Genomic DNA, 121,896 nt, shown 5'->3' on the forward strand with positions numbered 1-121,896 from the left:
CCACATACCCTAGAGAAAAATTTATTTTCCAGGCACTGACTAGCATCAACAGTTATATGATAGGCTTGTTCTCCCAGAGTCATCTAAGCTCTTAATAAATGAGCTTTCCTACATCTGTAGTGATGAATGAGTGAATTAGCAGTACCTCTGGAATTTTTACTCCCAGGATGACCTCATGAACCTTGCACAGAGCCCAGACAACACTGAGTAAAACAAAGAAAGATCTTCAGGGGTAGGCAGTGTACTTTGATTACACATTTGGGATGGGAGTCCTCAGCACTGACTTTCACTGTATGTTTTAATACCAAACAATAAGACACTCTGATGTTCTGAAATGTAAGCAGGCATAATTTTGTCTTGTTTCCTTAAAATGACTTTTGAAAGTCTACAAGTTTGGTTTGCATACTTCTTGCCAGTAATGGATGTTCTAAACCATCTCCCTAAAGACTATTTGAAATCCCTTTTAATCTACAGATTAACACCTAGTGGGAAATTACATTCTTTCCCCCAATAAAAGGGACAAGCAAGACAAAGATCAATATTATATGTGGCGGAATTTCTCAAAGAGCTAAGTTCAAAGTGAAGGCTGAAAACTTCAGGGAGAAAATATGCAAAGTATACAAGAAGAAAGCTGAAAGATTACAAAGAGAAAAAAAATGGATTAATAAAGTCTATGCCAGGGCAGGAAATCAACCTCGATATATTTTATTTAAGCCTCTTGGCTCCCTTGTTTGACTTGAATTTCAATGGCTTTGAACTCTTTGTCTTTACAGCTTCTAAAGCTGTTTCTTACAGAAGGAGGAAGTGGGGGTGAGAATGGGTTGGGATTGCAGGAGATTCATTAGTTATTTCAATTCCTAGCCTACTTGAAGTTTCTAGATTCTTGTCATGAATCTTTGCTGCACTTGGGAATGTACTGGGGAAGTTTATTAAAACTTGAGGCACCTCACCATCTTAGGTTCCTACTGAATTAGAAGCCTGGGTAGAGGTGTGAATGGGGGAGTGGGGGGAAAGCTTGGGTTTCCAAACAGATCACAGAAACTCTTAAGCTGGCTAGATGCCATAATTCCACGGTCTGCCACCTCAGCTAAAGCCCATGTTCTCACTTTGGTGTGAAAACTGAAGCAGAGGGGAAAGATGGAATTCACGCTGGAACTCTGAATTCTTATTGTGCACATGTAACATAGGATGTCACTGTTTCAACTATTCTTAGACTAAGGGGTCAGTGTCTTTAGGTGGGTCGTGCCACTGTGTCACCGTTCACCACCATCCATCTCCAGAACCGCTTGCCATCCCTACCGGACTCCATGTCTACTCAACCGTAGCTGCATATTCCCTCACATCTTCTGGAATCCACCATTCTACGTTCTGTCTCTATAAATGTGAATATTTTAAGTAAAAAATAGAAAAAAAATTCATGCACTATTCATTCTTTCATTTCAAGCTGACTCATTTAGTTTATCTTAAGGTCCATGCATGCTGTAATATCTGTCAGAATGTCCTTCTTTTTCAGATGGAGTAATATTCTGAGTGTACATGACCACATATGTCTATTTCATAACAGAAAGTCTGAAAGTATATCTGGGTTGATTTCCTGCCCTAGCATAGAGTTTTACTATTTTTCTATTTTTGTTTTTCAATTTTTTTCTCATACATTTTGCATATTTTCTGTAAATGTAAGTGAAACTGAATTTTTCCGTTTTAACTTTGAATTTGGCTGCTTAAGAAATACACACACAAACAACACACGCATATAAACACACACACACACACACACATACACGTACACACACACACAGGGGAAAAATACCATTTCCATATAAACATACCATATACAGTAATTTAGATGTACCCGCACTAAAAAGTGTTGGCTGTCTGCTCTTCCTCTCTAACTGGTGCCCTGTGTTTTATTGGACAGCCCTAACATCCACAGTCAGCAAACCACAAGTGAGAATATTCCTATTTAGAACTCTGAGTTGCAAGGGTTTTTGGCTTTGCACCATTCCTTGAAGATTAACTTGTAGCAGGCAAAGGACAGTAAAGCACCAAGCCCTATGGCTCAGGAACTTTGCCTGCTGCATCACACCCTCTCCTAAACCTGCAACCACCATTTCATCTTCTAGAGGCTGGGGCTCTGGAAGACCTCAAAGAGTTCCCAGCCTCATGTCAATGGACTTAAGCAGTGACTGGGCTGGTCAAAATGGAACTCTTTAAAGAGGAATATCTAAGAATTGCTGGGATATGGTCTTGGTTCACTTCTCTGTCTGTTCTGTCCTCTGGAACATTCTCTGGGGAGGGGGGAAGGAAGGGCAGAACTCTTCCTTATTTCATGTCTCACTATATCTACTGCCTAGGATAGAGTCGTCGCTAAAGCGCATGGGTAGTAACTTGCCAAATAGCAAAAAGACAAAGAAGTGACTAACTCTCCTCCCCTGCTTGAACCATTTTGAAGGGGTTCCTGATTTATCAGTTATGTTTGGATGAGCCAGGCAAAGAATCCCAAACTTCTGGTGAAATCTGAGTTTCACAGACTGCTCTCTCCAGTGTGTAAACAGAACTCTGTGTGTGCTCAAATGTTCAACACACAGGCTGCCTTCTCCCAACTTCTCTTTCCACCACTCTAGGAAGGCAAGTCCAGGGAGCTTATGAACCCTGCCAAATCCCCAGCTCCTAGAGCAGAGTCTGGCATACAGTGGCCTCTTGATTAATGAAGATGGGATTTCTCCTGGCAGATAAAGAAATGGAAATGGAGCCTTCCTCCCTCTTGGACCAACACCCCACTCCACTCATCAACATTTACACACAGTCATCTCCCTTAATCATCACCCATGTGACTTTAGGCAAATGGAAGACCATTATTTTCAGGGGAAAAATACAAGTTGAGAACCCAGTTACTAAAACCCAGTCAATAACACTTTGGGGTCTGGGTGATATTATGTATTAAGAGCAAAGCTTTCCAATTATCTCTTTGGAACAAAAGCTCAGTCCCCTTCAATCCTTCTACCCCACCTCACATAGGGCAAACTTTTACAACAATGGGCATCTATAGAGTATTGTGGGATTAGCTTCTGTCTCTGTTAAGATTTCCATTGCTGTAAAGAGACACCATGACCATGACAACTCTTATAAAGGGAAAACATTTCATTGGGGTGGCTTACATTTTCGGAGGTTTAGTCCATTATTATCATGGTACATCATGGCAGCATACAGGCAAACATGGTGTTGAAGAAGTAGTTGAGTGTCCTACAACTTGGCTTGCAGACAACACGAAGTAATCTAGACACTGGGCAGTGATTTGAGCATATATGAGACCTCAAAGCCTGCCTCCACAGTGACACACTTCCTCCAACGAGACCACACCTACTCCATCAAGGCCATACCTCCTAATAGTACCATTCTCTTTGGGAGTCATTTTCTTTCAAACTGCCACAGTTTCCTTCCTCCAGACTCTAGCTTACAACTTCCCTATGTACAGGGAACATAAATTCTTGCAGTCTGACAGAGGAGGACATCACTGCTTTGTCCTAAAATTAGGATAAAGGACTACTATCCTGCCTGTGGATGCTTTGTTTAGCCACCAGTCCTCTCACCTGGCATAGACTCTCCACTGACCTCTATGCAGCAAGTGTGCTCAGCTTATTGTCCTTTCTCCTGCTCCAAACAGTAGAACGTGATCTTCTTCTATATGCGTTTCCTGTACCTCACCATCAAGAGAATGCAATTCATCATAAAAATTCTTCTCTGAGCTACATTAAAATGCATAATCTTCCTCTTAATATAATTGACTTACTTTCTGAAACACTAACGTCTCTCTTAGAATGCATTTACCAGTCTCCATCTTCTTCCAGTCAAACTCACCCCTTCCCTGCTCTCTTCAGAAGCGTCTGAAGACACCCTCACTTTCCCATGAATCTCTGTCTAATCACTACATCTCTCCACTGCCTCAGAAAGAAAGATCAAAGAAAAGTCTCTGATACTCACAGGTGCTAGTGATTATGGCAAAGTCCTAGAACACACCGATAGCAGGGTCAGATTGCTGCAGCAAAGGAAAAGAGGCTATTCCTAAGACTAGACAAGATGGGTTCAGTCTAGGGTCTGTGTCTGTCTTGCTGAGCAAACTTGCACAGAGAAGCCCAAAGTCTCAGTACTTCGATGTACTCATGTGCAAATGAAGACAGCCATGCTATACTCATACAAGTTAGATGAGATGATGGAACTGAAATTATTCTTATTTTGCAAAAACTATACAAATGTATAGATTGCTGCTGTTCTTCAATCTGGACACTTGCACAATGAAATCATCATTCCATCTTCATCCAGAACTGCCAAGCAATTTTTGGTCTCTTTGGTTTGTAAGCTGTTGACGAGCACACTGGAAGACAGGTGTGGACAATGAGAAACAAAGACTTCAAAAGCGGTCCAACATCATCAACATGTCATGCTGCACAGCGTTATTTCAGGAAGATGACTTCCTTCCTGTCTATTCCCTCCAGCAATCTCCTTCAGGGTCCTGTATGACATGATCCCTAATTTGGCTGCTTGTATCAAAGATAACCATTGCTGCCATCTGTAATTATTGAAACCTGATGAAACTCTACCACCACATACTCTTCAAATGGGAGGGGCTTGAGGAATGGCTCAGCAGTTACGAGCATTTACTGTTCTTGCAGAGGAACTGGATTCTCTTCCCAAAACTCACATGGTGACTAACAGCTGTCTGTAACTCTAGTTCCAAAGGATCTAATGCCCTTTTTTGGACTCCTACAACACCAGGTATGTGTAGACAAATTTCTAAACAGTCTTATTAAGAAACACAGTCAAATACAGAGGTGCAAGCCATAGAGATCAAAGCAATAGCCACCAACTAACCTTAGCTTACCACCTCCCTGTAGCTTCCCAAGAGAGATTCTTTCTGTCTAACCTGCACCTTTATTGCCTTCCTGCTCTGCCTTCTCATTGGCTCTAAGCCCAACCACATCACTTCTTCGTCACTGCCTGTCTATACAGACCTCCAGGTCTCTAATGGTTGGTACTGGGATTAAAGGTGTGTGTCACCATGCTTGGCTGTGTCCTTAAACACACAGAGATTCTGCCTGCCATGTGATCGCATTAAGGGCATGTGCCACCACTACCTGACCTCTGTTTATGGCTCACTATGACCTCTGATCTCCAGCCAAACTTTATTTATTAACATACAAATAAAATATCACATTTCAGCACAAATAAAATATCACCACAGGTATGCATGTGGTGCTTATATATCCATTCAGCCAATGTTCATACACATCAAAAATAAATAAATCTTTGAAGTAAGAAAAAGAATAAAGCACATCAGGGCTAGGTAGATGGTTCAATGATAAAGCTCTGACTGTGAAAGAATGGGGACCTGAGTTCAGGCATCCTGACCCCATGGAAGAGCTGGGCATGGAAGAGTTCACCTAGAACTCCAGCATAGTGGGGAAGGAGTCACATAGATCCTCAGAGATCGCTAGCCAGTAAATCTAGCCAACCGTTCATCCCAGGTTCAATGAGATGGAGAGTGATAAAGGAGGACACCCAGTGTCAACCTCTGGACTCCACATACATCTTCAAACATGTCCTTGTACAGCCACACACACACACATTCACACACCCACACAGATGTATACATATAACACACGTGGAAGAATTAAACATGTTGCCAACAGATAAGATCACCAGGGAAACGCAGGGTTAGACTCCAGAAGGAAATCTTGCTGTCATGTTTCCCTTGATCCAGTTCACTCTGACACAGAGCAACACCAACTAAAACAATAATGAGTGTTTATTGACACAAGATAAGCATCTATAATCCAAATATACAAAAGACAAGAGGCCCAAAAGCTGGAAACCTCTTGCGATGGTCACGATGTTACAAGTGGAAAATTCCATACCTAACCTCATGTGATAGGCCACACTCTAATGAAAGTAGAAATGTGGACTAGGAGCTGGAGAGATGGCTCTGTGGGTAAGAGGGCTTGCTGTACAAGCATGAAACCTGAGTTTTATTCCCAGATACCTGTGTAAAAAGCCAAAAAGGGCCCTATGTATAATTTCAATCCTTATGCTATAAACTAGAGCAACTGGAGACAGCAGGATAGCTTGACCCTGCTGGCCAGCCAGTCTAGCCAAAATAGTGAGCTTCAGGTTCAGTAAGCAACCCTGTTTTGAGTAAATAAAATGGAGAATAATGGGACAGGACACATGACATCCTCTTCCTCAGGCCTCTGCATATAGGAGAGAGAGAGAGAGAGAGTATTATATAAAATTACTTTCAGGATATGTCTACATAAGGTAGATGACACATAATGAATTTGTGGATTTCATCCCAAGTTATCTTATTATAGACATGCAAATATTCTCAAATCCAAGACGCTTCTGGTATTAATCATTTCAGGACACTCTGTCTGCACTTCTTTTAACTGTTGTGTACTAGTCAGAGTTCTCCAGGGAAACAGAACCAAATAAACGGAGGGAGGTGAGGAGGAAGAGTCAATCAATAACTTAGTGTAAGAGACTAGCTCATATAATTTTGGGCAAACGAGTTCAAATTTTGTTTGTCAGGCCTGTGGGCTGGAAACTAGAGCAAAACATCTATAGTAATGCCTGAGACGAAATTCCTTCTTTACTGGGGAGATCTGTTTCTCCACTCAAGGCCTTCAACTAATGGAGTGGAAGCTGCTCACTGGTTTAGTCATTTCATAGAAATGTTGATTCTATCTATAACATACTTTTCCAGAATCTAGATCGGGGCTTAGTCAAACAAGTGGTACTATAGCCTAGACAGACAGATGTATAAAGACTACCTGTGTATCAAGTCTTCATAGACCTATCAATGTGGAAGTCAAGTCTCTTGCCCTGATGCACTAAAGTGCACTAAAGTCACTGCTTTCGCCATTCCTTCCCAATATGCTATGGAAAGACAACATCTTTTGTTAAAATAATAAAACTACACACAAAAAATTTCCTAGGAAAAAGGCCCTCAGGGCAAGTCTGGCTAAAGAGAATTCCCTGATTTCCTAAATGGAATATTATTGGTGGGGAAAAAAAAAAAGAACTTGATGTATTAATTGGCTTTCATCACAATAACAAAATATTTGAGATGACTAATTTATAAAATAAAATGTTTCTTTTGGCTCATGGCCTTGGAGGCTCCATTCCAGGATGCAATGGTTATATCCTTTTGGAACTGTGGCAAGATAGGACACCATGGGGAGAGGACTGCAAGGGCAGAATGGAACAACTCATCTTATGTCCCAGGAAGCAAGAGAGAAATAAGAAGGAAGAGATCAGGGGCCCACAGTTCCTGCTGAGGATATGCCTACAATTATCTAAATGAAAATAAGCTCAGGAGACAGGCACATTGGTAAGCTTGAAACACCTTCTTCTACAAGTCCTTCAAACAAGAACCCCACCCTGGTTTCATTCTTGTAAGACTCTGAGTATAGAATCCAGCAGTCTCCCAACCCATCCTGCCTCTGATTTTGACCTGCAGAGCTGTGAGCTCATGACTTGGACCCTTTCCACCCCCACACACATCCTAGATTCCACCTCTTGAAGGTTCCATCACTTCCCTGGATCCCCACCCTTGGACCAAGTCTTTAACACAGGGGCCTTAAATCACAGCAACTGATTTCCTTGCAGTGCACATGTTTGGTCTTACTGCAGAAAATGTAATCCCTTGGTCAGCATATATTGTCATTATTTGGGGTTTTGTTGGAAAAGAAAAGTCCCAGATTCCACCTACAACTGCTAAGTTGGAGTCATCCTAGAAGGAGCCTCCAATGCATTCATTTTCTAAATCTGTGGAACAAATTATCATAAACACACAAAGCAAACCAAGTCATGAGCTCACAGCTCTGCGGGTCAGAAATGGAAACAGGATGGGGTGGGAGACTGTTGCATTCTATACTCAGTCTAACAAGTATGAAACCAGGGTGAGGTTCCCATTTGAAGGCCTGGTAGAAGATGTTTCAAGCTCACCAATGTGGCTGTCTCCTGAGCTTCTTTTCATTGACACTGCTGAAACAAGATCTTTCTTCAGCAGTGGTAAGAAGGCTTGCTCTTTGCTCCCAGAGGCTGCCCACATTCCCTCTCAAGGTGCTGCCCTCATTCTCAAAATCACAATGCATATTTAGCAAACTGCTTTAAACCTTCATCTGCTCTCAGTCTCTGTTGCGTACTGCCAGAACCTGGAGGAAGTGCTCTGCTTTTAAGGACTTATGTGTTGAGATCAGACCATAGATCATTTACCCTCAGGAGTTGACTGTGTCGTACTGTAAGACACGTACTACCTTCATGGGCTCCTGTGATTAAGGGTGGACACATTAAGGGTTCCACAAAGTCATTGTATAAGATAATTTACTCATTGCTGTGACAAAATACATTAAAAAGGCAACTTAAGGAGGGAAGGATTTACTTAGGTTCATCTGTTGAGTGTGCTGTCCATCAAGTCAAGGAAGTAGAGGCAGCAGGACCTTGAGGTGGCTCATCACTTTGCATCTGTAGTCAGGAAGTACAGAGGGATGGATGCTGGCACCCAGCTAGCTTTCTCTTTTTATTCAGTCCAGGACTCTAGTCCATAGAATACTGTGGCCTACATTTAAGGTGAATCATGCTACCTTAAATACCCTAATCTAGAAAATCCCTCACAGATGTGCCCAAGGACTTGTTCCTGTAGTGATTCTAAATTCTATCAAGTCAACAATCAAAATTAACCATCACCATCAACTGTAAATCCTATGCACCATAACAATGGTTCCATAAAGCACATTTTACTGTGGGTTTTCACAAAAGCAGCTCTTGAAACATGTGACACAAGAAACCCTTCACATTCAGTTAATGTAGTTTATTTATATTGCACTTCTGTGTACCTTGTCCCATTAAATTCTCCAAATTGCTTAGTCGTGGTGGGGGATGCATTTATCTGAGCATAGAGAAGCTGGGGCTCAGAGAGTCTGTGCCCTACCCAAGAGGTTAGACAGAAAATACACAAGCACCCACAGGCATACACACACACACACACACACACACACACACACACACACACACACACACACACACACAATCTAGTTTTGAACCCAAACTTCTGGTTAAAAGCAAGCACACTTCCTCCCTCTCTTTCTGTCAAATGGCGTGTCTAAGTATTTCTGAGATACCAGTTTTGGTCAGTTATTAGAAAAGCAATTCTGTCACTAAGTTCATTTTTACTGAAGTGCAGGAGGCGAACAGAATGATTTATTAATTTGTTCAGTAATTATTCAAGGGGGCGCTTGCTGCTGCTGTGTGACAGGCTTGTTCTTTGGTGGCTGAGACCAGCGAAGCTGCTCTCTCTGCTAGAGTGGCATGTCAGCAGTCAGCAGTCAGCTGGCAGCGGCAGCTGAGCCCTGCAGGAACTGGCAGTACAGGGTGACTGTGACTGGTCTGCAGGTTTGGGAAATCTCTGCAGAGAGCTTTGTAATTTGCAGCGTAAATATGACCAGGTGGCATTTAAGTCACCTTTAGGGAGACAGTCTTAGATAAAGGTACTTTCCTCTGAAATGTCTCAGCCCCACCCTGGGAGCGATATGGACATTCTCAGTGGCAGGAAACACAGATGAAGCCACCACCTTCATAGGGAACATCAATCACACACTAGCCCGGAGCTTGGCTTTGGGAAGCCTCAGTTGGAGTAAGGTACCTGCTGGATGTTTCTGCTCAAGGGTGTTATTCTAGACACATCAAGAAGTTCTAAGGATGACCTCAGGAAAGGAGACACCAGATACCAGCAAACCATTGTGTAGAAACGATCTTAAATTCTCTCTCACAGCCCCAGGCTCTGCTGTCAGTCACTGAGCAAAACCTGGGAAAGCAGGTGGCCCCAGAGTGGGCCAAGAAGAGGTGGCCTGGAGGAACTCCATGCTGCCAACTTTCTGCAGTGTCCCACCTCATGCCTGGAGGCCATTTGGGTTTGGTAATGGTGTGACCCCATCCAAGCCACAGACTTAGACAGTGAGCCAGATCTGTGTCTCTGGTGAGCCACTTTCTCTCAGACATTTTAACAGTTCAAATGGAAAACTCTTGGGGACCCAGTTCTTGAAGCCTGGCAAGACAAATCATCAAGCTAAGCGATGCCACCTACATACTTTGTTTCATCTGGAAAGCTTTTCGAGTCTTTTTTTTTTTTAAGGAGTCTGAGCATCTGGCCACCAGATGCCAGTCTACACTCTCTGAATTACGTTGGCAGTTTAGCCTGGGGGTAATTTAATGACCAATCCTCACTGAGGTTGGTGTTCTGCAACTTCTAGACTGAACTTGGATTGTTATGCGGCATTTAAATCTAGGACAATGGAAGCCTTAAGGAAGAGGAGGTAAAGGTGAGCCCAGAAAACTGTCCTGGGAACAAAGTGATCACAGCCAACAAAACTCCTATAATTTTTCATTTAAAACACTGTTCCTAGAGTAAATAACTTGAAATAAGTATATAAAATAAGACCATCTTACAAGTAATAATTTAAAACAACTACCAAATTGCACTCCATTTCAAGACTTTTAACATTTATCAGAAACATATTTGTGTGCAATGAACTGAACTCATCCCAATTGACGTTTCAAACTCAATCAAGTCTTGATAGTTGCCAAAGATTGCAGCATCCACTGTTTTGAAGAGCACACGTAAGCTGGAGGAGAGAGTCCAAATTCTCAAAATAATTGCAGAAATTATTTTTGAGAACTTATTCATTCGAAATCAATTTTCTTTCACATGTAACAAAAAACAAACCCATCACATGTACAGTTCAGAGCTGTAACAACTGTCTACCATTGTAACCCTAACAACAATCAAGATATTAAATGTTCCAATGACTCCACACTTTCCCTGGAGGTTCCCAGCTTCCAGCTTCTCCCCTACCCCAAGTTCAGTCAACCCATTATGTCTGATCGATCAGTGTTTTCTTTCCTACAATTTCATGTCGTCGAGTCATTAGAGCAGTTCTCCTTTTTTATCTGACTTCTTAGTGCTTTCATTTATCTGGGAAACATATGGCAAATTATCTGATTTTTGTTCTGAATAGTATTAATTGTAGAGACTTGACACAATTTGTTTATTCATTCATTACTGAAAATCTGGGCTGTTGACAGTGTTCTAGCTGAATAGATATAATGTAGATAGATGTAATATAGTATGCTGTAGATGGATATATTTATTTCCAGATTTTTTTAATCATTAACTGGGCTGCTACTAATATCTTTAATTAGCTTCTTACAGATGTATTCTTTCAGTTGTTTGCAGTAATGTTATGGTTTGTTTATGAAGTACTACTTCCTACGAGGGCACTAATCCTGCATGAGGGCCTATCCTCACAGCCTCATCTAAACCTAATTATCTCACCAAGATTCTATCTCTAAGTTCTATCCCATTGAGAACTAAGGCTTCAACATCAGAGTTTGAGAGAAAATATAATCCAGTCCATATTAGCCTCATAATAGCAAATTGCATTATATTTTGCAAGTTAGTATATGAGTAAATATTCCTTTCTGGAGAAACATCAAGGTGTTACATAAAACTGTTTTAATCCCTTTTCGGGAGCAGCCACTGTTGAGCCAAGGAACTCTGAGAGACTCAGTCTCTTAAATTTCTACCACTTCCAAATGCCATCAGCCTGGGGCCAAAGAATCTTTTGCATAGACTCATAAAGGTCACACAATACCTGCCTATAGCTGTGTGTGGCATTTGTCATCTCCATTACCTCACAAAACCTTCCAGAAAGCTACATTTCTCTGCTGTGGGATGTTCGGTATGTTGAATTGTTGCTCTGATTGGTTAATAAATAAAACACTGATTGGCCAATAGCCAGGCAGGAAGTATAGGCAGGACAAGGAGAGAGGAGAATTCTGGGAAGTGGAAGGCTGAGTCAGAGAGATGCTGCCAGCCACCGCCATGACAAGCAACATGTAAAGATACCGGTAAGCTACAAGACATGTGGCAACTTATAGATTAATAGAAATGGGTTAATTTAAGACATAAGAACAGTTAGCAAGAAGCCTGCCATGGCCATATAGTTTGTAAGCAATATAAGTCTCTGTGTGTTTACTTGGTTGGGTCTGAGCGGCTGTGGGACTGGTGAGTGAGAGAGATTTGTACTGACTACGGGCCAGGCAGGAAAACTCTAGCTACATTTCTCATCAGTGTTTGAGGTTGAATTTATGTTGACAAGTCCCAAGAAAAGAAGTTACCCAAGAAGGCTTCACCACATTCATGCTACCATTATTGTAAGTTTGATGACATTCAAAATTATACACTACCATATACTCATGTTTTTGGACTGTTAGGTTTTTTTTCTCACAAATGCAGTCTAGTGTTTTGATTTGAAGAATCAAGCTTACACCACAAGATATGATGTAAACTTAAAGAGCCACTGTTATCAATGAAAATATATGATGTCAAGCTTTAGCTCCTTCTAAAACAAATTTGAACATTAATCCTCTCACAGGTTTATATAACCTTATGTCTTGGCCCTTCATGAACTAAAAGATTCACACTTCATAACCAGGAATAATTTTGTTCATGAAGGCAAAATAAAAGTTGAGCCAAAGATCCTGTCCATCCCCAAAACTAAATCCAAGAAAAAAATGTTTTCTTGACTGTCTTCCCATTTCCCCTTTCATTCTGGCAACAGGCTGCCGTCAGAACGCAATCATTTCATTTTCTCATCATCTATCTCTTCCCTTGTCAGTATTCATAACCCATTAGCATCCTGCCCCTAACATCATATCTGGTAGCCCTTAGCAATTGTTTGAAAATGTATGAAAACAGGCGCTTATACCTAAAATTTGTCTCCTAAATTTGGCCACATTTTTGCAGCATAACCTTCCAAACAGTCTCCTTGTCTTGGTACACATAATAAATAAACCCCAGATATTATGTGAGGCATCATGGATATCAGAAAGTTACAAGAAAGTTTAAAACATGATCCTAGTCCTTGAAAAACATATGCTTTAGGACAGAAAAAAGCACACAAGGAGAGCTATGACACAAAGCAGAAAGTGGTAAGTACCCTCTGAGTGAGATAAATGACCACAGCTTGAAAGAATTGAGTGTCCTTGTAAGCAATTGCTTATTCAGCCAAGAGAGCTATGCAAGCAAGAGTGAGTATCCAAGTATGAAATAAAGCTTTTATTAATATCTGAGATGGTGCCCGTTAATACCACCTTTGTGCTGGGAGTAGAGAAGCTCTGAAGATGGTGTAAGAGCACAAGACCTGTGCTTTGACTTAGAAGTAAGCATTGTCTGTCCCTGCTTCCCGTTTCAAACTGTGTAAAGACACCAAGCCTAGTTTCTTAATACATTAGGAACACCAAACACCTAAAACAGAATGAAAGATTGGTGGGGTCATCCTCTGGAAAGATGGCTTTCTTGTATCTATAAGAAAACAAAGTTAAAAGCCTACCTCACCTGGAATGAACGTGACAAGAGGACTGTCTCATCCCCCAAAAGATACACAGTTCCTTGGTGTAGCCAGAGAAAGAGTTCATCAGAGGGGCTATCAATCCCCCATTGTGATCCACTCACAATCCTTCTCTGATAGAGGACAACTGGGCAGGAGCAGAAGAATAATGCAAAAAGAAAATGGACTGAAAATGAGCTGTGAGAAAAGGGACAGAACTGCCCTCCCTTTTCTTTGAAAGTTTTTTCACTGTCTTTGCATTATGAAGAGCTTCTCGGGAGTGGAGCATGCATTCTGTCAAACAAGTGTTTGTTGAAAAACTCGGAGAGTTTTACCTATCAGTAGGTTGAACATATCCCTCCTGCAACTGTATCCTATGGTTTGAATGTGTCCCCCAAAGGACTGTGTGCTGGAAACTTGCTCCCAGTGTGAGAATGCTGTAGTGCTGGAACCTTGAAGAGATAGAGCCAGGTGGAAGAGAGCTCACTATCTAGCTGAGGATATCACCGTCTGGGGAGAGGTAGGTGGTTCCCATGAGAGCCCAGTTAAGTCTCATAAGAATGAGTAATTAGGAAGCAAGTAAGTCTATCCTGTGTAACTGATTCCACTTCCATTTGCCTGTCCACTTTCGATTCTCTGCCATGCTGTGGCAAGGAGAGGATACCAATATTGTGCTAAATGAGCCCCCTTGCCACCAGAATCACAAACCAGATGAACCAATTTATAAAGTACCCAAACTTATTCATTATGTTATAGCAACAAAAACCAGACTCATAGACCATGTCTTTGGTAGACTTTTTCACACTCACTCTGGGTATGAGACTGACTTGAATTAATCAGTCATCAGTAACTTACATAAGCAGTCTCAAAGAGACATCTGCTTATTTCTACTTTGAAGTCCTCTTAGACTTATATAATTGCCTGAGGGGATATGTAACTATCTGATGGAGGAGACAGAGGGGCAGAGCCAGTTACCACAACCAATGACACTGTAAATTCAGTACCAGCCAGAAAGCTACTGTGTATAAGTTGGCCTCAACAAAGAACTGCCCAAGCTGTGATGGATAAGATGAGCAAATAATCCATGGTCTATATTTTCAGTGACTAAGGTTTTGAAGAAGTTAATGTTGGAAATAGTTAATTGATGTACCCTCCTTGGAGATTTCCGTAGTTATTTTACCAAATGTCCCTTATCATAGAACATTTCAAGGTTTAGCTTCACAGATCATACCCCAAGGAAACACTAGGATAATAAAAATTATGATAATTCAACTCCCCCAAGTACTCTGGCTTTAGAGATACATCAAAGAAAAGATATTCAGGATCTGATTGTGGAGTATTTGAAAAAAGAAGAAATGAACCAACAGTGTGTATTTAAAATCCCAAGCACTTGGGAGGATTGTGCTGTTAATGACATATCAATACCACATCAATGCCCCTGTGGAGGAGTGGATTTAAGGGAAGATAGTTTAGCTTGAAATATTAAACCTGAGGATTGCACTATTTCCAGGAAGTGAGAGCCAATAGACACCAGAAAAGAACCATGCCACCCAGAGGGTGGGATGCTACTGTCCATTCTAAACAGTGAATAATTAACTAGGGAAAACGATTCTGGATAAGGATGCCTCAGAGTGATTAATCTGACCACATATTCTGAGGCCAGGGATGGGAGAGTGCCTTCTCAAGGCTGAGAGCAGAGTGAACTGTAACTCAAATGTTGATTCTTAGGTCACCTTACCATACTCCTCAAGAGACATTTAGCCATTAATTGGATATTTGCTCACTGGAGGGTAGCCAAGCAAACTGACAGCCTAAATGAATCATGTTTCTTGGAGAACAGATGCAAAAGCCAGACTCATTAGACTTGAGGAAAGAGGTAGTTGGTGGGAAGAGAAGGCTAAGAGTTACTTCAGTGTATTTGAAAGCTCTTCATATGTGAGAAAGAGGGCAGGCATATTTGATGCTGCTTGGAGAAATGTATTGATGCTTTGTGACATCGTGACTCCTTTCCCTGAGAAAAGTTAAATAGAAATAATGTGGACACTTGCCAAGACTGTGCTGATAACCATGAGTAGAGTGAAGGGATTAATTAGAATATCCTCAAGCTTTCTCCCCAAAATGTTGTCTTACAGCCTACAAAACAATTTTATCTATTCTTAGTCTATTGTTTTGACTCTACAATAAGCTGATCTGTTGTTACCCTTAGTCACCAGGACAGTGAATAGGTGCCTTCACATTAGTTCTCTCTAACAGTCAGGTTTCCATTACTGTAACAAAGTACTTGAGTTAATAAACTTACAAAAATAATAGGTTATTTTGTGTCACAGTTTGGGAAGTTTCCCTCCATGCCTGATTGGCACAATTTTGGGGAGGCCCTCAGCAAGATAGGAGGCACATGTGGTATAGCAGAACTCTTCACTTCATAGCTAAGAAGTGAAGTGAGAGAGGAAGGTCTAGATACCATAGTTTCCTTGGGCAGGGGAGGACCTGCCATCAAAACCCTAAAGTTCGCACAGGAGGCTAAACCCTGTAAAGATCCCACCATCACCCTATAGTACTATCTTGAGGATAAATGTAGCAAGTAAGTCTTTTGGGATCATTCCAGATTTAGACCACAGTACTCATCAAGATCAAAATCCACAAAGGGAGAGTGAGAGTCTGCAAACCCCAGAGATGACTGTGGCCCCTTCCGTGTCCCCAGTGCCCAAGAGCAGAGAGCATTATGTCAGCCTCTGTGTATAGCCCGACATGGAGGAGGGGTCACCCCTCCTGAGAGTCTACGCCTTGACCCTGGGACTGGTCTTTCTCCACCACCGTAAACGCAGATTGTGGTGTAGCTCATCTCCGATTTCCAAACTTAACATCGTCCCAAGGGAAGGTGGCACTTCCTGACAAGATCTGTACCTCCCCCCAGCCTCTTTCTTCATGTCATGTGTGATTGATAGAACTCAGCAGAAATTTATTAGGAAATCCAGGTGAAGCCACTGGGTTTCAAGCTATAACTTGAAACTTAGCTGGCTGCAGCACACAAGCTGAAAATAATCAAAGTTAGCCATAATAGCTCAAAGCTTAATACATGAAAAATGGCTCAACGTTATAATCACATTCAGAGAGGGGCAGGAACGCTTTCTAAGTTAAAAACAACCTGCTGTGTTTTAGAAAAGCTTTCAGAAGAAACCAGAACTTATGTCAAATACCTGCCCAGCAATCAGGCTCAGGGGATGGATGGCCTAGAAAGGTTCTCTTCACTTGCCCTGGAGAAAACTTTTCAGCAGCATGTAAGAGTTTAGACAGATTGGTCGAACCAGACACTCTAGCTGCAAATCCCTAGCTCTGTGACCATGAGCTAGTCACTTAACCTCTCTGTGCTTCAAGTTGTCCAACCATAGAAAGATTATATGCTGTGAATATCACTCTGTATAAATAAATTGCTGATTGGCCAGTAGCCAGGCAGGAAGTATAGGCGGGACAAACAGAGAAGAGAATTCTGGGAACAGGAAGGCTATGTCAGGAGACGCTGCCAGCTGCCGCCATGAGTACCAACATGTAAGATACTGGTAATCCACGAGTCATGTGGCAAGGTATAGATTTATAGAAATGGGTTAATTTAAGATGTAAGAACTAGATAGCTAGAAGCCTGAGCCATTAGGCCAAACAGTTTAAATAATATAAGAGTCTGTGTGTTTATTTTATAAGTGGGCTGTCGGACTGCCAGGGCTTGGGGGGACCCGGACAGAAAACTCCAGCTACAATTATATTAGTAGACTGTTGAGAGAATAAAATGGATTAATGAAATTAAAGATAGATAGATAGATAGGTGATAGACATAATAAATGAATAGATACAAATAAATAAACATAATAGATAAATTGATATATAATAGAGGATAGATTAGACAAGAGAAAACTTTTGGAAAAGATTCTTATTTATTATTATTATTATTATTATTATTATTATTATTATTATTATGTAGATTGTGGTTATGGCTTCATAGGTATACATCTTTCTCCAGCCTCATCAAGAGGTATATATTAAATATGTCTAGAATTCTGTCTGATAACTACATTTAGATCAAGGGCCTTACTTCCTGCATGTCAATTTCTCTCCACACATTTTGTTTGGTCCATGTTTTAATCTAGCAATCTAGACACTTAAATAGAAGTCTATAAACAAAATTGACAAATCCTTCCCCACCTCTTTCTATTTATGTCTCTGTCTTTGTGTGTGTGTCTCTGTCTTTCTCTCTCTCTCTCTCTCTCTCTCTCTCTCTCTCTCTCTCTCTCACACACACACACACACACACACACACACACACACACACACACACACACACCATACAAAAGGTACAGCAGCAAAAAGATAACCACTATTCTCATTCACAAAATTCTCATTCACAAAAGGGTGAGATCAGAGGCAGCAATTACTGGTCCCTAGTCTATCCAGGCAGCTAGTATGGGCCCTGCCCCTTCATGGGCCAAAGAGAGTCTTGGATTTGCCCACTGGGAAATTCTTATGTTCATTGCTCTCTGCTGCTATCATCACTTCCTCCTGATAGCCCCCCAGTTTCAGTTTTTTCCTTGGTCAGAGAGGTGAGTATTGGGGAGTGTGCCTTCACATAAGCCTGCATTTCTTTGCATCTTGCCAGTAAAAGAAATTGTTTTCATCCTTGAAAGACATTCTGAGTATAGACTTACAGAATTGCAAGCAATATAATTTGGTAACAGGCCCATCAAGATATTGATAGGCTCTTTCAAGCCATAAAATGGGGTCCCCTCATGCTATCCCCCTTTCCCCTTTCACTAGGGTTTAAAACTTGACCATTTCTTTTCTGGCATAGTCTCATTCTCAAAACACCTTGCCAACTGCAACCAACAGTGGCCGCCACATGATGTGTGTCTTTTCCCATCCCTTTCCTCTAGAGCTATAACATTACCTTTCAAGTTACTGTTGCTATCAAGATCACCAAAGGTTTTGCCACTCAGTCATGGATTGTTGCCTTTCTAGGCCCGCATCCAGCTCCTCACACTCACCTATTGCCATCTAATAACACTGGATTAAGAGTTTTGATAGAGCAGCATCCATGTCTATCACCAATTTTGGCATTGATCAGGATGGTCATGCTAGCTTCTGTGGTAAACATCATAAGAGGACTTACTAAATTCCTAACACATAGAAAGGCACCTGATTAATATCTATTAAATAAATGCTTTATGATATGCATATATACAAATACATTGTTTTTGAAACATTTGTATTTACACTTTCATAATTACACTTTTTAAAAATAAGGCCACACATTCAGGATTACAGGGAATGTGGCTCCAGCCTATGAGTTCAGTTCCCCACACTGTCCACCATGCCTGGAGACCATTCCTCAGCAGAAACCCAAGCAAAGGAGGACCATCATTCCTCTGCTTCTCCGCATAGAAAACTTAAAGCCTGTTTATTTCCTTGTAGGCTTAGGTCATTTCTGTTAGTACTTATTATTTATAGTATAAAATATTTTAAAAGCTACCTATTGTGTAATAGTTACTTGAATGAACTCTAAAATACAAGGGAGGGATTGATAGCCTTTGAAATAATGATGTTCTATGCCAGAACTTTTTTGAATAATTCTGTGCAGTGAACATATTTTGTGGAATGTGTCCATGCCGATGTTTCCAGTCGTTCTTCAATGGTTTATTTGTCTAACCGATGTTTTCTATTCATTGAGGGGATTTTATTGCAAGCTATTCATTGTTTGTCAAAGCCATACATTGGCCTATTTTGATTTCTACAGAAACGGTGACCTATTGACCGATTTGAAGGAGATTGTGCATGCAAATCAAAATTGACACAAACTGTTGATTGATAAAAACATAAGCATTACTCCATTCAGTACTTACTGAGCACAGGTTACTTAGCAGGCACTAAACAAGGTGTATTTTGATGTATATAATAAAATATTTTTAAATCAACATTTAAACAATGCTTTAAAAGTTAGCTATAATTTTAACTCACGTGTGTATGTGTGTTGACAGTGGGAAGAAATGGATAGTAAAATGTACAACACATTCACCAATTAAAATGCCAGAAGATTTATTCTGATTACAGGCTAAAATATTAGAAGATTTATTTAATTACACAGACATAATTTGCAAAGTACGTGTCCTTCCTAGATTTATGATACACATGTGGAATAATGCTTAAACAAGACCAGTGCAAATAACATCATTTTAAGTTTTTCCCTGTTTCAGGAAAACATTGGGTGCAACAGTTAAGGACAAGTCACAGAGAAACAATCCTGCTAAGAAAAGTGCTGTGTGGACACGATTCCACTGGTTTAGCCCCCTTTCCTAGGTTTGCTGCATAAACTTTCCAGAGTGCTTTCGTTGCTTCAGGGAAATGATGCCAGTCGGTATCTAGATATCACTTTAAAGGCTACAGCAATACGAAAAATCCACGTGGTACAAACAGCAATGGATGCAGAGGGATGGAAAAATCCTCCGGATACCTGAGACCCTCGCTTTGCATCTGCCTCCATCTGGGGTTTGCAGAAGAACCTTGCCCACTCCTCCTCATGACTAACGAGTGTATATAGTAAACTCTTTGAAATGTGAGTATTATGGGAAGGATCGCAGTTGCTTTAAATTATAGAAGTTGGCAAGTGCCTGGGAGAAGGAGTGGGAGGCTGTTTAAACTGAGAAAGACGGTTGCAGAACTTCATCCGACAGCATGAGCTCCGAGCTTCGCACACATCCTCTACTTTCCACCAACAGACTTCTCTGCATTGTTGTGGAGCAGCTTCAATAGTGAACACAGTTCTGCTCTGAATACTTTTTAATGGTTTCTAAATTCATGGGAGAACCAAAGCGAAGAAGTCTCATGTTTGGGGGAGAAGTCTGAACCCAGCAATGCCCAGGAAAGGTAAGCTATGGTTTTCCCTACAGTCTTTCTCTTTTCCTCTTCTGTTTAGACTTTATCAAAATACTTGCAGGAAGAACCACAGACAGCTACTTGTAAGGAGATGGGGGGACGTGTGGATAGAGTGTCAACAAATGATAAATCAGAGGATGGAAAGCCTCAGCAGCGGTATCTCTCCTACTTTCTATTCCGCTTGATGTGGTAAGCGTCTCTGTATGGAAATGCTGTTTCTCTTAGAAAAGGTGGGAGGGCTTCTCTGAAACCCCCGGATTTTCAGCATAGGCTGTCCAGTGGGCAGTGGGCTAATGTACAGTCAAGATCTCAGTATCTGTTTGTATGCAACTTCCCTCCCAGAGCTGAGCGTCTTAGAACTCAGAAAACCTTCTCATAGACTGTGGTAACATTCTAAAATGTCTCTCGGTCGTGGTTACTGTAATTGTTTTACGGAATACGTTTTCTACATTTAAGGATACCATTTGACTGTTTCTTGTAAGAAGCTGGGAATATATTACTAATATTAACTTTATCTCCCTAGAGGGGAAAAATAAACAAAAGAAAACAGTTGAACGTGACATGGCATTTTTAGCTTAAGTCAAAGTCGGCTGAGGGTGGTGTTATCTGCGCAGGGTGACTGACTTTTCAAGTGTGCCTTCCGATAGCTCTCAGGGGTTTTGTCTATGCATTGGTTTTCTGCGAAGCATCTTGGGGTGGAGGGTTGTGAACTTTCTGTGCATCTTTCTATTTCCTGGAGCAACACTCTGTTGTCAGTGAGTTCCTGTTTTTCAAGGCAGAATTCCAGGTGCAACCCCGCCCCCACTCCCCATGCCCCAGCTATTCACTGAGATCAGAAGATGGACCCTGCAGGCTAAAAGTTTCAGCAGAGCCCTGCGTTGATTGCTCCATGCGCACACATATGTATGCGCTCTCGGGTAGAGGTTAAAGAACTGTGGGTTTGAGTGAGCTTAGGTGGTTGGAATATGGAAGAAACCTCAGTCTGCAAGACCCACTGGTGTAGAAAGATTAGCAATCAAGGCAGTAAGGCCTGGGAGGGAACGGGAGCTATTACGGCAGTCACTGTCTCCGGCTAAGAAAGCCTCTACCTTCTTGTTGTTTTTTCCTCCTGTGTCAAAGTCTAGTTACATAATGAGGACTGCTCTGGCTTCCCTTGCCTTGAGGTCTTGTTGATTAAGGTCAGAGTAAAGGCATTGCTGTATAAAAGCAAGGAGGTGACTATTTGCTCCTGGCAAGGTGGTAAAGGAACACCGTTTGTTAGCTACCTCCCCTTACCCATAACTGCTAAATGGGGTAAGTAGCCCGTGTCTGTCAATCCATAGACTTCTCTATTCCTTATCTCTCTGCTTTCTTTCTCTCCCTCTACGCTACCCACACCAGCCTACAGACCATTACCAGGGAGCAGGAGGTCAGACAGGCAAACCTATCACCTCCGCCTCTTTCCCAGTCCTTCCGGCCCACCCCTGGACAGTAGAGGAAGCCCCCACCCTATCTGGAGGGGGTCTCCAGTACCCCACCCATGACCTCATCGCAGGCAGCTAGAGAGCTGGATGGCCAGCGCTTGTATGGCGCCTGAGTGGGCCCTGGGGATGGGTGCGGCCTAAAAATGCGCAGTATGGCATGACGTGGTTTCCCATCACGGGCTCCCACAGAGGCCCGCTGTGTCTCTGGAAGTCAAACTTGCCAGGCCCCACCCCAGAGCCCAAGAAGCACACATACACACACACACACACACACACACACACCACACTCTCCCCCCCCACCCCCCCACCCCCCCCTACCCCTGCCTCCTACCCCATGAAAATGAAAACAAAATCAGTTAGGGTTGCTAACAAAAATCCCCAAGCCAGCTGGCTCATCTGAGGCTCAGTCACATGGCTTTTGAGACATGGACAGTGCCTTGGAAGCAACCAGTCAGAGCAGTCTCCAAAGGGGTCCTGATGAGAGAGACCCAAGGTGACCTAACTATGTCCTTGTTAGAGGATCTAGGAGAGAGAAGCAGCCTCATCCAGGAATGGGGAGAGGAGAATGTTAACTACTGAACTGCCAGGAAGACAGCGGCTACCTGTCTGGCCTGCTTTTGTGTGAACCAGGCGTAGCCAAGAGTGTGGGCTATAGAATGGGTCTCAAGTCAGTAGTGTAGACGTGACAAGCCAGGCTTAGGAGTCAAAGGTCCAAGGGCTACAGAAGTAATTCCATCCTGGTCAGCAAGTCTTTCCGGAGGGCCCCACTGTGTGCCAGGCACTTTAGCAACTTAAAAAGCAATGGTAATGTTAGCAGCGGTGCAGACAACATAAGGACACAAAGAAATGCCTTGTACCACCGTCGGCTTCAGTCTGAGAGAGAGTCCTATGGAGTGGCCTTTGAACTAGACTTCGGAGGCTGAGCCCCTTACCACAAGAAAGCCAAAGGCAGAGGTATAAAGATCACCTCAGCTCTCCAACAGGGACAGATTTGGGTCGTGAATCTGTTTCCCAAAGCCAGTTCCAAGGCAAACTGGCTTCGTGGCTATAATACATAGTTCAACGTATTGCTTGGTCAAGCAGCTTTGGGAATGTGGAAAGCTATGCATCACAGTGAAGCGGGGCATTGGGTTCCAACTTTGTAGATGTCTGACATCAATCCCAGCCTTCACCCTGATGTGTGACCTTGGAGCCATTCAAATGTCAGGGTTTTCACTCCTTAGATGAGAAGAGCCAATATATCCATCTTCTGAGGGCATTCTGAGGATTGCCTTGGAGAGTCTGTGTGAGGGTCTATCTCAGAGCACCTGGCATGACAGCTTGATAATGTCAGCTCTCATCAGCAACTCAGGCTGGTTTTACTGCAGGACCTCTTCCCATTTTAGCTGGTTAACGTGTCTTCTGGCTCTCCGTGAGTGGGATCATTAGGACCTAATGTTTTCCAAAGTCATTAGACCGAGAAGCTTTTTTTTTTTCTTTTTTGGAAAAACAAATGAATGCATGTTGAAAAACCAGTGAGTTGAGAACAAGTGTCCTTAAGTTGCATGAGGTTTCCCAAGACTTAATAGAAATGTACCAATTCTCGCTGGCCACTTCACAAACTGCCCTCTCTGGAAGCCCAATGGAGATTCTCCTGTCCAAGAAAATGGAGTTATAGAATCCATTTTCAGCTTTTAGATGGAAAAGGGGCAGAAAACTAAAAAAATGTTGTCAGTGAATAAACACTGGAAAAGTTGGTTTCTACCTCCTGGCCGAGGACCCAATTGAGCAGTGTCCTGGCTAAGTCAGCAGAAACTGCTATCTCACTTCCAGGGACTTCTAAAGAGAGAAAATAAAATGTGTACTTCAGATCTGAAATGCAAAATTCAATAATTGTCTTATGGAATGTAAGAGAGACTCCAAGCAAGTGAAACTTGAAAAAAGAAGACCCCAATAATCAGAATAGCCAGCCACATTCCTTAAGGACTAGCATGCATAGAGCATTCTTCACAATATGGCTAGCCCATTCCTAACTTATCCCCACCCCCTCAGGTGGAAGCAGTTGACTCATTCCATGCATGAGAAAATTAAGCCAGAAGAACTAAGAAAACCCCCTAACCTTTCAGAGCCTAAGTGCTAAAGGGGAATCTCAAACTGAAGTACATCTGATGCCTTGGCCCTGGCAGGGCAAGATTCCTCAAATTAGATAACATGAAACATGATCCTTAAAGGTGAGGGAAGGGCTGGTGGGTGGGGCATTCCAGGCAGAGGGGGCGGGCCTAAGGGAGTACAGCGGAGAATTGGGGAGTTGCAGGAGGGCAGCCCTGACAGAAGGAAGTGCAGCCACAGAGAACAGAGCACCAAGGAAGATGAGACATTGGACTGGACCCCTCTCCCAAAGCCTTAAATGCAAGAACACAAGGTTTGGTGTCTTCCACGGAATAGCCATTAAATGTTTGTAAACAAGGAAGTAACATGATGAGAACAGAGAGAAAACCATGTTAGAAGGCTAGATGTGTCCAGGTGAGACATGAGGTGCTGAAGCTCTTGCAGAAGTTATGGGGAGAAGGGGTACACGGAGCCCAGTCTACACAGTCCAGACCATCACCCTGGTCTTTGAGACAGCAACCCTCAGCCTCACCAGATCCACTTTCCCATTCCGAGAGGGCCTCCTCAATTCCAGTACAATGGACCAGGGTAAACAGTGAGGAGTATGGGAGGGGCTGCCTGACCCAGGAGAGCCCTCCCAGTCCACACTCAGGAAGATAGCATTCTAAGCACTTTTATGGAAATCATTAACTGTTCCCTGCTCCGTCACTGGGTTCCAGACTTTTAGGCTCATATCAAGCAGGCACATTTCCAAAACAACCTTTGGATCTACAAAAGTTTTATGAGTTTACAGCTCAAGCAATTACATAATAATGGTATTGGCATGCAACGATGGGGGGGGGGTGTTTTAATATATCCCTTCCGGAGGAACTTAAGTCCCTCTTCCTGGCTGTCTGCCTTTTGCAAATACAAACTCCCCTGTGTCTGGGAACTCTGACCGCAACTCATACCACATTCTCAGAGTTTTTTGAATGGTATTACTCACAGGGGTGCTTTATGAGCCTCTGCAGCACCCCAGGTGATGGCATTCAGAGATCAGGAATTAATTCCCCTTGACTCCCCATTGCCTTACAAATGGAGCAGGCCTGGATCTTAATTTACAGCAGAGGTCTGCAAGAAATGTCACATTCCCCGTACTTTCTTTAATTCAGCCGAAATCCGATTCCAAGAATCTACACCAGCAGGGCTTGAGCTTTAGAAATTAATGGTGCTGCCAGCTCTACCATCTGCTTCACCAGGATCAGACACCCATCTCAGGAGAACCTGGTTCATACCGGTTACACCAGCTCTTATTGAGTGCATGACCCTTCAGTTTTTTGGATTACACTTCCAAACCCGGGCTATGTACTGGGGATCATGGAAAAGACGGCAGAGCCTACAATCTGAGCATTACTAGACAGTCCTGGCCTCTGAGATAAGACAAGCCGTGCTGGATAGACACATTGATTTTTCGTAGATTTGTCAACTCAAGTCTGCCAGGTCTGGGGAAATCTCTCATCAAAAGCCCTTCATTTTCCCCTCCCCCAAGTATACATTGAATCTGAAAACATCTCTTTTAAATGATTTTTGTGTTAACTTTTTATTTTGAGGTTGTATTTTAATTACATTTTTCCTTTTCCTTTCCTCCTTCCAAGCCCTCCCATCTGCTCCTCCTCACTCTACTTCAAATTCATGGCCTCTTTTTTCATTAACTGTTATTGCATGCATATGCATATTGGTATATACATATATATTCCTGAATACAATATAATGCTACTTGTATATACACTTTCAAGGCTGGCCATTTGATACTGAACAACTAATTGGTGTGCCCTTCCCTGGGGAGGACCACCTCTCCAGTTCCTAGCTTTACTCCATTGTCTGTAGTACTCTGTATGGGGTTGGGGCCTCATGGGCTTTTCCCTTTGTAGTTTGGATTGTCACTTGGTGTTGTCCTTGCAAAACTGGAACTCTCTAGAAAGAAAGGCAGAATTTTCTCTTTCCTTGAAACAAGGAAGCACGAGGGGTCTGCCAACACCCTTGAAACACCGAGGTGGAAATAGAGAACAGCACAGAAATGAACATTTCAGGAAGTGATTCTGTTCTGTTCCTGCTAAGTATTAAATAAGCACCCAGGACATGTGCTCCCCACTAGTTAATAAAACAAATTATGCAAAGTGGCAAGCTCCTGCCAAAGGAAGTATTTACTATGTTCCCCTTAATAGTGTCCTTCAGTTAAGTGCCCACTACATTGCCCACACTGTTCATGTACTGTGGCCACATCACCCTTGTTTTTAGGCAAGAGAAGGTGAGAAACTTGCCTAAGGACCTCTAGGTAGTTTGTGTGTGCACATGCTCATATGAGTGTGTGTGTATTTGCATGTACATGCATGCTCATGTGTGTATGCACAGGGGAGCAAGAGGACAACATGGATATTGTTCCTGAAGAGACATCCACCTTCTGTTTGTTTGTTTGTTTGGCCTAAGTAGACTAGACTGGCTTGCCACTAAGCCCCGATGATCCACCTTGGCCTCTTTAGCCTTGGGGTTACAGGAGCATGCCACCATGCTCACTCAGCACCATTTCTAGATTTTTAAACATGAGTGGATATTAGAAATTTGAACTGAAGTCCAAATTTGCATGGCAGGCACATTCCTAACTGAGCCATCTCTCCAGCCCATGGAGTAGGTATTTGCACTCATATTATGTCTGTCTCAAAAAATATCTACACATTTTCTACTCTGCCACACAGGATCCCAGAAGAAATTCCTTCTTTTTTGTTTAGCGATGAAGAACTCTGTTCTTGGCTAATCCTTCAGTAACTACCTCCAATTAAAATGAAATGGTTTCATTTTTGTTTATGTGTATAGATGTTTTGCCTGGATGTATGTCTGTGCACCAAGTGCATGCCTAGTGCCTCAGGAGCCAAAAGAGGGCGTTGGGTCCCCTGGTATTGGAGTTTCAAACAGATGTAAACTGCTATGTGGGTGCTAGGAACAGAACCCTGATAATCTGGAAGAACAGTCAGCATTGGTAACCACTGAGCCATCTCCCCAGTCCACAAATGCATTTTAATGGAGCTCTTCTGTCACTGTAGAGTTTATACTTTACATGGTAAGATGCACCCAAAATGGCTGATTACCTAGTCTCATACACCACCTGTGGTAGATAGATGATCCAATCCCATTGAAGAGAGGGCAACAAGGTAGAGGATGTTATCCAATGCAGAGTTAGTAAAGAGATCAAATTCCCATCCATTCTTCTGTCTTCTGCCTCTAACTCAGGAGAAGAAAAGTGACTCCCAACTAACGAACAACTAACTACAGAGCAGCATCAGACTGATGCAGTTTGGAGCCTCCACGTTCTCCCAATAATGCAAAGCCAGAGCTGATCCTGTCGCCCTGAAACACATTGCTACCAGATGGTCTCAGACAAAACTCAAGAGCAGTCATTAAAACACTATTTGCTTGCTAATGGCCAACATCCTCCAAACAGCTTACCCTCTTAAATTAGGACAGTTTTTTAGAATGTCGTGTATTTTTTCCTACATTAATTTATTTGTACAAGACTTTACGAGTAATTTCTATTTCATTCTACTCTGAACTCTAGTTTGACATTAACCTGGTTTGGCATTAACTTGTTTACCAAGGCATTGTATCAGCTTCCAGGATCACTGCTGTTTCTTTGTTCCCTCTATAATAAAGAGCATGTTTCTGGGTGTGGATTTGGGGAATGCTATGTTTTCAGTGTGTTCCCCAAAAGAAGATATTGAAAATGAAATCCCATACAACAATGTTGGGCGGCAGAGCTTAATGGGAGGAATAAGGTCATGGGAACTCCCTGTGTCGAGTGTATTGATGCCCTCTGCACAGAGCTTCCTTGTGGTGAGTTCCATTGTACATATGCGCTCATGCTCTGTTGCTTTCTCAAATGAGATAAAACAGCATTGAGGCTTTTAATAGATAAGGGCTCTTTGACCTGAGACTTCCCAGCCTCCAGAAGTTAAGGTTTGTTACTTGTAAACTGTCCAGTCTCTAGTATTCTATCATAGCAATACTGTAGCTGGAGTTTTCTCCAGTCCTGCCCGGGCCTACAGCTGCTCAGACCCAAATAAACAGAGGCTTATATTAATTAAAACCGTATAGCCTAATGGTTCAGGCTTCTTGCTAGCTAGATCTTACATCTTAAATTAACCCATTTTTATAAATCTACACCTTGCCACATAGCCTGTGACTTACCGGTATCTTTACATCTTGTTTCTCATAGCGGCAGCTGACAGCATCTCCCTGTTATGCCTTCACATCTTGCTTCCTCTGTGTCTGGCTGGAGACTCCTGATTCAACCTTCCTGTTCCCAGCATTTTCCTCTCTGCCTATCCCGCCTATACTATACTTCTTGCCTGGCTACTGGCCAATCAGCATTTTATTTATCAACCAATCAGAGCAACACATTCACAGCATGCAGAAAGACATCCCCAGCACAATACAAAGGTTATTGAAGTGGGAGCTTTGAGCATCTATCTCTTGAGTACTCTCCTTGTCACCTTTATGCCTTCCACTCTCCTCCATGAACCTACTCTTGTGAGCAGCCAGCCCTCAGTTCTTAAAGCAGTCCTTTACTAACTGAGGTCTGAAGAATCTGAGTCCATTTCCATTAACAAATTCTGTCAACCCATTCTATTATCTACCAAAGAGTTGCAATGTCATATGATCCCAATGTAATCTGGAGATATAATGTAAAACTCTTGTTTCTTGAAGAAATTTACATACTAGTGGTCCTGGAATACATAATGCCCCTTCAGTCAAGAGTGAATGCCATCCAAATGAACTTTTATACTCCATCCAAGATACAGACTTTACTTTCAGCTTTAATACCAGCAGGAACAAAAGGCTGATGCCTAGTAAAACCACCCCTTCCATGAAACACCACAGATGATTAGAAAGTTTTTCATTATTTCAGAATCTGGCCATTACTGAGGGCTTGTGATTGTCCTTATTCTTTCTTCTTACACAACAAGAGAAAGTTCTCTCTCCTCTGCCTGCCTTCCCCACCTCCCCAGGGTCTCTGTTTATTGAAAGAAAGTTTCCTAGTACTTTGTGGTTTACTAAGAATGTATGTGTGTTCTCCCTTGACAAAGAACCCAGGCCTGACTCCAGGGTCCAAATGACCTCCACATCCCCTGTCCTAGTTCCTACTTTTCCTGTTACTATGACACAAGTATCTGACAAATGTAACAAGGAAGGAGTTTAGTTTGTCTTACAGTTCAAGAGTACAGGCAGTCATGGCTGGGAAGTCAAGACAGCTAGATTTTGAAGCAGCAGCTCACGTTGCATCTGTAGTCGGGAAGGAGAGAGCCACAACTGTTTATGGCCAGCTAGTTTCCTCCCTTTTGTTCAGTCCAGGATCCAAGTCCAGAGAACGGGGCCCACTCTAAGGGTGTGTCTTCTAACCTCAAATATCCTAACCAAGATCATCCCTCACAGGTGTTTCTTCAGGCTTATCCCAAGGTGATTCCAGATCCTGTCGAACTGATACTCAGTATATACACCAAATCCTCCCTCTCTAAGTCCTGAAGCACAGAAGCTACCTGAAGGCTTACCCTGAAAAAATAAATAAAGAAAAATAAAAATCTTATCCCTGATCTTGAGCTAGCAAGAAAGCTCATGGCAGTCAATTCGTGGACATCATATGGAAAGTCAGATGTCTCTCAGAATGACTCTAACTACCACTTAGGTTATAGTCTGGTACCCACAGTCCAGGGAGCTATTAAGCTCTGTGACTCAAAGATCCTTCTTCTATTAATGCTAAATTTGCACCAATAAGCCCATCAGTAAAAAAAAGTCAGCCAAAACATTCTGTTTCTTAAAATGGTTCTAACAAAATTTGTTTACACCCGTATTAGAATTGGTTTTTCTTTTGTTAGTTAACTAAAATTTATCAAAAATTAAGAATCTGAACTTAATGATCTTTTTATACGCCAGTCTCAGCCCTGACTTTTCCCTCTTCTTTGATGGGTATGTAAGTCATTTGACCCGTCTGAGCCAATGTTCCTCCTTGAAAATGGGACCAATGTATACCTCTCCCCCACTCACTAGATGTATTGACTCACTAGGTAAGAAAAAGTGGGTAGACAGGAAGGCAAACCACATGGAGGAGCCTCATCCTTTAGGCAAGTTTGATAATTTCCCCTTGGCCACTTTGCTATGGTGGAGATCTCCTCTCTGGACAAATTAGCACCTAATTTAATGAATCCAAGAGGAATGTAAGCACACCAGGGACTCAGAGAAGAGACATGTGTGAGAGTGTAAACACGTCAAGGAAGATAACTGCAGCCAAGCCGAACATATTTCCATGATGCTGTGAGGACAAAATGACAAGCACATTCTAGGCCGGCTCGCCTTGGCTTGCTTTTATCATGTCATTCCTTTTTATCCACATTCTCTCTTTCTACATTTTCATTATAGATCAGCCCCATTCAGCAGTCATCCATGGCCTGAGAAGATTAAATAGAAAATTCCATAAATAAATAGCTCTTAAGTTTTAAATTATACAGCATTCCAAATAATATGTAAAACCTCCCAGCATCCTGCACTCTCTTTCCTGGAACATGGATTAGTCCTTTGTCCAGAGTATCCATTCTGAATATACTATCCATGGACTAGTCATTTAGTAGCCTTTCCAGTGATCAAACTGAATGTTCTGAATTCACAGTGTATTCCTTCAAGTAACCCTACTTAATACTAATCCCAATGTACAAACTTTTATTACAGGTTAATTGTTCTACATTGCTGGTTATTATTAATGCTGTTAACCTCTTACTGTACCTAATGTATAAAGTAAACATTATTAAAAAATGTGTATGTATAGTTTTAAAAACTCATAATATACAGAGGTCAGTGCTATGTGAGGACTAGGTTTTAGACTGTTAATCTCCATAAAGAATGAGGCATATGTGTGTCTGGTTTGGAATGATTTGTGCTTGCTATTTGCAAATACAATTCAATGCTCCTTCCCTGATGCTTCTGTCTATGAAAGAAAATATAACCATTTCTCAAAAATACAGTATCAATACGATACCAGCATATTTCTGGGCAATACACTGAGTCAGCAGCCACAGTCATATATCTACAGGAGTAACCAGGCACCACACACAAACGCATATGTCCTGGGAAGACTCCAGAGAGTGGGGACTACATGCTCTAGCTGAAGCAGGCAGGTCCCACATGCTCTGGGGATGATGTCCAGGGAAAATACGGCCTAACAGTGCCAGGTCTTCTGGTCTTTTATTTTTAATTTTTAAAGACTTATATATTTTGCATTTTCCCCTCCCTCCTCTCCTCTCATCCCCTCTGCCATCTCCCCTCTGCCCCCTCTTCAATCCACTCCTCCTCTGTTTCTGTTCAGAAAAGGAAAGGTCTCTCATGTGTGTCAAGAAAGCATGCCATATCAAGTTGCGGTAGGACTAAGCACCTCCCCTTGTGTTAAGGTTTAATAAAACCTTTATGTCCAGATTTCTTAAGACACACAGACAAACAAATACACACAAATGCACACACACACACACACACACACACACACACACACACACACACACACATGCTTGTGATGTGTTTGACCTACAGAAACAGCACTTATATGGTTCAACTGGCTATCATATAGAAAGATTTAAAAACTCAGTTTTCTTGTTATGTGAGAAATCCCAGGATTATTCGCCACTCAGCATCATGTCCCGATTTAGCATATAGACATATGCAGATGTTCCCGGCTGCAGCCTATGCTGCAGCATACACTCATCTGACAGGAAAGTGCCAGTAGTCTGCAAAACCCCCTTAATATTCCACAACACCATTATAAGGTTCACACTACACATCTGCCCCTGTGAGACCCAAAGCCTTACATCATCCGGAAGCAACAGCTACATAAATGAATATGTAATCTGCTGGCCGATGGAGCTGTGTCTTCACCTCTTTTGTCGTGAGACTCAACGGGATACGTGTGAAATATGTTACACTGCCTGTTCCCACAGAAGTAGACAGTGGAACAAACGACGACGATGATTCTGCCATCTACTCTTGGCAACTTTAGTCTCCATACCCCTTAGTTCCTCTGCAGCGACTCAGTCTCACCTTCATCTCCCTTTTCTAGTCCTTAACCAGGTCCTTGTCTCAGACAGCCGCTTCAGCCCTTGTTTTCTTTCTGCTCTCGTCTCTGAGCCAGGCCCTGTCTTTCATTCTCTGGTTTCCGTTTACCCCCCTGTCATCACACATTCTCATGTTCTTCCCAGTCCTTTCTTCCCAAGTCCAGGCCTTTTGATTTCCCTCAGGTACCTTCTCCAGGCACCCCCTGGAAGTCCAAAATATTCCTCTTCATTTTTATTTATGCTTTTATCTCCTGCAGTTTCCATGTCCCTAGATAACTGAGGTTCCTAGCACAGTACCCAGATTTTAGCAAAAATTCCAGAAATACCCATTGGTACTTTTGTATGTGATTTTAGACAATGGGGAAGAAATATGCAAAATAAACAATTGAAATGGGAACACAAAATCAGAGCCATGACAAGGAGAAGAAATAAAATATGTGAACCGAAAGGACCAATCTAGTTAGAATGATTGAGCGTGAAATTTCGCTTCCTGGCAGCCCAACCATGTATTCTCTGGTGCATGGGGGGTGAAGGGCCAAAGGAGAGGAAATGAATTCTCTTTTTGCCTTGACTCAGCCCTGCTTTTGGAACACATGTTATTCCCTATATCTCCATTTTGTTTTCAGCAATCCATTAATCTCTTGCTGGACATCCGGCTCGTCACTGTGATTTGAGTGAGCCTCACTCAAATCCTGTTTAGAAGGCTGTTCTCTATGGTAAATACAAGGCTTCTGATGAGGATGATTTATGTTGATGCTGTTGCTATGGTATTGGGAAAGAAGACCTGTAATTCTTCGTTAATCAGCTTCCCGGATGCAGGTTCCAGATGCAGGAGGGTGGCTTAAGGAGGAAAGAATCAGATGAAAGAAGAAGGGAAGGAAGGAAGGAAGGATGGTTCTTCTGAATTATTTTCCATTTTCTTCCAAAGCCACCCTATGCTTCCTCCTTCATTGTTTCTTACCCATCATTCTCCCTGAGACCCATTTCAGGTTACTATCTCAATCCAGTTGTACTGGCAAGCTTTACTGATGACTCGGTATTTAATCCAAAAAGCCATCAAGGTGAAGGCAGGCTCTGGAATTCAGCTCTTTCATTTTCTAGCTGGTATCATTGGTGAATTAATTTTTAATCTGCATCTCTTTGTAAAAAAATGAAGATGGGGGTGTACATTAGACTCACTAGATGGATGAGGCAAGTAGACATTGGGGTGACTAGCAACCCAGCCCCAGCTTGGTTTGAGCCACATGCACATTACTCTCCCAACAATGTCCTAGCCACCTGGAACTCCACCTGCTTTGAGCTACATTCCTCCCTTCTCCAAAGCAAGCTAGTCATGCCAACCCATAGCCCCCTAGCAAACAATTTAGTAAAACTCCTTTTGTGGCCAAAACACATCTTATAACTGAGGGTGGTGGGCCAATCCAGCCTAGACTAGTTTAGGAAAAACTCTTTATCTTCAAAATAAACATTTAGGGAGAAAAAAATACTATTTACCATCTTATGCCTATGCATAATCAGCATATGATTACATATGCATAATTACACAAGATTAAAATCAGATGCATCATTGGAAAAACATCTCCAATGGCTTATATAAACTAAACCTATCAATCAAAACGGAAATCACCCATACTCCTAGCAACTAACTCTTCCTCCTGGAACCACACACAGACACCTCTGGCAGCAATCAGAGGCTTCGAGTAAAGAGCTGAACTTGAGTTCTCTTGCTATTTGCCCTGTCTGTACTTTCGCCTCACTTCTGAATGAAACCCCTCAATACTCTGCTAATTAACTGTGTGTGCTTCTTTGATTCTTTAACAAGCTGCCAAGGATCTGCAAACCCTCAGTCCAGGGAGAGACCACTGGCAGCAGGGTTTTGGTGAAATAGAAAGGGGCTGTGTAAATAAATCATAGCTACTGTTAAAATCCTGTCTCCACCATTGGGAGTGGACTAGAGGATAAGCCCTTAGCAAGCTGGTGTTGACTGAATCATGGAGCATCATCAGGTTCTCTTCCCTTCCTTCCTTCTTCCTTCCCTTGGTTTCCTCTTCCTTCTTTCCTGTCCTTCTAATGGTCCTAGTGTGGACACACATTTAATGGGCATCTTAATTAAACGTAACATGTATAGACTTCACAACATCACTTCCAACTGTAAACCAACTTCATTACAAAATCATCACCCTTTTCTACCCAAGACAACATTCTGAGCAAGACTTGGGTGAGATCCTGGGGAAGGTTCTGAAAAGCCTGGCAGGCTTTTTGGAATCTAGGGCCTATGCTGAGACACTTTGCTCAGCCTTGGTGCAGGGAGGAGGGGACTGGACCTGCCTCAACTGAATCTACCAGGCTGGGCTGACTCCCCAGGGGAGACTTTGCCTTGGAGGAGGTGGGAATGGGGCGTGGATTGGGGAGAAAGGCTAAGGGGGTGGGAGGAGGGAGGACAGGGGAATCCGTGGCTGATATGTAAAATTAAATTAATTATAAAATAAAAATATTTTTAAAAACATAAATAAATAAAAAATTTTAAAAAAGAGAAAGTGTGTGACAATGCCTTATAACTAAAGGGTGTGGGCATTCCAGGCAGTTACAAACCTGGCTGTACCTTAACTATTAACAAGGGGGCCTCAAACACCCCTTAAGTGAGGGCTATACCCACAACCATCAGAACTCAGAGGGTGGAGCTGAGGCTTGTATAATTTTTTAGAGGTCCCTCCATGACTTTAAAGTGTAGTTATTGGGAAGAATCGCCATTTTACGGAAAGTGACAGCCAATGGTGTAGAAAGCTGCTGAGTTCCCAAGGCTGTGTGTCACTCCCTTGATTCATGGACACTGGTTACTCTTTAGCCCTTGCTGAACCCTTCCAGGAACTTTGAAGAAAGGGAGATCAGGCTGTGGAAGGCATGTGTGGCTACAAAATGTCCACAGCATATCCAGCCTAGTTCTTCAACAAACACGGTGGATGGGAGAGAAGGAGGCTTGAGAAATTAGCAAAAACAACAGAAGTTGGCTTTGGAATGGCACTGACTTTTAGAATATGCAAGACCTAAGCATATTTAAGCCAGCATAAATCAAACCAAATCACATTACATTTCCAAGTTAGTTTTTAAATAGTGAGAGTCTGTTTGCCTTCATCCACTAGATTTATCAGAGGATCTTGACCAAATGGGTCCCGACTTCACACCTCATCATATATTTCTTTTTAATTGCTATTTGAGAAACTGGTCAAGCATGCCACGTCATTACCTCTCTTTTATCCTCACAGACATTCCACAAAATGGCTACCCTCCATTTTACACATAAGGAAAATTTTTAAGATAAGTAAACAGGACTCACAGAGCACAAAAGTTTCCCTAAAGTCAGTAAGAAGCCAAACTAAGAGGCAAGCCTGGGTCACTATGACCCTCTAAAGCCTACTGTTTTTGACTCTGCTGTTCTGGACGTTAAAGCATGGCTTCAATTCCTGCAAAGCTGCGTGTTCTTTTCCTAATCTGCAAAAAGATGACAACTGTGCCCCAAAGGATATGGCACACACCAGAATCTCTGAATATGAGGAGAAATTATCACCAAGTCTGTAGCTATCTCTTCAGGTCCAAATCCTTTCTGAGACAAGTAGAAGGGTGTGGAGTCTTTGCTCTCATTGACACAGATGCCCAGGATGGTGGTAGAGGAGCAGCCAGAATAGGAATTGTCCATAACTGCCACTAATCAGGAAATGTTGCTCCCTCAGCTCTGGGCAGTCGGGGTTTGATAGGAATGATTGCGCCAAGCATCATTCATCTCCACCATCTGCTCATTCCTACTCCCTGAACAAGTAGTCCTTGCTGACTTCTGCCTGCCAAAGTGTCATGTGTGCCAGCCCATTTGGCCATCTCCTCTTGAGGAAAACCCAGTCTCCACGTCCTTTGTTGGCTCTGAAAACTGATTAGAGTCTGTTTGCAAGCCGCAGTCGTCTCCTAATGCCTCCAGGTGTCTGTGCTCCACAGGGCTTTGATTTCTGGTCTATTAACTTAGAAGAGGATTAAACCTAATAAAAATATAACATTAGCTCCAAATAGCTGCATAATGTGTGTCAGTGAGATGCTATCCTCTGGTCTGCAGAACGCCGACATTAGTCTGAGTTCTCCTTAGCAATGAGAGAAAAATGAACAAAATGCCACTTCCTCCCCATAAGAAAGGCTGATGCAATATTCCCTTGAAGGACTAAATGGCACTTTATATTGCCTTAATAATAATTAAAAAAAACTCTTTAATGCTACATCTAAGGGGGAAACTGGCTTGCAACTTCATCCCAGACAAATTTAGGTTCCTTGAGAATAAATCTTAATAAGACTATGACTTTGACTGTTCAAGAAAAAAAAAATGGCTAAAATGTCCAATAAAGCACAGATTAGCTAAGCATCTATTACTTTTTCATCTTTTTCAGCTCATCTTTCCTTTTGTTTTTCAAAAATTATTTTAGCAAGAATCTGAAAGAAGACATGTCATATGCCCATAAATACAATCATCTCAGATAGAACACATGTCTCAGACCAAAGTCTAAGGAATTTATGGCAATTGGGCCATGGCTGCTGTTCAGAATATCCACAGTTTATTACAAAGTTGTCAGGAGAGAGGTACTGGTTGAGTGTCCTGCCTGGAGAGGGTCCTCAGCTCTAACTGGGTGCTGGACTAGTATTATTCCCTAGAATTAGCCCCTCACAGTTGTTTGGTATTGCCCTTTTTCCTAAAAAGAAGCTGAGGGAGATGGAAACATTAGACAACAGGACCAATATAGGCTTGAGATTGGTGCCTAAGCTCGGACCTCTCTAGCTGTTCAAAATGTGTTTGAATCTATGAATGAACACATCCTGGAAGGCAACAGCAACCATGAAAGAAACTATGCAATGAATCTCCAAACCCTGACTCTGGAGGCAAATGTCTCCCATGATTACAAGGCTGTCATAAGACACAACACAGCATTCACAGCTGGGACAACAGGTTTCAATAGACTTGCCCACAGCTGGTTGTGAAGTAAGTTTTTGTGGAAGACTAATGTATGCAGTTAATCACCATCAAAACCCACTTTGCAACCAGGAAAAATGAGGCACAGTGGTCACAGGAGAAAAGGGTGGGCAGGGTTGTAAAAGAATGAGAAACCCCACGTAGATTGTCAGGAAGAGGAAAGGAGAGACTTGCCTGTGGTATCCTTTGTGAGGGCCAAGTAGCTCTGTTTAGTCAGAAAGGAATGTTCTGGAAGAAAAACAGTGAGATGAAAGAAGGAGATTAGAAAAGGATTTGAATTGTGACAGGATGGAAATGGAGGAGAAGTGAGTCTGACTTTCTTCTGAAAGGAATGGGAAGCCATCAAAGGCTTTGGTGTGAGGGAAAGACATGTGGGGAGCAGAGTTTGGGAAGATTAAGCCGTTACAGTGCGGAGGGGAGGGACTGCAGTCTGGGGCCAGATGGAGGCCTTCCCTCATCACCCCACAGCTCTCTGGAGGTCAGGGCTGTGGGAGGTTCTATGGGTCCTTTCAGCTCTGCTATTCTCTATCCTGGGTGCAGGAGAGTCCAAAGATGAGCCAGTGGCCACAGCTCGTCCTAATGTGCTCCATGCTGAAGGGTCTAAATGCCCATGGCCTTTGATGTGGAAATGTCATCAGTACATTGTGTAGTTCCAGGAACACGCAATACAAGAGGCCCCATGCAACCACATGTGGACCTCAGCAAGCAGAGAGATGGTGATGAGGGGAAAATCAGAGTGAAGGAAAAACAAGATCTTTTCTCCAACGCAAGAGGACATAAATTTAAATTATGGGTCCCAGTGCGGATACAATATGTGGAGCCTCACTTGAGTACTGCTGGTGCTTGCGGAACTATTTTCTACAGACGTTCTGCCTTACCCTTTGCCTACTCATGCACTCACATGAGGCCCCATTGGATTCAGGTTGCTATCACAGCAGTCTAGAGATTGGAGACATCCTAGTCAGGTCTGGGATTTGGAAGTGAAAGATTTTTTTTTTCATGCTGCTTAAAGGTTATAAAATTTCAAGAAGGCTATGTTAGGGAGCAAGAATTAAACCTGAGTTCACTCTTAGCCATGTGACCTTGAGCAAGTACGCTCATCTCTGAACAGTAATGGAGAGACAGAAGGGTCCAGTGACACTGGGGCTATGACAACATCTTACTCAAACCAAGGAGTTGAGCAGGGTCAGAACTCAATGTGGACAGAGCCAGTCAGGAAAAGCAAATGAATCTGGTGGGATTCCTGAGAAATCAGAGCTCAGTGACTACTTGCCTGACTCAGTAGCCTCATTCACAAAGGAGCCATATGGAATAATTCATAAACACCTAGACCAGTTGAGAGAGACCAGAAATCAAAGAAGAAAGATTTACTGGTGGCTTTTCAAACAAGGGGCCTCATGTTTTAATTTTGTACCAGGCCTATATTATATTGTTGGTCCTAGAAGCAAGATTGAGGAAGAAGGGATCTCTGATTATACAATGGGTAGAAATGAATAAAAATAGATTAATGTTACCAATATTTGAGTGGTGCATGATTCTACCTTACATAGACCTCTGTAGGACATTGTGAGGCACATGGTGTCCCAGCCCCTTCCTGGCTCCCAACTGAATAAGCCAATCTCAGATACCTCCAAGCAAGTGCTCTACCACAGTCCCATGCCCATAGTAAACCCACATACAGAGAAAACTAGGTTGTTAAAACAAATGTGAGTGTAAGAAACTGACTTGTGGAATTAAAAAATAAATTTCAGCATTGAAGGTAATTTATAAGTTGTCATTCAAACTTCTGAAAGCCCTAACAGGATAGCTGGCACCTCCTTGAGAAATCTTGGTGGCCATCATCACTCTTAGAGTCTGATTTCCAGGCCCAGGGATCCAGCTAGAGCAAGTTTCCATCCCTTCAAAAAAATGACTCTTTTCCCAGGAACATCCAGGCAAGCAGTGGTACCCACTCCCAGACTCTGAAGGCAAAGGAAGAGACAAGAATAGTCACCCTGCATAAAGCTGGGAGACCAGGTGACAGCCCTACCCCTGTCCAGGTAGGGGTAAATATAGGCTGGCAGTACATCCCCATCCCAATAGACCTAATGTCGTCTGCTCCAACAGCCCTAATGTCCCCAGCTTTGGCCTCATCTGTCAAAGGTCTGGCAGGACTAACAGTAATGGTCTGTCCTTGGAAAAGGCCCCCAGAGGTCTCCACTTGAACAATCTGAGTAAGTAGAGCTTTGAGGCTTCAGAAGATAATCAGGCATTGAGAGTTCCTTTCAAAGGGCAAAAGGAACCCGTCAGTCTTTCAAACTGTTAGCCAACAGGTGAATTTGCAATTGTAGAATCTGTGACTAATGAGGACTATTTACAGATCACATACACACTTGACACACTACCAAGTACAGTCAGTTCTAATGGCCCACTATAGTTCAGGATACAAAGTCCTCAGTAGCCTTGAACCAGAGCACTGAGCCACTGATGAACTACAGCTGCGGAGAAGTCAGCTCCTAAAAGCCTTCATCGAAGTTATAGTAATTGATCATTATAAAACCTCATCTTGGCCATGTTTATCTTTAGATTGTACTGTGAAATCATTAACATTGAACTTCTTGCCAAGAGCACTGTAGTTTGTGCATGAGCAAAGTTTATCTGATACACAATTTCCTCTGTAATACACAGCATTCTCTCAATTGGGAATACTGATAGCAAGCTATTGATTTCCATTTTTTTGTCATGACTTCATTTATTTTTATTTTATGTGTATGAGGGTCTGTCTGCATGTATGTCTGTGTACCATGTGCATACAGTGCCCTTGGAGGCCAGAAGAGGGTGTCAGATCCTGGGGATTGAAGTTAGAGACATTTGTCTATGTGAGTGCTGTCATGTGGGTGTTGGGAATTGAACTCAGGTCCTCTGGAAGACCAGCCAGTGATCTTAACCTCTTAGCAATCTCTCCTGCCCCCTCCATTTTAAATAGTAGGACTGTAAAGCGAAAGAAATGTAATAAACTTAACACTAAATTCACTGGGGAAAAAAAGAAGGATAGTCATTTACAACAGGAGGGCTGAGCACAGAAGGCCAAATGCTGTCCTCTTTACCCTCAGCCATGCACACTTGCAAATGAAATAACTAACAAAGCACTGTGAGCATCCGTGTGTAATTACAGATTTGTTAACCACGAGTGAATTCCTGGAAGTACCAGCATCTGTGAATGGCGAGGAGTGGTCGTCTAGGTAGTCATCCATATTAACCCCGCCCAGCAGGTCTGCCGTGAAGTCACAGCTAGGCTTCTCTCTGAGGCCTGCCGATATTAACTAGCCTACAGAGGACCATGTGTCAAAGGGAAACACAGCACTCACGCAAAGTTCTCTTTTGCTTTGAAAAGATGAAGATCTCAAATCTTCAAACCTTTCCAAGATACCATATAACCATTTACATATTTCAGCATTCAATTAAGAAAATATTTTTCCGATGAAGGCAGACTCTTTTTCTAACTGAATTTTAAATTTATTTTTAGCTTGCTTTTGTCTAGGTTCATTTTGTTTTGAGAACTTACTATGGAGCGGAGGATGACCTCCTGCTTCTACCTCCTTAGTGCTGGGATTTCAGGCATGTGCCTCCATACCCCGTTAATGTGCTCAGGATGGAACCAGGATTTCCTAATGCTGGATAAGCATACTACCACCAGAGCCACATCCCCAGCCCTGTCTTTTCTATTTTTAATTGATATATGATAATCTGATAATCGTACATACTTGGCCAGGGGAGAATGAGGAATGGTGGGTGGCAACTTGGAATTTCCAAATAGGTATACAGCACATATTGAGCATAGAGTCACTAGCAGATACACAACTTCAAACACTTACCTCTTTGTGTTGGAGACATTCAGAACTTTCTTATATAGTTTTTTGAAACACGATTGACTATTAGCTACAGTTACTCTACTGACCTATAGACTACTAGGATGCAATTCTCTAACTGAGTATGTTTTAACACTTAGCTAGTGCCCCCTAGTCTCTCTCTTCTCTACACTTGTCCGTTTCCATTAGGTGCCATTCTAACCTTTACTTCATGCGATCAGTGTTTTATCTTCTGCATGTGAGTAAGAACACGCTGCATTTTTCTTTCTGCTTCTGGCTTATTCCATTCAGCATATTGTCCCCCAGACCATGTAGATCAGACTCGGGAACCGCTGCAAATTGGTCTTAGTTCTGTGCTTTGGGATGACACAGAACACGGTAACCCTCCTTCCACACTGCAGCCTTTGAGACATTTGAAGACACTGCCCGCTCCCTCTTCCCACTTCCAGCATCCTACTCTGATTGTTCCTCACCAGCCTCTCCAATTTCAATATCTTGGGCACTTTCTTGGGGCATGTTCTAATCCGTCAAAATTCACAGCCATCACCTGCCCAGGTTCGAGAAAAACATTAGTAACATCAAACTTTGGACAAGGCAACTCATTCACAGAGCTTTTCTGGGGACAGATTTCTCAACATGTATGAGTCTATTTTTTTTTTAGATCATATCTTTCCAAGTCTCATAGTTATCCCAAAGGGAACTAATGAGATGATTCAGTGAGTAACGGCACCTGTTCCCAAGCCTGACTACGTGACTCACATGGGTAGAACTGACTCTCACAAGTTGTCTCCTGTTCTTCACAAACACACCATGGCATGTGTGCATGCATGCAAACACACACGTACATACACACACACATACACACACACATACACACACACATAGATAGGTAGATAGATAGATAGATAGATAGATAGATAGATGAATAGATAGATGGATACATAGATAAATGATTTAAAATATTCTGATGAAACAATCATATACATGCACCAAAAGTAATTTCACTACAAGAATGTTCACTATGGAGTTTTTATTGCTCCAACATGTGAATACAATTAAAACATCAAAACTTATAATGCTAAAAAAAAAACTGAGCCACATCTATACAGCCACAATACACTATGTAGCCATTAAAGATGATAATGTCAGAAAGCCTTTATTGAGCTGCATAGGTATCTGTAGAATCATAGAGAACTGTATAGAAGAATGAATACAACCTGATTACATTTTGATTAAAATAACCATCTATTCAAGATATATAGAGAAAAATATCCCCCAGAGGCTAACAGTAGCTCTCCGTATTTACTGCTTTTATCACTGTGACAAATACTTAAAAAAAGTAAAACATGTTCAAAGAGTAAAGATTCATTTTGGCTGGAGGTGTCAGAGGTCCCTTTCAGTCCATGGTAGACAGGCTCCATTGCTGTGCATAGATGCACACATGCCATGGTGTGCTTGTGAAAATCAGTAGACGACTTGTGAGAGTCACTTTTCTCCTTCTACCATGCGAGTCCTAAGGACTGGACTCAGGTAGTTGGGCTTGGGAGCAGGTGCCATTGCTCACTGATAAAGCAGAGCTGCGCAGTGACAGGGTGTGGCAGAGGAAAGGTGCTCAGAGCAGCCAGGAGATAGAGAGATAGGGAGGGGCTGGAGATATCTTTCAGGGGCCTGTCCCAGGGATCTACTTCCTCCAACTAGGCTCCATCTCCTTCTATTTGCCATCTGCCAAAGTAGCACCCCAGCTGGGTACCACACCTTCTATACATGAGCTGGTGGGAGACATTTCATACTCATACCATGCGTTCTCTGTAGTTTATTTGATCTAAAGTATTTATCTTTGTTTCTTGTTTCCTTCAATAGGAAACTTCATTTATAATAAGAAAAGGTTTCCCTTTTTTAGTTTCCTATTACTTTCAGAACAAGAACAGCACCCTGGTATGGGGCTTAGGACTTAGGGTGACTTCACCTTCTCCTTATATTAGCACTTTCATTTTGTCCCAACACATCACCATGAATCCCCAACTTCATACCACTGCTGTCTGTCTGACACCTTCTGATAATTTTCTCCTACAGAACAAAGTCAAGCCAGGCAGTGGTGGCGCACGCCTTTAATCCCAGCACTCAGCAGGCAGAGGCAGGTGGATCTCTGTGAGATCGAGGCCAGCCTGGTCTACAGAGTGAGTTCCAGGAGAGCCAGGGCTGTCTCAAACAATCAAAGGAAAAAAAAAGAAAGAAAGAAAGAAAGAAAGAAAGAAAGAAAGAAAGAAAGAAAGAAAAAGAAAGAAAGAAAGAAAGAAAGGTAAAGAAAAAGAACAAGGTCAAGACACTCACTTGGGGGAGATGGCCCTCTAAATAAAGCTTTTGTCACTGAAACATGAGAAACAGATTCTGCTCCCCAACACCCACATTTTAAAAATGCATAGGAATGGCAGCTACCTGTAATCTCAGTGGTCTTGAGGCAGAGAAGGGGGAGTCCATGACATGCTACCTAACTAGACCAGCCAACTTGATAATCTCCAGGTTCAATGAAAGACCCTGCCCCATCCAATGAAAACAGAGAACAATGAAGAAAGACACCCAACATCAGCCTCTTGCCTCTACATGAACTTCTATACCCACACACATGCAACGACACACGTGTTAACGTGTACACCACAAACACATGCAAACAAAAAAACAAGGTAGCTTGGAGAAACTGTTGTCAAGTACATGAATAGCAAGAAGGCAATACCAATGTAAGGTCGTGTGTCTGCTCTGAGGTTGTGTCTCCCCAGGATCAGGATTGTACAGTGGGACTTTTCTATCTTTGTGCTATAATCATAGCACAGGCAAATCACTTACATTGTCTACGACATTATCTAGGGAGAAATACTCTGAAATATAGTTTCTTTCACTGTCATGTCTACAAACAGTAAAAATGATTCCAGATATGTGCTCTTCCCCTTTCAGAGAATGACCTTGGCTACTCAGAGCCAGATATTAAAGTCCAGTTTGCAAACATATGCCCAGCATAGTCAAAATCACGAATATGGTCTACTGTGTTTCATTATAAGAATTTAATATTGAATTACAAAACCCAAATGGCATAAATAAATTCCAGATGTCTTCCCAAATCCCTAAATCTCACATTTGACTAGAAAGAGACATTGGTGTGTATGAATGGTTACATTTAGTTCCCCCCAAAGCCCAGAAGATCCTCAGCAGTTCTTCAGCCTTCTCCCAAGCAAATACGTGAACTCTTGAGCTCTCATGATTCACAGCCCAGCTGTCTGACATGAGCTCTGCATATTTATCTCCCCTCCAGGGACAATAGCATCACAGTAAAGTACAGGGAATGGGAGCCAGGCTGCCTGAGTTCCATGCAATGGGATAGTTTTGGGCAAGTTCCTCCATCTCCTCATTTGTACTTGAGGATGAACACAGCACCTACATTTCATGGTGCTCCTACCATGGTGCTAGTCACACAGTAAAGTCCTGGACTTGTTACTAAGAGTTATGTGACATGGGAGATCCTCCAAGGCAGAGAAAGTTCATGCTCCCCTTTCAGCCCAGATAAATAGACCTGTGTCTCCTTAACTTTAGATTACAAAGAGTCTCCTTTTGTGAAAGGAGACTAATGAACTAATGACTAATGAACTAATTCTGATCATAGACAGTTCTAAACCTGGCCAACCCCTGAATGAGGAGACAGTATTCCTGATCTGCGTGCTTAAGCCATGTCATTCTCCCAAATGTCAGATGTGCAGAAACAAAAACACAAATGTTCTGCCCTCAGAAGGTTTGTGGGAGTGGCTTCTCATCACCAATTAGCTTAAAGATCGAATCTGTGAAATTCCAACAAGTTTATAACAATAATAATCAAAAGCTGATCGTTTTCTTCCTTCTTACTCGATGACCTCATTAATAATTGGCACCTGTGTTTATAAGAAACAATTACAACTATAAAAGGTCTTCATTACTGACCCTTAACAGAGCATTTACAGCCAGTAGATCCTTCAGCGGCTCAGTTCACACCTCCAGAGTGTGGGCGCATGCCAGACAGCAACTGCACAAGCTTCAGGCAAGTTCATACTTGGCCTGCCTCTTGCCTCTGAATAACCACAAAAGTGTGCACAATTTTAGTGTTTGCAGATTGCTTTCACATGCAACACCTTGCTTACTCCTCCCACCAGCTCTGTGTGTTATTTCCATCATCATCACCACCACCATCATCACCACCACCATCATCACCATCATCATCATCACTACTACCACCACCACCATCATCATCACCATCATCATCATCACCACCACCACCACCACCATCATCATCACCACCACCATCATCACCATCATCATTATCATCATATCATCATCATCTTACCATGTTGCAAAGTAGAAAACTGAAACCTTGGAAGATGAGAATCCTTGTCTCAAATCACTAGCCAGAAAGAAATTTAGGAGAAATTGGAACCTGGATCCCTTGCCTTGAAGTTTTGTGTGTGTGTGTGTGTGTGTGTGTGTGTGTGTGTGTGTGTGTGTGTGTGTGTTTTCTAGTTTCCTACTAAACTTCACTGGTCAAGTCATAAGACTGGCAACTGCAAAGCTTGAAGTAGTCCCAGGAACTCTTGGCTCTACCTCTTCTTTGTGTGTTCTTTGTTTATTTGAAGCTCTGATTTTCTTGTTTTGTCTAATGTTCCCATGGTTGGTGAGATAAAGCCAGGGTGCAGGCTAGTCCTTCAGCCAGGTGGAGCTGTCTCTGCAAGCTGTGACTGTGTACTGCGGAGAGGGGGCCATGTTTAATTGGTATTTTGTTGGAGCAGAATTTTGCTACACTGTAGCCAAATGATGCCTCATCTACAAAGAAAAATGAACCATTCCAGAGAATTTGTTCACAAAGAAGCCAAATCCTTTGCAACAAACAGCAAAGCATTATAGTCAGCTCTGAAAGTTTTCCTTATTGAGTCTAGGATGAAAATGTGAAGGAGGGACATGTCAGTGAGGGAGTGTGTCTGACTTTGGGCAAAAGAAATCAGCCTCTTTGGCCTGGCCTAATAGTTTTCTCTCTTAAAAAGTGATGTGTGGCTATGTAGTCAAGTGTTGGTGCAATGGTGTCTGACTTAGTTTGACCTCCTTTAGCAGGATACCATTGACTGGGTGACTTAACAAATATTTAATTATCAGATATGAAGACTTAGTAGTTAATGACCTATGGATAGGCAGATCTCATGTACAGTGATGGTCATGTCCATCCTTCATGCTTGAAATGCTCTCTCCTGGCAAAGAGGGAGAGATCATTGCTCTCAGGTTTCTTCTTATAGAGGGCACCAGCTTCTTTCATGAGGGCTCTATCCTCCTGACTTATTTACCTCCCAAAGTCCTATCCTCAGCCATCAAATTGAAGGCTAGGGCTACAACACGTGAATTGTAGGGAAAGGGTCACAAACCTACACTTTCCTGCACTTATATCTTGGTAGCAGCTCTCTGTTACTTCAATGTCATGACTTTACTTTGGACCAATGACAAACTACAAATAACCAAATCTGAGCAGGCAATATAGACTTAGTCTTGTCTCTTTTCCAGCTTCCTCATCCATCAGCCTCTGCTCATGCACCATTCTCCCTAGTGGGTGGATCCCATGGCTGGGAGAATATGTGTGAGCTGATTTTACTACCTCCCTAAAGAAGATCTCTGTAGTAAGAAAGAAGGAGGAAATAGGCATTGAGCAACATATGGGAAACTGCCATTCCCTGAAGGTCTGCAATGTCATAGGTACAACTCAAAACAGTACCAAAAAGAAAGACCACTCTCCTTCCATTAAGCATCCAGAAAGTGAAATTCTGTGAAATGTAAAAGGTAAAGGAAGATGTACTTTTCTTAGGAGATTGCTCTGTGGACATTTTTCACTAGACAATGAGTGACTGGCCCAACACAGACACTCAAAAAATGGCTGCAAATGTTCCTTCCTCTTTTATCTCTCTCTTAATTGAAATTAGAGATGTCATGCTGCTTTCCACTTGGAATGGCCACATATATTCTCCAAGTAAATAATCTGTTGTGATCTAGGTATGGCTGCTGTTGTCCAAATCCCCTAAACCACACAAGCACAATGTGTTGAGGAAGGCAAATCTCTCTTGCCTCCTAGATTGTCCCTTTTGGTTGATTCTAGAACTTTTGGACTATTCTAAGTGTGTGTGTGTGTGTGTGTGTGTGTGTGTGTGTGTGTGTGTGTGTGTGTGTAATACTAGGGATTTAACCCAGGGCCTCACACATGCTAGGCAAGAGATCTACTACTGATCTATATCCCTAGCCCCCCTTTTACTGTTTATTTTGAGACTGGGTCTCACTAAGTAGTCCAGGCTGGCCTTGAAGTGTGATCCTCCTGCCTCACTTTTTTGAGTGACTGAAGTTATAGGCCTATGACACCAAGCCTGATTCAAAGGCAATTATTACACAGTATTATCTGCACTATAACAAGATAGGTTATCTTTCTAGTTTTAATTAAAATTAACAAGCCCTCCTGAATTGTAATAACCTCACATAAAAATACCCTGGGAAAGAATGACCCACAAACTTCCCAGAATCGAAATCTGACTTTTATAGCATGGGGAAAATACCACCACAGAACAGAAATACTTCCCAGGCAAGCATCTTTCAGGTGCATCAGTAGCCAAGTATATGGGATGATGTGATAAAAGAAAACTCCCAGAATGCTTATCTCACTGGACCAGGGTGTTGTAAATACGGTAGGCTGGTGTTATGGGGAATGCTTAAAGTGTCTCTGTACTGCCAATGGGACTGGTGAAGAACCCCTCCTTTGTGCAGCTGCTCCTGATTTTCAGTGAGTTTGGCAACACAACATCATTGCCTCAAGCTTCCTCACCAAAAAAAAAAAAATGTAAATCCACAGCAGAGCAGGATATCACATTCTATCTTTGCACGGACGTGTCTGTCTCCCTTCTATGAAGCAGCCCGGGAAACGGGGGCCTTGGGAAGCAAACAGCAGGTGTCTGGCATCACCTATGCACGTGGGATGTATGTCAAAATCTTATGCTAACTAGGATATCTCGAGAGATTTTTTTTTCAACAGTATAAACGTTAGAAATTTACTTACAAGCCTAGAACTAAAAGTTGGATTTGGTCCCCAGGTCTTCCATGTAATAAATGTGTAAGTGTGGACCCATTACTTACTGCCCCAGTTCTTTCTCTGTGTGTAAAAGGGAAATAATAACACTTCCATTGAGCAAAATGCAAATCTATACTTAGAGGAAGTTGTATGTTGGTGATTTGACATGATGCATATCTCTCATTGCATTGAATCCAGGGGAAAAGAACTCATGTCTTTCTATTGGTTCCAACTCTTTGGGTTGCACCTGACAGGTACCTGACCCAGAGTAGCTTACAAAAAAATTGAAATTTCTTATCTCACACAGTTAGATAGTCTTAGCTTCAGGCATGACAAGGTCTCCCCCGCCCTGCCCCTGCCCCTGCCCCATGTGTGTTTCTGTGTGAGTGTGTGTGTGTGTGTGTGTGTGTGTGTGTGTGTGTGTGTGCATGTGTACCTCTATGTGTCTGTATGTGCTTCTATGTGGATATCTGTGTGTATGTGTGCATGTGTGCCTCTATGTGTCTGTATGTGCCTCTATGTGTCTGTATGTGCTTCTGTGTGTGTGCATGTGTGCCTCTGTGTGTCTGTGTGTTGTCTCCTCCTTCCTCTATGTCTGTGGACTTCACATTGTGGAGAAGATGACCAATGACTGAAAGGACATATGTTTCCAAGGCTGTCTTTCTTGAGTCATGCATGCCACTGACCTTTGTTGCCAGATGTATCACATGTATTCTCCATGGCTCAACCTGTTCGATCTGCTCTCGGTGGGGGAGGCTGTAGGAGCAAAGGATGCTGTATAAGGCAGGCTTCTTTGAGCCACACAGAAAAGGAGGTCCCATGCAGGCAGAAAAAATATTTTCACTTCAGTTAGGACAGCACCATGGAGGCCCTGCCTCATGAAACATGGGCTCACATTACAGAGATTTCTGCACAAAGCTCAGAGGAAACAGCATACAAATTAGATTTACTGTTTGACTCAGAGATCAAATAATCAACGTTGCCTAATTTGCCTGAGAGTTCCCTGGTTTTTATCAATGAACTCCATGCTCTGGAGAACCTCTCAGCCCTGAGCAAACCATTTCTTGTGTTTTCTTTTTAGTGTCATATTTACCTTTCAAACAACATGTGATTTGCATTTGTTTGGATTCTCCAAAGTAGCTGTTATGAGTTGTTTGTAAAACAAGCCAGGACTCAGTAAACACAGGAATCCTGAATAATCTGAAAAGTAAGTGGAAGCTAATTGTTGATTAAGTCAAGAAACGCGTGTGCAGTGGCTGGGGATGCTGACATGGTGCACTTAGGATGTTGGAGATGAAGATGAAGAACAAGGAAAGAAAGAATAGTGATGACTTCGGATAGGGAGACTGAGAACTAGAAGTGGCTTGAGATGAATTGTTATTGGAGTCTTGGTTTTACTGTTGACAGAGAAACAAATTATCAATAAGGAAAATGTTGAGACTCAGGACCTTGTTATTTTGAGTCATCATTTATGAAGTAAACCAGGAAATGCCTTTTGGTCACAAACTACACAAACTAAGTTTTGAAGCTAAGCCTATCTTTGAAAATTTTTGATCAAAATCTTAACCTTAGAAAGAAGTCAATTTACAATCTTTAGAAGGATTGCTCTCAATGGAGAAAACAGCTCTCAAATTATAATCTTAAGAATAATATGGGCCAGTGAGATGGCTCAGCAGATAAAGGCACTTGCCACCAAGCTTGAGGACCTGGGCTCGAAAACCCTGAACCCACACAGCAGAAAGAGAAAACTAACTCAATTAAGTTATCATTTGATCTGTGCACTCACTCCATGGTACATGCATACACACACACACACACACACAGAGAGAGAGAGAGAGAGAGAGAGAGAGAGAGAGAGAGAGAGAGAGAGAGAGAGAAATAAGTATTTAAAATAATAATAATGTGAATGACATTGACTTATGCAAATTAACTCCAAATTCTAATGCCCCCTCAGGACATAGTTTTCAACAACTCTTACATGATTTTTGTCCTTACCCACTACCACTACACCATCCATTCACTCTCCATTGTTCTATACATGTAATTAAACACAAGCTGAGCTGAATCAGCCAATGAAGCTCACTGAGGCACATTCCTATCAGAATCCAGATGGTCTGGGCTAATTTTTAGACTCTAAACTTTTTGAACTCTAATTAGGAAGAAATATAATGTAACCCGCAATCAAACCAGTGTTCTTAGGTGGCATTGAGGATGCCACGTTACCTGGTTTCCCTCTTGTTTCTACCTTTTGATATCCTTCAGAGTTTATAAAAGCAACCTAAATTTTATCCTAGTACAACAGTGAAGATTAATTAAAATGATTCCAGAAGAATCCGTGAGCTGTGCTAGCACATTCCAGTGTTGGCCATGATTCTCCTCTTAAGCCCACTAGCTGCAATAGAGAAGATTTCCATAGTTCTTCAGGGAGGAGTCTATTTATCCTTGAAAAGCCAACCATATCATGAATGGCCAAGATCACCTTCAGAAACACAGGTTTTCAAGTTCTTATACTGCATTCGGAAAAGTAATGTGAAAAAAATTGTTAGGGTCATGGTTTCCTCTCTACAAACCAGGACATTCTGAAAGGAAATGTGTACCAATTAGAAAGGGACAAAGGGTCACTGTGGCCACAGACTCAGAGGGAAAATGAGAAGGGAAAACAAGTCTTTGTGATGATTTTGTGAGTCTCTGCATGCGAGTTGAGTTGATTCAGGCTCAGTGGAAAAAATAGAAACAAAACAAAACAGAAAAGCAGATATGAAAATGTTAATGTCCCTCTTGAGGGACAACAGAAGCATTTGGGACTTGTAGATCTACTTGTTAGTGTTTAACAGATTTTGTGTTGTTGTTGTGCGAGAAGGTGACTTTTGTATATCAGGTTTGTATACCTAGTTTTTGTCAGGATGATGGGGTTATACCCGATAACTGTGAGATCACCTTTATTTCTTCTCAAACATGTACTATTTCTAATGGCTTTTTAAATTTTCTTAGATTAGACCATGATAATGTACTTATATAGAGCTTTAGGTTTGATCCCCCAAACAGTGCTTAGACAAAACATAAACTTTATTATATAAACTTAGTGATAATTTTGCCTTCTCTAACTCAGTAACTAGAGCTGTTACTTTTGCTTCTGACCTTGTTGACTATAAGTATTTAGGGATGATGGCAATAGAATTGCATTTTTGGTCTTCTCTGGTTAGGACATTGTCTTTCTTCATTTCCTATTGCTGCAACAAAACACCTAAAACCAAATCCCTTATAAGAGAAATAAGTTCACTTTGATTTAAAATTCTGCAGGAAAGTACAAGATAGATACATCTTGTTAGAGATCCAGCCTGCCCTGTAATGCATCAGAAGTCACAGGGATGAGTGGGGTGGTTCAAGGGAAGCCAGACTTAAGAAGGTACCTAATATAGTCTGACAAGAAGTGTAGTGGGCCCTCTTTATGCCATAACCACCTATTACAGGCTCTGAGATACGCCCAGAAACCATTAATCCTGTCAATTAGCATCCAGTCGGAGAAATAAGTATCACTCCAGGAAGGGATTTAAGACAAGAAATCGAAGCCTTAAAAATATATTGAAAGAACAGAGAATTTATGCATGCATTAAATTCTACTGAAGAGCACAACTTACAGGTGGGTTGCTACAGCCCCATTACTCCTTATGCTCGCATCCTTCCCTAAGCTTGCTGTTACCAGAAGATGTCATCAGAAAGGTAGTTAGCTTAGTTTATTTGTTAGCGTTTAATGTTGTTGTTTCTGTAGCTTCTCGGGAGTGTGTAACTGGTTCTAAATAAGACATTTTATTGAAGGGGCTGTGGAACAGTAACTGGAAAAACAATGATGTTGTTTTGCTGTAAACCCAGAGGCACAGAGTAACGGGACACCCACACTAAGATGATCCCAAAAAAAGGATCCTGCCTTGAAGCTCCCCAAATATCACATGACCTGACAGAATTTTCTGAGCTGGCAATTTTCTGAGTTGACAAATAATGTCCTCTACACTATTTCTGTCCCCGCATCCTCATGAACCTCTCAGTGGCTGGGTACTGGGGATTCTGCTTTGACCCTCTAGGCTGCGAGTTCCTGGAGAAAGGGAAAGGGAAAAAAAGGGGGAAAGGAGGAAGGAGAAAAGAGAGTAGAAAAAGAGGAGAGGGTAGAGGAACAGGGAACAAAGAAGAGAAGAATGGAGAGAGGGCGGGAACCAGCCAGGAGTGACAACACCGAGTTGGAAGCGTATTCTAGTTCACTGATGCTTAAGATTCTGAGAGTTTATGATCTCGGCTTTGACGAGAGATCAAAAGAAAATTCATCAAACTTTTCAGATTACAAATTACAGAATTACATAAGTAATTCAATTTCTAAGAATGATTCCTTAGTCTAATATCTGGTTATCTTCATCCAAAAGAATTTATAATAAAAATATTTTAAAGGACTTCTTTCAGTTTATAAAGCAATTCAATATGTGATTTCTCATTGGTTATCTAGGCACTAAAAAAATCAGATATTAATAAAGCATTTCATATGTGTGACACTTTCACTGCTATAATCCATTTTCCCCGAAGCCCACCAAATAAAGCTGTGCTCCTCAGTTCTCTTAGCTCAGCATTCTGCAATTCATGCTCCTTGTATATACAATCACTTGGGCTGAGAATGTCTTTCCCTGTTTTTTTAAAAAAAAAAAACAAATGAAGAAACAAAGAAACAAAAAACCTCCTTTCGTGCTCCTACACCTCTTCACACCTCTTCATACCTCTTCACACCTCTTCACACCCTATTCCCTCCAGGTCCTGCCCCCATCTCTTTCTAGAAAGAAACCAGTGGTGATGATGAACAGGTAGACCTATCATGCAGAAGATGAACTAAACTGCCCTTCCAGGAGTCCAGAAGTTGACCAGAATACCAAAAAGGAGGTTAAAAATCTAGTCCTCAGTTGCCTTTCTTCACCCTAAGGAATATGTCCTTGGGTAGCCAAACTAACAAGCCTGTGCAAAGTAGGATGAGAAGAATCCATTAAAGGGTACACAGAGAACTTAATAAAGGGGATCCATGACTGTTCTGACAGGTATATTTTTTTGCTAGTCTCACTGCTGCTGTGAACCCTGGAGTACCTTTCTATTGTTTATCTTCTTTGTTAGCTAGCCTGTATTCAATCCTCCCTTTTCCCCTTATAGACCGTCATGTGTCAGTATAATGGATGGCGAAACCTTTAGCAGGAGTGTCCCTCAGCCTTCAGGGAACTTACAAGCAGTAAGGCAGGCAGACATTGGGCACTTTATCTTGGAAGTGCATATGTGCTTTTCCAATTGCAATCATGGTGAAGCACATTTACAAGGTTTTATAAAAAGGGGGAAATTGTTATGAATGAGAAATATTGGATATGATGAGATACTATGAAAAATAAGAATGGAAGTAATCAAAGAAAGCACCCCAAAAGAAGTAGCATGAGATCAGAGTTTGAACTAATTGTGAAAAGGAAGCAGGGAGGTGGCAACCTGTGCAGTGTCTAGAGCTGTCACCTTCAGCTCTGTGGGACCCTGTGGGACCCTGTGGGACCTCAGGGCTCTCCTCCAAGTGCCTTTTCTTCCCCTGGTGCTATGAAAAACTGTCTCCTCTCAGGCTGACTGATCAGGGAATTAATGAGGGAAAGAGTGTCCGAACTGAGAATATGTAAGTGCAGGATGGATGAATGAGGGCAGGCCTCACATCGAAGGGGCAGCCTTTTGGCCATCACCGGCCACAGATGGTTATTGCCACTTACTATCTTTGTGATTCACGGCCAACCTCTCAAAGTTGTTTTAAGGATTGAGTGAGAAGGACACAAGTCAGCGTCCTCAGTATTAGCTCTGTTCTCGCTCTCTCCAGCCTCACTCACAGACTAGGTTAAATATTGCCAAGATTCATGTGTCAGGTTGAGCTCACTGAGACAAGCTTTAATTAGAAAACTGTTCTTGCCAAAGAGAAGACACGGGTCTTAACCTAAATGACATTTAAAAAATGAGTTTATGAAAGGACAATGGAAGTCAATGGCATAATTAAATGCAAGTTAGACCTGGGCTGTGCACATTTTCAAGGGGAAAGCAGATCTCCCTTTATTCGGCATCTGTGGCTGCTGTAAGGATAAAGAGAAATGGAAAGACAGTTTGGACTGTGCTAAAGAAACCCAAAAGTGGCAATCATGGAGAGGCAATGAGGTGGATAACAGAGAAAGAAGAAAATTCACTCCTGACAAGAAAAGAAGGCAGGACAGAACTAAGGAGCCCTGGACCCAGGACTGTGAACCAACGCCGTGGATGAAGTGGGAATCAGAAGTGATCCTGGCCCACTAACCAGATTTTCTCTATATTCGATGCTGGAAAAGATTACTGCCTTAATTCAGTAGTCAAGCTATAAGAAAATGACACAGACCAGGTAATTTATGCACAACTTATTCCTCACAGATCTGGAGACTGGTAGGTCCAAGATCAAAGCGAAAGGCAGTTCAGCATCTGGTAAGGATCCAGCCTTTGCTTGTGAGCTATCGCCTGCAGCCTCCAGAGAAGTCCAATGTTGTGTAGTCACATAGAAGAAGGGTAAAAAGGGCCTTCCAGGTCTTTTCATAAGGTCACTAATCTAATTAGTGTGGACTCCATCCCCATGACTTATTCACCCCCTCAAGGTTTTCACCACAGCAAAATGAGGGATCATGTCTCCAGTGAGGAAACTGGGTTGGAATATTTAAGTTACCCCTTAGGCTTCCCTTTGCTGGTAAGTATTCCAGGCAGTGGCTTAGCCTTGAATTTTCTCTTTCCACAGCCAATATTCTCTCTGAGCAAATGTCTAGACAGGCTATGTCTCTTTGTCTGGCATAGCACGTTTTCTACATCTTGTCCCATTCTCTGACCAAAACTCAACTTTTTCACCCAAAAAGCATCTCAGAGCCTGCTTCCAAAAAGATTATGAGAAAGAAAAGGAGAACAGAGGCAAGAGAATGGAGTCGTGCTGATGGAATTCTGTTCCATGGTACAATTGCTTGCGTCCTCCATGGAGCACTTTCTCAAGGATCACCAGACTACACACCCGTGCAAAAGCCACTACTATGACCATTTTGTAGCTGCCAGAGATGTGACTCTGAGACATAAAGAAACTTATCCGGTGATGTGTTTTCTAAAGGCCAAAGTACAGGTATCAAAACTCCGCATTTGCCTCCACCTCCCATGATGGACATAGTACCAAAGGCTAATGGGGGCTGAGGAGAGTCCTTAGCTCCAGATCTTCTACAAGCTGTGTGATCCTTGTGAAGTTTTGCAAACCCCAGCCTTCACATCTTTCCACGGCCAACTGAAGGCGATGACATTGATGGCTGCCACAACTACTCTCTCTAGCAGCAATTAAGAAACAATAGCAGCTGGTCTTAGAAGATCTGTCAGATAGCCTCAATTTCCCACATACGAAACGTGAGACATTCAACTTGAACTTTAGATATTATCAAGACTCAGCCCTCTTTCCCAAACATGATTTGGGGAGCAAGCCAGCAGATAAAAAAAAAGGATATTTACTTTTTTGTTTATGACGCTCCTTCAAACAGCCAGGCATTCTGTAGACTCCTGCACCATTGGATGCCCTAATCTTGCAGGCTCCCTCTATCCGACACCCTTTGAAGCCTGGGAGTACACTTTTGAACGCAAATCAGGAAAGCAAGTATCAATCTGAAGCCACACACACACACACACACACACACACACACACACACACACACACACACAATGTGAGTGTTTTTTGCTTTCAAAAGGAAAGGGGATTTGAGCTAAAGTCCACATCTGTGCAGAGTTCCAAGCATCCAGCTGTTGGAAGTTCTGGCGAGCACTGTAAGTAAACAGCCCTCTCCCCTCTCCCCCATTCATGCAGACATCTTCAGGCTCTTTTCACCCTGGAGAAGACTCTTGGCTTCTGTTGTCTTCTGCTCTCTGTGTGCTTCTCTGATGCTTGCGGGTGTTTACTGACTTGGGCCTTAGTCAATAAAACATTTCTGGGGGACACATGTGCCACACTAAAGAGAGAAAGTGAAAGTCAGGCTCAGCTTTGCCCGGGTTAGTTTTGAAAAGCCCCAGACGTGCCTTCCGCCCAGCAACAGATCAGTACCCTCACCGGGAGCATGGCACAGACACAGGGGGAGCACAAAAGCCTCTGACCTCCCCGTGAATGACAGGATTGTCTGTGAGTCTGCTCCCGCTGAACCCAGGGTGAAGGTGCCTCCTTCCATTTGCTGGAAGACTCACTTAGTGGAGGAGGAAGAAAACCTCCAAGCCAACACCGCTCCTTATAGAATTCTTTGTAGTGGGATAGATCCTGCACTTGATTTCTGTTTTTGTTAAGAGTGCTGATTTATTTATACGGTCTATTTTATGATTAAACAAATGTTCCACTCCATGGGGCTGTGGGCATAACGCAGGCCACGAACATAAGCAAAGGGTAAAGGATGGACTCTTGTTAACAGCAACTCTAAGAATACGCTGTATGATTTCATAAACGACGTGCTATGTGCTTTTAAAAGCATTGCTTTTACCAGTATTTTAAACTGGATTGTGGTTTGTGAAACTGTATGTTTTCATAAGTGACGTGCTATGTGAACAAGCATTGCTTTTACCAGTATTTTAAATTGGATTGTGGTTTGTGACTTTGGAATCATGGAAAGAACATAACAAACTTCAAACTTCAAGGAAATCTTTTTTTTTTCATTTTTTAAGCAAATTTTCTGCCATAAGTTTATACAGCTTCTTCAAGAATCCAGTGTCCTTTTTTTAGGGTTCTCATAGTGGTTTGATGGCTATATGGGACTTGTATCCCAAGATCTCACTGCCTACCCCATTACCAGATTGTATCTCCCAATGTGTTTTCATTTAAATTAGTAAGGTCCCACACCCTTGCCTAAAGTGTGTACTCCAGACTCCCTGGAATGTTCCCAAATTAACAAGAATAAGCCCTCTTAATGCTAGCTGATAAGATCTGTCTTCTTGGGTTCACGTGATGGGATTCAATGATGATGATGATGATGATGAGGATGATGATGATGACCGTTATCTCATTCTTAGTAAGTCAGCAATTGTCAGCATACACTCATATAAATGTTAATAAGATTCTACAAGTTGTCAGAATTCCTAGCAGTCCAGTTCATGTGCATACCCCTAGTGAACAAATCACATTGACTTTGAACTTGGGGTGACCTCTAGCCTTTCACCTTCACCTAAGTAGATGTCATCTGCCTACTGCACTGAAGGAAAGGCACAACAAATGTCAACCCTGCTGAGACAGGCGTGTTTGTGGTCATAACACAGCACAAGCTGGCTTTCATTTCCCAGACTGAAGATGCTGGATGCTTACCGTTTGACATGTGCGCTGTACTGTATCATAAGACAGAGGAGAACGAAGTCAGTGTGTGAAAGGAGATGATGTAAGGGGGACTATTACTGGGCATTTAGGGTATTTTGGTCCATTACCTGGACATATTTCACCTGCTCTGTGGAGGAGGTAGACAGCTGACAGGATACAGGATACAGAATCTGAAGCTGGAAGGGTCGGGGCATAAAACAAAGTGGCTTCTGTGTGAGTGTGTGTTTACACAATGCCCCTGCACCTCAGTTTCTTCTCTATAATGTATCAGCAGCATTCAAGGAAGGATCAGAGTTCACATTACAGATGCTTTTTTTTTCTTGTTTATATATGAGACAACTAAAGCTAGGGAGGTGGCTAGCCAGGGTCCCATGAGCAGCTGGCCACAAGGACTAGAAAGAAAATTATCTGCTCTCATTATTGCAAAAATTCTACACTTTCTCTTCCTTTGGTTGCTGACATTCCTTCATGTGCCTTCCCTTAGTAGTTCTCGATGGGGCCTTCTGGGAAGACACTATGGACCTTGATTGCATGCAAACATCCTGAAGCTCAAAAACATGAAGAAACTTACCCAACACTACACGGCTCCATGTTAACAAGGATAGGATCCAAATAGGTTTTCTAATTCTACATCCTGTGTGCTTTCATTGACTCCACGTTCTCTCCTGCCCTTGCCCAGCTGTTCAGAGGTCATTACTGTGTCTCAACAAGAAAGATGGAGCCTGCTGTGGGTGCTCACAGTCACTATCAACAAGGTTATAACCATTCTCGGCACAGTGCTTCATTTGCAAACCCAGGCACCCACGATTCCCTGCTAGCAAATCCTCCAGACAGTTCAGGTGTACATCAGAGTCCACCCGTCGCCATGCTCAGCCAGTACTGTAGTTGGTGGGGGCAGGGTGGGGAGAGGCAAAGATTGTGTATCCCTGTGTATTCAGCGTGACCTTTATCTGAAGAAAGCAGAGTTCTGTTCAGGACAAGAAACTGACCATTCTCTACTCACACAATTTGTGTCATGTCCTGTGGTCAGAGGCAATGGTAAATCAGGGTGACTTTCTGTCTCAGTTATGTCCAGTGAGTTCCTCCTCTTTCAGTGGGTGTCACCTTCTAATCCCTGTGACCATCTGAACTTAGGTCACCAGTCACATTTGCTACCTCAGACTTCAGCGAGCAGCAGAACAGAAGAACGCTTCCATCGAACTTTTTTTTATTACAAATTATCAGTGCAATTTTAAACAATCACTTAAGGGGCTAGAGAGAAGACTCCATGGTTAAGGGCACTGGTTGCTCTTCCATAGGACCCTGTTGGATTCCCACCACCGACATGGCCGCTCACAACTGTCTTTAACTGCAGTTCCAGGGGACCTAAGGCCTTCTTCTAGATTCTGCAGGCTCTACATGCACAGGCTGTCAGTCATACATGCAGGCAAAACACGCATGCATGTAAATTAAAATATTTTTTTAAAAAAAATCAGTTAATAGATTTTATCAACAAATGAAAAGACGCATACTGTATCTATGTTGTGAGAGATTTACTTTGAAAGCTGTTATCTATCTAATGTGCTGAGTAAAATGTACTGGAGTTGTTACCTCTGCTGACTGCTGTAGTACAAGCCTATGAACACCAAAAAGGAGCAAGGCCAAATACATGCTCAGAAGCTGGGAACTTCAGCCCTGAGAAAGGGGTCATGGAGGCAGAGGGGAACAGGAACCATGGAACGATGACAGGGATCAAAAGAAAATAATTCCCTCTTTATCACTTTTCAACTTCAAGACCCCAAGCGTATCACATAGCTCTTAAGTTTGTGTAACAGACATAAACAGCTCATCCCAGCATTCCGCATGAGATGTGCGTAACAAGACCCTCTCGATGCTTCAGCCCTGGTCCTACTTGATCCATACACATTTACTGAACACCCAACATGTGCCAATCGTTACTCTAGACATAACAGGGAATAAGAACCAAGTGCTTGCTCTCATGGACTCTGTGCTTTAGAGGAAACGGCAGACAGAAGAATCACAAACCCCAATGTCTTTTCACAGACTATATGAAGAACAACATAAGTTAATGGACAGAGGGAAGAGCAGGGGCCATCCTGGCTAAGGTGCTCGGGGACTTATTGCTGATGAAGAGGCATTTAGCCCAGTTTCGGGTCATAAGGAAACACACAGAACTAAATCCAGGAGTGAGCAGTAGACTAACCACACGATAGCAAAGTCACTGAAACCCTTTCAAAACTATTGATTATCGTGTGTATATTCATGTGTATATAGGTACACATGTGTACATGCCTGAAGGATAAAAGACCATCTCAGGAGTTCCACAGCCTCTGTCCTAGTTTTATGATGATGATGATGATGATGATGATGACAACGATGACGACAATGAGGATGGGGTGTTCCCTTAGCCTGGAACTTGCCATGCATTCTAGGCTGGCTAGCCAGTGAGCCCCAGGAATACACCTGTATCTGCTCCACCAGTGTTGACCTTCAAGTGTGCACCTCCATGCTAGGAAATTTTACATGGGTCCTCCCTCTTCCCAGGCAAGTACTTTACTATCTAAACTATCTCTCCAGCTCCAGTGAAACACTCCTGTTAGACCTGATTTATGCATCGCCCGTGAGCTGCAGAGCTATGATAGATCCACAAGGTTTTCTTTTAACCTTGGAGCCCTGTTTTGGAGTTTACTTTTTCTTTCTTAGTATCACGCTAGGAGCACGTATGTGAAAAGAAGGAAAAAAGCCCCTGAGCCAGTCTCCTGCAGTAGTCATTTGTTTCCTTATTCTATTTTCTGGGTTTTTAAATAATCTTCTTCCTCATCAGAGCTACATTAGGAGGTCCTAAATGAAGATTAAATAATCATTTCTCTTTCAAAAGCTTTAATCATCACCATTTCTAGGGATTAAGTTGTTTAGAGAAGACAGAGCCAGGACATGGCAGACTTTGGAATGGGGTGAATTGTGTGGCTCCATGCTGACTCCCTGTGTGGCATCAAGTCTGAAATCGTACCTATGTTAATGGAGCCAATGTGCAGCATTGAGAGCAGTCAGCCAATCCACCCCTACTAGCCAAGAGTCATGTGTACAGCTCTTCCAAACAATTGTTCTAGGATATTTCCTCACAGAGCTGAGACAGCACCTACCTGAAGAGAAGGTCCCCATGCAGAGAACACGTCCCTCAGGAGTCTTTGTCTCTTAATTACCCAAACAATTGCAGCCAGGGTATTCTTAGCTGTGAGGATCCAGACAATTGTCTCATTGCTGCATTTTGCCTTTGTTTCCAGGCTATAAATGTGAATTGTGGATCCCTAGCCCAGATGAGAACAGATGTGCGGGTTGGTTTTCAAGGGCTGATTTTGTTTTCTAATTTGGCTTACTTTATAACAACTGCCATCTTCCCAAATTGCAAAACATATTTCAAATTTTTGTTGTAGAAACAAGTTTCAAAGCTAAGATTCAAGGGCAGCAAAGAATGGGGAAAGAGGATGGGATTAGGGGGTTGGAGTTCATTGGCCCACAGTCCAGGAAACGGTACAAGTGGGACATTTTGGCAGTTTCGGCGTGAGATGAATGGTGAGCTGCTGTGGGGTGGGAGAGAGGACTTGGTACTGCTATGAAGCACGCCTTTTACAAATATCCCCAGCAGTCTATCCCGTAATTAGCCCTTTCCTACGACTTTAGGGGGATGGGATGCAGCTATTGTACTATGAAGCTTATTTGAACAGAGTCATAGGAAAGTTTACCAACTAGTGTGAGCTGGTGAGTAACAGAACTCCAGCTTAACGTAAGTCTTTCACTTTTCCTAGCCCATTGACTTCACTCTGGCTCAGACAAAGAGGGTGCTTTCTTTCCCACATGAATTACGTGTCTATTTAAGTAAACCAAAAATTTACTGCAAGGTTTTCAGTGTTGATATGGTCTCCCGAGGCAAGAGACTGCGGAAGTGTCTTCTTTGGAGGTCTATTAAAACCACATTGGTTATCATATATGTCTGCTATGACTTCAGTGTGGTCCTTCCCCAAGGTAAAAGCATAGACAAAGTAATCCCTCCGGGTCCTTTCTCACTCTCCAAAGGTCACATCTGTATCCATGCAAAGCAAAATGGTGGGTCACATGGAGTCCACTGCCCCCTCACTCGTGCTCCCTCTATCCCAGATTGTCTGGAAGGATGATAGTCTCTTGGACAACAACTCTGTGGACTGTCATCCCACAATCAGGAAGAGGACCTCACTCTGCCCTAGTCTGTGCCCAACAAAATAAGCACCATTTTGAGAACTCTTTTGCTTAATTTCTGATATTTTTGAGACACAAATCCAGACAAAACCTGGCATGAACATAGTACTATGTTAGAAAACTGGAATTCTCTTAAAATTCTATTACGGGGATATGTTAGCATTATATTTGCCTGTGAGTATCGTTCCTTTAGCAATTATGGGCTTTATCTCACCTCATATAACAAGAAGGTGGTCCAAGGTGCAGCTGCTCAGGATGCCATAGGGAACCCAATCCCCTTGAAAGCTCTTGCCCCTCAATGTCATCGCATGGCTCTCATTTTCGCAGTGGCAATGGAGTTGTGCCTCCAGTGTTGAGTTCACATTCCATTCAGGAAAGTAACAGCTAATTCTTTGCCTACTTGTGCCTTATAATTTGAGATAAGAAACTGAGATGACTCAGAGGTTAAGAGCATTGGCTGCTTTCCCAGAGGTCCTGAGTTCAATTCCCAGTAACCACATGGTGGCTCACAACCATCTTTCATGAGATCTGGTGCCCTCTTTGGAAGGCTGCATGTTTTGCATTACAGTCTTTGATATAGAAAAGAAAAAGAAAAAGCAAGTGAAATAGGCTTTGAAATGGGCTTTGAATGAGTATTTATTAAAATATGTTATAAATTCCTACTTCTGAAAATAGTAAATTTAGAATTTGACACAAAAATGGGACATTATGTCAATATTTACTTTCTGTGTCTATTTGAACATTTAACAATTCTTCCAAGCATGAAGATGGTTTTAGGATAAGTAGGATAAGCAATAATGACAGACAGTGTCATAATTTTACCTGGAGTAGATGAAAGTGGAAGATCTAGGGTGTCAGATCAAGGTCTTAAACCCAGCTCACTAGCTCTGGGGCACTTCTGGACCTCCATTTCTTTATATGTAAAATGAAAGGTCTGGGTCTGTAGTCCATCTGGTAGAGTGCTTGTCCAGGACAAAAAAGGTCTGGATTCCATCCCACAAGTTGCCTAAACCAGGAGTGGAGGTTCACACTGTAATTTCAGCAGACAGGAGTATCATAAGATCAGGGTCATCCTTAGCTACAAAGATAATTGAGGCCAGCCTAGACTATATGAGACCCTGTCTAAAAACTATAAAATAAAATAAAAAGTTTAAAGAAAGGACAATCTTTGCAAAGAGTTAAGGAAGCTGTATAATTTTCATGAACCACATGAAGCGCATAGCAGGCCTTCGGGAAAAGGGAACTTTCTTCCTGTCGCTTGCTTCGAATCTTTTATTCCACGAACTTCTAAGCCTTCATGAAACCTAACTCAGAGCTAACAGTCAGAGCCTCCTTTTTACAAGAAAAGGGAGAAAACCCACTTGATAATACCCAAGCTTTTGGTGGAGTGCATGCCAAGCTCCTTTCATTTAGGGCATCATCATTTTATCTTAGCAAACCAAACAAAAATGCCTAAGCAATTTTGTTTTTTCCAAGATGCATCATACACTTCAAAGTGCCATCTGCATGTGACTTGTTACAAAACAGAGTCAACAGAGCCATTTGGTGACATTTTTAAAAGTGACTTCAATGTTTGTTACCAAGGGATCTAATTCTTTGCATTTGTGCAATTTGTCCTGTGTTGTTGGGATGTGAAATAAAGCCTTCACAGAGGCACTGGGCCATTGCAGTGTGTTGTCCTCATCCTAACCCACAAAGCCAGGTTTTCAATTGACTTTCTCTCAATTTTAATTATCTCCCTTGTCACTCGAATAGTTCCAGTCAAAGATGGATGCTGGAAACTTATCACCGCACACCATGACTGCAGAGTTTACAAAAGAAACAAATAAACAACCCCAAAAAAGAGCCCAGAGGTTTACATACTCCAAATTCTACCTATCAGCCAAAGTCACATTTCTGCAAGATGGCAAGATGAAAGCATTCGAGAGTACAGTTCAAAGTCACGAGGCGTTCTTACAAACTCTACCTTTGGAGAGCTACCATTTGACCTTATTGTCTCCTTTCTTATCTACAACAAAAAAAATGAATATTATGTGTCTCACACATCTCTCCTAGTTGATATGAAAAATGACTGATATAATATGCCTGTATATAATTAGTGACATAAACGCACATGTACAAAACAAGGCACAATTCCCCAAAACTTACGTTGGTACTTCTTATCTGCTGGAGTACAGTGTGTATGTAGCGAGCTGTCCCTCATAATTAATCCCATGCCCCTCTCATATTCCTCTTTCATTTCTCATCTTTTTATGGACAAGTTTTCTTATGGGAGGTCATTCATCCTTCACTGCTCTCTTTCTCTTCCCTGATCTGGCTTTGCTAGATCCTTCCTGAATTTTAGCTGAGTCTCTGTCAGGTCTAAACAGTCCACTGTCTGCAGACTGACGATCTTCTCCTAACCTTCACAAAGAGAATTCCTTTTCTCATGTTTATTGGAAGAAAAGAAAACTGTTAGTACCTCCCAAGTGGACCAAAGAGACAAAAATCCCTGCTCTTCTGACAGAAGTATTTCATTCCTCATTCCTCAGGCCTCACAAGAAACACCAGCCACCGAATGGCATACTCTCCTCTTACAGAACAACCTCTTGGTATTGGTGCTGAGCCCACCTTGGAACATAGTCCAATGTAACAAGAACTACTATGCAGCGGCAAACCATGGTCCCTAGTGTCTCTCTTGACATACAGCATCCACATAAATGATGCAGGTCCCTGCTTCCCCAAATCTGGTCATCTTCATCGGCCAAGAGTTGTGAACTCTGGGGTAGAGGTGTAGAGTGCTGATTTCCCAGGCTGAGTCACCCAGCTCCTTATTTGCAAAGGCTCAAGCCAGTACTGAAAGGTTTTACTGAAAATATTGCTTGCACTGCCCGACTGAGCTTTCTCCGTCAGTCCTCAGATCCACTCACTAGAGGACAACAGAAACGACTTAGAACCTCACTGGTCTCTCCTCACGCAGGGTTGTGCACTCTGTATCCCTCGCACTTCTCACTTTCAAGTCTATATCCAACTTCTAGTTTGCCTTAGCTAGGACATACCAAGGAAATCTGAAAACTATTTTAAAGCTTTATGCCTTCAAAGTGATAGTGTTCAGAAATAGTTATTATCAATACTCCATTAGAAGGTGGAGGTGAAAATTATTTCCAAACCATATTTCTTTGAAGGCAGAAATTGTTGAGCAGGGGCATCTGGGTGCTTTCTTGTGTCAAGTTCTGCAGCATCCTTAAAAAGAGCTGGCATGATTTCTTTACCCCTTACTATACTGGAGGCTACTTTTAACATGTCAGGCCTATGTCCTTTTGGAAGGATAGGTGTGTGCAGTGGCTAGAGATGGTCAAAGGAGCCAAGTCAGGATTACCTTGGGATGGAAGATACTCAAACATTTGTATTAGCTGAAAACAATAACCCAGTAGTAGAATTTGAAGATATCAGAGAAGGAGGTAAAGTGAGTGTTCCAGGTGATCTGGGTATGTCAGGGGCTGAGGAGATGGTGCTGTGGATAAAGTGTTTCTTGTGCAAGCATGAGAACCTGAGTTTAGATCCTTAGCATGCACTTAAAAGCCAAAAATTATGATATGCATGTGTTTCTCCAGGGCTAGGGGTACAGAGACAGGAGAATTGTTGTAGCTAGCCAGGCAGCCGGCCTAGCCTAAATGGTGAGCTCTGGGTTCTGTGAGATACCTGCTCCCATCCCCACCAGAAGTGGAGAGCAATAGAGAACAGAAGAACATGCTCAGTGAAATTTCTGGCCTCTGCGTGCACACCTATGAATGAATGTACATACACATGCACACACTCACACATACAAAGGTGAGTCAAAACAGACACCCAGAGAGAGAATTTGGTATTGAAAACTGAGGTGCTGACTGATATCTGTGTCTCTTGACCATGAGAGATGCAACCAAGGAGAAAGAATGGTTGCGGGCAGAGGGGGCTATAATGACGCGACGGAGTGTTTTCCTCGGGAGGCTGGGACCACAAGCACTGTTTAAGATTAGGAAAGTGAGCTGCCTCCATATGCACTGAGAGAATCCACTGGGGTGTGCCGCAAAGTCTGCTCTAGAAGAGAAGATTGCAACTCCGCCTCCCTTGAAAGGCTGAGATTTATACCAAGTGTTTATCTACAAAATGCTTCACATAAAAATAGCCCAGAACACCACCCACATGTTTTGTCTTCTAAGGGAAACACATGAGCTTTCTTAAACTTTCAGCTACAACTTCTCTAAACTCATCTTAATTTTGACAATAACTTGGCTCAAATGCAGAAACCCTCAAGGAAGCCTTCTGACCACGTATATTCTTTTGTGACCCACAGGCCTAGAGAGTCCTGGACCCTCGCCAGCAAGAGGTGTGCGTATAAAAAAAACTGAGATCTTCAGCTTTTTTACCCAATGCAATAAAAATGGTTCCAGACATGACATGTGGGAGGAAGATAATCTAAAACAGGGGCTATTTTCATGTTCGGCCTTTGAAGATTTTAATAAGCGTGAGCCAAGTCAGGTTGTTAGCTTCAAATGTCCCAGATTTACACTGTCTTCCTTTGATTGTTTGAAATCATAGCGTTGTTTGAGGAAGTTCCCAGGCAGCTGACATACAGAACTCAGCAGGTAGTGACTTCTAGCAGAGTCTCCTTCACGTCACTCCATAACCCCTCAGCTAACCAGCAAGGCAAGAAACAAGAATGTGGCTAGATTGTTGAGTTCAGTCCAGTTCAGCCAGTTTTTCATGTTCTTCTGTGAACAATAGTTAGAGCCTGAGGTTCCTTGAAATAATTTGTGTTCTCCCCCATTCCTTCTTTCCCCATCCTCTCTTCTTCCTTATAAGCAAGAATAGGCCTCTTTGGCTTGCCTTTAAGAAATTCTCATGACATAGGGACCCGAGATTAAGTATTTAATTAGGATGTGACTGGCCCAGCACTCTTGTAGTCATCTAGGACAGATCTGGGATAACAACCCACAAGATCTTTTTCTCCTGGATCTTAGGGTCCAGCTGAGGAGAAAAGAAAGAAAGAAAGAAAGAAAGACAGAAAGAAAGAAAGAAAGAAAGAAAGAAAGAAAGAAAGAAAGAAAGAAAGAAAGGAAAGAAAGAAAGAAAGAAAGAAAGAAAGAAAGAAAGAAAGAAAGAAAGAAAGAAAGAACAACAAGAAGCACAAAGATGAGAGGACCTTGAAGTAGGGTCCTGTCAGATGGGCATAAAAAGTTTAGAGTCAGAGAGGGTACCATTGGCATGACGTGGAGCACTCTAAGAGCAGCATCAGCAATAGTGCTCTAGGCCCAGGAGTCATGGTAGGAGAGAAGATACCATGGGCCTTGCTTGTGCTTGTCTCAAGGACAACGAAGGCACCAGAGAGACGTGAGGTCAGAAGGAAGTGGTAGAAGGTCATTTGTCATCTTGGAGAACTTTGAACTCTACCTATGAGGAGATGGGACACTGTTGCAGGGTTTGGGGCAGAAGAATGGACAGATGGACTCTGACTAGAATCTCAAAGTTTTGTCTGACTTCTGTTTGGAAAACAGACTATGAGGAAGCCAAGCAAGATGAGTCCATCATCCTCATTCTCAGCAGACAGGCTAGGCATTTTCAACAGCATGCTTATAGATGAAAATTTCACAGGTCCTAATCAAATCATACATTTAAAAAGGGAAGCCGTAGGACTTACAGCTTATGTGTTATCTCAGCCTGAGCACTCCGTCTGAGGACAGACATACTGTGTCATAGCATGCCAGTAAAACGAAATTAATGTGACTAAGCACCATTCTATTTGTGGCAACTCATTTCATCAGCAGGAAAGCTCAAACAGCAGAAAGTCATTTTTAAAACCAGAACTGGAAAGCAGAGTACAGAGCCATTTACCTTCTTTCTCCTTGGGCATGCCCTTCCCCTCAGTGAGAAAGCTTTTTCACAGACAGCAGGGAGACAGTCCCATCCCATGCTGGCTCAACAGTATTCGGTTCTACTCAGGAGTTTGTGGCTGAAGCAGAGACCTGAGGTCAGAAGGAAGCAGAGGGGGTCATCTGTAGTCTTGGTGGATGGTGAACTCTATCTGTGAGGGGGAAGACATCTTCTGCAAGGTTTAGAACAGAAAAGTGATGTTCCCCTTTGTGCACCTAACTGCTGTGCATGTATGTGGCTTCTTAAGATCATATGGAGGGCCTGACATGAAACTATCTAGTAGAAAATTTAGTGCTGAGGTCAAGGATCACAGTCGAAGGTTGAAGAATCATCATTTGCAGCCTTTCATTCATTTTTCTGTTCAGGACATGCATGTCTCTGATGCACATTCATCCCTATTCTTGATGCTTAGGACTCAACCACAGAGAGGACAAAAATATCAGACTTTGAAGAACTGCCTTTTTATGGAAAAAATACAAATGATGCAAAAAAAAATGAACCAAATGTGAAGCATGCTGGATAATGGTGTGTGTAGTAGGGGGAAAGGAAAAGGAGGGGGTGAAGAGTGGCTGGATTTGCGATCAAATAACAGTTCTAAGAGCTTCCCTGGGAACATGAAATTTGAATACATACATGAAAGAAGTGACAAGGTGTAACAACTGATGCACATGTAGCTATATGACACAAGATGAAATAGATACACACATCCGACAAACCTATGCAGGAAGAAGACTGTGCGGATATCCTGTGGTAGCAAGGTACCTAGCTGAGGAGCAGTGCAGCCAGCATGGTCAGAGGTGAAGGATCAGAGAGGAGAGAAGTGGAATAAGGGGACTCAAGGTGAAGAGACGCTCTCCTCAGGCAGTCCTGTGACTCATTTTAAGCTTGCAGCATTAGTTTAGGGAAGCCATTAGAGATCCTAGAAGATTGCTGTCTGTTCAGTGGCTTCTCCAAGGACAGAAGTAGGAAGACTACTTAAACAGGAAGCAACATTGAAAGAGACAAAGGTGGCAATGGCTGACATGGTGGGAAATGGAAAGATACTTGAGATAATTTTTAAGGACATTGCAAAGGATGGTTATTGCCAGATCTTCAAAACAGGGCAGTCAAAGGGATTGTGAAGTGCTTAGCCCAAGCATCTAAAAAATTAGACAGTATGAGCTACAGGTGGAAGAAGATGGAGGCCCACACACCGTATGTGTGAGTTGTGAGCCTGCTGGAGAAGCACATGGAGACAGCTAGTGGCTGAGTAGATGTGAGCATGGCATTCAGAAGGGAAGGCTGGACTAGAAATGAATCTTCCTAGCCCTGTAGCTAACTGGGGCTACAGGAACAAGTGGGGTGCAGACACTGAAATGAAGAGACATAAGGGCAGAGAAGAGAAAGAAAAAAGAGTGGGAAAGGGACTAAGAAGGATTAACTGCAGTATGGAAGCTAAGGACAGTAAAAAGAGGAAGAGGCACAGTCAAGTCCCAGGAACCGTGAGCTGACCACAGTTAGACACAGGCATCCATTCGTTGGTGATCTTGTCGACAGCAATGCCAATGAAACAGTGGGGCAGAAACCAGATGGAGTCAAATTAAGAGAAAATGGGAAGAATGAAACTAAATAGTGAGTAGAGGTCATTTATTCAAGGAATTTTTACTATACACTGGTCCATCAAATTAAATACTGAAGATAATGTGTGCATATCTAAAGAGGAAATATATACGCATTTCTACATGTATAATTTATACATTGTTTCTAAAAATACTACTATGTACATACACATTACTACATGTATTTATATATATATATATATATATATATATATATATATATATATATATACATGTGTAGTATATCACTATATCTACACACACATAAGTGATCCTCTCAAGAAGAGGAAATTTATGGAAAAAAGAGAAGAAAATCTTGAACTTTAGTATATAAAGAGACTAGTTGTTGGTAAGGAAAAGCTCAATGGTATGATCATGTGACTGTAAGCCTATAGCTGAATGAAAGACAGGATCATTAGAAGAAAACCTTGGAACTTTGAGACCAGGACGTATGGACAGGTCTACCAATTAGACACTGAAATCATGAAGAACAGTAATATTCGAGAGAATGGCAAGTAACAAAGAGCTGAATTCTACAAGTAATGAGGGGTAGCAGGTATCCATAGATGACTTCTACCAGGATGAGTGGTGAGTTGTATATATGAATAACATGAGATCCAACACTGGAGCATAGATGGTCTGGAAATGGCAAGAAAGAAAAAAGAGGTTACTTGCTTCATGTAGTGAACAGTGACATGGATTAAAAAGTCACCATCTGAGTGGGCTGAAGAAGAAAAGGATGCCTCCTAAGGGCAGAAAGCCAGACTTTGGATATAATCAGGAGGCAGAGGATATTCAGAGGGAAGAGGGGAATGCAGCAGAACATTCTGGTGATTGATCTTGTGTTCTAAAATGCACCAATAAGAGGCTTGAAGTCAGGAAGGGTGCAAGACAGGTCAAGAAAGTGGTCATAAGCTGGGTGGTGGTGGTTCACATCTTTAATCCTAGAGCTCAGGAAGCAGAGGAAGGCAGATCTCTGTGAGTTCAAGGCCAGGCTGGTCTGCAGAGGTAGTTCTAGGATGTCCAAGGCTACAAAAAGAAAGAAAACCCTGTCTTAGAAAAAAGAATGGAAGGAAGGAAAGAAGGAAGAAAAGAAGGGAGGAAGGAAAGAAAGAAAGAAAGAAAGAAAGAAAGAAAGAAAGAAAGAAAGAAAGAAAGAAAGAAAGAAAGAAAGAAAAAGAAAGGAAGGAAGGAAGAACAGAAGTGGCCATAAGATATGAAAGTCCACTAGCCCAGCAATGGCCTGAATAGATATGAAGAACACAAAGTAGGTTCAAGGTGTGACTAAACTCCCTGTTGTCTCACAGTTAAGCCTGCCAGTGAGCCTGCACATAAGAGGAAGGAGTGAGGCCAGGCCCACAAGAGCTATGGCAGGTCCACAGCTTCTCTTCACTCCTATCCATGGAGGATTAGAGACAGGGGAATGGTGAGCCTTGCGTGGAGCCCCCATAAATGTCCAGAGTACTCTCGGCTACCCTAGTACCTTGACAGGCACATTGGTAATCTCTCATCCTAAAATGTAAGGATGTTGCGGAGGGGTAAATGAGGCAGGCAGGTTATGGAGAGAACCACGTGATTCCTAGCACACTAGGACCACTGGGTTTAGTGATGTGCCATAATTCATCTGGGACTATAAAGATTATATACTCTTCTTCTGCCACATAACCATGTGCATCTGTTCTGCCTACAGTTCCTACATTGTATACTATATCACTCAAGCAGAAGCCTGAAGCCAGCAGGAGACAGATGTTGAGATACCCACTGCAAAGACTTTGATTCTGTGAATGTGGGCCCTGGTTAAAAGTCTGAAACTGAAAGAGGGTACCTCCAGGAAGGAGAACTGGCTAGAACTGTCAGGCAGAATCTGGTACTGCAGATAACGGGTAGAATTTCTCCTTTATCAGGGAGACCAGTTCTACTCTTAATTCCTTTCAACTGATTGAATTTTGAAACTTCATGCAAAGTCAGCAGATCATGGAACATAATCACATGACTAAGATATCTTCCCAGTAAAACCCAAATGAGTGTTTGATGAATGACTGGGGACTGAAACTTAGCAAAATGAGCCTATAAAATAAACCATGACATCAGTGATTTCTATAAACCCCATATATCCTCTGCTGGGGACTCTCTTCACAAGCAGAAAAGAATCCATGACACATTAGGGGAGAAGGGAGAGAAATTCCACCTTACAGTGGGGAGAGATTACATCTGCATGCTTACATGGTGAGCATTCTTAGAAAAGGATAGAAAATAAACAGTACTAAAAAAAAATATGACTTTGTCCATCGCAGATCTGTGTGAACTAGAGATGGCCTCAGTGGGAAAGAAAGCAAAGTGGGCAGAACCCCAGAGCAAAGTCATTCTAAATTTCCCTGGGTATCTCAAGAAAATAATTATTTCTCCAGAACGTCAGGATATTTAAGTAATGGATCAAAATCCCCTGCCAAATCTTCCACTGAAATTATGATTAAGGAGTTGGCAAGCATTTATGACCACACAGGCAATGCCCAGTACTCTCTGGAAAACAGGGAGAAAAAATTAACTTATACCCATGACCCATTCTTAGGGGTGTATCAGGAAAATTCTTCAGTTAATGTCTTTCTATTGAAAGAGATAGAACACTCAACTCAAAATTCCTCAAAGCAAGACAGCAATAAGACTTTTTAGTGCTGGGGCTGTCAGGTGTTGTGGGTCTGACTACAGGCACTGGGAACCCAAGTACTCTATACACATGCTCCAGATACCATTGTTCCATAACTCTTGGGTCTGCTTGTCTCTGGGGTGGCATCATTGTTACCCAGGCCTTTCTTGGTGGTGAGAGGAGAGAATCACCTACAGTTCCAGGTCTATATCCTTACAGTTCAGCCACCTCAACAGAGAAGACTACTAGATCCTAAGTTTGAGTAGAACCCCAGGGTTGAACCTCAGTGGATCATCACACTTGACCTCCCAAATTCACCAGTGTGATCCAAGAATGGAGTAGCTTGGAGCTGCTGGAGATGGAACCCCAAAGGAGCTTAAGTTCTATGAAAAGATGGAGGGAAAGTCACTAGGTGAAACAGGACAGACTCCCCCAGCAGAATATGCAAGGCAGCTGACAAAGGATGATGCCTTTTACCCAGAAGCGACAGTTTGAGCCATAGAGACCAATGCATGGAAGAAGATAACTACATGGGGCCCCCATCCTGACTGTCAGTCTGTTCTCCATCTCTGAGGATATGATAACTTTCTATCATGTCTCTCAGCCCCAAGTGCTATTTAAGATCAACTGAGATAACATACGTAATATGCCTCTTGAACAATGATGGTGACATATATACAAGCAAAGACTCTTGAATGAGGTAGGATGCTAGTTTGGGATGAAAAGGGAAATTAGGAAAAAAACAAAAATAAAAGTGATCAATACCCGTACGAAGGCAGTGGATACCACCCATAAAGAGGAGTTTGTTCTGTTTTGCTAATGTAGCTAGTACCTATGACCTAAGCATCTCTGACCCTAAGAGGTCCTCTGGAAATTCTGATGATCAGTGGTCTTGAGACTACCACTCCGAGTAACTTCCTTGCTGTGTGATCTGAAGAAATGCTGCTGTCCTCTCTGGGCCTATTTCTTCAGCTTTAAAAGGTGGCAAACACGCTCACTCTACACGGTAGGCTGTGATGAGTTGAGGACATAAGAGCATTGCCACCAAGACAGGAAATTCACTCATGCGGTGCATGCTTATGGAGAGCCTATTATGTGCTAAGACTTTCCTAGACATGGGGACGCAGCACTTAGTGAGACAGAAACTCTGCCACATAGACCTTACCCTCTGCTGAGGTCAGAGAGTCAGTTGGTAGCCATTCCCTATATCGGAGAAGAGCTATATCACTGAAAAGTGGAGCAAGGTAAGTGGACAGGTGGGGCCAAGACTGGAGGGTTCATTTCATACTGAAGGCAAGGGATGGGCTTGTGGATGTTGGCATATCCACGGGCCTCTGAAGGAGGTGAGAAAGCTAGCCTGAGAGGCTCTAGGCCATAAGCTCCCAAGGCAGAGGGAAAGCCTCATGGAAAGGCCCTGAGGCAGGAATGTTGGAGGAAAGCAAGTAAATTCAGAGATTTCCTTGAGCTGATAAAGCTGAGTCAGAGAAGAACCCAAGGCCACAGAATGCAGCTTCAAAAAATAAGAACTAAGCTGACACATTTCAGGCAACCAAACGAGGCACTTTGGCACATGCCCATAGTGCCACATACTCTGCAGGATGAAGCAGGAGGCTTGGGGGCTCAAGATCGGCGTGGGCAACATAGCAGTTCCCCGCTCAAAATGAATTGATGATTTTTTTTAATTGAAGACAACCTCACTATTCATTGGGATGAAAATGTCTGTATAAACAGTTACACTTGTGCTAAAGAATCAGGGCAGAGACAACCAGCCAACACGTGTTTCTGAGTACAGAAGCATGTTGCAGAAAGCGGGCATAAGAGGATGCCATCTTAAAAATAAGTTTATCTCAATGGGTGCACATGTTTGTGCAGACTGGAAGAATGTGCACACGAGGAAGCTAATGGGGGGATCTAAAGAATGGGGTTCAAAGAAGGACTTCTGCACAAAGAGACATTTGACTTTCATGAGAAATATATTCCACTACTTTCAAAAGTACAAAATACATGCTGGACCCAAGTTAAACTAGAATGTGCACTCTTCACATTTGGGGATCACAGTAGAGACAATGAAATCCCAGAGTATCTTAAATCACAAATCCTGGCTCTGACACCTCCTGACCAAACACATCTGCCCTAGGTGCCTTACATAAGAAATCCATGTCGCAGAAAATTCTAGTCACTAATAGCAAGTTGAACCCCTCATCTATTTACAGAAGGGCTGGAGCAGGGCTGTCTCCAAACACCCTCTGAAGATTTTAGTGTGTGGAATGACCACCCCCACAGTTTCGTAACACCTTAGGTACTCCCATTCTCTGGAACAGAGGACACATGGAGTCATACTGAAACACACACTGTTGAGGGGACAGGACCAGGACAGGAGAAGGATGAGGCAGAGCTTTTCTTGTGGAACATAGAACCAAGGCAGGAAAATGGTTGGGCACTGCAATAATTGCAGCAGGCTCAGGAGCACAAGAACTACCCTGAGTTGACTCTGTGTAGCCTTGGGATGACTGGAAACAAGAGGAGTATTGGCTTCCTGGGCCCAAGTTCATCAGAAGAGATGGCTGTGGAGGACCTACAGGGTGGGCTCTGGTTGGTTGGTTAGCACAGAAAGGAAATGACCCTGGCTAAGCCTTTTTTGTTATCTCTTAGGCATGTCTATCCCTGTGTAGGTACCTGTCCAGTCACATCAGCAATATTGAAAATGAGAAAAGGCAATTGACCCCAGGTGACCCAACAGTACTTATTCCAACTCTGTGGCCCTGTGCCTTGGGTCATTTCCATCCTGGACCTGAGACTTGGCTTCTCCTTGCCTAGAATGGGGGAAATAATAACAACGCATGTACAGTTCCCATGTGAAGGATATCCATGTGAAGACTCACGGTCAGCCACAACACCAGCTACCACGCGTCAGAAGCAGCTCTCACATCCTTTCTTTTGTTAGTTTATTTGAACTGTCCACTTCTTACCTTGTATAACTCTAAAACTGAACTGTCCTGCAGAATGTCTGGTGTGTAGATACTGAGTGCCCAAGGGAGTGAACTGAGGTGTCACTCTCAAAATTTATAAGGTGCTTTCAGGTAGTTTATACTGAGGCTCAAGACCAGGCACTACCCCAGAGCTTTCCCATCCTGTTAGCTCATCTGTGAATGCCATTATCCCCATAGGATTAAAACAGCTACTGCAGCTTTCATATTTTGATGGGTAATAAAGTTCACATGATTTTCTAAGGACATGCCATTAGTGGATGGCAGGACAGAGATTCAAGCCACCTAGTATGGTTCTGAAAGGGACATCGCTGTAGCTCCAACATATAGGCTATATTTGAGGGAAGTGAGATCCATGCTAAGACAGCTTCCATTGTTACTAGGCTCAACAGTCTCTCAAAGACGCAGAATGGCTTGGATTGTATTCACATTTCTTTTATTGTAAAGAGATTTTTTAAACCTGAGTGAGAAAAGGAGAAACATTTATAGACTATAAATTGCAGCAGAAGGGGATGGCGGCAGTTCCCATGACCCTTTGGGAGATATAGATGATCACTGTCATCTATCATAAAGCAGCCACATTTGCTCAGGGTGGTAAATAACACTGTCAACAGCATTTGCTCAGTGCTCAGGAAGATATATTTGCAATCAAGAAAGCAGAGAGAAGCAGAAAGCGATTGGCTTCTTTTCTGGTGAAGACAAGAAATCTGAAGCTCCCTGCAACCTGAGACTCTGACTTTGGATCTTCTCCATTTGTCTCCAGCATTTGAGGAAACCATTGGAGCAGGTCCATTCTAGATGCATGATGAATGGTCTCCTCTGAGACACACCTAGCCATCTTTCACGGCTACCCCATTCTCTGGCTTCTTTGCTACAGAAACCATTGGCTTTTCTTGCTTTGCTTAACAGTACAAAGCAACAAATTCCAAAATTCAGTGGCTTCCAACAGAAGAAGTTTGTGTATTGATGTTACAATGTCCTGGTGAGCCAGCTGGGCCCTATGTTTATCACTGGCAATCAGGGACTGGCTGCCTTTACCATCCTCCAATATCACCAGTGTGGCACAAGGCTTCAAGAGCTCACTGATGTAGGAGCAGAGGGTACTAGATGAGTCAGGCTACTTCTGTTCATATTCCCTTACCTAAGCAACTCTTCAAGCCATGCCAGACATGACTTTCAGGGATAAAGGAGGACGACCCTTCTAAATGCCTCAGAAAAGAGAGAACTGGCAGTGATGGGGAGCATATGGCCAGGACTACATAGCACACATAGAAGCTATCAGAATATTTCTATAAAAATCTGTTTGCACATTGCAGACCAGTGAAGGGGAAGGGAGTGGCTGATAACTAAGGGGGAAAACAAGAAATTATGTTGGCTTATGTTGTTTATGAAGTATCTCTGATTGGATTCTTGAGATAGAAAGTGATGAAGAGAGTGGGAAGTCAGGACCCCAGCATGGCAACACAAGATGTTCCTTTAAGGGATTGCTTATGAGTCACTGATGTCCTGAATGCCAGAACCTGAGAGGGACATTTTACCCAGGCAGGTCAGGTAGAAGGACAGAGGAAGACCACCAACCTAACTGGACTCTGGTTAGCCATGCCTCCAGTGCACACACACACACACACACACACACACACACACACACACACACACACACACACAAACACAATACTGCTGATAACATTGCTAGATTCATCTGTTCATGAATGAGCAATGTCACATGAAGGAACCTGGCAAGGATATTGCAAGAAATAAACATAGAAGGCAAATGACAGGGAAAAAAATCTCATTCTATCGTAAGTGACTGATCAAGATGTAGAACAGAGGTTAGCTTGCATCGGTCTTTAATGAGTTACCAACATTTTCTCAGAAAAAAAATACATTCATAAAAGAAACAGAAATGGTCAAAAGAAAAATAAGATGAAGACAAACTGAAAAGTAGACTGGAAGGGCTCAAGAAATCAATGGATGATGAGATAAAAATAGAGAAATGGTTCTCAACTAAGCAGCAATAGAAAATAGATACATACCACCAAAATACAGGTCACACTGAGGAAATCACACAGTGAAACAAGAGGGAACAAGGACATGAAAACAGGAAGTGATATAGACTGAAGACAAGGGGATCTGATAAACTCGAAGTAGTATTCTGAACAGGAAGAGGAAAAAAGAAAATCTTAAAATCAAAGGTTTCTCAAACTAGGAGAAACAGGTATTCCAACATTTGAAGTGCACACCCTGCCCCAGTAAAAATAAACCAAACTGATGATCTCAGATTCACATTAGGGAGCTGGAGATGTTGCTCAGTTGGTAGAGTGTTTACGTAGCATGCACATAGTCCTAGAGTTAATCTCCAATGCCACATAAAACTGGATTTGGAGGTATACACTTGTGATCTCAGTGTTCAGAAGTGCATTCAGGAGTCTCAGAAGTTCAAAGTCATCTTCAGGCTATATAGTGAGTTTGAGGTCAGCCTGGACTGTATGAAACTCTGTCTTTAAAAATAATAATCAAGTCCATGAGACTCCAATATTCAAAGTAAGTGTTCTGTGTGGCTGTTTAAACAACATGAACAACAGGGGCACTGGCCAGGCCTCGACATCACCTCCACAACACTCGACACTAGAACATAGCAAACAGCATCCACCAAGTACTAAAAGGCATGGAAGCATGACCCAAGGGTTCTTTTTAGCCAACTTAAGCTGTTAAAAGAAATATGCCAGCATTCTTAAACACAAGAGAATCCAAGGACTACATTAAGAATGCCCTTTTGGAAGTGTGTGATAATAAAACCCCAACATAACAAAACATGAATCAAAATTAGACACTTGGTGACTGAAAAGTCACCATAAAAAGGCTCAAGGGAATGTTGGCTCCTTCTAAACATGGAGCCAAGACTAAACAATGATGGGAACTGGTCCACAGAACAAAAGAGAATGTTATAATTCTAAGAAGTTTAAAATTAATAATGTAATTAGCAAAAAAAATGGGAAGCTGATATAAAAGACAAAAAATACACATGATCTCCTTTCATGGAGGAAAGCAAATGTTAGTTAAAGATGAAATATATCATTTTTAAAAGTGAAATTTGGTGGCTAGAAAGATGGCTTGACTGTAAAGAACACTTACTATTCTTCCTGAAGACTCAGATTCCATTTCCCAGACCCCACAGGTTGTTCACAACTGTCTCTAATTCCAGTTCCAGGGGATCCAATGCCCTCTTCTGATCAGTACCGGGAACATACATGATATACAGACATACATGTAGGCAAACACTCAAACACATAAAACAAAATAAATCTTTAAAATATTGGTGAAATTCTGCTTTAAACTGAGAACAGCCTTTTAGAAACCAGTATCTCTTATTATACATAAATATTTACCTGAAGTTTGTTTCTCTTATGTTTGATTCTTACTTTATATTCTTTTGGTAAATTCATGTAGACTTAGTGGGAACCATTTTTATAAAGTGGTGTGTGCACAGTGTGAACCTATGCATAACATCATCTCCACCAAGGCTTCTGACTAAATACTCGCCTGAAGAAGATCTATAGCAATACTCCCAAATGTTGGCAAAGAATTTCTAAGTTTTTGTTCCCTTTTCCCCCCTTTCTATGTTCTTTTCTAAAACTATGAAATTTTTATAAGCGGTCACATTTTCTACAAATGTATATCTATAATCAGCACACTCTCACTGACATAAACACATTATTGCATATGAGATCCAGCCCTGAAATCCACCACTACCTGAGCTCTGCGCTTCATAAAACCCTAGGCAGGACCAGCAACCTGCTTTTCCAGGAAAAATGTGTCTGGCCTCCCCCGTTCTTCCTCATTGTGGTGAACCAAACATTTAATTCAGTGCTTCTCATTTCAAACTTCAAATGTTGTTTTAACTCTACTTCATCCTCTTACATGGTCAGGAATGCTTTATTGGTGCCCTGTTGGTGTTATAACAAATGCTCACAACAAAGTTCTTGAAGCCAGAAGTCCTAACTGAAGGTCTGAGTGATGCTGGTTCCCCCTAGGACTCTTAGAGAGAATTACTGTTAGATTTTGGGGTGCAGAGTAGAGAGACTAAGAGGAAGAAGAAGACCAGAGTCTGACCTCAACCAATCATTAGTTTATTGAGCACTTATTAGTGCACACAGCAAGGGGAAGCCTCTCTTCTGCAGGAATGGAGGGATCTTCAGGGTGGAAGGGAAGTACTTAGAGTTTATGTAGAGGCTTGGAAATGAGGAAGTTGATACTTTAAGCTTCTAGTGCCGGCCAACAGTTATGGGGGTCTTAGATTGTGGGTGTCTCCTCCATTTTGCCTTCCTTTCTGTCTTTCCCCTTATTCTGAAGACACATTTGGGTCTAGTGTGTGTCCTGATACACAACTATCTCATCTCAATTTCTGTACAAGCCTTGCTTCTAAATAAGGTCAAGTTCACTGGTTTGGGGTAATGTGTGTATTGGAAGATCCCATATAGGAGATTCCTGTGGTATAAACACAAACTGTGAGCTGCTCCCTTGAAGAAGTTCATAGAAGCAGAGAGCCATCTAATAGATGGTTTCATATAACATCTGCTGCCCAAAGATGTCATGAGAGCACAGAGTGGTGTGGAACCGGGCATGCCTGTGATGTGGATTGGATGTGAGACATCCTCCACAGGGTCATGGATTTGAATGCTTGGACTCCAGTGTGTAGTTCTGTTTTGGGAGGCTGTGGATGTTTTTGCTCATATGGCATAACTGGCTGATACTGGGTTGTAGGAACTTGGCTTGAGAATTACAGGACAGCTCCAAATCCAGCCTAAGCTACCTGCTTCCTGCTCACCAAAATGTGGGTAATTGTGTTATCACACTGCCTTGAACTCTGCCTTGCCTTTTCCATATTATGAGACTGTACCTTTTCAAACTATGAACCAAAATAAATATTCCCTCCCTTACGTTGCTTCTATCAGGGATATGATCACATTGATAAGTAACTAATCCACTGGGTACTAATTCTTAATTACATATATTGGGGAAGTCATTTAACTTTTGGGTCTTGATTTTCATCAGGAAAATAATTTCTAGTGATTAAATCATGGTGGAGATTAAATGCAGGGTAGAGATAATGCCCATAAAGGATTTAATAAAGTATCTACAATGCAGCAGGCATTGATTATATTAGTTTATAGACTATACTTCAGACAGGGTATGGCAGGAAGAGTGGTATCGGTAAGCTCACCGTGGAAAAGCAGAAGAGCAAATTCAAAGATGTTTTCATGCGTCCATGATCAGGATCACTTAAATTGTACGTTCTTTGATTTTTAATGTACGATTGGAACTTTAAAGCGGCAAGGTTAGAGCAGAGTTGGCTATAGTAGTGTCGTTTGATTCTTAATGGGAACCAAGATCATGGGAAACCAAACTGAGAGAAAAAGATATCCCAATTATCTGCACCAAAGCCTTCAGCATGGCTCATCTCTGGCAAAGAGTGTCTGTGGAAACTGAGCTTACATTAGCTGCCATTTTAATGACACATCCCCAAGGTAACTGAAATCAAGAGCTCTAATTCTGCAACACACAGTGTTTTAAATTGAGGTCATCAATCATGTCAATTTTAATACATATTGAGGTGTTCAGAACACCAGTGATATTCCATGGAATGACCAAAGGAAATTGTTATGGGTACCAGCTAGGAATGCTAACCTGAGTGGCAGAGATTGACACTAATTGGCATTGGCATTATTTCATGAGACAGGTTAGTGGTCATCACATAGGTTCAGATACTCATTAATACCACCAGAGACTCAGGTTGCTTCTCTCTTCCCACTGTGTGACTTCAAATGTCATGTCTCATGATCACACTTATCATCAGGTGATAGCAGAGTGGCTGGACCCGTCAGACAACATATCTGTGTCAGAAGCACGCAGAGGAGACAGGTGTCTGCCATGTGGCTCTGTGTCTTTTCATCAGGGAAACCCAGGCCGTCCAGACACCTCCAGATGAGGTGTCTGATCCTACCCTACAGGCTCTGAAGGCAATGCTTTTATTTGTTGTATTTTCCACTGCTTTCCCTCCACCTGGATCCCTGCTTTCATGGGCCAGGTGCTCAGTTAAATGGGTGAGGGAAAGAGCAGAGCTAACAACCCAGATGGAAAATACCCAAGCAAAACCAGCAACAGGCATACAAATGCAGGGTAACAGTTAGAGTAGAAACACACAGCTCACCCTTCACAGGCCTGGGCACTCTAGAGGAGGAAATGAAAAGAAACTATGAGTGCTCACTGCCCTCAAAGGAACTTGCATTCCATCTAGGAAGACAAATTAAGGAGCAAGAGAAGTTAGAGGAAAGAGGGTGGGGCTGAGCATGAGAGCTGCCAGCTGCCAGCTTCCCAACTGGAAAATGGAGCATTTCTCCAGAGGGATGCTTATTGCAATGTTATTGGTAAAAAGTCAAAAATTAAAGACAACTGAACATCCCAAAACAGGAAGTAGTGAAAACAATTCCAACATGTTCATTTGATCTGATTTTAAATTATGTTTTATTGCATGAAAATCAATAAGATTAGTAAAGGAGGACAGAACACGGAAACATGATACATACTTGAGAGAATAGACATCCTTCCCGATGCAGCTCCCCAAATGATAACCAGGTCATTTAGGGGTGATCTGGTGACAGCTGGCTTCTTGTTATCGTCCTCTTGTTATCTATATAGTTTTTCTCTGGTTAATGCTTTCATTGGACAAGATTTTCCCACATTTAGACAACTGAATTGGGGTCCACATATTGAAGTCTGTCTCTCCAATGTGATCCTAGAACTCAGAGTCTTTCCCTGTAACAAGAGGGCTGCTTGTCCAGGAACACACAAATGTTGGAGAGGCTCAGCCAGGCATGGGTTAAGAAGGCTGTAAGGGCATTCACTAATAGTACAACTGCCACGAGACCTAAGCAACCTCTAATGTGAACAACAAGAGCACAGTGCAGACCTAGAAAACAACTGCAGTCAGAGTGCCCCTTGAATGATACCCAGAGCCAAAGTCCCTTATCCTCAAAAGTTACTGCAAACTAGATATAGTTTTTCTCTTTTAGAGATAATAACCCTAAGTTCAAAGAGGCTGAGTACCTCCCCAACATCCTGCAGAGAGTAGACGGCCTGCTCTGCTGGATTCCCAAACCCTTGCTTGTTCTCTGCACTATAGTCAGTTCTATTTCACAGTGTCAGCCTCGTAGCTGCGCTTGTGGAAGACCCTTGGTCAGCAGCTAATTCCTGTGCCAGACATCTCCCCAGGCTGCTGTTCTCAACCCATCGCTTTGACTACAAGTCTGAATCAGAGGCTAAGTGGATTAGACAGGAGACAAAGAGCAATTGCAGAGAAGCGTGAAATCTGGAGGATCTGGAGATGAATTACTATTAAACTATGAACAAAACACATGTAAGCAAACACAACCAGGTACAGATTTTTTTTAAAAAAAAAAAAAAAAAAAAGAAAGTTGATCTTGTAGAATGGGGAGGAGAGCTATTGAACCCATCTGTTCGGTCACCAGCATTCCTTCACCTCAACACCAAAGAAGACTTAGGCTCTCCGTGAGGGCATTTTGGATACCACTGAGTTGGACCCATCAGTTTAGTTCATAGCTCCCAAAGGGGAAGAACAATGCTATGGATCAAATGTTTGTGTTTTCCTCAGACTTTCATGTTAAAGCACCAACCTTCACGAAGATTGAGAGATGTTAGGATTAGATTGAGTCCTGGGGTGGGGGCCTAGTGATAGAATTAGTGATTCCATAAGACATGCTAGAGAGTATTTACTCACCGCTTACACTCCTTCTCTCCCTCTCTCTCCTTCTCCTCCCCCCTTCCCACCCCTGTCATCTAACTATCTGAAACACCAACAGTGATCCCTTACCAGGAAACAAAATTTGCCAGCACCTTGATCTTGGACTTTTAGATTCAAGAGAAATCTGTCTGCTCTTTATACCACCCGACCTAAGACAGCTGACTTCAGCAGCCCAAATGCACTGAGACATCCAGTCCCTCTCTTGTGCTCCTCCAGTTACAATGTGCCACTCTAAAACTGTTAAATCTGGCAAGATCCAAGGAGAATTTCTCTCCTTTAACCGAAAGTCTATATCCCTGAATGATTACATACCCTAAAATAGTGTTCGAGGAAATGGACTGAGTCTTTCCTCATTTGCTTCAGTCACCGGGACATCACTGGAACAGTGATTTTCAGCACCAGGCTCTAGGTCTACATCATCTGGGAAACTTGTTAAAAAACAAAATGAAACAAACATACAAAAATCCCTCCTTGCTGGGAAAACTTAGGAAAGTCTAAGTCTTTAAATCTTGTGAGTGGGTTCCTGGGATCTATCCATATCTATTTAGTGCTCCCATTTACAGTAGTATTCTTTGAGTAAAAGACATGGAAAACCAAAAATGAGGTTAAGAAAAGAGGCATACTGACTGTGTATGCTTTGATGGCATGGATTTTTCAAAAAATCACTGTGTGTGATGTGTACAGCCATGAAAGGGAGCTATGAATCTGGTGAGACCTGTAGGCCCTCTCAATAACAGAGCATTGCACAAAATCTACACAGGACTTGTTGGGGGTGGGGTGGGAGGTGTCTGCTCAGCCAGAGTTCCTACATGAGACAGTGGGCTACAGAACCTGACAGCACTCCTCAGGAAGCCCATGAGCTCGTGCATGTGTTGTTCACTTTCCCGGGCATCTCATCTATAAAATCTATGAAATGAGATGACCATAGCCACCTCCTTTCTTACCTCGTGACACAATACCAGACAGAAGCAACTTAGAGAAACAGAGGCTAGTTTGGTCTCAGTTTTAAGTGATATGGTCCATCAATCATGGTGAGGATGGAGGAGTGACCCCATCCATAGCCGTGGAAGAATGAGGTTACCACAGGTCACATCATGGCAGCCAATCAGGAATCAGAAAGCAAAGCAGGAAGCATCCAAGAATACTGATAGGGTCCTTGTTATTGTCTGAAACCTTATAAGTACAGCCTACCCACTCCTCTGTTGGCATTCTGGTATTCCAAGCTCTCATGAAAACAGCCCATTAAGCTCTGCTTACAACATCCTAGTGCTTTCCTAGATGACGTCATCAAAATCTTCCACATTTTTCCCACAAAGCAGCTCAAAGGCTTAAATACCATTTGGTCATCTTTATCACAGCAAAGATTTGCTCCTAGAGCACAATTTCTATATTAGTTCCTTTTCCCATCACAGGAGCTGGTCACATCACAGCAGCCAACTAGGGTGTGGACAGCGAATCAGAAATCAGCCAGGGCTGACATACTTCCAAGGACAGTGAACGGTGACATAGACTCTCTTATAAGGTCCTACCTCCTAAAGTTCCCACAACCTTCAAAAATGGTACCGCCAGCCAGGGAGAGAACAATCAGAAACAATCAAAATGTAACCCTATAGAGAACATTCCATATTGAAACCATAACCCCTAGAAAACAGGGTATAAAGTCCAGTTAGGATGATGTGCATGTACATGAGTGTGGTACCTATCATGGCACACAGCAAACACTTGGCAAATCATAGATAGGACCTTCTCTCTCCCCCATACACTGGAAAAAAAGGTTGTTAAAATGATCAGAACAGAACTCTCTGGGGATGCTAAACTCTTTCATGCCTCATGAAACCAAATCAGTCTACTGAAAGGCAGAAAGCTGATGCACCAGAACAGTTTCCACATGCCGTGCTAAGTGCTGATGGCAGGATTCCTCCCCTGGCTTTCCTGTCATCACAACCAGTCAAGGAAATTAGAGTGCCTTGGGCATTTTAATTTAGAGTTATAAGTGTGCACATTCATAACTTTCCTGGATACCTTCCACACAATTTTGAAGTTTTGACTTACTGCTTTATGTTTTCATTTAGTTAATTTTCCCTTAGAGATGTAAATAACTAGACTGCTAAATATGGGAAAAATAAAGAAATGGGAAAACAATAATTCATAATTCTGCCACCTTAACAGAGTGGATGTTGGTACTTTGCAATATTTTCTGTTTATATGTGAGCTACAGTCATCAAAATCACAACGCAAACAACCTTGCTTCCCATATTTCCTCTTAACATTATATTGCAAATATTTCCCTTATTATGCCAAAGTCACTTTAATCAACACTTTTGACTAGTTGCATAATATTCCAGTGAGCAACTACCACCAATTATCCAACAGTTCTCTATTTATTTCAATGTTTTTCTGCTACTTTTCAATAATGCTGCAATAAACATTTGTGTATATAGGTAATTAAGAATTAACCCCTAAGTCTAAATTTTTATGAGGGATAAGTCTTTTGGAGATTAAAAAAATAACAGTAAGGAACACTTTTTACTGCGAATATGTCATGTGAATGCACTTCCTCCTTGATCTTGAGGACTAACAAGCGAGTAAGTTTCCCAAAGTAACCACAAGGCAGCCTGAAATGTGCCAGAGACACACAGAACTGCTAAGGTTCAAAGGTCAGCCCTTTATCTGACTGCTAAAACTTCTCTATCAGTGGCTAATTATTACCAACACACAAAGTGGAGTTTGGGAAACCATTGCTCCCTGTCATCAAAAATCCACCTCTCATTCCATGTATGAACAGGAAGGACAACACACTGTCATTGGACCCCACTGAAAGAAACTCGCCCCAATGCTAATGAATGTGTACACATCTAAAATTATCCTCCGATGCCATTTGATGGCTATTGAGCAATGTTTTCCCATGCTTTAGTAGCAAACATTCATTCGTCTTCCATTATTCCAGGGAAATGGCAAATCCATTTCAATAAGAATTCCCTTACATTGGTGACTATTGGTATTTGTTGAGTGCCTTGGCCAAGGGGTGCAGTTCAGTGGTAGAATGTTTGCCTAAAACTCTTGAGGACCTGAGTTGGATCTCTAGACCCACACATCCACACTCATGCACAAAACAAACTTCTTAATGATCCCTAGAGAGTATATTCTTGTTGCTGCCTGTACTCAGGCAAAGTCTCATGGTCTCTGGGTTTCACCTGGTATATCAGTTTTTATCACTGCTATAACAAATTAATCCAGGTGCAGTGCCTCACTCCTGTAATCTCAGTACCTGAGAGACTGGGGCAAGATTATTACAGCAAGTTCAGTGCCAACCTGGGCTCTACAATGAGTTCTAGTCCAGCTTTAACCCTATCTATCTCCAAAAACAATTTACAAATTTAGTGACTTAAAGCAGTATAGTCACTGTGCAATGCTTGATGGGTTCTCAGGACTATGTTCCTGTTGGAAGTTCTAGGGAAAAAGGCAATGTCTTATCTGTTCTGTCATCAAGGGGCTACTACACTCCTTGGTGCATGGTTCTTCCCCCGTCTTCTCTTCCCTGCACCCATCCTCACATCCCACTCTCTTATCTACTCCCTCTTAGCAGTCTACATCACTCGGCCCACTCAGACAATCCCAGATGACCTCCCTTACCATGACCCTTTATAGACCCTTTATACAGCCACATCTATGAAGACCCCTTTGCCATAAGATCGCATATTCACAAATACTGTGTGTTGGGATGAAGATATCTTTGTGCAGACAGCTTTGAGGGGTCGTTATTTGGCTTATCAGAGCTTGGGAACAAATATAGCTAAAAGAACAACCTGAAAAGACATGGTGTCCTTGTAGGACAACTTTCCTGGAGAGTCTGTGGGTGAGGAAAGCAGCAAGTTACAGTTCTAACCCTGCCATCAGAGCCAGAAGCAAAAGACACAAAACGCATTTAATGGACATGAGTTAACCCTCTCGGCATTTAAGCCCTTGATGGTTCCACGTGCATCATTTACCTTAACTTATTATTTTATTGTCATGACAACCCAAGCAAGGTGGCAGCATCCTTGTCCCTAAAACAGAGATGAGAAACCCTAAGCTCCCATTCATTTAGAAACTCTCCTGAGGTTGCATCAGGCCTGTGACTAGGACCCACACAGTTCTAACTCCAAAGCCTAGGCATTGTCCACCCTGCCAGGAAAACAGACATCAAATTTGATCAAACACATCAAGGAACTGGGTATGGTGGTATAAGCCCTGGCACTTAGAAGGTGGAGACAGAAGGTTCATGGGAAATACACCAAGCCATGGGAACAGGAGATCTACAGTGTTTACACTACTGCAAGTGTCAGCTTGTCAATCATCTCCAGACTACCTCTCTTGTCTGTCATGGCCCTCCCCACAAAGGGAAGGATCTCGTCTGTTGCTACACCAGCTATGAGTGTAGGAGAGGCACAGAATAGGCACTAAGTAAATGTTTATGTAAGAAATCAGAAACACTCCTTTATCCCAGAAATAACCAACGCAAACAAACACAACCATTGCATCATGGGGAGGATAGATGCTAAAAATGAACAAATGCTCAGGGGAAAAAAAAAACTCCTCAGCAGCCAAAGCACACAGCAGTACAGCCAAGTGCATGCATAATTTCTTTGGAAAATCCCGCCAGACCTAATCCAGAGACTGCATTTCCTTTTTAAAAGCTGGTTTCTAACCTGAGTGTTGAGCTTTTAGCTGCTCCACTAGTCTCGATGGAAACACTTCAGACAAAGGCAAAGGGGGAGAGATTATTTATTTAAAATGGTGGAACCGTATAACACTGCACCGTCTTAGCAGAATTCCAAAGATGCACCTAGTTGCATGCTCTGTGGGTAGAGATGAGGATGCAGAGAGGAGTGGTTCCTCTTCTCGGTGTGACAAGCTGCAAAGCCACAACCCTAATGTCAGGTCCTCCCTTCTTAGCCACGGCAAAGTGAGCATCTCAGTTTCCTTTCCTGTTACTGCTACAAAACACCCCGACAAAAGCACAGTGCCACAGTGGAAAGGCTTTCCCTCCTCAATTTACACAATTAAGATAATCCCCAATGGTCATGTCCAGAGACCCATCTCCCAGGTAATTCCAGATCTTAACAAATTGACAGTTGAGATTAATCACAGTGAGTGTCTCTATGTTTTGGTCCTATGCTCTCCAATACACATGTAGCTAACAAAAATGATGTAGAGTCAGAAAGATACAGTACTTTCATGTGTGGGTAATGCTGTGTGGGAATTTACTTGGTGTTTAGTTTTGGCTCTCAACCCACAAGGATAATCATCATTACCTTTGCCTTTTAGGCTTGGACCTCAGTTGTAGCTGCCTTCCAGCACAAATTCACTTCTGCCCTGTTGTCTCTCTCCTAGAGTGCTATGAGATTTTCAAGGCAGACAAGTGGTCTAACCACTTTTTCAATCTCTAAATTTAGCCATTGGCACCTGTGTGTTGAGTGAGTAGATGAAGCTTAAACAAACAAACAAAAAAAAAACAACAAAAAAACCACAGCCAAAAAAATTTCAGCAAACAGAGAGGCACAGAGAACTTTCAGAATCATAACAAAACACAAGTAATATTGTATTATATCTTTCCACTCTGTGTTTTGTCTTCTGTATTCAAAGCTATTTTGTTTTTATTTTTTCCCGTATAAAATCGCATGCATGTGCTCTTGGTGTGTGTGTGTGTGTGTGTGTGTGTGTGTGTGTGTGTGTGTGTGTGTGTGTGTGTTTGGTTTTGTGCTGAACATTATAACATAAGCTCTGGCCCATGACTTCTTATAGTCCCAAAGCTTGATTAAAGCCGAAGAATGTCCTAGTGTGCCTTCATTGAGGGTAGGATTAACTTCAATTCTGGAGTGATCAGAAGAGAATTCTGCCCACATCACAGCTGTTATAAATCAGCCTAAAGTTCTCCGACTTGACTAGAAAATCCTTTCGTTTTGCCTCCTTTAGATTTTATAACCTGTGCCCTAAATTTGGAACCCCTGTGTCTCCCCACTGTGTGAGCTCTGATGGTCTTAGGGCCACCTCTAAGCTGCTCTACCAAGACTTCTTTAAGAAAACAAGGTGCCAGCCACTTTGTCTAGTGTTCTATTTTTTTCTACTAACATAAATACTTTTATGAACTCACAAAATATTTTAGTCATAGCCATCAAGGAGTTCCAGCTGATGATTAAAAAACAAACTGGGCTTGGGATAAAATTCAACATGCTTTCCATACTCCAGATTCATTCCTAGTTGACAGAGAGCAGAAGCCAATGCCTTGAAACCGAACATATTTTTATGAAACCAAACATCATAAAACATGAGCAAGAGAGGCCTTACATCACTCGGGCCACTAAGATGAATTGACATGCTGAAAGCATTGTTTCACACTTGCTCAACTGAACAAATACATCTTTTCACAAAACAAGTCCAAACTCTTGGCTATTCCAAGATGCCCATGATCTAAGACTCCATGCTTTCAAATTCTTCAATGAGAAAGTTTAGGAGGGGGGATTTTGGACTTGAACCAAATGCCTAAGTCTGGCACCAGTCAGAATTGGCAATAGAATTGTACGTTTAAGAATCAAAGCAGGAAGAAAGGTTAGTGGTAAATGAAGAAGAGGAAAAGTACCAGGTAATATATTCTTAAGTCTTTAGTGGTGTTCGTATTTATTTCTTTTTATTCCTTCAGGATATTGTCTATTGAGTGGGTACAGTTGGTCTTCACTTTATGTAACATTTATTGATGTACTTCTAAGACTAAAAGGAGTGCGTTTATTGTCCCTTGCAGGAAACTTTAAAAGCTCAGTTGAAGTGAAAGTAGAAAATAAATATCATCCATCACATGGCAATAGAAGCACCTTGGCATTCTGTCACTGTCCCTTCTCATCTTTATGTCACATACACACGTTATTTTTAGACCAGAATGAATGCTCAAAACTCCTTGGTAACCAATGTTTTTTCTTAAATGGCTTATTATAATTATTTGCTTTTGTCGTTAAATGTCCTGACGATATAGTTTTGATAGTTGCAAAATAGCTCTTGTGTTGACGTTCCTTTGACTTAATCTCTCATTGCAGCAGAAATAATTTACAACAGTGAAAAATAAACAGAGCCTCACTGTGGTCAATGCACGGGTACGTACAGCTTTTGTCGTGCCTCTTTCATTGTGTTCTGAGATATAAATATCAGGACAAAAGGCTTGTATGATTTTTCAGACTCTTGGTCTTTACCAAAGCAATAGGTTGCTAAAAGTATCTCAATTTGAGCCAGGAATGGCGGCACATACCTGTAATTACAGAATTCAGGAAGCTAAAGCACAGGTTCAAGGCTACCCTGGACTCCATACCAAGAACTTGTCTCAGAACGCCAAAACAAGGAACAAAATGAAATAGAAACAGAAAAAGAACGACAGGAAGTGGAGAGAGATCAGGAAGGGGGAGGAGGGGCATGGAAAGAGAAGAAGAGATGGAAGACAGGGGAGAAGAGAAGAGAGGAAAGGAGCAGGGAAGGAGAGGCTGACAGTTAGAGGTTTAGTTGAAAACTCTCCACCTTGTACCTTTTTCCTGACCCTTAGGAAGCCTTTGACCCGAAGCTGGAGTGTTCCATTCCTGTGCATTCTTAATCCTTTATCATTTGACTAGGTGAGTCACACATTAGGAAAAAATTTCTTAAAGCATTTCATATATTAGCAGTGTGGTACAGCAGCATCTCCATTAACACATGCACCCTCCCAGCACAAGTCCCTCACCTATTAAGCAGCAAGCAGCCCCATGCTCCACTCCATCCAACTCTTAATCAGCTTTCTCTCGCTGTGGACTTACCTATTCTGGACACATCACATAAATGTGGACTCACCCCGTATGGGGCCCGTTGTGACTTTCACTGTGCAACATGTTTTTAAGACTTATCCACGCTGCAGCATATGCCAGTAGTCCATTCCTTCCTGTGACTCAATCAAATTCTATTAGACCAATGTACTGACTTTGGCTGAGGTTCACATAGACCTACCTGCTGCCTATTGCCTCCTGACCCGGTTTCAGTTCTGTAACACTGCAAGCAAGGACCTGGCTTCCATAGGGTTCAAGCCTAGAGGGAGGTGCAGATGCTCACACACAAGGTCATCACTGGCACACCTGGACCTGAGCCTAGGCTCTACCATTACAGTCATGGGAGTGCATTGATACAGCTGCTTTTGTTATGCTATGTTATGTTATGTTATGTTACATTACGTTATGTTGTTATGTTATATTATATTGTTATGTTATGTTGTGTTGTGTTATGTTATGTTATTTCTTCTATACAAAGGAGATGGAGCAGAAATGATGCCATGTGGGGTTGGAGTGTAGTACAGTAGATGGTACCTATACTGATAAATAAAACACAACTCTGCAGAGTGATTTGCTCATAGTACATGATAATATTGGTTTCTTTTCTGTCATTGTGATAAAATACTCTGATAAAAACAACATAAAGGAGAAAGGGTTTATTTTTCCTTAAAGTTCCAGAGGGATGAAGTCCATCATTGTGAGGAAGGATTGACATCAGAATCTTGAGACTACCCAGTAGTCACGTGACTTCTTAACCACAAAAGAGAGTGTGGGGTTGTTAACTTTCTGCAGTTAAGAGCACTTACTGCTCTCCCAGAGAACTGGAGTTCTATTCCTAGCACCCATATCAGGCATCTCATAACCTCCTGTAACTTCAGCTCCATCAGAATCCAATGCCTCTGGGCTCCATGGGTACCCGCACTCATCCAGCCTCACACACATACACATGACTTAAATAAATAAATAATTTGGTTTTTTTCATTTTTAATAATTTTTAATTTAAAAACAAAAGCGTATAAAAAGTCACGGGCTGAAGTGCTCTGGTGCCCCTGAGACATGGCCTCACCAGAGAGCGCCTGCTCTGTTCCAACACAAAGCTAAATGGGATCCTGCTGATGCTGCTAATCTATGAAAAGAATGAGAGGGTAACATCCCCCAGGCCAGTGGTTTTCAACCTGTGGATTGTTCAAAACCCCTTTGTGGTTTGAACAACCCTTTCACGGGGGTCACCTAAGACCATCGGAAAATACAGATATTTATGTTAAGATACAGAACAGTAGCAAAATTACAGAATCTTGAGATTACCCAGTAGTCACGTGACTTCTTGACCACAAGATATGAAGTAGCAGTGAAAATAATTTTATGGTTGGGGGTCACCACAACATGAGAAACTGTACTAAAGGGTCACAGGATTAGGAAGGTTGAGAATTGTTGCCCTAGACAGTAGGTGTTATCCCCAACCATGTCCAATTCTGCCTACACACCTGTCATGAGCCAGGCACAGAAACAGCTGTATGAGATTACAAATGAACAGGGCCTCGCCCCTACAGAGGCTGTGTGGCATTTGGGGGCATTCAAGAGAAATTACTTATGAGATGCTAATCCAGAGATGGTACAATTACAGTGGAACAGGCTTGGATGTCCCCCACAGTGGGGATTAGTGTCACCCGTGGTAATGATTTCCAAATTATGGTACAGCTCTGTCCGTGCTTCAGGGACAAGGATGCCTGATGTTGAGGGGCTTAACAATTCTCTGGGTTTTGTTTTTATGCAGGAATGGGGCAGTGTAAATTCACACAGTCATTTGCAACGCCATTTGGCAGCGTGTACCAAGACAGACATAAAACATGAAAACCTTTTGACCCAGCAATTCCACTTCTGGGAAACTATCCCAAAGAAATAATCCTAAATATGGACGACGGCTTGTGCACAAAAACAATCACTGTAATCTCATTCAGGGTGGGAAAAATGGAAACAGCTTCATTGTGCAATCATAGAACAGAATATTAAATGAATTATAAAATGACTACTTTAAGGATATTGTTTGGCTCCGAAAACTAATAGGAAAGAATTCTTGTGATATACTATTAGGTTAAAGAGAACAAACACAGTATACCAGTGATAGTGAAAGCTTTTGAATGAACACACACATATGCACAACAAAATAAACAAAATAAACATGAAATGACAATGGTGGTTATCTGAAAAATAGAACTATAACTAGTTTTACTTATATTTTTGTACCTTGTCCTTTTTATAAGTTTCCTCTAAGGAGGCTGTCTTTAAAATAAAATGTGATCAATTCCCTATAGCAATTATGCTGGGTCTGGAAAGCATAGAAGGTGAGTGTTGAGGTAAAAGGCAATATATGTATTTTTGTCAAAAACTTTGTAAAATACTAGTAGGAACTATTAGAAACAAAGTGCACACACACACACACACACACACACACACACACACACACACACACCCCTCAAATGAGCCAAGTCTACAAGTGGCCTGTAACAATCCTATCACTTTAGAAGCAGAGCTGGTAGTTGGATGGTTTGGTTGCCAATCCTTGGCCAAGAGTGCTACCAACCAAGAGTTCTGTCCCCTTCACCCCTGCTTCTTCCAATTCCTATACCAGATTGCAGCCCAAGAAACAGTTCTAACGTGTATATGAGGTCTCCTTTCTTCCAGGCATACTGTTTGCTGATTTCTTATTGTACCTAAGACCAAACCCAAGACCCCCCACAACTTTTCAATACATAGAGATTCTCAGCCCCAGCCATGGTGTCCATGCACCACTGTCCCTCACCACCTGTATTCAGTCTCTTCTGGTCTCTCTCATCTCCCCTCCCTCTTGCCAAAGTACCTGGTTGTCTTGACTTAGCACCAGGCTCTTATTCAAATTCTACCTGGAAAGACCATCCCACCTCATCCAAATCCATCTTCCTAGACACCTCACAAGGATGCTTCAGCTCTCAAGAAATTGAGAAGTATCTCTTGGGAAGTTTTGCTGACCACAGAGATGAAAGAACACGTCTAGGTCCCAGGCAGAATGCTCCAAAGCCATGCATGCCCTATCCCTAGCAAGGGCATAGAGGAATGCCTCTGACTTAAAGCTTGAACATATTGCTCAGTGGTAGAATGTAGAGTGGTAGAGTAATGGCCTAGCCTTTGTGAGACTCTCGGTTGGATCCCTAGCATGGATTAAAAATTTTTCAAATGAGGGTTAAAGAGATTGCTCGGTGGTTAGGAACATGTACTGCTCTTCCAGAGGGCTGGAGTTCAGTTCCCAGCACCCACATATGGTGGCACACAGGCCACCAGTAACTCCTTTTTCTCTCTATCCATATGAGTCCCCCTGGCCCCCTGAGACAGTTTCACTTCCGTTTACATGTTACAGATACATGCATGATTTTATGTATCTATATGAGATCTAGGATCACAAAACAGAGAAAACGTATTTGTCTTTCAGAGACTAGCTCAGTTCAGCTAAGATGATTATTGCCAGTTGTGTCAATTTTCCTACAAATCATGTAACTTTAGTCTTCTACGCGACTGGACATCACACACACACACACACACACACACACACACACACACACACACACACACACACACACACACACTAGTTTGGGCATTTTAAAAAATTCAGTTTATGGGAAAGAATACTGTTTCCAGAAGATAGAGCCATAACCTGAGCCCTTTGCCCAAGGTCCCAAGGCTGACAATAATGACTTTGGCCTGAAGCTGAGGGTCTCACTCTACCCACTGCCACAAAGAAATGTCCATGAGCAGAGAGGAGGCATGGAGGGTCTGCTAATCTAGGCGCCAAGAGACTATGCCACTGGTTTGTCTCTGTCGGTCTGTGATGCCCATCCCTCCCTGCCATGCAGTGAGTGTTTGCTGAGTTTCCCAGCTCTCCCCACGATGACATAGTCTGTGAGGACATTGTTTTGGCTAAAAGGATTGTTCATGCAAGAGATACCACATGCTTCTAAATGTGCCTTTGTTGGGTCTATGGCAGTGCTTGACATTGCCCTTGGCTGCCACTCATGGGCCCATGTGCCAAGAGGCCTCACGTGTTTTTAGCAAGAAGCCAAGCAGGAACCATGTGTCTCTCACTACTGAAACAGTCATTTAGAAATACCAAAACATTTGAATAGACCTGAAATTTATGGAAAGAAATGAGTTTAATAGATTTTTATTATTATTATTATTATTATTGAACAGTAAATGTAAAGCATTACCTATATTGTTACTGTCCATATACATACTGTCATAAAATTCTCATTGTCTAGGTGATATCACTGAGTGACTCTCCTGTACCTGAGGAAGGGCCTCTGAATGATTTTCAGAAAGGGGGTGTTGCAGAAGAGACACAGACAGATAACAGCACTTAGCCAAGGCCAGCAGCCAAAGCTGTAGTGCAATAGTAACACATTTAAAGTTTACTGAGCACCTGCTATGTGCTGCGCACGAAGTGTCTTGGGTCATCGCTGCCCTCTATTACATTAAAGGGCAAGGTCTAAAAGATCTGAGTCTCGAGGCCACGTCTGTCTCTGCACAGCTGCAAGGCTTTGGGCTGTTTCTCTCATTGGGAAGCCTCAGTTTCTACACTGGCAGTAAAATGGTAATAAAACCTACTTCTTCCTTCTCTAAGTGGTCAGGATTGGCAGTGGTGTGGATAAAGAAAGTACTGCATAAACAGGTATTGCTAGATGTCTCAAATTGGGGATCCCAATAAATATGCAATCAGTCCATTAAAAACTCCTTCTGGGTTGTGGCTGAAGCCCTTCACGTAGACCCCACCCTGGCCCACAGACAGGGTTCTCTGGAAGCCACCTATGGGCAATGCGGTGACTATGCCTGTCCACAAGTCAAGGAGCTGTCCCTCTCCCACAGCAAGTGGAAGCCGACTCCTGACTGCCAGTGTATTTGGGGGTTGGGGGAGGCAAGAGCAAGATGGGTCTCACATTGTACCCAATGCCACCTACACGCTGGAAAGCAACCCCTCTCCATTTGCACTTCTGGTTCTTTCCTTTACATTGGCCCCGTGGCCAGGTTTGCATAATGAGAAGCTATGGAACCAATCCCTTTTCATCCTTAACAAGCTGAAGTTTTTTGTTAGCTGGCTGCCAGGAGTTGCCGGTTTCCTGGCCCAGCTTGAGGTGAGATCCCAGGTTCCTCGTCCCTTCTCGCTTCTCTCATTTCCTTCATTGGGGACATTGGCCATCATCAGGTGTCATTCTGAAGCCAGCCTTGCCCTGCTGGCCAGGGAGGCTCGCCTCCTCTTTACCTCACCTAGAATCTGCCCACTGAGCCGTGGCCAGAATGAAAATCCCAGAAGCATTTCTTGGCTGCCGGTGTCCCACCCACCATCTAGCTGGACATTTAGGAGAGGCAACTAGGATGGAAACTTGGGACCGTAAGATGTTTCTCTTGAAGCTCAATTCTTCATCTTGGCTCTAACGCTTACCCCCCTGAAGCGACAGCTTACGTGGCTATGCAATGGGAGTAATAATATTCACTTGTGGGTTACTCTTGGGCAGTGCCCTGTCTTCTGTGCAGCTGGGAAACAGGTCCTCTTTCCTTGTCCTCATGAAGGTTGAAATGGGGTACACTGACCTATCCAGCTCTTAGAAAAAGAAGACAAAGGTCATGACCTGGGTACAGTGCCTGGCACACAGTAAGCGCTAAATACAAGAGGGCTGTCACCTTCTTCATCAACACATTATTATTATTATCAGCTTTATTGTGAATGGTTGTATCCCCTTAGAATGTGACGGAAATCTCAGTCCAAATGCTTTCAAAACAGGTACCTAGTTTCAACCAGCACTTCCACACAGCCACTGACTAGTGAACTGTAAACCCACTAATAAAGTAAGTAGATGCCTACCAAATACTACCTACTCAACACCTTCCTTCACTGTGTGTTCTTTGTCATCATCAGTTTGTATTTTCTTTGGGTCAAAAAAGATGGAATATATTTAATTATTAGAATAGTTTTTAAGTAGGCAAGTGATATTGTTAATTTAACAAAAGTCTGCTCTTTGGCTTCACTTTAGCTATACAGACTTGAAGGAAAATTTTTGCCCAGATGGAGGACACAGTACAGAAGCATCAGGTGAGAGGTAGTAGGCAGTTGCTATAGGAAGTAAAGTTATTTCCTTGATTCTTGATGCATGCTCATCAGCAGTTGCCTAGAAAACCCACCCACCATCAAAGACTAGTTTTTCTGCTTGTCTTAGCACATTCGATTAGAACTGGTCATTAACTCAGGCAACATGTATTGAGAATTCCTGAGCTCTAGTCCTTGGCTGCATATGGGTGATGTAAGAATGAATGAATCAGGATTGTTGTTGAAAGGTGCCCTTTGAAGAACTGGAAAGATGGCTCAGTGGCTAACAGTATTTGGTGCTCTTGCAGAAGACCAGAGTTCAATTCCTAGCACCCATGTCTGGGTGGCTCATAATCATCTGTAATTCCAGCTCAAGGAAATCCAATGCCCTCTTCTGGCCTCTTTGTGCACCTGCACACACACACACACACACACACACACACACACACACACACACACAGAAATATTTTTCAAAAGACTCCCCTTTGTGAGGTGTACATGTTTTACCTGATCTATAGCTGGGAAAACTTAGGCACAAAAATCTGGCTTCCCATATACGTCTGCAAATCCTTTGAAAGTAGAGGTTGGTTTTCTCACTTGTACGAAAGCTTTCAATAAATATATTTCACCATTCCTGCCAGAGATTTACACAAAAATCAGGAGATGAAATAGGGGACACATTGACATCATGTTGTAAAGACAAATGAAAACAACCAAATGAGGAAGAGTGAAGGTTCTTCCTTCAGAGCTGTAGACGCATAGCTCAGTGTTACCTGTGTTTTCTCAAGAGTGATAGAAGAGTGGGAAGGTGCCATGAAAAGCAGAGGCTTCAAGCACTCCCTGGTGGGAGGCTGCTGGTGTTGGAAGCCATGCAGAGTGTGTGATGGTCAGAAAGGCAGACCTGATTTACTGCAAGCTAACATTCAAGGTTGGAATAGAGAAGGAGCTGGGATCCTGAAAAGACTGTAGGTCAGAATTCTGGATTTTTTTATTTATGCAATTATTTTATTTATTCTTTTAAGTGTTTATCATGCTTTTAAAGTTTTCATACAATAAATATTTTATCATATTCTTTCCCCTCCCCCAATCCTTCTAGATCCTCCCCATCTCCCTATCTATGAAACTTCATTTTCTTTTTATCTCTCAAATATATATATATATAAACACACACAAATTATACATACATATATATATATATATATATATATATCACCAAAACATAACAACAACAATATACAAAAATACCATTGAGTCCATTTTGTGATGGTCTTCTACTTCTGAGCACAGGCCCTGCCCTGGAGTGTGGTTGATAGACCCAGAGTCACTACATTGGAGAAAACTTACTATTTCTCTCCTAGAAGGTATCAATTACAAATAGTTTCTTGGTTAGGGGTAGGATTTTGTGTCCCTTTCCCCTTCTCTGTGCTGGGACTTTGCCTGGCTTGAATCTGGGCAGATCTTGACCATGCTGTCACAGTCTTTGTGAGTTCATGTAAGCATCGGCCCTATCATGTCAGGAAGAAGATGTTTCTTTGAGGCCATCCACCACCTCTGGCTCTTATGATCTTTCTGCCTCCTCTTCTGCATGGATCCCTGGGCCTTGAGGGAAGGGGATTGATAAAGAGACCCAATTTAGGACTGAGTTTCACTTTCTGTGCATTTTCCAGTTGTAGGTCTCTGTATTAATTATCATTTACTTCAAGAAAAAATTTCCCTGATAGGGGTTGAACCGTGCCCTGATATATGGGTATAACAATGTCATTAGGAGTCATTTTATTATTATGTTCCTTTAGCCAAATAATAGCCATAGATTTTCCCCCTAGGCCCATATAGTCTCAGATTCTTGGCCACTTTAGCAGTATCATGCATGAGTTTCATCTGATACAGTGGACCTACAGTGGTTGGGAGGATGGAGAGATGGTTCAGTGGTTAAGAGTGTTTTCTGCTCTTCCAAAGAAACTAAGTTTGGTTCCCTATACCCAGGAGATCTGTCACCCTCTTCTGGCCTCTGTGCTCAGGTATACATACCCATCCACAGTCACACATGGACACAACACACGCAATCAACAATTAAAAACAGATTTTTTTTATAAAAAGTGTTTGGTTACTCCCATAATATTATGCCAATAATGCTGCTTCACTTGGCTGAACATGTATCCTGCATCCCTTCAGTCTCTCAACATAAAAAGAAACTTAATCACCACACCAAAACTTGACTTGTGTTGATATAGAGGTAAAACCTCCAAGCAAGTAATTTCTCACTGTTAAACATTGAGATCCAAAGATTTCCTAGACAGGCTTACACACATATAGAAGGTGAGAAACCCCCCTTGTTTGTCTTCAAGTGGAAGACTCTAGAAGGCCAGTGAACTCAAATTTCTAAGCTCTGATGAGTTGATAGTCAAGATTCCAGTCCAAGTCTCAAGGTTTGAAAGCCAGGAGTACCCAGGTCAGAAGGAGATCAAAGTCCCAGGTCTATCAGGCAGGCAAAGCACAAACGCAATCTTCCTATGCTTCTCTGTCCTCTTCGAGCCCTCAGTGGGTTGGTGGTGGATGGACACCACCTCAGTATGTCAGCTTTGAAAGCCACCTTCCTTCACATGGCATTGCTCTCGAGCACTGTTGGAGTGTGTGGTCTGTCACTCTATGGCTGAGTCCATTGTGTGCTTGTATCACTTGGCTTATCCATTCTGGGGTTTGCCAGTCACCTAGCCTACATTACTTGTAAACTCAAGGTCAATGAGAGGTTCTGATTGTACAAACAAGGTGGATGATGCCTGTTGAACAGCAGCTAAGGCTGTCCTTCGGTCTCCACACACATGCACACAAATATACTCCTGCACGCACATACACTTGCACATATACATGCTTATGCGTACTAAAAGACACACTCCAAAACTGGCATGCTCAAGTCTGTAGCTAGCCATACCTAAGGCCCTCAGAGTGATATTGGTTTGGGTTTTTTTGTTTGTTTGTTTGTTTTTCCAGGCAGGGTTTCTCTGTGTAGCTTTGCGCCTTTCCTGGAACTCACTTGGTAGCCCAGGCTGGCCTCGAACTCACAGAGATCTGCCTGCCTCTGCCTCCTGAGTGCTGGGATTAAAGGCATGCACCACCACTGCCCGGTACCCTGCTAGCTTTTACGTTCCAGATTTAAGGATGATCTGTTCTCCAGTGATTCCCAAACTCTCTTGAAACACTATGACAGGTTTTGTTAGTAAAGTATAAGCTTGGACACTTGTTAGAAGCCTAACGCATCCTCAATGTGTCAGGGCACTGCAGATAAGCTTGGAACCATGTTCCCTCCCGGAATCCACAGTCCACAGTTAGGCCTGTAGTGAACCCAAGTTTTCCTGAGTTTTCTGTAATAAGTCATCAGAGAGCTTTCTTCCAGCACACAGAAATGTTTGCGGAAAAAATCTTGATGGCCACATAAAAATCACACTTCTGAATTTTTAGGGCACAAAATAGTGGTTTATAAGAAAAGTGCTTTTAAGATGTTTTGAACCTTACTAGGACATGCTCAATTTTAGTTAAAGGGTCTCAAGAGCCAAGAGAGGTACGTGGTGTTAACCACTCTATTGACGCTCAAGATGACGAGTGTTTCTGGGCTTCATATAAATAATTATAGACAAAAACAATATGATGTCAGACATTTGCTTGAAAACAATTAAAATACAGGAAGAGTAAAGGCAATTAAGCATATGAAGGTGTTAAGCCAACAGCATCAGCCTTAGTCACAAATGAAGATGGGTGGTGGGGACATGAACTCAGTGCTACAGCCTTTTTTCTCCTTTTGTGTATGTTTGAATTTTCCTGTCATTGTTTTTACAAAAATACTTACAGATTGAATATGAAAAATGATATTTTATACAAAGATAAGCATTATAACCTTAGCTAGATGCTATAGTCACAAAAATGAGTATTTGTACATATCAAAAATGCCAGTGTCTTCTACACGAGAAATTAGGAGCAGGGTCTTGGTGAGGCTGTGCTTGGTGGAGAGAAGCCTGGCCATCATGCTGAGACCCGAGCTCTAGTTCTGGCTTAGCATAAAAACATGATGGGAGTAGGTAAAAGACCCCCCTTCATTAAGCTGTTTCTTGTGTATGAATTGAGAAAATCAGGCAGCTCTCTTCTAGTACCCTTCCCTGGGAAATAAGGTAAAAACCCCTGCTGGATTGAAACTCGGCCTTTGCTTTCTCCTCTCAAGGCTGTATACCCAGGGCCTGGGGCAGTTCCTGGTCACAGGAGGTGTCAATTATACTTGCTCCTTCAATGAACCAGTGTGTTGCCTTTTTCAAAACCCATCTTCTCGTCGGAACCTACTTCTTCCCTCCAATGAAAGTAGGACCAGGTCAAAAAGCAGGCTGAAACCTTTCACTGTTTTCAGTCACTTCGTGAAGCCAGAAAGTGGCAGCAGCCACCAGCTCCGCCTTCAGCAGCAGCATGGAGGGAAGGTCAACACTCTGTCCCCAGTGCCTGCTCACTGCCCTTCAGGGGCTTCTACCTAACCCAAGATAAAGAGCAGAACCTTCCATGATGAGCAGAGTCCCACACAGCCCAGCATCACCATCATGCTCACTGGTCATTCCCAGCGGCCTCCATTCATCCTCTTCTACATCAGGCACTCTGATGTAGTGTTCTCTCAGTCTGGCAGTATTTTCCTGCTCCTCTGCCCGGCAGTACTTACTCCTGTTTCATATTAAAATCATATCATTCCCTTAGACAGATATCCTCTGGACCATACACTCAACTGTGTTACCTATGAAACACCCAGTACTCCCTTCTCTGTGTTTTCAGAACACTCTCCAAAGTTGATTGAGTTGATTAAAGTTCTGTTTTTCCCATGAAATAAATATAAAAAAAAGTTCATCTTTCTCTCATTCGTTGGTTGATTCTTCCTTGCTTTTTCATGGACTACCAAGAAAATTCTTCAGCGTTCTGGTAATATTAGATATAAGAACACTTCAGCTAGTCTGTCTGATTCAGCTTCAGATACTAAAAAAAAAAAAAAAAATTGTAAAATCAATATCTAGTTCTCATCCAATACAAAACCTGCTCTTTCTCCATGGCTTCAGCTTGATGTGGAATGCTCTTCCACCACCTACTTCCTGCCCTACAACTCCCTCCCACTTCTGGTGCCTCTACATTCAGCTCAGAAGGTGTAACAGAGTTAGAAGAAAATGATCAAATTACCTAAGTGGTGCTTCTACACACGCGTCCTGGCTTTCAGAGCCTGCTACATGCTCCAAACATTTCAAATGTTGACTCTGTCAAGTAAAGTGCATTAGCAGGTCACCAGAAATACCCTTGGAACCCTATGCTTTACAACATCCTGGTATGGACAATTCACTTTCCAAACTGATGTCCAGTGAGACCCCCAGACCAGCTCAGCATCTTGTGTCCTGGGAGAACTTTTTGTTGTAATTGAAGGCCTGGTATAGATAGCCCAGATCTATCTAGCTTCTCAGTGCTTTCATGTCCTGAATACTTGCCTCTCCATAGCTGGCCCTGCTCTGCTCTCTCACTTCAGGTCAACCTTGGCCTTCCAAATGCTTACTGTCTATAGCCAAGGAAGACACCCAGACTGGGAGTCCACCTTCCTGCAGTCTCTGACCAGATACCTGCAAGACTGTCAGTCACCGCTCAGGTGACATCAAATATGAAGGAGAGAACCAGGTTCCTGCTGGCACCTCCTAACCTGTCAAGTGATTTCTTTGGGGTTCTTGTCAATTGCACATTGAAAATGGATGAGAGTACATGTCAGAATCTTCTGATTTTCAGTGAACTTTCAGAAGGTACTTGGACACTAATAGTGCATTTTTCTCTGTCTTGGTTCAACTGAAACTCCAGGATGATGGGAATCCTTAACATCCTGTCAAGCACAGTTCTGGGACTATTTGATGAATGCTTATCTTCTCCACTCAATTTTGACTCCATAAGCATTCTCTATGTTTGTTGAAAGTCAAGAATTCAGCCCCATACAGTACTAGAACAACAAGATGAGGTTGTAAATAAAAGAATAAGATGAGTGACAGGTGAAAGTTCCTACCCATCAGTATCACCCAAAGAGCTTTGAAAAAATACAAAGCTTATTCTTATCCATTGGTATGAGAGCTCGGTGCATTTGTGGAGAGGAGGAGAAACCCAAATCTGTGAAGCCCACCAGACTTCAGAAACTTGAATGTAGAAGCTTGGTCTTGTGTAGTTAGCAACATCCTAGGAAGAAAATACATATCATGGTGGTGCAGGGTAATTACGGATCAGGCTCCCCATGGTAGTTAAAGAAGGACAAGAAAATACAGTGAGAATGGAAGGACCTAATGCTTGCTCTCTGCCCATTAAATATCAGCTAGAACCATCTTCATAAAGCAATTCTGGTTACTAACAAAATGACGTGTGTGAGCACGTGCGCATGCGTGTGCGTGTGTGTGTGTGTGTGTGTGTGTGTGTGTGTGTGTGTGTGTGTGTGTGTCCAGTGGTGTAATGAACCACCTTAGATCCACTGTTGAAGGCCAGTTCTGCACACAGCTTACCAATTTTGTATTATGTGAATATCATGTTGGTAGCTTCGAATTGACTATAGTGGAGTATGCAAATGAAGGAAATTGTAGCAACTACAATTATGAATTTCATTTTTCTCTTTTTTGAGAGCTTGAGTTACCAGAATGCTGTTTGGTATTCTGGGAACATTGGATGTACTTGAATGAGCTTAACTCAATTAAGTTGAAAAGTAAATAAAAACTTTAAGAAAGTAATAGTTTGAGCTGGGAGAAAAAAAATTAAACGCTTAGGAAAAAAAAAAAAACAGAGTAAGACCTTGGACTTGAGGCAAGTAGCAGGTAAAAATGGAATCTGAGGTGTTACTCTAAGCCAAGCCTCCCTTCAGCCTGTTTTCTACCCATAACTTTTTACCAGTGCTTCTGAAATAAGTGTAAAAATAACTGCATGAAATATACCTAAAAAATACTGACTACATGTGAGTTCTGAACATGCTAAGAAAGCATTTCAAAGATTTGTACTCTCTGGAGAGAAAAGTTCAAGGAAGGTATAGACTGTGTTAAGTTATCTGAAATGAAAAGTGATTTTAGAAAAGACAAAAATCAAATATTGAATGGCATAAAAATACCATGATCTTTTAAATATATGATAAATATTTGCACATAAAATGTGGTAAACACTAGCCAGGTACAGTGGTGCATGCCTTTAATCCCAGCACTTGGGAGGCAGAGACAGACCAATTTTTGTGAGTTCAAGACCAGGCTAGTCTACAGAGTGAGTTTCAGAAAAACCAGGGTTACACAGTGAGACCCTGACTCAGGAGAAAATTATGGTAAACACAAGTGTGGAGGCTGAGGTCTGTAGTATCCAGAAGATGAAAAAGCAACGACTAGGTTTGATCAGAGGAAGAAGTAGAAATACACGTGTAGACATGTGTAGAGATACCACACTGAACATCATTAATGAGGACAATTACTATGTGTTCACCAAAGATCTTTAATGCAACACTAGAAAGAAATCAGAGAAGTTGTGAATGGAACTGAGAGCAAATGTAAGTATCCATGAATTGTACCAATAATTAGATAACTGAAGGCAGAGGATAAGAACACACCTCCCAACTGAGCAGGTCCCACACATCTTTAATCCCAGCACTGGGGAGGCAGAGGCAGGTGGATATCTGTGAGTTCAAGGCCAGTCTGGTCTACAGAGTGAGTTCTAGGACAGCCAGAGCTACATGGTGAGACACTGTCTTGAAAAAAATACACATCCCCAGTTACTGGTCAACAAACTAGTTACTCAGCAGAGATTATTCCATTTCAGACAGTTGGAAAAACCCATTAAAGAAATCATCACTTGGGGAAAAAACTAATAATTAACTAATTAAGAGGCTGGATCGCCTAAAATTAAGCTTGTCCGTGGCTGAAACTGATGCACTCTGTTAGCACATGTCAAGAACTGAAAGGAAACATACAAATAATTAAGCACAAGCATTTTATTTGAGGACGAGAAGTAAACCTAGGCACTCTCTACAACTAGGAGTCTACACTGATTTAGAAAATGAAATACCTGGCTGATGTTTAAGACTTTGTTTGCACATGCAATGATGGTGTTCATGTTCTGAAAGTCGACAAATTTAAAGGACCTATGCTCCAGCTTGGAGGATGGATAGTTAAAGGTAGTGTAAATCTCATAGGAATGGTGGTCCACTTACAGTTTTGGCCAAATCTGTGATCGGTGTTCAATTCCAAGACTCTAGGGGGAGAAAAGGAAAAAAGAAAAAAAAAAACTCTTACAATTAGACAATTAGAATTCTTATTGTTGAGAAGAATTGAGAGGAAAACAGGATAAAAGCAAGCTTTTTATCACATAATTTCCATAAATGCCGTCATGTGTTACAAATTGCTGTTGCCAAGGAGATATAAGAAATACATATCAGATGGGAACAAGGACGTTGATTACAGCAACGATGAACTAGTCAGGCTTTAGAGACACTCTACCTTTGGATTTGTAAGGAAATGTTGTCTATACAAGCAACAATGGGGTCTGTATACCCCTCTTTTAAAACACGCAATCATTTGTCCATTCTGCAAAGAACAAAGAAAACATCAATACAGTTCTCACAGCCCTCTCTTTTGCAGTACAGAGAATAGAATGAATGGCCTACTTCCTGCCATATTTGCCAAGAGTAGGGACGACAGTCCTTGGTCCCCCATCTAAAAACCCTCACATAGTAAATGATTCTTTTCTCTAAGCTAACAACCAATTCCAGTAGGTGAGTAATTCTTTTCCCGGAACCATCTTATAGGAAAATCAATGAAAAAGGAAAAAATTAAATAAGCAAATCTTTAAAAAAGGCCACAGCAATAGAGATGGTAAGCTTCCAAACTTACCAGTCAAGGAAAGCCGGCACTTACAGCTTGTCCCAAACAAAACCATAATTTTAACTGATCCCTGAGTTGAGCCTCGCTGGATGAATGACTTCCAGGGCCTCTGGCTCTTTGGGACTAAGCGAGAAGATTATTTTTAGCACAACTATTTGGAAATCTTTGAGAACTTGGACCTGCTGTTCTGTCTGGTACCAAAGCAAGTTTCTCACTGAGCTCTCAGGAAAGATCCTGACTTTTGTACATTGGGAATCCTGCAGCAATCCACCCTCCCAGAGCACGGTATGGTGTTTATTCTCTTTCTCAGAACTTTGGTAAATGTAGAGATCATGGTCCATCTTCATTATGATGGAGTCTTTGACTCAGTGTGCAAGTAGCTCTTTAGGAAGAATGAAGGAAGTGAAGACTTAGCTCTGAATCTCTAACTGACACTGGTTTCTTTGCCATGGACAATGGTCTCTGGCCCTTGACTCTCCTGCAGACCATCACAAAGGGGTCCATGAGTGGGTGATACAGACTAGGGGTTAGTATGTAGACTCTAAAAATTTTGCAAATGTCCAAGTTTCTTTTTTCACTGCTCCTCCATCATAGCACGTCACACAAAGCAGCCAAAACTGTAAATCAGGAGCTGTTGTAGAAAAACCTAATGACTATGTATCTTTTCACTCAACTTTTGTTGAGATTCTACTGTAGCTCAGCCTGTCATATATGTCAAGAATAGGGAGTCTATGTGTTGCTAGGGAAATGAACAAGCAAATAGGTATAAAACCAGTTGTGTGGCCTTGAGGGGGTCGGCATAGGTCCAGGAGAAGAAGGGACCTCATTTAAATGTGGAAATCAGTTCTACACAGGAAAATGGGACCTTCAAGGAGCTAAGGGGCTCATCAGAGAAAGAATTGGGTTTAGAAGCTCGGGTTTCCATCCTGTCCCAAGCTCATAGCCCCTCCTATTGAAGCGAGAAGAAGAGATTCTGATAGTGAGCAATGTCTACCTCAGAGGCCAAGGGGAGGTCGAGTTTTGGCCCTTCTCAGTAACCTCTCCTCTTCCTAATGATTTCCAGGCAGAGCATATTTGGAATTTGAATTAATTGAATCCAGTCTTCTGTCATGAGGTAATAGATGAACATCCAGTGTTTCTGACAAGATGTCAGTTCAAATCCTAGCTGCGCCATTTTGTGAATTATAAAAATTTTGTCTCTGTGAATGGGACTTGTCTAGGAAAGTTGAATAAAAGAAATCTTATAGTATCGGTCCTTTTTCTGACTTGAGTGTTTTATGATACAATGCCTTGAAAGCCCATCTATGTTGTGCATTCATCAATATGTCTTGTAATTTTCAAAGCTGTCACATATGTATGTCACAGCTTATTTATCTGTTAGTTAACACTTAGGTTGCTCCTTTTAGTAGCTGTGAATGCTGCTGCCATGAACATGAATATTCAACTATCAGTTTGAGTCCCTGTGCTTAATTCTTTGTGGTATATTCCCAGAAGTGGAGTTCATACTTGACCATACTTGAGTCCTTGAAATATTTTCTAGCATTTGTGTTCTCATGAATAATATTTTCTATTCTTAGAACAAAAATCACTCTATTTACAAAAAAAATCTCAAACTACATATATATTTTCCAGAGGCTCAATCTTTACATTGACTTAATCAGTGCTTCCCTGAGTGTTTCTTATGGATAATTTGGCATGAAAGGATTCTATGACTAAAAAATATGCATGCTACTATATACTACATCCTCCCTTAAAGATTCAGAATACATATTTACATGAAATATCTGGTATATACATGTGTTTTTAAATGTATGTTTTAAAATCTAAAAACCTGTCACTTTGTTATCCCTAGAGAAAAAGTTAGAGTAGAAAGTCATTTACATTTAGCATTCAGAGCCTGTCTGAGATTAGCATTATATCCAGAGCTTTGATTTTCTAAGTCCAAAGAAGCATAAAAGTGGAAAAAAAATACATGTCAGTACATATTCTACATAAATTTGCATAATTCAAGTCAATGCTTGAAAGCATATTGCAAGAGAGGGGACTGCTAATGGAGATGTTTTCTCCTGAGGATTTTAAACATATTCTAAGGTTGGATTATAATGTGTAGTGAGTCGTATACTTCGATTAGTTTTATGCTGTGCAAATTATGTCTTTTCAAGCTGTCCAAAATCATTATAATGTAAAGTTTTGACTCGTGTGGTTTATTCTCAGTCAAAACAACCAAATTACTTGTGCTGTTTTAAATTTGGGGCAGTAGACGAAAATGGGTTGTTCAGGAAATGGTGCTGGAAATGTGCAGGTGTATTGTTTCCTCACAGTTTTTAATCAGGAAAACCTGGTGGACCAAATTTTCATATGTGATAAAATAAAATGTGAGAATTGAAATAAATGTAAAATTATGATTAATATCCTGTAGTGGGGGAAACCTTCTAAGCATAATAAATTAAACTTTAGAAAAGGTTTTAATAATAAAAACATTTTAAATGTATGTGAACACAGGAGCTGGAGAGATGGCTCAATGCTTAAGAGTACTTGCTGCTCTTTCAGAGGACCCAAGTTTGGTTTATAGCACCTATGTCAAGCTGACAAATGCCTATAACTTCAGCTCCAGGGGATTCAACATCTCTAGCCTGTTCAGGTACCTACACTCACACACATGTACCTACACACTGAGACACATAATAAAAATAAAATAAACCTTTTCAAAAGTGAGGAAAATCTAGAAAAACATTTTTGTATTTGTCATAAAGCATATGAGATAGGTAAATATAAATATTCATTATACTAATATTTGTAATAGCAAAAGAAACTACCTCAAATGTCCATTGGCAGGACAATACTTAAATATAATATATGCATATGACTGATATCCTAGAGTCCCTGAAACAAAAGGAATGTGGTGTGTAGATGTAACCAACGATCTTATTAAATAAGAAACACAGAGCCGATTCAGAGAAGAAAGCCAAGAGGTCAGAGCTAAGAGCCTCACCCTTCCTGATTCAGGGATCCTCTTCAGCCAAGAGAGCTCTCCGAAAAGGGACCTACTTCCTGTGTGAATGTCTTTTTAAAGTCTTCCTGTTCTGCCTTCTCATTGGTTGTAAACCCAAACATGTGACTGCCTCATCACTGCCTGAATGTACCACCCTCCAGGTCCTTAAAGGCATACGCCACCGCCGCCACGCACTTGCTATGGCTCTGATAGCTCTGACCCCCAGACAACTTTATTTATTAACATACAATTAAAATCACATTTCAGTACAAGTAAAATACCACCACAGTGGTGCATCTATGTGAAGAGATGTCAATATAGATAGATGCACTGAGTCCTCTATCCAAAGGTTCCACATACCGGCATTCAATGAATCACAGAAAAACAGTAAGTAATAATTATTTATTAATTATCTGCTGCACATGTGCAGACTTTTTATTATTATTCTGTAAACAGTACAATTGTTTACAAACATTCTCGTTATGTTAGATATTAGAAGTAATCTAGCGGTAAATGACTCCAAGTATATAGGACAGTGTGCATGGGTTATATGCAAGCACACCAACTTTTGTCAGGGCCTTGAGCCTCCTTGGCTCTTGGTATCTATGGTAGGGTGATGGTCTTGGAACAAATTCCCCACAAACATGACTCACGTGAGAGCAAACTGAGAATGTCATCTACAGAAAGCTAACTTGGAAAGGACACACAAGAAGTAGGCAGCAGGACTCATCTCCAGGGAAGAAACTAGTATTTAGGAGACAGAAAAACAATATTAGATTGACTTATAATTTTGTACCTCTTTCCTTTTGATCTTAAGAAAAACATTATCCATATACACAAAAACGTTTAATATGTTTAAGGCCTGTAGGCTATATAAAACTAAATCAGTTCAGCCCTTAATGTGTAGTCTTAATCACAGCAAAAAGAACCCATGGGTCCAGGGAAAACATTTCAACCTTCTTTTCCTTCTTTGTCTTATAATAGTCTCATAATTTCTCATTAGTTTTTCTTCCCACAGAACTCACGACTCATCTTCCCAAAGTCTCTTCTCCCAACTTGGATGTTTGTGTTAAATGCTGTTTTGGTGATGGGACTCATCAATAAATAAGAGAAAGATCCATGCCCTTGTGTAGTTTGGATGCTGTGGGTCCTATCTGAAAGAAATACATACCACAAAATAAAGACGAATCATTTAGTGGGTTGAGATGAGAAATGCCATGGAAAACAGAAAAAAAAATGAAGCAGGAAGAGGGAGGGTTGGGGGATAGAAGAAAGAGCTTTGTAATATTAAATAAGATGAAACTGGTTGTACTGAACAAGATGACATATGAGAAAGATCTCAAGAAAGGGATGAGGAGTTAAGCCATATGGTCATCTTGGTGCAAGAGTTTTACTCAAAAGGAGACTGAAATGATCCTAAGGCGGGTTATACCAGGTGCCTTTGAGAGACACCAAGGAATCCACTGCAACTAGAACTGGGACTGAGGAGTAAAATGAAAGATGAAGTCACAGAATATAAGGAGGGCTGTGAGGATCAAGCAGATCTTGTAGGCATGGCAATGTTGACTCTTAAAGGGAACTAAGAGCCACTGTGGTAAGAAGCCACTGTGGTTTCCCATGGTGACCGACACTCTCTCATCTTCATCCAAGAACTGAGTCCTGAGACTTGCAAGGACACTCACCATCATGCCATGTCATGCAGTGAGTACCACAGCACCTTGTTCCTCCCTGCAGGTGACTGTTAATACATCATCATCTTGAGTGATGCTCAAAGGTCCTGAATGGAGCTGCAAGTAAGCATTTAGACTCCTGTACCAGACAGTTCTCTGGTGCTTTTGTCAAGGAAATGCAGTCCATTCCTTCATTGATAACACTGTTTCAGTGGCTTTATTAATTCCTCCTTTGAGCATATGTTGCTGCTACCAGTGAAGTATTCTTTCTCCCAAGCACATTCCATACTACCTGCTTCCTTTGTCTACCATTAACCAGCTCCCCAGTTCACTCTTTTTCCATAATTCTCCTATGAAGACTTTTATACCACCGCCAGTGCCTGGGCTCCCCAAAGCTCCTTTTCTCCCAATACTCTCAAGTCCTACTCAGAAATACCTCTTGACCTCAATCTTCAGCCTTTGGTGTTCTGTATGTATATGGTTAAAAGCCTCCTCCTGAGCACCCTCAGGAACTGGCATTTTAATCAAGGCATCCAGTTTTAATGAGAGCAAAGATTGCACATAGGATGCTCCTTCCATTATTTTTTGTCTTAGTCTTCTTCAAAACAGCTCATATCTTGTTTTTTTCTAAAATAAAAAAAATCATACACAAGTATAATGCATTTTGATCATAGCCATTCCAGTTCCCACCATGCTCTCCCACATCTCTTTCCAATTCATGTTCTCTCTCTCTCTTTCTCATATATATATATATATATATATATATATATATATATATATATAGAGAGAGAGAGAGAGAGAGACAATTATATATTATACAGATATAAAAATTATTATATATGTACATAACACACATATGTGTGTATGCATATATGTATGCATATATATATACACACATTAGTGTTGTCTGTATGTACATGAGTTTAGGGCTGACCATTAGGGCTTAGACAACATATCATGGGGCTTGTCTCTTCAGAAAACTGACTTTCCCTCTCAGCAGCCATAGACTGCCTGTAGCTTCTCAACTGGGGGTGGGGCAGGGACTACTGTGAGCCTTACCCCTATCCACATTTGGGATGTTGACTAGTGTGCTCTTCTGGGGGTCTTGGCAGGCAGCCAGAGATGTTGAGAGTATGTGGAAACAACACCCCTGCCATGTCCAGCCGAAACTCTTCTACAGCAGTCCTCGGGTCCTCTGACTCTTACCATCTTTCTGGTTCCTCTTCGTGAAGTTCCCTGAAGAGCTCCTATTGCTATCAGAAGCACTGGGTTTGTCAAAAGTACCTTAATCCTGTTTGAACACTAGGATCAGTGGTTTGAGGTTGGTACTTGCCCTGTTTAAGGTGTGACTTAACACAATGGTTCCAGTGTTAGAAGTTTGATCCCACTGTGGTGGTTGTGAGAGGCAAGGGAGCTTTAAGGGCTGGCATCCAGGGCAAAGTCACAAACTAGGAACTCTCCAGTGTTCTGGCTTCCTGTCTCCCTACCCCTTCCACCTTGTTACTATATGCCATGGTATGATACAGTCACGATGGCCTTTGAGAGAGCCTGTGCCACATGGCATTTTCAGTCCTCAGATTTTCAGCCTCCAGACTGATAACTAAATAAACCTCTTTCCTTTGTGAACCCCTTGCCTCAGGCATTTCATTACAGTAGCAAAACACAGACTGATAGAATATGATATGACAGGTCCGGCACATAGAACATGACAAAAGTGTTTTAATCCTTGGATAGGAGGGTCTGGTAGCACTGGATATACTGTTTAAGCATTTTTGACGATAAGGTCTCTAAGACTTGCAATTATTCCAAAATCTCATGTACATTTCTTAGGTTATTAATCCTGAGCTAGAGCAAAATTTTTGGGTATAGTTCCAAGATGTTACAATCATTCCATGGGCACCATAAAAGTGGTGTGCCTTTTAAATTTTCTGGGGTGGTTGTCAAAATGACATCTGATCATTTTTCCCACATTTTATTAATATTCCCCTTCAAAGAGTATTGTCCAGATCAACCACCGTGAAGATTCAGTATGAAAACACAGGCCCAACCATTCAAAAACTACTCGTGTACACAACCCACAGAAACACCTGTGTGCATTCTCCCATTAAAGAAACTGCTCATCCTAAGGATGAAAAACCAGGTGTCCCCAGCTTATGCCACCCTCCCATGACTTTAGCCTGTATGCCAGGGTGTCATACTAATAAATCATTCATTACTCTGTGCATCCAGGCTCTGTGGAGCAAGAAGCCAAGTCCTATTAGGTTAGACTTGAAGAGACCTGTATCTGCTTCACACAGTGCACATGGCCCTATGCACGGTTTAAGTTCACACAGCTCTTTAACCGACCCCCAGTGCTAACAACTTAATGGGACACAGAGGCATTATAGCCTGCAGATTTTTAATTAAAGTTTCAGACTCCCCCAGGACATGCACAGTACTGCAATTAACACTAATTGGCATTACACATGATTAACAAGTGGAAAACATGGTTTTTCTGAAAATGCTTCTTTTCTCCCATGAATCTAAGAACCTGATGGATGCATACAAAGATGAGTAGGATGATACCCAGCCTGTGTTACATTAGCACAACTCTGTAAACAACTTCTATACACGCAAGAGAGGAGAGAGAAAGACAGTAATTAACGTTACAGATGATTGGTCCTATAAGCGCTTTAAATGTTACACGAAAAACAAAGTTCTAAATCACAGGATTGGCACAATATCACTTTTATCCACAACACAGATGCACACAAGTCTAGAAATATGTATATACTGAACTATAAAGGACAATTAATTATCTCTGGGTAGTGGCAACTGTGCCAGTGTTTATCTGAGTCATTTGAATGTGTTGTTTTATAATGCAAAAAGGACAGGTTGTTTTGCCAAATCCATCCATTCTTGCAGAATAAATGCAGCGAAGAGGTGTGTATAGAATGTTTTCATCCCTCATCTATGTCAGTCCCTGTATTAGGCACTGAGGATTCTGCGTCAATGATGGATTGACAGATTTTTAAATCACGAGAGGAAGCAGGGTTATCGACGTGAGGAAAATCAAATGTTGGAGGAGGCTGCTGCGCATGCCCATCCTTCTGTTCACACCAACTCCGTCGTGCCGAAGGCCCTCCCTGGAGAGTGCGCTGATGTCTTTACTTCTCTTCCAGAGCCCAAGATGATTGTCCTGCTCTATGTGACAAGTCTTGCCATCTGTGCAAGTGGACAACCTCGGGGCAATCAGGCCAAGGGAGAGAGCTACTCTCCAAGGTACATCTGCAGCATTCCTGGCTTACCTGGCCCCCCAGGCCCTCCTGGAGCCAATGGCTCCCCTGGGCCCCATGGTCGCATCGGCCTTCCTGGAAGGGATGGTAGAGATGGCAGGAAAGGAGAGAAAGGCGAAAAGGGCACTGCAGGTAAGTAAAGATGAGGTTCTGCAAACACCCCCTCCACCGCTCCTTAAACCCCTACCTTTGTCCCCTCTTCTCAGTGGGAACTGCTCCTTCAGTCACTTCTCTACCTCACCTTCCTTAATCATAACAATTGGCTTTACCCTGCCTATGCTTCAAATGCTACTTTAACTCTTTGCAGCCTTAGGGACAACTTTCTCAGGTGGACATTGTTACGTTGGGAAGGTAAGAAACCCAAGCCTGGTTAAAGGCACTGCAGGAGATGAGCATAGACGGGACTGCACTGCGCAGGAGATGAGCATAGACAGGAATGCACTGCGCATGAACGCTGGAGCTCAACTTCCAACAACTGACGCCTGGAATGACGGGACAACGGCTGGATATATGGAAGTTTGAACAGACAGACAAATGGGCCAGAGCAAGGAAAGAATTGGAATTTGGAAACTCGGTTTACCACCCTGCTCAGAGTTAATATTCTAAACAAATATTCTGGGGGGTGGGGAAAAACAACAACAACAACAACAAAACCAAATATTCCTCAAGATATTCTAGATTTCTTCCATGTATACAGCTAGAAGAATGGTGTCATATAGCCGGCCTTTCCTCACTCAGCACTCTCTCCCACCTGCCCTGCTACATAGCTCTTTGAGAAAGGAGAACTGTCCTCTAGTCCTCGATAATTTTCAGGCTTTCCCCCCTACAGATAAGTTAGCCTGGGAAGCCTGCCAGACTCCACAGTCCTTCAGAGAAAACCAAATTGAAATTCTCCAGAGGTTGTGTTAACTCTACAAGAGGAAGGGATTTGGAATCAATCTTTGAAAATACGCTTCTGAGTGTACAAGTTAGACAAAAGATAAGAAGGAAAAAAAACACATAGATCTAAAAAATATGCCTCTACCCAATCACCACACCTGATTTACTGGGGTTCTGTGCCACAGTGCCACAGTATATATCCAGATTATTGGCTAATGTGTCATTTCCAAACACTCCATGCGGAACGTGTGGGTCAAATCGATAGCTGTCAGATGCGTGAGCATTGTTCAATATTAAAGAACCTTATGTAAAGATTCAATGTCAGATAAACCTTGGATTTGGAGCTTAAATGTAGTTATTCAAAGGTGGCTGTCTATAAGGTAGCTCATGTGAATACAAATTATTACCGAGCCATGATTATAAATATCCTTAAAATTCTATGACACAGAGATTATAGTTCTGTATGACTGACCTTTTCAGCTTGCTGTGTCTGAAAGGAAGAGTGTAGTGGCTAATCATACAAGCATTGGCACCAGAGAAACAGACTCAAACCTTGGCTCTTTCAGTTAACTTTACTTAACATCCTTTGGGCAAATAGTCTCTTTGAGCTTCATTTGTAAATTGGCAATAGTAAGTTTTTAAATTGTGAAGTTTAAAGGTAGCCATATATGCAGAACATCCTATAGAATAATTGCCACATGCTAAGTACTTGGTAAATGTTACATATTGTTAATTATTAAATTTTGATCCACAGGTCAAAGATAAGTCTGTAGCCACCCAAAGCCACAGAGTAAACAAAAAAAATGATTAATATATCCATTAAGTAGTTCCACTGTTATTTCAGATAGGATTTAATAATCCTTAAATGCTACAGTTTTAGCCCTATGAGGTCAAGGATAGTCCTATATACAGCAACCTATTCATCCCTCTATGTACCCATGCACTATTTACTCAGAAACATTTTTGTGTACCTCTAACTACCAACTTTTATTTCTAGAGAGTGCTTTTCAGCCTCCACACCAGTGTCATTTAGTGCTGAATAATTTCCATGGCAGGGTGAGGTGTTCAGAATGGTGTTTGACAGCATGTCCCTGGATATCAGTGGCACACCCCTCCCAACTGTAGCAACCAAAACTGGCTCTAGACCAGTGGTTCTCAACCTGTGGTCTGTGACCCCTGTGGGAGTCAAATGATCCTTTAACAGGGGTTGCATATCAGATATTATGCATATCAGATATTTGCATTATGATTCATAACAGTGGCAAAATTACAGTTATGGAGTAGCACCAAAAATAATTTACAGTTTAGGGTCACTACAATGTGAGGAACTGTATTAAAGGGTTGCAGAACCACTGCTCTAGACATTGCAAACTGTTTCCAGGGACTCAGCTGCTTGAGAAACTGTGCTAGTCACTGGTAACATGGATATTTGTCAGGGAGTGAAGGGAAAGGATTATCTAAGTACATCACTGCAGTAGCTCTAAATACTGACCATCTATTAAGAATTCACTATGTGTTAATATTCACCATTATAGTCTATAGTAACTGTAACATACAATAAAATAATGCTACAAGTAAAACCATTGAGATTAAAAAATAAAGTGACTTTTCCAAGCGAAGATTATGCAAATCCAACAGCCACACCTAAGGCTATACACAGCTCATAGAGGACACTGATTGAAATTGTGAAGGGATGCACATATCACTCAGAAACCACATTTGCAAAGTGGCTGGCAAATTGAGTCCACGCCTGGGAAGTTCTGTCCAGTGCTTCCTCTCCAGTGACAGCACCGAGTCTTTTCATTTGTACACCCTTCTTGGATACCAGACTGTCGTCACCTCACCAAGTCCAGGCAGAACTAACTGTATTCTTCTCCCAACTTTGCTACCCTAAACTAGAAATGAAGAGATTATTACACCAAATTATAAATTCTCTGCAAAAACATATCTCACTGGTCTGTAGCAAGCATCATATACAATATGTATTAATATATTTATATTAATCACATTCAATTAAATCCAAATGCATGCTCATTCAAATATTGCCACAACTATATCCTAAAGCATTATTATATCTTTTGGTTGCAAGCTTAGCCTTTAACAGTTGAGCCATCTCTCAAGCCTTCTTGAAGCTTTCTTCATTCCAGTTTAATATAAAGATTTTAGTATATAGCCGGGTAGTGGTGGCACACTCAGGAGGCAGAAGCACGCTGATCTCTGTGAGTTCAAGGCCTGCCTGGGCTACAGAGTGAGTTCCAGGAAAGGTGCAAAGCTACACAGAGAAACCCTGTCTTGAAAAACAAAACAAAAACAACAAAAAAAAGATTTTAGTATGTATAAGCCTATCACACTGTGCCCCTATCACATATTAGAGTAATCAGACATTACATGGTTCTAAACATAAGGTAGATGTGTGGATGGATGCATAAATCCACTGATGGAAGGAAGGAAAGAAAGAAGGACAGATGGATGGCTAGACAGATGATGCATGGATGAAAGGAAGGATAAAGTCATTCTAAAGAGAAAATCTACATAGGCCCCTTTGAGAGAGAACTAAAGAAACTCTATATGGCTAAGCTTCAGTACATACACATGTTTTAATCCTTAATGCATAATGATTTATCCTTTGTTTTTCCTCCTGAGTATATAGTCTCCTGGTATATAGGAAAATTCTCCATATAAAAAAGGAAGAAATCATATATATATGTATGTGGGCATACATATATATATATATATATGATTTATTTATTTACTATGTATACAGTGTTCTGCCTGCATGTATGCCTGCATGCCAGAAGAGGAGGACCCCAGATCTCATTATAGATGGTTGTGAGCCATCTTGTGGTTGCTGAGAATTGAACTCAGGACCTCTGGAAGAGCAGTCAGTGCTCTTAACCTCTGAGACATCTTTCCAGCCTCCATATACATTATTACTACATTTACTCCATGACTAGGTAATTTGCAGTTCAGGGTATTAAATATGTATTACAAGGAAAAAATTAAGCACTAAGATTGTGAAGAGTTCCTCATATTTATAATTTGCATTTCAGTATTTATGAGCTGTTCTCAATAAGTTTTCAAGAGGGTGAGACCTTGAGTAACCTATGCCAAACCTTTATTACAATGACTAGGCAGCCTAAGCCAGAAAGACTTACACCTTCTTCAGATTCACTACCCAGTCCACAGCTGAAGTGGATTCTATCTCAGACATGCTCAGTCACTATTGACTGTGTTGCCTGCTAAGTTGGAGTAGACTTATATCCAATGTCTCTGTACTCCAAATAGAGCCCTTCAAGCCAGAAGAGGAGTGACTAACCCAGAATCTTATAAGCAGCATGATTTGAGTTTGTAACAAAGTCCTATGGTTAAAATTGTCCGTGAAACACGAATGGTTTGTATTGGAGATCTGTGGTGAAGGCAGAAGAGGTTAAACTGCTATTGAAGCTCAAATCCAGATTTCAGACTTTGTAGTCTTTGATTCGTGCATGGCAAAAGAAGTTTCTACTCCCTTTCTACCCCAAAGAATCAAGCACTGATGAAGCTCAGACTGTTAGGACTTTGTTTCAGGAGACACCTATCATGTGGGTTCTGCTTGGACCAGTAGAGCTTCAACTTAACAGGACCGTCTGTGTTAAGGGGACATGACTGTTGTTGATAAGAATGCTGATCTTGTCTCACCGACAGCGGTGACATTCACTGACAATAACCTCCACGTGTCATAAACTGCTACACAGCCATTTCATAAGGATTAAAGCACTGTGCTTGACATTTTAAGGGAAAAGCTTTAATTCTCCCAAGCTTTACATTACCAAGATATTTCCTTGTTAGTCTTGCCAATTAACAGGAAAAAAGAATCAAGTTATCACATGCATGCACTGAAGTATGTACAGCACTCCAATACTTGATAACAAAGCACCAGCAAAATAAAGGGCTTAGCTGAGTAAGAGTCCCTGAAAAGAAAACCATGGTTACAAGTGAAACCAGGCATTAACAATACATTTCCTGAATGACAATATATATATATAACTGAAGACCAACAATTTGGATACTTTGGATGGAAATACTATTTATAGTATCCAAGTACTATTTATGACATGGATTTGGTCACAAAATTAAAACCTTTTATTACACTAATTATTGCTGTTTTATAAAAGAAAAAGTCAATTTTGCTGATGGCTTTCAATTAAGATTATTTTTTCTCTATAGTTAGCCTCTAGTTAACCTGCAGATGTAAAGATTTGGACATGCAGAAAATAATCCTATACAGTGACTTAAAATTGATTGAAGTTCTTTCACATCCATTGTTTTTTCTATATGTAAGGGGCCCCAGAGAGATTAGGAGTTAAGTCTAAAGTGATACATTCAGTGGTAGAGCCAGCTGCAGGATAAGAGGCATTCAGATGGAGGGGAGAAAGACACCATGAGGTTGGGAAGGCTTAGGATCTTTCTAATTCTAATGCATAATCAAGTCCCTTTGCCTCCTCGGGACTCAGCTTTCTCCTCCCAAAGCAGAACTGCAGATGATAAAAGCAGCCATCATTTTTTAGTTACAGTAGCATACGATGCCCCAATGTTCCAGGTTCACTTAAAGTTTACAGGGTCAATCAAACCCATTTCCCTAGAGGATGGGGTGCCCAGGCTCCAGAGTTGGACAGGCATGTGTTCAGATTGCAGCTCCATCACTTAGTAGCTTTGTTCTCTTGATTCAGTTTCTTTATCTGCAATGAAGTTAACAATTCTTAGTTTTTAAAGTTGTTGTGAGATTTAAATATGATAATGCATGCAAATGAAACATTTAAATTGGTCCTGGTATATAGTAAATAGTTGATAAATAGCAAATTTGATTTTGATTAATTATTTTTTTATTAACACTAACAGGGATAGAATGAGACAAAGACTAAGCTGTCTCCAAAGCATCATCTGGTTCTGTCTCCTCTCGGGACTCATTGTAGGAAAAATACCAGCATGCTCTCTGATGTCTTTCTGTAGTGGCAAGTATCTGGATATGATAAATATGCACCAGGTGATATGTCGTCAAAATAATAGTTTATTAGTCTAATTAGTCTAGGTCTAATTGAAGTCTCAAATACTGGAGAAAGCCTATGTGAAGTTTTTCTTTTTTAGTATATCAATGATTTCCAAATGCCTTTTAATTAGCAGGAAGCTGTTGATAGTTTACTAACAAGATATGATTGGAGTGTGTTAGCAGTGTGTAGGGATGTTGTGTGTGACTCTCTAGAAGAACTATTAATTTAGCTATGAATTGTTTTTGAAGGTCTAAAAGGTAAGACTGGACCGCTGGGCCTCGCTGGTGAAAAAGGAGACCAAGGAGAGACTGGGAAGAAAGGACCCATGGGACCAGAGGGGGAGAAAGGAGAAGTCGGTCCAGCTGGGCCTCCTGGACCAAAGGGAGACCGAGGAGATCAAGGGGACCCAGGGCTGCCTGGAGTATGCAGATGTGGGAGCATTGTGCTCAAATCTGCCTTTTCAGTTGGCATCACAACCAGCTACCCAGAAGAAAGGCTACCCATCGTATTTAACAAGGTCCTCTTCAATGAGGGGGAACACTACAACCCGGCCACAGGGAAGTTCATCTGTGCTTTCCCGGGGATCTATTACTTTTCTTATGATATCACATTGGCCAATAAGCACCTAGCCATTGGGCTGGTGCACAATGGGCAGTACCGAATAAGGACCTTTGATGCCAACACAGGGAACCATGATGTGGCTTCAGGGTCCACAGTCATCTACCTGCAGCCAGAAGATGAAGTCTGGCTGGAGATCTTCTTCAATGACCAGAATGGCCTCTTCTCAGACCCAGGCTGGGCAGACAGCTTATTCTCTGGATTTCTCCTCTACGTTGACACAGATTACCTGGATTCTTTATCAGAAGACGATGAGCTGTGACCAGGACTGCAGACATGAACGTTACATCATGAATACCACGAAGGCTTACACTTGGATTCAATCTGGGGAGCTGGAAGGTCGAGCAAGTGAGAAGGGGATTCAGAAACTCCTTTTACAGACAGCTCTGGCAGAATTCATCAAAATAAGGCAAACCACCGACCAGCTGAAATCACAACAAAACTAATGGTATAGAATAGCCCCAGACATGAAACCCTTGAAAGTAATGATGATAAATATTTAAGAAAATGAAAGATAATTTTAACAAATTTGAATGCCCTTAAAGATACAACCAGCAGGTAGTGACCCTGACTCATTAAACATTCATAAAACTCCAGTTTTGTTTGTTATTTAGGATAATCATAACATTACAGACAAATTCTTTGACACTTCTCCGGAGTCAAAGAAAAGCAAGAGATACTAAGAATTTTCTAACAAATTAAAATGGAGTGATAAATTATTTATTCCTTTTTGCTTTTATATGTACACTCCACAACTCTGTGTGTGTGTGTATGTGTGTGTGTGTGTGTGTGTGTGTGTGTGTGTGTGTGTGTGTGTGTGTGTGTGTAAGCCAGAAGACAACATCAGCTGTCACTCCTCAGGTGTCGTCCATCTTGTTCTTTGAGTCAGAGAGTTCACTGAACCCAGAGCTCACTTCTCTGGGTCGCCTGGCTGACTAGTGAGCCCCAGAGACTCCCTGTTCCCATCTCTCCAGCGCAAGGATTACAAGCACATGCCACCATGCCTGACTTGTTTTTACATGGATCCTGAGGGATCGAACTCAGGTCCTTGGGATTATGAAACACACACTTTACTGACTATGCTATCAACTCGGCGCTTAGCAGCTCTTTATTGAGACTATGTGGGGTAGACACTGAGTGCAGAGCAGCCCCTGAGTGCTGATCAGTCCCAAAGGCAGGAGAAACAGTCGTAGCCTTATTTCAGGCAGACTAGTGTGTGGTGAGCACTCTGCCACGGTTGTATGTTATGAGCTCCATGCCAACCAGATTGATTCAATGCCAGGGACACACAGGACCCATGATTTATGGGTTTGGAAGCCAAAGACTCACACACAGGAAAACACTAGGTATGCCAAGATATGTTTCTATGGGTGCAATTAATGCAGAGGAAATAAGGGATCAGCTTCTGCATTCTCCTCATCCCACATGACACATCAGCGTAATAACAGCGTTGAAAAGAAGTGAAAGACAGAAACAAGGGAAGCCTGAGAAGGGAAAAGGAAGTAATGATTGGAGAGAAATGGGCATTAACCCAGTGCTTTAACCTGGTAGTTTTCTAGCACAAAGTAGGTTTCTTCCAAGCAAGGGCACCACTTAAATTATTGGGGGAAAATGTTTCTCTAGAATTACTTAGAATTAGAATGCAGCGAAGCACATGTCCCCAGACTTGTGAATGAGGTGGGATGGAGACTGAACAGAGAGAAGGGAAGCTGAATGTCGGCTATTAGTCTTCCAAGCCTCTCACTTCCTTATTAGCACTTGCTGCCTGCTGAGATTCTCTGCTTAATCTCAGCCATGATTCTGTCTTAAGTACCCCTCCTTAGGTCTACAGTAATGATATTCTCTTTGCCTTTCCCTTCCTATATTTTCTATGTATCCTTCTCCTTGCTCATTAAAGATTTTAATGTCTGCTATGTATGAAACACCATACTGGATTCTGTGACAATGAGGGAACATCAAGATGGATGTAGCCTAGTCTCAACCATCAGATTTCTAACAAGACAAGAAATTGCATGCACACCCCCACACACCCAAACACAAGTCCCTGTGCTCTGAAATAGGCCATGCTAAAACGTGCAAAGTGTTAAATGTTTACTTC

The 121,896-nt window shown here is 42.0% G+C and overlaps 1 protein-coding gene across 3 annotated transcripts; it reads left to right on the plus strand.

Moving 5' to 3' along the window:
• Window positions 1-19,840: 19,840 nt before the first annotated feature.
• C1qtnf7 (C1q and TNF related 7) lies at window positions 19,841-120,517 on the plus strand. Of its 3 annotated transcripts, none has more exons than XM_052734842.1 (3): window positions 19,841-20,348; window positions 113,161-113,406; window positions 119,429-120,517. In XM_052734842.1, the coding sequence occupies exons 1-3, from the start codon at window positions 20,336-20,338 to the stop codon at window positions 120,058-120,060; spliced, it is 891 nt and encodes a 296-aa protein (XP_052590802.1). In that variant the 5' UTR covers window positions 19,841-20,335; the 3' UTR covers window positions 120,061-120,517. The 3 variants fall into 3 exon arrangements, with proteins under 3 accessions (XP_052590802.1, XP_052590805.1, XP_052590803.1); XM_052734845.1 differs by lacking the exon at window positions 19,841-20,348 and adding an exon at window positions 20,445-20,546; XM_052734843.1 differs by lacking the exon at window positions 19,841-20,348 and adding an exon at window positions 55,722-55,834.
• The last annotated feature ends 1,379 nt before the right edge of the window (window positions 120,518-121,896 follow it).

This window comes from Peromyscus californicus, unplaced genomic scaffold (genome assembly GCF_007827085.1).
Source record: "Peromyscus californicus insignis strain IS unplaced genomic scaffold, ASM782708v3 Scaffold_13__1_contigs__length_99412109, whole genome shotgun sequence".
Classification (NCBI taxonomy): domain Eukaryota; kingdom Metazoa; phylum Chordata; class Mammalia; order Rodentia; family Cricetidae; genus Peromyscus; species Peromyscus californicus.

What these genes read in the sequence shown, in the direction of transcription:
- C1qtnf7 (XM_052734842.1), top strand. An exon ending in AGGCGAAAAGGGCACTGCAG is followed by an intron (nt 113,407 to 119,428) that starts GTAAGTAAAGAT and finishes TTGTTTTTGAAG; the next exon opens with GTCTAAAAGGTAAGACTGGA.